The sequence below is a fragment of the Dermacentor variabilis genome, chromosome 7 (genome assembly GCF_050947875.1).
Source record: "Dermacentor variabilis isolate Ectoservices chromosome 7, ASM5094787v1, whole genome shotgun sequence".
Taxonomy (NCBI): Eukaryota; Metazoa; Arthropoda; class Arachnida; order Ixodida; family Ixodidae; genus Dermacentor; species Dermacentor variabilis.
Window position 1 is genome coordinate 85,893,081 of NC_134574.1, and position 144,179 is coordinate 86,037,259.

General features: G+C 45.3%; 5 protein-coding genes and 1 long non-coding RNA gene across 10 annotated transcripts; 4 read left to right on the forward strand and 2 right to left on the reverse strand.

Moving 5' to 3' along the window:
• Positions 1-13,746: 13,746 nt before the first annotated feature.
• Positions 13,747-23,764, reverse strand: LOC142586902 (uncharacterized). Its single transcript, XM_075697784.1, has 4 exons — positions 23,647-23,764; positions 19,819-19,856; positions 17,344-17,418; positions 13,747-14,178 (listed from the first exon to the last, which is right to left on the reverse strand). Exons 1-4 carry the CDS (start codon positions 23,681-23,683, stop codon positions 13,993-13,995), a joined length of 336 nt encoding a protein of 111 aa, XP_075553899.1. The 5' UTR covers positions 23,684-23,764; the 3' UTR covers positions 13,747-13,992.
• A 14,600-nt stretch (positions 23,765-38,364) lies between these two features.
• On the forward strand, positions 38,365-48,986 carry LOC142586903 (uncharacterized). Its single transcript, XM_075697785.1, has 5 exons — positions 38,365-38,592; positions 38,939-39,019; positions 44,106-44,137; positions 44,782-44,826; positions 47,199-48,986. Exons 2-5 carry the CDS (start codon positions 38,986-38,988, stop codon positions 47,520-47,522), a joined length of 435 nt encoding a protein of 144 aa, XP_075553900.1. The 5' UTR covers positions 38,365-38,592; positions 38,939-38,985; the 3' UTR covers positions 47,523-48,986.
• Positions 48,987-61,195: 12,209 nt separating this feature from the next.
• LOC142586904 (uncharacterized) lies at positions 61,196-67,200 on the reverse strand. 3 transcript variants are annotated; one of them, XR_012829288.1, is made up of 4 exons: positions 67,058-67,200; positions 63,491-63,535; positions 63,144-63,190; positions 61,196-61,388 (listed from the first exon to the last, which is right to left on the reverse strand). XR_012829288.1 is itself a non-coding variant. In XM_075697786.1 (4 exons), exons 1-4 carry the CDS (start codon positions 64,434-64,436, stop codon positions 61,213-61,215), a joined length of 327 nt encoding a protein of 108 aa, XP_075553901.1. In that variant the 5' UTR covers positions 64,437-64,516; the 3' UTR covers positions 61,196-61,212. The 3 variants fall into 3 exon arrangements, 2 of the variants coding, with proteins under 2 accessions (XP_075553901.1, XP_075553902.1); XM_075697786.1 differs by lacking the exon at positions 67,058-67,200 and adding an exon at positions 64,378-64,516; XM_075697787.1 differs by lacking the exon at positions 67,058-67,200 and adding an exon at positions 63,878-63,986.
• A 332-nt stretch (positions 67,201-67,532) lies between these two features.
• LOC142586905 (uncharacterized) lies at positions 67,533-87,465 on the forward strand. 2 transcript variants are annotated; one of them, XM_075697788.1, is made up of 5 exons: positions 67,533-67,742; positions 70,806-70,849; positions 77,938-78,040; positions 80,905-81,155; positions 87,171-87,465. In XM_075697788.1, exons 1-5 carry the CDS (start codon positions 67,688-67,690, stop codon positions 87,318-87,320), a joined length of 603 nt encoding a protein of 200 aa, XP_075553903.1. In that variant the 5' UTR covers positions 67,533-67,687; the 3' UTR covers positions 87,321-87,465. The 2 variants fall into 2 exon arrangements, with proteins under 2 accessions (XP_075553903.1, XP_075553904.1); XM_075697789.1 differs by having other exon boundaries at positions 87,174-87,465.
• A 5,373-nt stretch (positions 87,466-92,838) lies between these two features.
• LOC142586906 (uncharacterized) lies at positions 92,839-116,929 on the forward strand. Of its 2 annotated transcripts, XM_075697791.1 has the most exons (7): positions 92,839-92,941; positions 97,208-97,288; positions 98,955-99,179; positions 102,845-103,102; positions 104,915-105,034; positions 111,416-111,799; positions 116,332-116,929. In XM_075697791.1, exons 2-7 carry the CDS (start codon positions 97,231-97,233, stop codon positions 116,781-116,783), a joined length of 1,497 nt encoding a protein of 498 aa, XP_075553906.1. In that variant the 5' UTR covers positions 92,839-92,941; positions 97,208-97,230; the 3' UTR covers positions 116,784-116,929. The 2 variants fall into 2 exon arrangements, with proteins under 2 accessions (XP_075553906.1, XP_075553907.1); XM_075697792.1 differs by lacking the exon at positions 98,955-99,179.
• Positions 116,930-128,307: 11,378 nt separating this feature from the next.
• LOC142587595 (uncharacterized) lies at positions 128,308-133,011 on the forward strand. The gene is made up of 3 exons (XR_012829586.1): positions 128,308-128,526; positions 130,494-130,621; positions 132,646-133,011. It is a non-coding gene; the product is annotated as an uncharacterized LOC142587595 (long non-coding RNA).
• The last annotated feature ends 11,168 nt before the right edge of the window (positions 133,012-144,179 follow it).

The window sequence follows — 144,179 nt, forward strand, 5'->3', positions numbered from 1 at the left end:
GCTGTATGTTGTCGCCGAACCTTGTGTCATCTGATTACATGTATGCGCGACGCGAATGACGTAGAACTTTGCGCAAGGCATGCGGGTCCCAGCGATTACTCTGGAACATTCAACGTCTGATCTATAAAAGCCGACGCGCTTGACCCGCTGATCAGATTTTCGACAATCGCCGACCGTGTTCGCCGCTATCGTTGTGCTATAAGTGTAGCCTGTTTTTGTGGGCACAGGTTCGCCCAATAAAAGTTAGTTTTGTCTTTCACAGTATTACTATTGTGTTCTTCAACGTCACCACCACGTGACGCTTTTCGTTCATGTACCGGACGCCCCCGACAAACCGTGATCCAAGCCGGGACCGCAAAGAGAACACCACCGTAGTCCCGGACCATCGAGCAAGCCGCCGTCTTCAACACCTGCCCCCGGAGCACGGTTTTGTACCTGAGAATACCAAGAAGATTGTGGCCAAGGCAACCCCAATGGCAGCCCCAGCGTACCCCATTGTGCTGCAGCAGCCTAGGGAGCCTCAGACGTCCGCGGTTTAACATTCGAGGACCCGTAAACCTGGTTTGAGACGTATGAGACGGTCGCTGCAATTAACAGCTGGAACAGCGGCGACGGACTGCGACACGTCTTCTTCGCATTATAAGACCTGCCAGGACGTCGTTCGAGAACCGAGAAGCCACCTTAGCGACCTGAGACTTTTTTCGAAGTGGCTTCCTGCCGACATTCACAAGCGCCGTACGCCGAGAACGAGCCCAAGCACTATTAGAAATGTGAGTGCAGCTGCCTAACGAGATCACCGCGATTTTTACAGAAGAAATTAGCCACCTATTCCACCACGCTGACTCGGAAATGTCCGAAAAAAAGAAAGTCTGCCTATTGATGCGAGGCGACAAGGAGGAACATTTAGCCGGAATGGTACGGAGCCCACCGAAGACTGTCGACGAGTTTCTTCGCGAGGCCACCAACATCGAGAAGACGCTGGAAATGCGGAACCGGCAATTCAGCCGCCACACTAACTCGACAAACTACGCCGGAGTTCAGTCACTGGCCACCGACGACCTGCGCGAGACTATCCGAGCGGTCGTGCGGGAGGAGCTACAAAAGCTGTTCTCTTTATCACAGCCTCAAGCGGCTTCAATTGCCGGCGCTGTCAGTGAGGAGCTCCAACAACAACTCGGAGTAGCCCCTGAATCGCCGCAGCCTCAGCCGAAAGCGATGACATACGCTGCTGCAGCCCGCCGCCACGAACCCCCTCCGCGCCCACGGCAGCGCCCAGTGACGACACAGTTCCGTCATCCGCCACCACCCCCGCCACCAGCACGCCAAACCATCACCCTACGGAGCATTCCAAGGAAGACTGATGTTTGGCGCGCCCCAAAGCAAGCCGGGCACATCTACCATCGATGCCTATATTGGGAGAAGGGACAACGAGGGTTCGCCGTTAACGCGCCGCGACCACAGATTGGCGAACAACCTCGCGATATCGTCGACTACTTCGCCGCCACTCAGAGGAGCCTTCGACGACCGTCCAGTTCGCCGTCACCAGGCCGCTACCTGTCACCGCAGCGCCAAACATACACCGCCCAGCCCGGGGCTGCTTTGCGAGCCCATATCCGGATAACTAAGAGCAGCAGCCAATGGAGGTGCAGTTGCTGTTCGTCGAAATGACCAAGGTGACGAAGAGACCATCTCGACGACATAATAACGACACGCCGCCGTCCCAACGAAGTCTGGATGCCAAGACTACACCGACGAAAGACGACTTGACGACGCGACGTTCAAGCTTCAGTTCAATGCGACGCAGCCGTGATCCGACGCCAAGACCTAACTGCAACGCCAGACAAAGAACCACCGACCTCGGCGTGCTGCTCGACGGCCACGCAGTTACCGCCTTAGTGGACACAGGGGCACATTACTCCATAATGAGTGGACACATCGCCGCCCAGTTGAAGAAAGTTAAAACTGCATGGGAAGGCCCTCGAATTCGAACCGCTGGAGGACACCTCATTACGCCGACTGGAATCGGTACGGCAAGAATTACCGTTCATGGCCGGACTTACCCTGCCACCTTCGTTAGCCTCCAACAGTGCTCACGAGACGTCATTCTCGGCATGGACTTCCTGAACCAACACGGCGCAATCATAGACCTGAAGTCAAAATCGATAATGCTGTCGGAAGATCAAGCGATACCACCGGAGAGCTCTCGTAGTCACCACGCCTTTAGTGCGCTCGAAGATCAAGTGAGCATCCCGCCGCACTCCAGCATTGTTATTTCCGTCGGCGCCGAAACACCCGCTGACGTAGAAGGCGTCATCGAGGGCGACCAACATCTACTGCTCGACCACAAAATTGGCGTCGCAAGAGTGATAAATCGACTCCATGGAGGGAAAGCGGAAGTTATGCTAACCAACTTCAGCCAAGAGTTCAAGCTCATAAACAAGGGCACGACAATCGCGAACATCGAGGAAACAGTGGAAATCAGAAATGCCTTTGTCCTTTCGGATTCTGCCGCATCTACCCCGATGAGCATAGTCCCCAAACCAGACTTTGACGTAAATCTAAGTCTTCCTATGAGTAAGCAGCAACAGATCACAAGTGTTCTCCGACGATACAAAGACTGCTTTTCGACGTCATCGAGGATTCGACAAACACCAGTTGCAAAGCATCGCATAATAACAGAAGAGTGCGCTCTACCACTCCGCCAGAGCCCTTACCGAGTTTCGACGCGAGAACGTGAAGCTATTAGGTAACAAGTCAACGAAATGCTTCGCGACGACATCATCCAGCGGCCGAAAAGCCCGTGGGCATCTCCTGTAGTCCTGGTGAAGAAAAAGGACGGAACCCTACGCTTCTGCGTCGAATATCGTCGACTGGACAAGATCCCGAAGAAGGACGTGTACCCCCTTCCACGGATAGACGACGCATTGGATCGGCTCTGCGACCCTAGCTACTTCTCGCCGATGGACCTTAAGTGTGGCTACTGGCAAATAGAAGTCGACGAGAGAGATGGCGAAAACACCGTCTTCATCACGCCAGACGGCCTCTACGAGTTCAAGGTCATGCCATTCGGACTGTGCTCGGCGCCTGAAATGTTTCAGCGTGTCATGGACGCAGTGTTAGCAGGATTGAAGTGGCAGACGTGTCTTGTTTATTCGGATGACGTCGTTGTCTTCGCCGGAAATTTCGACGATCAGCTCAGGCGGCTTGCGACAGTATTAGAGGCCATCAAGTCATCAGGGCTCACTCTGAAGCCGAAAAAGTGCCACATCGCCTACGATGAGCTTCTATTCCTAGATCACGTCACGTCATCAGCAAATCTGGAGTACACCCCGACCCGCAGAAGACAGCTGCCATCGCAAAGTTCCCGCAGTCAATCGACAAGAAGGCTGTGTGCAGATTCCTTGGCATGTGTGCCTACTATAGGCGCTTTGTCAAGGACTTTCCACGCATCGCGGAGCAGTTAACACATCCAACCAAATGTGATAACGAGTTCAAGTGGGAAACACCGCAGGCTGACGCATTTCAAGAACTCAAACGACGCATGCAGTCGCCGCCCGTACTTGCACACTTCGACGAGGACGCTGATAATGCAATGCACACTGACGCGAGTAGCTTAGGCTTCGGTGCCGTCCTAGTCCAGAGGAAAGACGGACTTGAACGGGCTGTATCTTATGCTAGCCGGTCGCTGTCAAAAGCGGAAGGCAATTATTGTACGACTGAAAAGGAATGCCTCGCCATCATTTCGGCTACGGCAAATCCCACCCTTACCTCTATGGCCGGCCATTCAAAGTCGTCAGCGACAATCGCGCGTTGTGTTGGCTAGCTAACTTAAAGGACCCTTCAGGACGGCTGGCGTGGTGCAGCCTCAGACTGCAAGAATATGACGTCACCGTAATATACAAGTCCAGAATAAAACAATCTTACGCCACTGCTTATCACGCATCTCCCCTACCCCATCGATTCGCCGCCGCAAGACGACGAGGACGACGACGCCTTCCCTGGAATAATAAGCGCGGAAGACTTCACTAAACAGCAACGAGCAGACCCGGAGCTAAAAAGCCTCGTCGAGTATTTGGAACGGAACACCGACGTTGGCCCTAGGGCATTTAAGCGCGGGTTGTCTTCGTTCACGCTACAAAACAACCTGCTCGTGAAGAAGAGCTTCTCACCAGTCCGCGCCAGCTACCTTCTTGTTGTACCTTCAGTGCGGCGTCCACAAGTACTGCACACCCTCCACGACGATCCAACCGTTTTGCACCTTGGATTCTCCCGGACGCTGTCGAGGATACAGTAAACGTATTACTGGCCACGTCTAACCGCCGACGTCGCCCGTTACGTCAAGACATGCCGAGACTGTCAGCGACGCAAGACACCACCGACAAGGCCAGCGGGATTACTACAGCCGATTGAACCTCCTCGCCGACTATTCCAGCAGATTGGGATGGATTTGTTGGGGCCGTTTCCGCCGTCAACATCAGGGAATAAGTGGATCATGGCGACGGACTATCTCACCCGCTTCGCTGAAACTAAAGCTCTACCGAAAGCCATCGCAGCCGAAGTGGCGAAATTTTTCGTCGAGAACATCCTGCTGCGACATGGTGCCCCAGAAGTTCTCACCACCGACAGAGGAACGGCTTTTACAGCAGAGCTCACCCAAGCCATTCTGCAATACAGCCAGACAAGCCACAGGAGGACAACTTCCTACCATTCACAAACGAATGGTCTCATGGAGCGCCTGAACAAGACCCTCGCCGACATGCTAGCAATGTACGTCGACGTCGAGCAAAAGACGTGGGATGCGGTCCTGCCATACGTTACATTCGCTTACAACACGGCGGCGAAAGAAACAACACAGATACGCTATTTAAGCTAGTTTGCGGCAGGAACCCGACGATGACGCTCGACGCCATGCTGCCGCACGTCACTGACGAGGAAAATCTTGACGTCGCTACCTATCTCCAGCGCGCCGAAGAAGCCCGACAGCTCGCCCGCCTACGGATCAAGAACCAGCAGCGTACCGACAGCCGACACTACAACCTCCGACGACGCTTCGTCGAGTACCAGCCCGGCGACCGTCTTCGGGTTTGGACCCCGATACGCCGGCGAGGACTGAGTGAGAAACTATTGCCACGCTATTTCGGACCGTACAAAGTCATCCGATGTATTGGCGCACTGGACTATGAGGTCGTGCCAGACGGCATTTCGCATTCACAGCGGCGCCGCGCACCATCTGAAGTGGTCCACGTGGTGTGTCTTAAACCCTTTTACGGACGCTGACGAACTCTCCTTATTTTGTTGTTTTCTTTGCTACGAGTGCTTCTTTATTACTCTCCTGTTATGTTTGCAGCTTCGGGACGATGCCGTTTGAGAGGGTAGAATTTACACGTGAACTCGGTAATCTTTTACGGGTGAGCGCTTTTAATGTCCACCAAATGTTATCGCTCAGCGCAGGACAAGTCTAAATGTATCGGAAGTTTGTAGAATTTTATCGATGCTTCGGTCCGCTGTCTGTTGTCGCCGAACCTTATGTAATCTCAGCGCATGTATGCGCGACGCGAATGGCGTAGAACTTTGTGGAAGGCTTGCGGGTCCCAGCGATTACTCTTGAACATTCGACGACTTATCTATAAAAGCCCACGCGCTTGACCCGCTGATCATGTTTTCGACGATCGCCGACCGTGTTCGCTGCTATCGTTGTGCTATAAGTGTAGCCTGTTCTTGTGGGCACAGGTTCGCACAATAAAAGTTAGTTTTGTCTTTCACGGTATTGCTACTGAGTTCTTCAACGTCACCACCACGTGAAAGAACACGTGACATGTGACACGTGACTGAACTGACACGTGACACGTGACAGAACTGACCTTATCGCTGTTGCCGGCGCTGCCGGGCCTAGTCACAGAAGCCATTTAGGCTTCGACAGGCCTGCTTACTATGTATTTGTTTTTCTGGTGCATAAATCATTATTATTATTATTATTATTATTATTATTATTATTATTATTATTATTATTATTATTATTATTAAGGTATAAAGGATATTTTACATAAATTTTTCACAGCTTCCGCATTTCGAAGTCTTTATGCTATAAATCTTCTCTTTCGCGTTGCACTCCCATGGGACGATGGATAACTAAAAACTGCTTGCAAGCGGCAAAATATTCTACTAAATTCTAAGAAGTTATTGAAAAAAAAGATACAATGGCCTCTTCATTATTTTTCTCTCTTTTTTTGCTGAAATCACTATATTACAACTAAAGAGGCTACTAATAGGTTCATGAGAAAAAAGCAAATTATGCTGAACATCTTTCCTGCGAGAAAGAATTGCTGTCTATATTAAGGCTTATAATGCTTTGTCGCATGGAATCACAGTGCGGAACAGAAGAGAGATCTCAGGAGCCTTAGAAATGCAGATTCGGTGAAATGCTTGTATAAAATTTGCTGGAAACATTCGCTTTCATTTAGCACTTAAACTACTTGCGGGGCCGCCGCCGCCGCCACTTCTGGTGCCACCGTAAATGGGCAGAACAGGGGCCTCCTGTTGTGGCTTCCACTAGCAAACTCAGCCTGCATATCTGCCGGGGTAGCAAATGATAGTTCAAGTATCCTGGGGCATAGCCCACTGCTTGGAAGGGAGGCGCTGCAAAGCACACTAATGCCGAAATACATTTGTCAGACTTCGTCCCTAGAGAGCATGCGCATTGTCATTTACCGCACTGAGTGGCTTATTAATATTAAATATAGCCAGTTTTTTTTACACTTGAGGCGAACTTTGTTCATAAACATGTACCTGAATTTCAATTTCATTGCCATTAGCGATTATTAGAATTTTATCAGTTGGTTTAAAAACGTATACGCAATTGAAAGAGAGACAAAGAAAGCAAGGGTCAAAAGAAAATGATGCGCTACTGGCTTGGACCATACATTTACATTTAACTGGCAGATTAACAATATTGTTGATCTTCGTATGTTACTTAGTTTAAGAGAAACGCTTTCACACTTCATTCGGTATGTCCTTGTGCAATATGAATAAGAAATGAAACTATTAAAATCATTTCCATGTTTTTCGTATGTTGCTAGTAAAATAGGTAATGTAATATTCACAGAACCAGAAGCAACATTCCGGGAGGTGCTTATGTGTTAACTAAAGTGCGACATATGCAAACACTCGTTGTTAGAAGGTGTTGTAAAGCCAGTAAAGTAAGGACGTGCATTTTAAATTGTATTTCAAGTACAATTCACATGGTGTGTGCGACTCTAATTTATAATTCACTATTCGAGGTTTTCAAAGATCATCTACTCTTTACATGTAACGGATAACAACTGGTATTCAAGTCAACATAAAGATCGATGAATACGGTCTCTTTGAAATGATTTTGCTGCAGGAACGCAAGGCCGCCGTGTAGAGCTGCCGGTTGGCTAGAAAACGGATGAATTGATCATTTATACGTTTTAAATGAGGATGCCTTGTCTATAGGCTGCTGATAAAACGGGTTTGCTACTTTTAATCAGCTTATTAATCCGACAGTTTCCCCATCTTGTCATCCTTTAAAAACACTATCCGTGTTACAGCTCAGCTTGCCTCCTTTCGATGATGAGCTGTTCTTTTCTTTTATTACTCTCATTGTTATGGTATACCAGATATAATATGTTTTTGTTCACATTTATGAGCCCCCCAGTTGAATGAACAAACGCTTTTAATAGGCGTTCCAATGCAATTAAGCTTTCTGTTTTGAGAGGACAGAACAATATTTCACTTCTGAAGCAACTTTTCTTATCAGGGTGTATTTCTAAAAGTTCCTTGCTGATAAATAATAAGACAACCCTGTTCATGCAACTCATCAAAAATATATGAATGGTCCATCGCACGGCCGCAGCTAACTAATATTCTCATCTCTGGAAATACGAAATGATTGGCATGCATAAAAAGTGTCCCTTTCGTCTTACAGAGAAGAAATGACAGCCATATCAAGATTTAACGTTGTGCTTGGACTCATTTGTTTGGGGCCCCTAGAGTCTACGAGTTTCGCATAGAGTACAACCAAACGGCCTCTTAATTTTGCATATTTTCGTTTCTCTATGCATTTCAAGTAGCTACTACTCATTCTTTCAACTTTAATTGCTTTCACCTTAAGAAGTAATTTCTCCTTTTAATAACACTAACCCGAAACCTGTCATGAAAGTTTATTTTTGGTTCTTGGAAAAATCGACAAATTTCCTTGCCAAGCTCCCACAGTTGCAGTCAGCAAGGAGTTAGATGGCCAACACTAACAGCAATGCCTCCTTGATTGGTGTTCAAATTATCGGAGGGCGCGACAAATTGGCGCGGCGCAGCACGCTGGGCACAAGGGACAGCGCACTGGCTGTAACGAAAAGTACCTTCGAAAAGCACTTCTCCTTGGGCAAGTTGGTGCTTAGATTTCCTAGGTATACTTTGTGGCGCGAAATACATTTCTTGAAAAGGGACAGAAGAAAGGAAGACAGTGAAGCGCCAAACTATCAACTGTTTAATGACAGCCTGAACAAACGTATAGAAGAAAAGACAACTTCCGCTCATGCGCAGGGAGCCAAGGGGTGACAGAACAACATGGTCATGATAACATACTTTGGATGAAGCACATTTCTGCGGAAGATAATACGATATATGTATCGCTGGCACAATCAGAGCCTTTTTTATATATATAAAACGCTTCCAACAACTCTCTTGCAGTTTTGTCCCAACTTTTGCCAAGAATCAATACTTGTTCAAAGCATGGCGTACAACGACAGGCTTTACAGTGCTCAGAAAGATGCGCCTTGTCACACTTACCGATACTATTAGCGTGCTCCCTCAGTCTGTCATTAATACAACATCCCGTTTGTCCGACGTATGACTTGCCGCAATCTGATTCTTCTGATTCTTGGCAAAAGTAGGGACCAAACTTCAAGGGAGTTGTCGGAAAGTTGGAGTTGTTGGAAGCTACCTATCATGCCGGAAATATTACTGCGAGCTTACAATGCGGCATTTGTTCCGCGTGCGTTTATTCTAAGCCGTGATCCGGCGAAGAAACATTGCAGCGAGCATTGCTGACGCTGCACTATGCTTTGCCTGAAAACAGGATCTCACGGCGACCGCTGCAAACACAGGTTAGTGATCTTCACGACCGTCGTTATCTCGTTGCGGCGAAAGAAATCGTGCACACGACCTCGGCGCGCACAACGTGTAATACTTCGTGCTGCGTCTTCTTTTCTCTGCATTCCGTGGGCGCTTTCGCGAGGGCGTCGACGGTTTGCCACCCGAAATATGAGAAGCTTTGGCCTCTCTCCTCACCTTGAACACTGTGCTTTCGCTGACACCGAGCATCTTGAGTTTCTAACGGTTGTGATAAATGCATTGTTTTATATAAGCACTTTTTCACTATCAACTGATTCATTTGAAGGTCGGAACAGGAGTATTAAGTGTGACGTGCACATGTAAACAAGCGCAAAAGCCATGCGGAGCTGCTCTTTCTACTTTTGTCACTTGCAATGAAGGTAAAGAGCAGACGACGGGCAGCGTTGTGGAAGGCACGGGGTTATTTTTCTGTCGCGATCCGGATTGTGCTGTAGCACATGAGAGCTCTACTAAACCAGTCATCAAAATACAAGAGTGTTTATTTATACCGAGAATTGCGCGTTTCAGAAGCACGATTTCTTGAGAGGGATTATTTTAGTCGTGGATTAATTAATATTTGGGGTTTTACGTGCCAAAACCACTTTCTGATTATGAGGCACGCCGTAGTGGAGGACTCCGGAAATTTTGACCACCTGGGGTTCTTTAACGTGCACCTAAATCTAAGCACACGGGTGTTTTCGCATTTCGCCCCCATCGATATGCGGCCGCCGTGGCCGGGATTCGATCCCGCGACCTCGTGCTCAGCAGCCCAACACCATAGCCACTGAGCAACCACGGCGGGTCTTTAGTCGTGGAGGCCATCGTACGTTGCGCTTCGGTCACCTGGGCGGGGCCTCCCCTTTCTTCTAAAGTTGTATCCGACTATAGATGGGACTACGAGGGTTCTCCATCAATGCACTCCGTTCACAATGAGGTGGTCAATTTCGCGACGTCATTGACTACGTCGCTTAAAAGCAGCGGCATCCTCGACAACCTTCCCGTTAGTCCTCACCCCGACGCTACATCACGCTACAGCGCCTACCATGCATTGGCCCAACTGGTGGGCCTGATCCGTGAAACTGAAAGCCGCCATCGGTATAAAGGAAGTTACTGTTCGTCTAAGTGCTCAGGATCTTCTGCTGCTGATGAAGCCGATGCAGCGACCAATCCGTCGATCTAGCCACCACACGCAGCCGCCCAAACTGAATGAAATGAAAACGGCGCGTATGGAAGACTTCATGACACGGCAAAATATGGCTGAGGAAACACGACGCAGCCATCACTCGGTACCGCGACCTAACTGCAATGCAAGAAGGGCGCTCGACCTCGACTTGCTTCTTGACGGCCATGAGGTCACCGCACTTGTTGACTCAGGAGCCGACAATTCTGTACTCACTTGATCCTTTGCTGCCAAGTTCAAGAAGTTCAAGAGTGCATGGGACGGCCCTCAAATTCGCACACCTGATAACGCCGACCGGAATATCTCTGCAAGGTGACATTACTGCTCATGAGTGGACTTACCCTGTGACCTTCCGTATCCTCCAACAGTGTTCACGAGACCTAATACTCGGCATGGGCTTCCTCAGCAAACACTGCAAATTCATCGACTTCAGACCTAACTCGATAACACTACCCACGGACCAAGCGATATCGCGGGATGGGATGCTCGGTTACCGTTCCTTGAATGGGCTCGAAGGCCAAGTAAGCATCCCGCCTCGCTCCAGCGCCATTTCCATTGGCACTGAAACATCTGCAGGCGTAGAAAATGTCGTCTAGGTTGAACATTATCTACTGCTCGGCTGCCTAGCAAGAGACCTCGCTCGACTATTTCCTGAATAAGCCTTCAGTTCCCTGCCATAGCTCCGGCCATAGTTTTCTGCTACGGTTCCCGAGCCCCCTTCCGGCAGCATTAGAGGTCTTCCTATGAGTAAGCAGCAACAGTTTAAAGGTTTTCGACAATACAGCGGCTGCCTTTCGATATGTCATTGAGGATCCCAGGAACACAAGTCGCAACGCATCGCATAAGAACCGAAGAAGGCACTCGACCACTGGGTCCTAGCCGGTACCGAGTTTCAACCCAAGAATGGGAGCCAGGAACCTAAGGAACAAGTTGATTAAATGCTGCACGACGAAATCATCCAGCCGTCCAAGAGTCAGTGGGCGTTTCCTGTAGTTTTATTGAAGACGGGAATGCTGCCCTGCGTTCTTGCGGAGAATATTAACGTCTGAACAAGATCGCAACAAGGACGTATACTTCCCCTCCTCACATATATACGATGCGTTGGACGGCCTCTGCAATGCTATGTATTTTTCATCGATGCATCGCAACACAGGTTACTGGCAAATGGAAGCTGACACAATAGATCCGGAGAGGATGGTTTTTCTCACGCTTGATGGTCTCTGCGAGTTCAAGGTCATGCCATTCGGGTTGTGCTCAGTAGCAACAACTTTCCAGCGCATGATGGAGATGGTGTTAGCATAGCCGAAGTAACACACCTATATCCCCTACTTGTATGACGTCGTCGTCTTTGCCGCGAATTCAGACGGTCAGCCTAGGCGCGCCTTATGATTGTACTAGAGGTCGTCAGGTGATCCGGGCTCACTCTGAAGCCGGATGGTGCCACTGAGCTTCGATTGAGCTTCGTTCTCTAGGCCACTTCATAAGCAAAGCTGGAGTCCATCCTCATCCACAGAAGACGTCCTTGCTCGCCCAAGCTGTCGCCGGTGCCTCCAACTTGGCTTCGGTAATCGCTACGAAAAGACTGATGAATAAAAAGTAGTATAAATTCCACAGGAAAAGATTGATAGGGATGTGTTTCCAACCTACAACCCCTGGCCCAGAAGCCAAGGGCTTCACTCCCAAGGATAAACCAGCACCTCATAATTAACAGGACTGTGCACTCTCCTTTACGACTTCATCCTACTTCAAGCGAAACTTCAATTGTCAAGCCCCGCTTGACGAAAGCGTTGACGTCAACATCATCGCGGCTTACTCGGTAGCGTCCGCATTACATTCTATGGCAGTAGGGGAAGATAGCATGACATCACGGATCGAAGACTACCGGCCTTGTGCTATCTAGGAGGCGTCGACCAAGCGTCACAACGCACTAGCTTGCCCTCGAGGAGTTCATCACTCGAATAACCGCTCAGCGGCGTTTAGTTGCATTTATTGCTTTCGCGTTCGTGACTCATAAGAATTGCTTAGGTGTCCTCGGAATTTTTTTTTCAAGCGAAGCATGCATTAGCTCACAAGTTTCAGTAGCGATCCGGGCACGCAAAACCCAGTTAATCCCAGAGCAGAGCAGCTGCGCGAAAAGAGGGTTTGATGAGTTGACAGCTGCGCCCGCACCGGAGCGTGAGTCATTAGCAAGGATTGCAGCTGCATAGGCGCGCGCTCACGCCACGCGCGCGACCAATCAGAGCTGTTTCGCTTCCACCGTGGAGGAAAACGGCAGGAAAGGGTAAGACGCGCGTGACGCCAGCCTCGTTTTCCTTCAGTTCATTCTCCGAAAAAGAATAGCACGGCCACGGCTTCTGCGTTCCCCGAAGAGCTGGCAGCTTTCCACGAGTGGCGCCGAGAACTTGCCCGTGAAAGGATTCGCCATCGGCGCTCCTATTTAGCCGTTGGAGACGCCCGAGCCCAGGCAATCAGGCAGCAACGATAAGATCCCGAGCTGAAAAAGCAGGATGCCGAACCAATACGGCACCGCATTACCTGTGGGTTACAACCATGACGAAGGTCAGGTGCACGCAGGACGAGCTTCGCTTACCCCAATTTCTGGTAGGCGAAGGGTTAGTAAGGTATTTAATTCTCTCTTGAACTCATGGTAAATAAAGGTGTTCCCTTGTTGAACGTGCTGCGCCTAGTCTATTGCGAGTAGCACGGTTGCGAGATCCTTACAACAAAGTGACCTGTAGAAATAAGCATTTTCGATGTACAAAGCACTTCGTTATAAAGGCTTTTGACATATACAGCTCAGGTTGTCTTACAGCGAAGCAGTTTATGGCTAGGCTCTGGCAGATCTCGTCTCCGTAAACATAGATTAACAATTTTTCATATGTGGGCCCATCCCGAAGGAACTGCAATCCCGGATCGACCCAAGGCGGAGGTGAAGCTGGCGTTCAGCATTCCCCATAAGTGGACCAATCCCGAAGATAGGGCAATAGCCCTCGTTCAAAATTTTAATATAACATGTCTCAGCGCATCTCGGAAACAATCCCACATTATAGTGTTTGTTGGTTTTTTTTTCATTTGTTGAACTTGAGAATGTGCGGTCAATATGGTTAATAATTCGAAATTTCACGCAAGCACACGTCCTAGCACTGCGAAAACCGTGATGGCTATCTCATTATACGTTGACGTTTCGATTTCGGGCTCTTTTAATGTTTCAAAATAGGCAGGTCGCGCTTCATCATATGAAAATTAACATGGCCCTTGTGCGGAATATGTGCTGAGATGTTGTAAGGCTTTTGAGTCTTCGTTCAAATCTTCTTTGTTGCGAGTGACATTCTATGTAATTACGTATCTCCGCAATTGGCAATTTATTGTATGACACTGGGAAATGTAGTTCAGGTGTTGTGTAGATGTACCAAAAAAAAAATTTCACGGCCGTGCTCTTGGGAAGTTGAGAAATGAGTTTATTACGTTTCAAGAGACGGACAGTGGAATAGCAAGAAGAAAGCAGACTATCATGAAAACTAATTTGGCAGCCGGGTACACTTGTTAGCTGTCCAAATTAGTCAACATATATTATGCATCGCCACGGAGAAGTAAAATGCGAAAGAGAGGAGTAATTGCAAAGTGGCTTCGAAATGCAGACTGTGAAATCCTTCGGCAAAAGTTGCTTCCGAGCTTCGAATTTATTAACCACTTATGCTGCCTCCGTAGCTGCTTCCGCCGAGGCCTGAGGCCATGCTGTCGCTGCTGCCGCCATAAAAGGGCGGTAACGGGACCTGCTGTTGCTGCTGCCAGTAGGTGCTCGACCCTCCATACCAGCCAGGGTTGCGCGAGATCGTTAGCGTTCCCTTTGCGACGAATGGCAGAGAATACTGCATGAAAGTAAAGAGACCAATGAGCTCCGGTGCTGCTACAAGCAGTTTTCTCTACGGAACCTAGCAGTAGCATTAGAAAAAAAATGCATTTGCAGGTCGCTCAATTGAGAAAACTTACGTAAGAGGTGAATAGTACGCTATAAATGGGAAGCCACCAACTAAGTGTGTGTATACAATAACGTCGCACGTGTCCTCAAGTTCAAATTTTACGGCTTGTTTGTGCGATGTTGTTTCGATAATCCAAACGCGCTTTCCTAATGGTTCACCCCTCACATTTTCTCAAGCGCTATCAGATTCCTCACAGAAGCAAACTTTTGAGTTAATAATAATTCTAACAGTTAGTTCGTTCCCCAAAACTACAGGCAGTTGGAGCTGGAATAAAAGAAAACGAGAAAATGCTCGCCTATAAAATATTGCACCCGAAAGACTGGCATCCAGAAAATGAAAGCTTCTTTTCTGAAACCGTAGACGTTCGAACCAGTTTGCATCAAACTGCTGTCATCAATGATGTTGTTTTTGCTTGTTACGAGTCTAAGAAAAGGTCATATAAGCCTACTTATTGCAATATTTACGGTATTTATTACAAGAGATAAAAATCCACGTGTCCTGATTTGCAAAATGCAATCGTCGTCCACTACAGGGTTGCTTGTTCTGGCCTCCGAGATGGGTGCACAGACGACACTGCTCGCATAATCTGTGTGAAACGCTAAGCCTTCCCCTAAATACCCAGCTGCGTTTCTGCATGAAAGCTCAATGGTTAGCGTACTCCTCTCCTATGTATGACGGGATTTCAAATACAAGTGGAAGTGGTTATGCAATTTTTCTTCCTTTTCACGCGGCTGCAGATGCTATATATATATATATATATATATATATATATATATATATATATATATATATATATATATATATATATATATATATGTGTGTGTGTGTGTGTGTGTGTGTGTGGCCACGGGGTTCTGTTAATTGCAAAAGTGGCTATAGTTACTGCGCTCCAGTATCTAGAGCAGCACGTGGAGCTTACAGCAATAAAGTCGGTGCAACGAAGTGCATGTTATGTTGAACAAAGGGATCCTTTCAACTGTGGGTCTCGTTGTTCTCAAATGTACCAGGACTTGAGCGACATACACAAAATGAAGCAGGACTAAAGGTACATGACATATTTGGTCACTCCGACTTTCTGTGGAGCATTGTTGGAGACTTGCCCAATAAATATCAATCTCATATAAAACCCCTATTTTTTATAACCCATAAGAGGGTTGTCCCATACACTATACGAAAACATAGAGCCTTTTATGTGAGCGCCCTAAAGTTTGTGTTGAATATACTCACCCTAGAACCTATTCGTTTTTTACGGTAAGGTGTTCTACATGGTATGAGAAAATGAGGGTTTTCTATAGGATACCATTGTATTCTGTAGAGATTACTTGGTGTTTCAGCAAGCGCTTTCAAAAAAGTTTGTTTTTAATTGCCTGTGGCAGCTATATGGCTCATATAAAGTTAATGATCCAGTCCACTTGAAGAGGCGGCCATTAGCTGCATAAAAATTAAATTACATAACCGACTAACTAACAATCATTAATTAATTAAATTTTTACGTAACTACCTTGTGGCACATATTGAAATTCACCAATACTACCCGGGGAGTTCGCAAGGCTGATCCACTTGGAACAAGTTCTCGCGAGTTCTGGCATGTTATGTTGGAGAAAATATTTGGGATTGGTTGACACGTCATCATACGGTAAAGTGAGGGCCAATCCCGAAGTTAGTGCGGCAAAATATTTGGGTTCGACGCTCCTCCTGCTCCCCGCACTCGACTAGTGGCGCGATTAAATGACCTGCGCAGTGACTCAGCTCCGATATAAACTCCAACTCGCTCAGGAGGACTGTGTCAATCATCGACTGCAACTGGAGGTCGAGTCTCCTTGAAACTTTCTCAGTTTCGGCATCAAAAACATCGATGTTTGCGAGCGCCTTGTGACGCACCCACTACCATTTCAAGCGTGAAACTTTCCACGGAGATCGCTCTAGTCTAACAAGATCTGAAACTGTGCTTTTCACGGGGTCGAAAATTTCATTGCAGTTGGCCTTTGGGCAACGTAGACGAGGCCACATTGCACTATCGAACAGGGCTAAATTGGTGTGTAACGTACGTTGCGGTTGGCTTTCCTTGAATCAGCCACGCCAACTGTACCAGTCCAATACATTTAGAGCCCTATAAGTTTCAATCAGGCGAACTTTTCAGCAATTTCACCAGCCTGAAAATACAGCAGTAGTGTACATATTTGTTCAGCGAATTACCTTCGCAGTTGGGGGGTTCACCCGCTTCGTTCGTAAGTTTCAGCCAAGGGTGCTTAAACCTCCTTCCCTGCCTAATACTGAGTCGATATTCACTCAAATACACGAATATTTTTTCTTTGGGGGGGGGGGGCTGTATACATATATTATGTACTAAGATTCATCGGCACTCAATAACGCTCCTACTTGCGCCTACACGCACTCGCAACCACTGACTCGCGTTCATACTCGCTTTTATTCATAGTTGCCTAATAGGGATCATACTCGCATCCACTCGCAATCTCCAGCACTTCCGTTAACGCTTAGTTCCTCTGTAACTCACTGAGACGGACTGACTGGCGTTAACCGGCACTCAGTCTTCCTCCTCACTCTCACGGTAACTCGCACTCCCTGGTCCTCATTCTCCGATTGCAATCGAGATCAAATTATATTTTCTTGCGTTATGTTTGTGAAATCAGTGGGGAGTGAGCGCAAGTAAGTGTTGTCACGAGTGAGTATGCCGACCTATGGCTTCGTCTACCGCCGACCTATCTTTGCGATTATGTGAACGTTAGTGTCCTTATTTATTTTTCGCCACCTACGTATTATCTTACGTAGCCTTGTCGACTAGTTCGCTCCCTTTTCTTATACAATGGTCTTTGTAGCTGTCCAGATATGCACGGCAATTCTTACCGTTGACATTTTTTATTTAAGACAAAACAAAGCCGCTGTCCACGGCGCGCCATAAGGAAACAAGAACATCCAACTATGTACCGCGATGAACTATGCCTAAATTAATCGTTCCTGAATGTGAGCTCGTAAGGTAGGGTTCAGGCAGGATTGCTCAAAACTTAAGAAAAAGCACTTTTTTTTGTTTCTCACAACATATGGATAATACGAGTCGTATCCTCCGCCCTTGATTCCGGTTTTGAATGTAGTCCCGCTGTAGAATCCTCCCTGGAAAAAAGTGACAATCATTAGTGGCCGCGCGATATCACTTGCGTATTTTACTTCTAAAACTGCAATATTTGTTTAAACTTATAATAGAACCCCGCCATCCACTGTCTGACGCCTTCGTTCACTTTTTCGACAGCGCTCCCTATTGAAAATCCTGGTGCTTTTCCAGAAACATATATATATATATATATATATATATATATATATATATATATATATATATATATATATATATATATATATATATATATATATATATATATATATATATATATTGATACTGCAGAAGACCGTTTGCCTGCTATCGCCGGACAGATGTCGCTCTCAGGCTTTCCACTACGTGGCGGCATTCGTGTGTATTCGTGTGTGCTACAATCGGTCCTGTATCTTGCGTCCGCATCAGTTGAACTTGAAGCATCTCTGGGTATTCAAAAGCACTCATCCTTTGTGAAAATTAATTTTTACTAATTTGGCGAGTTCGTTATTGTCGCCTCATGTGCCATCAAACCTGAATTAGGAAAGCAATACCTCCTTTGTTTTAGCAGCAGTTCCCAAAGCGCATTTGTCTCAGAATGTTTCACTTCATGTTTTCCTTATGGAAATCTGAGCATATATTTTTGTGTGGTGTCCTACGTGTAGTCAAGATATGTTTCAGGGCTGACGCCTATTTATGCTTGGAACTTTCTTCACCGGATCACCGCATTTTGTTATCTGCGATCTTCGACTGCGCTTTCCTTATTTGTCACCCACTCTGTGACCCCAATAGTCCAATGGTTATCTCTCATACGCACCACGTGTCCAGCGCAAGTCCGTTTACTTCTCATAGTTTAGCCCGAAATATCGGCTATCCTGCTCTACTCTTTAATTCACGCCCCTGTCTTCCTCTTTCTTGAAGCTATGCATATCATTCTTCGTCCCATTGCTCTTTGCGCAGTGAGTAAGTTTTTCTCAAGCTGCTTTTTTAACCTCCATGTTCCTGCCCTCTAATTCAGTAACGGCGGAAAAGCAATGACTTTGCACTTTTCTCTTCAAGCACAGCGGTAAGCTAGGCCTTGATTTGGAAACTTGGTGTAAAGAAACACGAGTTACGAGCTTTTAAATACGCTCCGTTCACAGCTACAAACCAGCCTTCTTGACAGGTGCAGCCGGTTAGCGCGTGGAAAAATCCAGTAGGAAAACTCACGGTATGCGAAATACAACTGTGAAATGTGCAGCTTCCGGCTTTTCAAGCGCTCTACCTATGTGTACCGGCTTAGGCGATATCAATAAACTGCATGGGTAGATAAAAGATTGCCAGCGTTACGAAGACCGAGTAATCTGCTGCAAACCTGCGCGATTTCCCATTGGTCCAAGGGCAAAACATTGCCTTGCTGTTTACTCATGGCTCCCTTTAAAGCGTACTACGCTGAATATTTATGCTGTGCCTCCAGTGTGCCTAGAAAATACTGCTACGAGAAGAGTCCCAGTTTGTAACTACGTATACAGCACAGTTCTGTCCTGCCACTGCGATGACCAGGAGTAACCACATCACGTGCAAATGATCTCCCGAAGAGCACGCATGCGTCCTAGGCACGTTGACATAGGTATATAACACATTTGGCGGCGTTCAACTCATCCACTTTGCGAAAGACAAACTTCTGCGTGTTTTGTATTAATCCATAATGTTTCACCATACCATACCATGCCACCAGCAGCAGCGGAGCAGCCGCCAGCAGCCGATTTTAGAATACTGCACCAGCGTACACCAAACTATAGGTGCAGATTCTCTCAAAACGCTATTCTTTCCCGTCCTTTGCCGCGGTTGCCTCTCTTGCGGCACACATTCTGCTACTCCGATAAACGATGACATATAGTATCGGTTACCTGCTTACCACGTTACGACACCACATTTACTCAACTTTTTTCTTCTTTTAATCAACTACAACAGCTACCCTGGTCTACTTTCTAATTACTACCGCTGTTTTTCTTCGTCTTATTGTTAAGGATGTCATTCTTGGTATCAGTGATGTAGTGATGAAATACGTGGTACACGCAGGTGCTCGTACACGCACGGCGCATGCGCGTACCACGTCTTTCTGTGTCCTTGTCTCTTCGTGCGCTATAAACTTCACCATGTCACACCAACGCGCCCAAAACGCTATGTTTCTGAATTTTCTGTCTCATCGTAAGCTGCACAGTATTTGACTTCTTGTCAAGCTTCTAGGTTATTTTAACAAATTAATAATGGCTTTGGAACATTTGTGGAAAGTGAATGATCTATCTACCTCTCCTAAAGTTATCAATTCTTTTTCATTAGTATTGTATTTCAGCTGCAATTAAATGGCTGACTTTTATCTAACGTGTACATGTGTAAATCATATGCACAACTGTAGTAGAGACTGTAGATCTTGTTATACTCACTTGAGCATAACTTCTGTCGACAGTGATTGCCCCGAGAACTGAAAATTTGAGAAATATTTTATTAGTTATCGTGCATGCGCCCGGTATGGCGAGTGTATGAAAACGCTGTGTTGAAGTTTACTTAGGAGAATGAAAAACAACAGAGAGCTTCATCTTTTGTTGCAATATTCGTCTGTGGGAGTTGGTACTGTTACATTTTATTGCGATGACAACGTACAATGCATCTGGGCTCACTCGACTAATTTTACGCACCTTGTTTCTAGTACGAGCGCCTATTACACGCAAACAAGGTTGTGAATATATCATAAACAGTAAGTAATGGGCCTGCCATATTAAGCACTTACTTCATCCGTTCGGTTTTGCACAGTCAATGTGTGTTCCCTAAATTCTTTCAAGTCAACACTGAAATTAAAGGCCCATGAGAGGTAACTGTAACTGAAGATTAACGCAGTGTTCTTTAGCTTCGACACCTGATATGTTTATAGTTGCAATGATTGATATTGCGTATTATCGCATATTTGACATTTTTGGGATCACGTGTTTCAATGTCCACTATGCAAAGGAGCTGAAAATTACGAAATTGTATACCCTGTTGAAGTAAAAGGCTGCTTATTGAAATAAATGACATTTTGTGACCCGGTTTTGGGTACGTGTAAGTATGGTGTTAAAAGCTTATCTGATGGCTTGATTCAGATGTTGGAGATATGACTCCCCCGGCTACTCATTTCACTTGCCCAGAGTACAAAAATGCATACAAAATAGAGCGAAAATAACGTTTTCATAAAGTGATAAATAGTGTTTGCGCTTGCAATCACTGGTGCATAGCACGTGCAAAAGGTGACAGTGAGAATTTGTACTAGTCAAACGACAGCACATTCGAGCCGTTCGGGATATTGAAACATTATTTGTAACTCGGACTCACGTCTCCGGAGATAACTCATGCATGCCATTGAAACAGCTCCTTAGCCTGGTTTCCGCGCCTTTCATATTCACTTCTACACAAAACATGCAGGCATCTAATGTCAGCTTTGTCATTTGTACGCATTGTGTTTTTGAGTAATGAAACAGCGGCGATATACTTACGCTTCCCATTTTCCGCGAGAACTATTTTTTCCATATATATTCTAGTTGGTGCATCTTTATATGTGGACTTACCCGCATGTAGGTATATTCATTGGTCAGATGCATTCGTCATATAGAAGCGAGGTGAGCTTGCCGTTTGCAATATACTTTTGAGGAGCCCTCCAAAATTTCTCAACATCTCGAATGGAATTCCATTCAATTCTGGGGTTTTACGCGCAAAAACCACGATTTGAGTATGAGGCACGCAGGCCGTAGTGGGGAAGTCCGGATTGGAAGTCCCATGGGAAGTCCATGAGAGGCGGATGCTTTTGCAATTCCTGCCCGTTGAAATCAGGCCGCCGCGGCCGGAATTTGATCTCGAGATCTCGGGCTTAGCAACGCAGTACCATAGCCAGTAAGCCACCACTGCGGGTCCTAAAGTTCTTGGGCGTACGGAATATCATTGGAATAATAGAAAGGCATTACCTATTATCTTTGAGCTGAGAATTGTAATCGCTTAAATATTTATCGATTGCACACCCCTGTTACTGATTTAGACCTTGCGTTGCTTGTAACTTATGCGATAGCTTTATCGCAGTTGTTTTGTGGCCAGCTCACCAAGGCATTACGCCCTGCTTAATCCGTGGTTTCCTGGATTTCCCTGAGCGTTTTAAATTTATTCCGCTGCTGCATGCCCGCTTCCCCATCAAAACTTGTGTACTTCGCTTAATTTTGCAATATTGACTGTCTGTATACAAGTAAAAGAACTTCGTTTTACAAAATTACCGCTAGAAATTCCCCTTTTCGTTTTTGTGAATTCATCTGCGTGATTCGTGGCACATTGTTAGGTTTTTCGCGTTTAGAAAATCCGTTCAAATATTTATTCCATCCTACGAAGAATCACGCCATCTTGCGAGCAAAGTTGCTAGCGTTTGAGCGTAATGCTAGTGTGCTGGTGTATGTCTAAGGGCTGTGTATCTACAAACATCTTGAAACTCGGAATCTGTCCGTTTGAGACGCCATGTCCACATTTGTGGATACGACTTTCAGTTGGTAGTTCTGTCATGTCTATTGATGGGCAAAAATTAGAAGCGCACATTGAGCCTCAGGTGAATAGAATCACCCGCATGCTCAACGTGCCCTAATTTCCCTTCCATGTGCTAGCGTGTTGCTAGAGACGACCACTGCTGAGGGCATTGTCATGTTTTATGGAACGCTGCTCGACGTACCGCGTTCGGGCGTCGACAAAAAAAAAATACTTTTTTTCTCTGTTTTGCGTAATACTTGCGGTCAGTATTTCTATTGTTTATCGGTTTCAAGCCCGTTATGTGCGATCCTTTACATTGAAGATCGAAAAATTATTGATTGCACAAATATATATTTAGTTGCTCGCTAATTACAACGACTCTTGAGAAAATTCGCAAAACGCGAACTTGCCAACTTGGCTTTTTTTTTTTTCGTGGGGTCACGAGTGTCTTGGATAAGGTTGGCTCCATTTTACTCAATTTTAGATAGCGCCTCATAGCTCCCGACTCGTGGGTTCTTTTCATGTACTGCTGATATATAAAAAGAAAATACTGTGTAACCTCGCATAATAATCTATGGTTGCCAGAAAAGAAACTCCCAGACAATTGCATAGCATAGAGAATGAGCGGGTAGTTCGGAAATATGTATGCAAGAAAAGCCTTTTTTACAACGCGTTGCAGGTGCAGTGTCAGTATTCATCAAAATAATCTAACCAAATGATGTTGTGATGTTCAACGTCACAAACCGACACATGGGCTTTTGAGATTGATGTTCTGATCTTACAATAGGTTTACTAACCAGGTGTTCTAATTCTAATTCATGCAAAATGAGAAAACTCTCCCGTATATATATATATATATATATATATATATATATATATATATATATATATATACATATATATATATATATATATATATATATATATATATATATATATATATATATATATATATATATATATATACATTTTGCATGCATTACAATACGGCTGGTAAGGGAGCCTTCGTCCTCGTTAACGGCAGATGAAATCACGCATGACTATCTTCCTATGCAAAACGGCCTAATATAAATTTCCTTTTTCTTTCGGAGCGGTAATTCACTGCTCGCCTTTAAGAGTTGCCATTTGTGTTGTACGCGACGTGTATTATATTATGCTCAAAACCTTTGAGCGAAACTTAAGGAATGCGCTAAATATTGTACGTACTAATTTGTAGGCGAAAAAGGCATTTATTACCATTTGAGTAAGTATAGAATTAGTGACTCTTATAACCAATAGATGTTCGGGCTTTTCTGTCGTCTTACTAATAGTTTTCAAGTTCACACAGCTAGCATGTCATATCTAGTCCGGCGTGCTCAAGGTACTGGAACATTTGTGAGCACAAGGGATAAATGGTTGAAATATGATAAATAATAAAAGAATAAAATATGATGTGACTAATAGCAAGCAACGACGAACACAATGCGGCCAGCGGCCGGTCATGCGATGTCGGGAAAAGGAACGCATCCTGTGCCCATGATTTGCTTCGGGCGTCAAGGTAAAAGCAGCGGCACTTTCGATTGAAAATCCGTCATCTCGGAATATCTCCGAGATCTATGCACAATCCTGCGAGCTGAACGGTATCAATTTTGTCTTGAACGACAAACACGGCGAGGCACGTGACGCACCAGCGCCCTGCTATCGCTCGAACCACGTTGTCTGATCACCGTGTATCTTGCGTTGAGATAATGCGTACTCACGGGCGAGCAAGGTTGTGAAGAGCGCGTGCCTCATCATTCTATCCGGAGCACCGTGCGACGTAATGGGACCTAGAAGGAGCTCGGGCTCGTTTCGAAGGATCAGCTCGCTTTAAGTAGCCATGGCACTCGGAAACGGTTTTGAGTCGCTCTCGCGGACTGTCAAGAAGTTTGTTCGTCTAGGGACGCTCGCGGCTCGGTGCATACATTTATTACTTCTTCTTTAAAGGGGAGGGAGGGGGGCGGGCAATTGGTGAACTGGTACGTGCGCTTCTGAGCACCCTTACGGGCCTCTGTAATTGGTTTTTCTTTTCAGGTGCCCAAAGAGGTCGCACGTGTTCCGAGCGTGCGCTTTTCAAAAGACTCGACAGCGTTCGCATGCAGTTGCAGTCGAGATTCGGAGAACTGAAATACTTCCGCGCACCTTGAAGAATATATAACTGCCTCCAGTTAAACGCGGTGCGTCGGACGCTTTAATGTTTAATGTGGTTTTAATCCGTTAAATCATGAATAACGTGTACAGCTAGCAAGAATACCAGGGAACGCACTGCTCCTCTAGCGGAGATATGCAGGCTAGGTTGGAGGCGTAAGATTGCTTGAGTGTGCCACAAACACGAAACGTTTTATCTGCAAAATTCGTCGCGTATGCTGACACCTAAGACAAGGTGCGCTACGGCGATTATTATTATTATTATTATTATTATTATTATTATTATTATTATTATTATTATTATTATTATTATTATTATTATTATTATTATTATTATTATTATTATTATTATTATAACCTTCCCAGCACAGCAGTGGATCAGCAAAATTTGTAACTTTGTTTACATCTTCTTCCATTCTTTACTCCATTTAGACTATTGTTGTGCGCTACGTATTTTCATCTGAACATTGAGGGTTTATGGCAAACCTTTCTTTGCCTCTTCTCCCAACATTCCGGGCGCTGCTACTGCTGATGTGGTCTTGCTCGCGCAACGCCGCTGGGTTTGGTGCAACACCACCAGATGGCGCTCGTTTCCACGCATCCTGGCCCGTGCCACCGCGGCAGCATTTCGCGGTACGGCACATGTTGGAGCTTGCTCGTCTATGCGACAGGAATGCAGATACTGGGCTGCGAAGGCAGCGTGCTGGGTTGTGATACTGTAAGCATTACAGTTGCCCATAGCGTGAAGAGAGCGCTTGGAGCCAACGCCTCAACAGCATGCAGGCCACAAATGCAGAATGAACACGTAAACACGAGCCAGCAAAGTAACTTCAAAGCGTGCACAAAGCGTCGATGACAACCAGGTCCGAAAGAGGCGTCGCGCGGAACCGTAGCGTATTCGCTGCGCAGCGAAGACGCCCCTGTTCTGACGCAGGAACCGGGCGGTGACCGGCAGCGTTGCTTGACCGCTCTCCTTGTTGATAGGAAGTTGTGATCGCTGCTCTTCCAGCACTTGACACCGATCAAAATTCGGCATGCGTCCACAGTCGCGGCAGGCAGTCAACTTTACAGTGAATAAGTCGAATTTTGATCGGTCTGAAGCGCTGAAAAAGTCCCTATGGCAACTTAGGCGAGGGATTATTGAAGCCGTTATCACTACAAGGGCTTGCAGCACATGTGTTAGGGCCCAATCTTTTGAAGTCTTCGCAAGAAGTACAATTTCTTGAACACTTCAACCGTGCATGAAAGAATTGCACATGTCTTATGAGCATTATTATGCACCTTTCGTTGTTTTTTTTTTCATTTCTGTAATTATTATGTAAATGGAGGCGTTGAAACGCTGTGTAATATGGTGGTTGTGGTGGCGGTGTTGACGTTGCTACAGGCACTATAATCCTGGCAGACATGGCCGCCCATTGCTCCACCCAAGTGTCTTTTCCTGCGCCAGGTATGCCACCATGTGTCCATCAGTCCTGCATATAAAATAATTGTGAGAATAATGCGTGACACTTCCACTGCCATTTTTTTACGGTGGTGTGGGGAACGGGTGACCGTGGTAGCCTGGAAAAAAAACGAAGTCAAAGTAGGAGTCGTATACAGGCCTCCTCCTTCAAACATGAATGATTTTATTGCAAGCATGGAGAAAATAATGGTACCCTTTGTTTTCTCAGATGACACTATAGTCGCTTGTGGAGATTTCAATATTGACCTTTTGAAACAGAATTGTTATGATTACATGTTCTTACTTGAATCACTCTATCTAAAGGATGTCCTTTCTTCTCCGACACGTATTACAAACCACTCCGAAACTCTTATTGCTCACATCTTGTGTAATTTTGAATTTAATGTATCAGCTGGTGTTTACGATGTTACCGTTGCAGATCACAACCCCACTTTTCTCTTCTTACCTCGCAAATACATGTCCTACTTGTGTAATACACGCGATAGAAGATCTTCTTGTATAAATTATGCAGAAGTACGACAATTGCTGCAATGCGTAGACTTTAAGAAATATTTGATTTGTGTGATGGGTTCACACTCAATGTGAAAAATTTATTCAATGTATCTGCAATGCCATTAAGCAATCTACAAGGGTATATGTGCATTACAATTACGAGCGACTAGTGTGTCCTTGGATAAGCAATACTGTACTACAAACATTAAAACAGAAAGACTCTTTTTACCGTAAGTGGAGACGCAACAAATCAAATTCATAATACAGGGAGAGCTTTAAATGCTTTAGAAATAGCTCAGTTAGTATGATTAGAAAATCTAAAAAGCAATACTACACCAACCTTATTAAGAACGAGAGCAGTAATACAAGAAGGATATGGGAAATCATAAAAGAAGTTATAGGAAAAAGCAAAACACAGAGCATTCAACCTGATAAACCATCGACACAAGTTGCTAATAATTTTAACTATTATTTTTATAGCATAGGAACGAATTTAGCTAACCAGATTTTATTCTGTAATATCGTACCTGCCCCACCTAGAATAGTTGACAACGGCTTTCACCTACAAGAAATAAGTCATTATGAACTTATATCAATGATAAATCAAATGCCTCTAAATAAAGCGGCTGGTCATGATGGTATATTCACTAGGATTTTAAAAGACAATATAGGCATTCTCTGCAGTCCCATATGCAATGATTTCAATCTAGCGTTAGCTTCCAGCTCATATCCAGACATATTAAAAACAGCCAAAGTCGTTCCCGTATACATGCCCGGAGATTCGAACCAACCAGAGAATTATAGGTCAATTTCTGTTCTGAGTGTGATAAACACTGCTGAAAAACCAATTTCTAAGAGATTGAAGCGATTTATAAATGAAAACAATGCAGTTTGCCCACAGCAGCATGGTTTTCTTCCCTCCAGATCGACATCAACTGCAGTCCTGACGCTTTCGCAATTAATAAATTCCGCACTTCATCATAATAAATTATTAATAGGAATATCTCTGGATCTAAAGAAGGCATCTGATACCGTTTCTGACTCTATACTATTGCAAAAACTTGGATGTTATGGCGTCACAAAGGGCTCCCTAAAATTTTTTTCTAGCTATTTATCCTCCGGGAAACAAGTGGTAGTAACGGGTGGCTTCTATTCTACATACAACACAGTCACCAGCAGAGTCCCACAACGTTCACATCTCGGTGCTGTGTTATTCTCACTATATATTAATGACCTCCCTAATGCTCCTCAGAACTGAAATGTTCTAATGTACGCAGATTACACAGCTTTATTATTCACAGGCGACACACTTTCTGCACTGCAAACGCATGTGACATCCGAGCTATCAAGAATTTCCTCATGGTTCTTAGAATACAAATTAACTTTAAATAGCAATAAGATAAAATATGTAGTTTTGCAATCGAGGAGAAACAATGTTGGCACCAGTCACATAAATATCACGTTAAATAGAAGCCCCTTCCAAGAAGTTGATTCGTTTAAATATCTGGGCGTCATATTTGACCAACATATACATTGGGAAGCACATATTCATCATGTATGCAAGAAGGTCGCTTACGGCTGTTACTCCCTAATTAAAGCAAAGCAATATTTCCCTCGCGAAGAACTCAAATCCCTTTACTATGCGTTTTGCCATAGCCATATTAATTATTGTTTAGAATCATGGGGCGTGGCTCACATGACATAATTACAACCTTTACAAAAACTACAGAAAAGGGCCCTGAAAATAATTAGCGCTTCAGATTGTACCAGTGATACATTTAATGATATTTTCCAAACACAACATGTGTTATCCGTTAATTCACTATGTAATCGTAATATCTCAATTTCAGTTAATAATACTTTATGCACTAACTTTCCTATTCCTCGAAAGGTCTTTTATCTTCCTACTCGCAATACTAGACATGCTTTAAAAGGTACCCTCAACTTACCAAAGTGTTACAATGTATACGGCGAAAGGTTAACTGAATTCAGTGGTACAAAAATCTGGAATATTTTACCCCTACAAGTTGCAACCGCGCGTTATTTCAAGCACTGTAGCAAATTCTTTTTTTCATGATAACCAGAACCTTTAACTTACTTGAATTGATTATGTAGGAGTATTTTCAGAATGGTTTCTTGTCTGTATAACTCATAACGTATTCCGGAATACTCTGCTGTTGAAATCTGCGCCTGACCTGTCTTTTATAATTTGTCACTGGAGCGCACACTAGCCTTCCCTGGCTACCGTTCCAGATATCTCTATAACCATGATTATGTGAAGAAAAATAAAGCACTTGCACTTGCAAATACAATTTCGTGCTGCAGTGGGTACATGCTGCTTAATTTAAACCCATTCACAGCTCCAAATGGTTGATGTTTTTTGACCTTGGCGCTCTTCAACCATACCTTGCTCATGTGTCAATAAACTCCAATAATCAATCAATCAATGCATGGTTGGTATTTTATGCACTCAAAGTAGTAAACGAATACGCTACATAAGCATGATGGTGAATTGCTTTCCGTACTTTTTGTCGTGCTAGCTTTCGGCAACTCGTTTTGCCTCAGTAGGAGCAGGAGATACAAAAACAATTATTAATAGAAAAGGTGAAGAGATGGAGAAGCAGCAGCGCTTTCAACTTGGGGCAACCCCAACAGTATTTAAACTCAGAACGGAATTTCGTTTTATGCTAACGTAAGTAACTGGTGCATGGCTGAAAAAAAACGAAATGTGTAAGTAAAAAAAATCTAAACCCTGAATGTGGAGTGCCAGAAGCCGCACAGAGGATTGAATGAATCGCCTTCTCTGCAAAGCAAAGGACGCAACATGTCATACTGCTTAATTCTGCGGATCGCGATTTCCTTAGTTCCTGCGCACTAAAGCCACAGCTGCGCTCGCAAAACCGACAACCATCCGCTTGTTAAGTCGGGCATATATAGACGATGGAAATCCTTTATTTCCAGGTACTAACTTGAAACCATGACGTCGGGCATCCTTTCGCGCTTGCTCGCTTTTATGGCAGAAAGAGAAATGCCCAGAAAATTAAAAAAACAACACTTCCGCGTAGGCAGCTGCCGCTTCTTTTCCTCAAGCCACACGCGGATTTTTTTTTTCTTCTCATGCGGGAAACTACGCCGTACACGTTTTGCTTTATGCGTGTATCGTTTGCTTACTTTACAAGCGACAGTAAATCTCTCCCGTCAACTCAGGTGTTACCTGAGATGTGTTAAGTATTTGTTCACGTTTTTCGCGTTTTTTTCTTGTTTTTAGTGCATGTCTACGCTGCTTCACGAAGAACTCTCAATATACGTTTATATTACCAGCGTTCAGTTACTTAACATGCGTCATCACGTAGTCAAAGCACTGTCTACTTACAGTACAAGACGTAGTAACGCACGCGTTAAATTTGTTCTATCGATAAGCACGTCCTCTTTCGATGTTTCATAAATCACCTGCACACAGGTGATTTATGCCCTATGGTCGGGTATGTCACCGCGTAAACTAAGTGCTGCTTTTCACATTCAGGAAGCGTAGAGTCGTTATCAAAGCGTTTTTGAATATAACCTGAATCCAGTGCCAGATGGAACGTAGCAGCACACGTGAAAGAAATAGAGCGTTTATGTTTGCTATAACAGAGAGGTTATTGCTAAACAATCAATCGCTGCGCAGATTGGAGCTGGCTGAGAGCCCTTATGGCCATCTTTAACAAACTAACAGCAAAAAAATGTGTAATCCCAAAGAAAGCTCTCTATGTCATTATCCATCGCATACTTTACTACTGCCCAAGCCTCCTAGGTGCCCGTAATCACCTTCGTGGCCCTGCAAGCACCTGAAAACATGGCACTTTTCAACCCAGGGTCCTGGATGGGCTCGCCCTGCAATACCCGTGCGACACTGCCCGGAAGTCTTGTGTGGCCAACCATATCAAATCAGCATATTGTCCTCTGGTTTATGACATCATGTCTCTGCTTGCTGAGGCGTCTCATACCGGGCATACCGTAGTGCTGCAGTGGATTCCTGGCCATTGTGGAATAGCTGGAAACGAACAGGCTGACGCAGAAGCAAAAAAGGCGCACACTGACGGAACTATTATGAAAATTCATTTTTCCCGGTATGACATTAACGCCTTTCTCCATACCTCCCTTGAAGCTTCTACGGCGCGACATTGGGACAACCCCGAACATCGACAAGAGCGCCTCCATAGACTTGACGCTGGATTACAATTCCGGCTTCCACTTCGGTTGCCGAGAAGCCAGGAAACACTCATTCATCGATTACGGCAGGGTGTGGCATACACCAACCGATACCTTCACAAGATTGGACAAACACAGGATCCTGAATGTAGCGTCTGTCACACTCTCGAGACAATAGCTCACGTACTTTGCGTGTGCCCTCAATATGCGGCCGAACGAAGAACACTCAAATCTACAGTTGACAGCTTGGACTCCCGCCCCTTTTCAGAAGAAAAGCTTTTGGGCGCGTGGAGGACTGCTCGCTGTGCGCAACGTGCCATAAAATCACTTTTGAACTTTTTAAGTGAGGCTGGTTTAGACAATCGCCTCTAGAAGCCGTGAGACGTGCAGTTAGTGCTAAATGTGTTTGCCCAATAACTTTTTGTGACAAGATTACTTTTTGCACGGACAAGATTGATCTTACGCGTATTGCGTCTACAGTGCGCATCCGCATATTAGACAACGTGTATATAGTATCTCATTGTACCATTACATAATCACCCGCCACCTGCCTTTCCCTATATTTCCCACTTCCCCTTTCCTTAGTGAGGAGTAGCAGGCTAGGGGCACGCTCTCCAGGCTGACCTCTTCTCCTTTCTCTTCATTAAAATCTACTACTCCTCCTCCTCCTCATATCAAATCCTTCCGGGGCTGTGTGGGTCCTGTCTACACCGTCGGACAGGTTGAAGTGATTCGGAGCGTCTAACTACCTGCGAACGCCGCTATAGAATTCAAACCGCCCTTCTCTTTAAGCTGTCACCCATCTTCCTGCACCGCAGCAAAGCCAACAGATCCATCCCTTCATAAACAAGTTTTGTTACTTCTTTCCGCACCATTAAATGATTCATGGTTTGGGCGTACGCCCCACTATAACTATAACGTGCTCAAAAAAAAAATCTAAGTGAGCAAATGTATCCACATATAGGCTTCAAGAATCGCAACTAGTACATCTTCTAAAAGCACTCCTTGGTGCATGGGCGCTATAACGTAAAATTATTTCAAACTTTTCTATTCCAGTTCTGCGATCGGCCCTCCGCGATTGGTCAAAAACTTTTCTTGTACCACTCCCACTTCACCTGTCTGTCATGCGATGTCACGAAAACCGCGATAGCTGCCCATCAGATATGACTTGTATACACTGATTATGCATAATTTGACCGAACAAAACCAAAATAGTTATTTCTGATTCGACACCTTTTCGCCATTAGCACTCGGCTATTGGTCAAAAGCTATTGGCTATTGGTCAACTGACTCTCACGCGACGTCACAAAACCGCAAAAACTAAACGCGTCAAAGTGATGTGTACGCGATAAAGATGCATTAATATGCCGAACAAAACTGAATTTTCTTCTGAATAGCCATAGGCTGCCCCGTTCCGAAAGGAATAAAAGATGGCTGCTGCCAATCGCTCCGACACTGGCTACTCGCCCCTGCCGGAGAGCGTGGGTTTATTTGCGTGTAATAAAACTTTGCGTTTTCGAGAACTTTCGGCACGTTTACGGCCTCGTTCTGCCAACTCTTCTTTGCTGAGGATCCGTTTTAGCGTCATTCTTAAGCTTCCGTTGCATGCCGCCGCGATTCCCAACGAGGCACCGCAAGCTAAGTAAGAGAAAGCGAACCAATCGCAGACGCCGGCACCACCCTCTTCATCCGGTTATCGATATTCAGCGCGCTGGTTCGGCCCCACCGAATCCCTCTCCACTTCAGCATGTTCCTCGCCTCTAGTGAGCCATTTAGATAAGACAAGCCGCTCAGTGCAGGCAGTGTTATTCGTTTTTCAAGCAAACAAAAGTGAGCTCCTATGAACGAGGGGAGCATTTGAGTGGTCTGTTCAGGCAACCCTGCGAGTCACCGCCCAATGCTTGCGTCGGCGGTTACGCAAATTTGACGTCAGGAGATCGGAATAAAAACATATTGGAATAGTTTTACGTTATACGGCCCCATGTTTCATGAAACCCATTCTACCTAACCCGAAAGATTGTTACCTTCTTTGAGAAAATGAAGAAGAATAAAACCACGGGCATTTTAATAGCGGGAAGAGAATAATTTCGTTGACTATACACTCATCGCAATGTTCCAGCGTGAGCGGATAACCCTTGTCAGGCTAAGTTTCTCGAGTAACATTGTTTGAACCCGATCGTAGCGTGCACTTAGATAGGCTTTCGATAGAGCGAGTGCTATATTTTATCAAAAGAAATCAGATTCTGAAAAACCATAAAGGCAAAAAGGCTTACGATGGATGTATTATTAGATTTTTCGCAAGTACTGATCAAAAACTTAATCATTACGCGTTATCATAGGACAGCTTGAATATTGCGGCATTTGTTGTATATCTACATTTAGTTAGAAACTAATTCACAATCCGACGCCATATGTGTACACATAAATGCGACATTTTCTTGCAACCAATTAGACGTGGAGTGTAGCTTTGAGGTGGCTAGGTCTTCCGGGACGATCATCATCATTGTCCGCCGCAGCAGCAGCATATTTTCATATGCAATGCCCAGAAGGAAGGCCTTTCCCACCAATGTCCAATTACCGCGGTCTTGCTAAGCTGATTTCAACTTGTGTCGGAATGTTTTCTGAGCTTCTTTCCTGATCCCTTGCTTCATAATTAATTTTATACTTGCGAAAAAAAAGGTAGCTGTGCAATCATGGCCGATATTTCCAAGTTATTCCCGCATGCCTTCAGTATTCCCTGATTACGCAATGCGTCTGTCACTGCTGGTACCCCTATTAAATCAAATGCAATTTCTTTTTCTATGAAAGATAAGTTGTACGCCGTATATTTTGCAGTTACCTGCTTGATGACACGGACGAGATTCATTGTGAAATATCCCTTTGGGAAACAAGCCTGTTCTCTTCGTTGATTGAAGCTAATTATTGCCATGGTTATATTGGAAATTACCCTTGGTGAGTATCGTAAACAGTACTGAAAGCAAGCAAATTTGTGTAATTGTTTAACGTCTCCCTTCTTGTGTATTAGTATTATGTTGCCATTTTTCCTCCTCTTTGGTACACTTCGAGTCTACAGGTATTGCGTATAAAATATTGCTTTTTAGATTGATATATCCTCCATCTTTGATTAAATCGACTCTTATTCCATCTTCTCCTACCGCTTCTGCCAGAAACATGTCTTGAAATGCCCTTCTAACTTCATCATTGGTTATAAAAGGAACCTCGATCTGTATCCCTCTCCTCACTACTTCCAATAAATTTTGCGTGGCTACTCTGGGTACTGTACAGATTAGTGTACAATTGTCCTGCTGCTTTCAATATATGATGGAAATTACTGATGGCATTAGCGTCCTTATTGTTTGCTGCATGCATCTTGCCCTGTGCTGTGTCAAGTTTTCTTCTCACTAATTTCATGCGGCGGCCATATTTTACTGCTTCCCCAAACCTTCCAACATTTTAATTTTGAATATTGCTTACGTTTCACTTTTTTATCACCTTTGACAGCTCAGCGAATTATATGTGATGAGTGCAGCCGCGTTGTTTTATTTCATACTTCGCTGGATTTCTTTAAACGCCGGAAAAAATCGCCACGCAGCATGTACGTTGCCAAAAAAAAATTGGATCGGTCGTTTTCGAGTGGGCTCACAACGTTACCAAACGCACTTGGCCCAACAGTGAATATTAAAAAAATATCACAATTGAGCTCAGTTAATGAACTAAATTAATTAAGCGCAATATTAAAAAACCTTAAAGAGTGTCATCTGACGGCAAACTGTATGTCGTTGGTTTCATTCAGTTGCGGTAACCACATTTTTTAAATGCTTGGTTCAAGTTACGTGAAATACCCTTTAAATGCTTGAAGGCAGCAGTCCCTCCCTTAACTACATTAATCCCGAATAGACATCATGCCGAACAATTATCAGTTTCACTGTAACGCCGGATAATTCACGAGATCTTTTCGGTCTTTGTATGTTATTCATTGGTGGCGGCTTCGAAAAACATTTTGCTGCTTCCGGCCAATAATCTCAACAGTAGGAGAGCTCTCATCGGATAAACTTTGCTGTAGTCAAGCACACGCAAATACACGTTTTGCCGCTGTGAATTCATGAATTTATTAATTGTTCTGTAATTTCTGTGAGCCACTCTTATACAGGTATTCACAACGAACGCTGTTCCTATAGAGCCACCATTTGCAAGTATAATCAGACGCATACCCCCTTAACTACATTAATCCCGAATAGACATCATGCCGAACAATTATCAGTTTCACTGTAACGCCGGATAATTCACGAGATCTTTTCGGTCTTTGTACGTTATTCATTGGTGGCGGCTTCGAAAAACATTTTGCTGCTTCCGGCCAATAATCTCAACAGTAGGAGAGCTCTCATCGGATAAACTTTGCTGTAGTCAAGCACACGCAAATACACGTTTTGCCGCTGTGAATTCATGAATTTATTAATTGTTCTGTAATTTCTGTGAGCCACTCTTATACAGGTATTCACAACGAACGCTGTTCCTATAGAGCCACCATTTGCAAGTATAATCAGACGACAAAGTAGGACACCCATTTTTTGCCGGCAACCGCGTCGCACACCAAAATCTTGGGGCTCTCGAACGTGCTGCCACAACGCATGATCACAAAGGAATGACGATTACAGTTGGACTGAATGACGATTATGGAACCACCATAACGGCATGAGGATGACTGTACGACGGCAACGTGATGACGGCGGTGAAATGATGGCAATGGCGTGGCGATGATTATATGCCATCATGGCGAAATAACCATGGAATTACGACGCTGAAGTGACCACACTATGACTACGTCGGCGCGACGTCATCGACATGACGACGATGCTATGACGAGCCATTTGCTGACAACACGACGATGACAGCATTAGCATGATGGCATGACGACACTGCAATGACGAAGCTGGAAGGACGACGAAAAAAATGACATAGACGGCGTCCCGAGAACGGTATGACCCCTAATTCAAGGGGCCGAATGTATGACAAGAATACAATGACGATGCCATTTTTATTATGGCGTTATGCCTACATTGCAATGAAGAAGCTGAAAGGACGACGATGTAATGACACCACGTTGGCATCCCAACGATGGAATGACGGCAAATTTAAAGCTCCAACTATATGAAAAGTTTGCAATGACGATAGTATTCTTTTACTGCGTGAGGATGATGATACGACGACTGCAGAACAATGGCGATTGCATGACGACGATGAAATAACGAGGACGGAATAATGAACGACAAATAACGACGGAATGACGACAACGGGATGACGATGGTGGCATGACGGTGGCATGATGACATTGAAATGACAACGCAGTAGCGACGAATGACCGAGAACGACGGAATGATGAGAATCGTACCACATTGAATGAATTATCACAATGTAATGACGGAGACGGAATGACGCCAACGACGTGTTTGCGCTGGGGCCCACGTCCACGCTTACGGGCATCACCTGCACCTCCGAGCTACATCGGTACGCACATTACCCAGTGCTAGTTTCCACTACGTTTGCTGCAGTACAATCATGCAGGACCGCAGCAAGTAGACAGCCGGAAGCAGCCAGTGCCTTCCTCCCCCCTAAAATAAAAAGGGGGGGGGGGGGGCGGGACAGGTAAACAAACCTTCGCTCTATTAATAAAAGACAAATTCTTCGCCGACAGTTATTCCGAAACTGAGAAGTCCTTCTTTACTCTTGCATACCCCTACTACTACCTTAACGCACGGTGCGGCGTCTTAGTGATGATACTGACTCGAAGGCAGCTCTCCAGTCCCTGATGTCCCCTTTCACTCACGGACCAAATGTGCAACTAGTCGCAGGTATCCGACTACTCTACCATCACGCAATCAACAAGGGCCACAACATCATCTACCAGTGGATACCGGGTCACTGCGGAATTTCGGGAAATCACAGTGCGAATGGCGCCGCCCGATCGGCCCACGATGGTGCCCATGTTATACTAATACCACTGTCACGAACAGATGCAGCCGCAAGTTTTCGCTCCCTCGTCCTCGAGCTTACGCAGAATCTGTGGAACACCTGTGAATTCACGAACGCTGTAGGAGTTTGGAGGCGATCCCACCGCTAGCAACCAGTTGTAGGAGTTGAGGAGGACGTCGGTATGAAACACTTGGGAAGTTTATTTACATTATTTGCAGTGAGAGTCAATTAACAGTCTTAGAGTCATTACGGGCCGGCAGCAACTCGGTCGCTGCGGCCCGCGGCAAGAAGCTCGAAAGAGATGAATCAAGGAATGCTCTAGGAATGCTCTCTTGCTGCTCCCGGTCTGCGTCTTTTAAGCCCTTCGGTGTCTCGAAGACACGTCACGTTCGGCCAATGGGCGATCCCGCTCAGATGAAGCCATTTTCGGCCATTCGGCGAGCCCGCTCGGGTGTCGTGATTTTCGGCCAATGGTAGGCGCCCGTGCGATGGTGTCACACCCGGCGGAGAGGGTCGCTCTTTGGTCCTCAATTGTCCGAGGGCTTATTTCTCCCTGCCGTCTGGCCTTGCTGACTTGCAATGGGACCCACTTTACCCGCAACAGCGCCAGGCTCTCGCTTCACTTTCGGGAAGAGTCAAGCAGTGAATAGCTCCACCGGCGGCACACGAAGTGGGGGCCGCCAACTTGTTTGCACGTGCCGCGCCTCAGGAATGTGGTGTCCGTGTTTCTGCGCTCCTTAATTAGCTGCGGTGCGATTCGATGTGGTCTGGGGAACTCGAAGTAGGCTCAGGAAACGGCCCCGTATCTAACAACGCACGTCTCCACAGATTGGATCCACGTCTGCAACTCCGTCTACCACCGGGGTTACCACGAGCGGAAGCAACACTTCTGTGTCGCCTGTGGCTCGGCGTGGCATTCACTAACTCCTATTAATTCTGCATTGGAATGGCCGACAGCCCTACTTGTGACATCTGCCGCTGCAAGGAGACGATTGACCACCTTCTTTGCGACTGTCACCGTTACAAAGTGCCAAGAAAAGTGCTCGTGACTGCGCTCAATAAAACTGGACAATCGCCCCTTTACAGGGGAAAAAGCTCTAGGACATTGGTCCGGACGGGCTTCCGCACTCAAGGCCTTAAGGGCTTTGCTGAAGTTTTTAACGACATGCGAATTGTGCGACCGTCTCTGGGTGTGGTAGAGCGTAGTATCGCGTTACTGTGTGAACTTTCCGGTTTCGTTTTTCCCCCTCTTCTTCTCCTTTCTCCTTTTATTCCCTTTACTCCTTTCCCCAGAACACGGTAGCCAGCCGGTACTTACACTGGCTAACCTCCCTGTCTTTCGTCCCATTTGTCTCCCCCTTAGGGATGATAGTACTTTTCCACTAACCATTGACGACGTAGTAGTTCTGCGGAAACCCGCAAGGTGGAGAGCGGCTGCCCCGGAAAGGCGGTGGTCCCGGGTTCGAGTCCCGGACCAGGACGAATTTTTCTTCAACAATGAGGCGTTTTCTTTCGAGGAACCCGTATGGGTTTCCTTTGTAGGAATTGCTACGAACGGGTGGATGTCTGATTTTCCCTTTATTCATTACTTCTCTCCACCTTGCGGGTTTCCGCAGAACTACTACGTCAAACACTTGCCTTTGCTTCGTGTTGTCGGCAAATTCGACTTCGCCCTGCCATCTGCTAGCCGCCTGGTTAGCTCAGATGGTAGAGCGGCTGCCCCGGAAAGGCGGTGGTCCCGGGTTCGAGTCCCGGACCAGGACGAATTTTTCTTCAACAATGAGGCGTTTTCTTTCGAGGAACCCGTATGGGTTTCCTTTGTAGGAATTGCTACGAACGGGTGGATGTCTGATTTTCCCTTTATTCAACCATTGACGAGTACAGTGAGCAACGAAATTCCCCCACCTCGAGAACAGTAATAGGCGGGCCCGGCACGGCGCAGCTGCAAGCCTTCTTATTCTTTCGGATCGTCCTTGCGAATTGTACTGTCTTTTCTTTCCTGCGCTGCAAGCATGATGGCGCCGCTGGTAAGTTTTTGTTTACGGTGAATAACGAGTTATAATTTATATCCACTTAAATGGCGACAAACAGCTGCTTCTAAGCAGTATTGTTTAAAGGTTCGGATGACCAGCTGAGTCACACGCCACAATGTTCTACCACAGAATATCGCGAGCCCAGCATTTCCGTTTGTTTCACGAAGCATATGCATAGCTAAGCAACAGGGCAAAAACGGAAAGGGTTTGCTTGTTTTAGAGTTCCTCAATTAGAACAGCTTGTGGACCTTATGCAACGTACAGTTACTTTTACGCCTACCTTATATGAAAGTGTACTGTTATAGATTAGTTCTACGTTTTATGTGATATTTTTATTGTATTTTGCTCTAGGAATGCTCGAGACCGCGCACGTAAGTAGACATTTGTTGCTTATGTTTGCATAAGTTCTTGACCAGCTAAGTTTGGCGCCACTACTAAATAAATCGGGTCAAACATCATTTCACGAAGGAGTAAACATGCACCACTAGTCCCCGGGCCACTTATCACGTGCATTCTGCAGCAATGCGTTAAGTAATGCCATTGTGCTGAATAAGTGCTACGTTGGATTTTGGTGACAAATACGAAAATTTTGTGTTTTCACAAAACGAGGTCATAAATACTCTGTGCCTAAAGTGATCGTTACATTACGTAAGCCCTTCTTCTGATTCTGTGTCGCGGCTGACGTCTTGAATGGGTTCGTGTTTTTTCCCCGAACAGCCAACCGAATGTCGAAGACAGCAGTGGGCAAATCCTGACGGTCCAACATGCATATGAAAGTCTTATTGCCTTGCATATTAGGTGAGCACAAAATTTTACGCTGACATTGGACGCACATGCAGGCACGTGAGAATTGTTTGCTTCGCAGTCTTTATTTGTTTTTCTCTACAAGAGCTGCTTATCTTCTCTAGGATCCCTTGAACCGTTATACCTCTTTGAAGGAGAGAAGTTTGAGTAAATGCAAAGGCAGTAAAAATAATCTACACAATGTAGACCATATATACGAACAATCCATTTTCATAATTTATCAGCTAAAGGAATCTTGTTTAGGAGATCTACGGGAACCCTTAGCGGTGCATATCAGGGAATGCATGACAGGCATAAAGCAAGCGCCTTAATGCTCGCAAAGATTCCCAAAAGCAGCACTAGTCCGAAGTTTTCACAGGGACTACAATGGTGAGCAGAAGCTCTCACGAACTACGTTACAAACATTCTGAAGGTTCTACGCGCTCTGAAGGAACGCATGTTGGCGCGCTCTATATTGCGTCAAAGATGGGGCCAAATTTTCAAACCATTTATTGTAACAGCAGCTATATGAACACTCCAAACGTATTTCTGCCGTCGCTGTGAGGTTCCGCATAATGTCCAACGGCGATAAAATCTACGCCACGTGTCCTATGCTGTATGTACGAGTGAAAGCATGTGAGGGTGATCTGGCGGTCACGGCCCTATCTCGCGCACGCAAGGGAGGAGGAAGCGCACTGCCTTCTTTCGCGCGCAAGGGCCCGGGGGGAGGGCAGGTAGGGGGGAGGGGCGCGTTCTACTACGGGTGGCCCGGGCAGGCACGCGCGACTGCCCGGGCCGCGGCATCTCGAAAGCCATCTGTGACGGGGAGAGAGTCTGCCGTGCAATGTAATTTCAGGGCTCCGCGTCAATCCGCTCACTGCTGCTTCCGTGCTTCCTCGCTCCAGTGTTTTAACAGCGAATTTCCGCAGTCATCGAGTGAGATGTGTTCGTGTTTGCTTGTGTGCGAGTGACACCATGCTTGTTAATTTAGTAAGTATGTATATGTTTACAAGTTTATACTGCCGATAAAGCTACTATCTTTCCTTCGTATAGCAGTCCACTGATTTACTATCGCGATCTGTACTTCGCCTTTCGGGCGAAACTGCCACTTTTTTGTTCACAAGTGCTCTTTGCTATTTCCTTGCCGTCCTTGTGACTAATATATCCAGCTCTGAAAGTTACTGGAATTTTCTCCAAAGTAACAATTCCAGCATAAGAACGTTTATTGTGATGCCCGGAGAAATAAATACAAGCATCAATATTTCATGGCCAATAACCTGTCTCTATCTGGACCACGTCTACCTTATTGGTGTTAAATTTCATCTCAATAAGTCTTCTGGTCTGCTTGTGGCGAACGTTGAGTGTCATGCGCGCGCAAGCACCGCGCGCATAAAACATATGAAGTAATAGTCCCAGAGGACACAGTGTGTGAACTTGCGTTGAGGCAGCGTTGAAAGCTTTGATTGCCACGATGTAATAAATACAGCCTTCACACTGTACTATATAACCAAATGACACAGACTGCTTGTCGTTACATGGCGCAAGCCATGGCGAAAGCGTACTCCAACCAACGAGGCGGACATCATAAGAGCGGGCTTCGTGAATCATATTCTGAAACACATGTTCGCAGTGCTACTGCAAGTTCTCATTCAATAAGGAGCTTGTCACAATGCGTGAAGATTCTGTATTTCGAGCTCTTTTCCTGCTATATTCGACCTCTCAGGGGACTGAGCTAAATTCACCAGGCTTTCCATTCGGATGCGCTGTTTAGCGTAGGCCAGCTGCCATCGCTACTTATATGTCTATCGTCATCATAGGCTGGCATTTGATCTTCCAAACAGTTCTAGTGCAGGAATTTCTTGTTATTTATGGTATTGATCACTTAGTCATTGTTTAAAATATTGCGAAAGAATTCAAGCTTGCAAAATAAAGCACGCAGAAAGAAAGGACAGACTTAAGACTTAATACCACAAACCTAAGTAAGTTTCAGACACATGCGCGTTCACACACACCCACGCACACACACGTGCCACCGAGCGCGCACGCATGCACACCCAACACAACAACCATACCAGTTACGGCTGCCGTATCGTTATTTATACACCCATATCTAAAACATTTTGCTAATTGCGATAGAAGGGAATCGAGGGAACGCTTGCTTGTTGTGCTTCTTTTTGCTTAAAGGGAGACTAAAGGCAAATATTAGGTCAAGCTAAAGTGATAGATTATAGCCAGGGAATCTCCGAGGCGTCAATATTGCCGGAAACAGAGCCTTAATAATCGAGAATTCGAGGTAACTACAGGACAAGATTAGACACTCCCTAGGGACATTCAAGTACTTGTCCGACGACGAACGCTGTCCTCGTTTAAATTACGTCACTATCACTCAACCTGTCGTTGCAAATAAACGTCTTTGTATTGCATTACTACACAAAATAAAATGCTACTTGTCCAGTTCCATTTCCTTTTTAGAAAAACGACCTCATCGAAAATACCCTTCACCAAGACGCGGGCTGTCGAAAGGTTTCAGTACTTTCGTTATCATGCAGTGCTGCGCTGGTTTCGCCCGCTCACGAAACTCGCACAAACTGCAAGTGGCAGAGAATTTAACTCCCGTGTGATGTCGTGGGGTGACCGAACGGTCTGACCAAAAGAAGCTGCAGCGGCGAATTTACTGCTCTGTCTTGGCTCGGTACCACCGTCTGTCGGGCGCCGTTTTACTCACCGACGGTAGCAAAGCAAAGCATGGTGATTGCCTATGCAACGTCACCACTTTGCCCGTTTGGGTGGCGGGAGATTTGAATTGCAATAAAGGTATTCGAATCCTTCAGATGCAATTTTCTCCAAAACTAAGTCTTTTCTTGGCACGAAAAAAAAGAGTTTCGAGGTTTCTGGAATGGTATTTAAACAGTCCACGTAGTCTTCGTATTTGCCTTTAGTGTCCCTTTAATGTGAAAAGTCTGGATTAATTTTCGGGCTTTCCTCAATTTATTCGACCTACAAGCCATGGTGGGCATGAGCATTCGCAAGAGTGAATTAAAAAATGTGGTGGGGACCCATTATTTAATGAAACTCTGCATCCCCTCAATCGTTCCTCATTAGATGGGAAATTTGGTCAATGTAGTCTCCACACCTACTGACAGAGCAATTGGGGAGTATTTCATAAAGAGCACCAACACTGCAGTCGAGATTACAGAACGGCCTGGGGATTTTTTTTTTTCCGCGCGGCCGTGCTCAACATTCTTAGTGGAGAATCCGGTGCGCAACCCCGACAGCTTAATAGGAGCCGAGAGCACTGCGGATACATCGATCCCCCTTACCACTTTCTTCATATTCTGGGCAACCCTGTGCACGTACTACACTACCTTTACCCGCCGTGGTTGCTCAGAGGCTATGGTGTTGGGCTGCTGAGCATGAGGTCGCGGGATCGAATCCCGGGCACGGCGGCCGCATTCCGATGGCGGCGAAATGCGAAAACACCCGTGTGCTTAGATTTAGGTGCACGTTAAAGAACCCCAGGTGGTCGAAACTTCCGGAGTCCTCCACTACGGCGTGCCTCATAATCAAAACGTGGTTTTGGCGCGTGAAACCCCATAATTTTTTACACTACCTCTGGCCTTTCTTACGACGTCTTCACTCGGCCCTTCCAAGTGAATCCTTGACTTCCGGTGGCAGTTGCCAGCCTGCTCCTCGCCTTCCCTTTCCTGTTAACTGTATATATGTGTATATGTGTTCAAAACAAATAATAATAATAATAATAATAATAATAATAATAAGGTCTCTGATACAGTAGTCACATCCAAACAATAAAACCCAAGCCAATTCCAGCCGCGAAATCTGCGACTTGAAAGTCTGTCCTACTGAGTGCTCAGACGACTCGCGCATGTCGGATGGGAGACAGTGTTGTTATAGTCCATATAATCGGTTTTGAATAGGCTGTACCAACTAACGCAGCCGCACAGAACATTTGCTCAAGGAGTACTGACAGAAAGTCGTATTCGCTTCTTCATCGCCCCCATTGGCCATAGTCGACACATCCGTAACTGGTACGAGTTAGGGATGTCCGATCTAATGATCGACTTATCACCATTCAATATTTTTTTGAATAGTTGAGGGGTCAAATATACAGAGTTTCCCTGTTAAGTTCCTGGCTGCTGCTAATCATTTGGTAAAAATACTCTCCCAAACATCACGATAGGTAAGCGTCTTCTCTGAAAAATATTTTTAGCATAAGAACCTTTTGCGGATTGGAGCCGAAAACACAAAGCGAGTGAGTAATATTATCTTCACCAAGACCCTGCGGTTCACTCTGATTTAGCTTGTTTTCTAGTGGTCCGCTAGGAAAATGGTCCGTACCCACACAAAAGAAGGCCTCTCTCTTACATTATCACTGTTCGTAGGAGAAAATGTCAGCTAATCCCGATGCTCATCATAAATTAGCAAAGCTTGCCGGCCAATGGTAAAGAGCGATTATGAATGAAAGCTTTGAGTATTCAGTTTCGGGGCCGAAATTTACAAAAAAAGTCAAACAAATTCAGGCAATACTGATGAATAACCTATCATTAGCGACGACAGCTCAAATCAGCGAAACACTCTGTGAATTCGATCCCCGAGTACCAGCGTTGACGAACAAAGCAATACAAGCTGTCAACTGCCATTAACGGCCAGTAGACTGATGGAAAGAGAGGCAGCCAGAATGATATTATTCGTATTGTGCGATAACTGTTGGAGCCTCACGTCCCAAGCGTACGCCTGGGTTGTGAGAAAGGTTGTACACAAAGACTGTTCGTTATTCTGGTTTAACTCAATGTGTACAGCTTGACACCAAGGCTAAGTATGCGGGCATTCATCGATCCCGCGCATTACGGCAGCAGAGGACTGATATCGAAATTAAGACTTTCTACGCAGTGCGTATGTAGGTGTGCTGGACGTTCTTACTGAATTATATGCATAATTACGACTATCTACGCGGCCTCTCATTGCTTCGGCTGTCTTGCTGCGGCTTCATTTTGGAGTACAATATATAGCATGAAACGTGGTGCACATTCCTTGTTTTTACTTTGTTTCTCAAAACAACCAATAACCCCAAGCGTACCTGCAGGTGTCTCCGTCCTGAACGCTGCAGGCTTCACTGTGAGTGCCCCGTTTTTCTTTTCATCCTAACTCCTGCGTATAAAGTTTATAAGTCCGGCTTATCGCTTTTTATTAAGCTGCGTCTGAAGATATTATTTATCTTGAAGATATTGTTGTATATGAAAACATTGCCGACACTTCAAAGTTCGGAATTTTGCTACAAAAAAAAACGGCTTCTCCGCATTCAAAATTGCGCAGTGAACGGCTTGTTGGTTATTAAAAGACTGACATAGAAAAATGCTATTACACCCACCTGATCTCTGCCTGGCATATGATCAGGACAGCCAAAAGCCCGCAATGATGCTGGCAGTTGTCTCCCGCTTACCAAAGCATGTAAACCTGGCAGGAGTAAAATTGTAGCTTCCAAATGTAACTTCGATTTATGGTCTTTACGTTCTTCGAAAAAGGAGACTTAGGCATCTGTAGTGAACATTCTCCACCAGCTCGACATCGCAAATTATGTTTAGATTTTTTTCCCATTTGCAACCTTTGTTTTGTTTCCAATCGATTTAAAGTATAATGAAATATTAGTAATTACAATGGTATAGCTGACCTCTTCGAACATTAAAGCATATCCGTGCTTTATTTGAAGCATGTTTTCTATTTGTTTGTGAACACAGCATGAAAATAGCCGTTGCTTACAGATTAAGAGGTGCGGCCGTGACCTGAAGACTGGGGACTTTTGTATGGTAAGAAACATTTAAATCGAATAGTGCTCTTTTTATCCAGTGCTACTTGCTGCGCAATCTCGTACGGCTCTATGCTAATGTCATCGGTACAACATAAAAATCGAAGAAACGAAGGACAGTTTCTTAGGGAACGCGTGGTGCCCAAACAACAATCAAAATATTTCTAAAACAACCACGTAATTATGCAGATATAATTAGCGGCTCTAAGACGCGTGTGGACACTAACATAACCAATGTCAGAGTTTTACTGATCATGCTGATAGCAAGGAAGAAGTTGCAACAACTGAAATATGAAAGTATGTTCGTATTTTGTTTGCGTTCTTATTTTGTTTGTCAATGCGCACACAGAATGGTATCAGAATGGTATCTCGATACCTTTAGGGTGGCATAGAGGCCCGAAGCATCCCCTTGCTCTTAATGGTTTGCACTAAATTTCCACTTTCGTGGTAATTGCCACGTCGTTGCACTCCGTATTTAGCGTGCCAGCCGTATATGGCCAGTCTCCCGTTCTTGTGCTCGAGCAATAAACGGAAGAAGGACGACAGGGAGCAGCAAAATATAATAAAGGAGTGCGCATGCGCAGGCGTTCCCCTGGTACCACCACAAAATCTGATCTTCTAGTAAACATTGCTGTTCTTTTTGTTCTTCAACGCAAATCCCAACAATTCGCCAAGCAGATGAAATCCCACACAGCATTGTGTCAAAGATTGTTGGTTAAGTATTCGCACTCTCCGAACCGGAGAAGAAACCCACACCGCGTGCATTTATGGAAGGTTCGACTGCTGACCGGCGACAAGGTCCACGCCTGATGGAAGCAGAGGTATGAGATGGGAGGTGACGTAAAAAGAAACACACGGTTCAATAAAATAATATCATGCCGGAGGCATGATTAAATAGAATAAGTACATTACACGCGATAGGGTATGAAGCCTCGCTGAAGGCGTGTGGGTAACAACCAACCCCAACTCTCACGCGACGCGCAACACAGAGCCCACCACGTGGGAACTGACAACATTCGCGAATTAACAAACAATTACGCGGCGCAAATGAAAAACGCACTCTAAAACATACGCGGCAAACACTAGCCTAACAGAACATACAGAAATGGACACGGGGTGACTATTTTATTGAGAGATGAAGCACAATTTAAAATAAGGGCCCGTTGGAAACTTCTGAGAGCAGGTTGGAACACGAGGCTTATCTGTGGCATGCTAGCCGAGATCCCGATGTGAAGAAGCGTCGGGCTACTGGTTCCTCGCAGCCGAAGATCTTGACGGACTTGCACCGTCTGTCGATCTACCGGCGAAGACTTCGGCCTTGGGGTTTCAGCCTGCCGACCACATCTTCAGCTGTCTCTCGGCATACGACCACGCCGATCCGTCTTCCAAACCACTCTCCCCGCTCGCCGTGGCTACCTCGTCCCTCGTCACCCTCTGGCCACCCACGTGACCAACCGGTCCGGCGAGTACAGGAACGATGGGGAGCTTTCCTCCCGGCCGCCATGAAAGCGGCGCTGCAGTTGCGGTGGTAATGGCAGCCATGTCGATATGGACGCTGGCGCGCACTTTGCGGCATATTGGCTTATTGGCTGATACTTTCCTCCGGCGGGTGTCGATTCATTGTTCAAGTATACCTCAGTGACCGCCATCATTCACTTCATTCCCAACACAGTGGCTCATGTTACTGGGGATAACTCCTGCAGATGCATGTATGCCGCTTGCGGACACACCAATAACGTGGGGTTTCATAAGTGTACGTTAATGCCTCCGACACCCGTAGAAGACATTGGGGAATATCAAGCAACGTGACACTACAAGGGCTGTTTCACTCTGCGCCTAATCGACAAAAGCTGTGCTCACCGTATAACCTGACCGTTACCTTAGTAACGCTGAAGCAAGCCCCCCGCCCCCCCCCCCCCCAAAATATATATATATAAGGCGTGCGGCTCAATCTTCTGGACGAGAGAGCGGAGATAACCCTTGGTTTCCGAGCTGCAGCAATTGAACGTTAAAGGGTTCATACTATTCAAGTCGTGAGATTTGCAATATTGCAATAGTATGAGAATTTATTGAAAGAAATTGCTGAATTTGAGCATAATATAATGATGGAATAGTATAACACATGCATAGGATGTTGAAGGCGCATAGCTGTAGTGTAAATTGGTGGACCACAAATACACCAAGATATGGTGGTATGACCCATGGTACAACTATACGATTCTGAATGTGTGACACCCTTTATGCGGTGCTAGAAAAAAAGTGAACACACTCTCACCATTTCTGGTTCTCGCGTTGCCGTCCTTATTTACCATGCCTGAGTGAACAGTGGCCGCGAAAGCAATTATATTGTTTTCTTTGTTTCTCTCGTGACAGGTTCCTTACTGCAATGGTACGTGCTATGATGACGTGTGCGTCTGCCCTTGGGAAAAAAAGCCATTTTCACTTCCCGCGGCGATGGTAAATGCGTCCACGCCTAAGAAGGTGCCGTCAGAAAGTTCGACAGCAACTCGGCCATTGAAACCTCAGCGTCCGTCCAGCCCACCTGCAGAGACAATGCCAATCCAATCGCCGGGGCCTCTAACACGGGATACAAGTAGGCTGCCTGGAAGTGCGACTGTAGAACCTACCACACAACGGATGACTACCAAATTTCCAAGGAAGAAAAATCCTCACCACTGCAAGTGTCATGGGAGATGATTACGCAGAAAGAACCACCATTTCTCCGTAAAAATCCATGAGAATGATATGGCAGTAAAATGTAGGGCACAATGCAATATATGATGGAAGACGTTGCGTTCTAGTGACACAGTTTTTAGTACCCTGCAAAAAATTTGTAGCTTTAAAATATTCTTGTATTGTACATACCAAAACCACAACAGAATTACGAGGCATGCCTTAGTAAAGAACTCCCCAGTAATACTACCGCGCCCTCAGACTTAGCAGCGCAACGCCAACGTCACCAGGCGACCACGACGATTAGTTTGCATCCTTTGTGGCGCATCTTGTCCCCTCACAATAATCATCATCACTCCTGCCCGCATTACCTCCTTTAAAGCAGCGCTTGCTACTTTCTTTTCAAGAATATGCTATGTCATGCAGAACATGCACATGCTGATCGTGACCTGTAAATACCGGGACTCGCAGCATTAAACAAAGGCATGCAAGATGGATGACGATTATTGTTTGCGCACAAAAAAAAGCCCAAAAGAGTGCATATCATTGGGTGTAGTCGCCCTGATCATGCCACTGCTCAGGCACCCTAGTTTGGGGGATAACTGACTAAGAACGTTGCACAAGTAGCGCGAACTAGGCGAGTTCGAATGTGTTAATCGTCTGTCGACGCAACAACCAGATGCCTGCGATTGTCCCATTTTCTTCCGTGTGTAGATTTTGCGCTGACCGGTCATGGAGCAGGTCGCGTTTTTGTTAGCGGGTTGATGGGTCGTTGCATTAAACAGCTGAAATATTATTTAAGAAACGAAAGAAAATGACTAATGCAGAGAAACCATTGCTTTAAACCTGGTAGCATACCATTCTACAGTAGACATTAGCCTTCTGTTATTTCTCGTTGGTGCACCTTTTCTGGAAGGGCTATTGTTCCGTTCCATGCATATGCTTAGGATGCAGGAAGCGTCATGTGTATACTAATGCGCTGAAGTTCAACACATCGAAGTATCAGTGGTGTGCCCTCTCTTCAGTAGGGTTTGTTGGGGGATGGGATGGCAAAAGTAAGCAATAAAATGGAATGATTTATGCAATAATTGAGGTTTTTCTACTTGTCCGATTGATAAATATCTACGCTCAGTCCAAGACTCTTGAACAAGTTAACTCCAAAATACAGCGTTTTTTTTTTATCATCATTGAAAGGTTGCTTCAAGATCACTCCTCCTAAGGTTTTCTTTCTGTGGCGAAGCAGCATTCCTGGCCACCTAATAAAGCCATCAGTGGTCTGTTATACAGAGAAAAACAAGTCTTTCTTTGTGGCGAGCATAACATATCCATGAACGTAATTTTGGTTGAATATTTCGGCAGTCAGCTGACGCTGACCCCTTCCAATACCGCACCTTTCAGGTCAATAACGTTACATGCGATCCTAGTTAAGGGGCGTTTAAATATATCCCTTATTTACAGTGGTAGCGAAACTGCATCAGTCTATTAGCAAAAAAAAAGCAAAGAAGTGGCTTATGATTACGAGCGCGTAACACGTATGTTTGAGCGTTGGTTATGATGGGGGCAACATGTTTTCGCTCCCAGTCTAAAAGCTCAATGAATCGCTTGGCGGTCGAAAGGTATGACGACGACGTCATAAAGAAAACGGTATAACGAGAGCAGTATGATGAAGCAGAAATGACTACGATCAAACAGCCATGACGGTATCACGACGACGGCAACAGTTCGTTGAACTAGACGGGATAAAACTTCTGCGATACTACGCCGCAATCAATAGGCTTCGCCGCCCATGCATGGATGGATGGATGGATGGATGGACGGACGGACGGATGGATGGATGGATGGATGGATGGATGGATGGATGGATGGATGGATGGATGGATGGATGGATGGATGGACGGATGGATGGATGGGTGAGTGGTTGCATGGGTGGGTTGGTGGATGGGTGGGTGGGTAGATGGATGGATGGATGGATGGATGTATGGATGGATGGATGCTATTAGCGTCCCCTTTGAAATGAGGTGATTGGTTGCGCCACGAAGCTTTTTTTCTTAATTTGCCTTATGTCCTACCTATGTTTCAGGAAAACAAAACAAACGCAAAATAAAGAACTCCCAGCATGAGACTTTCTTAACCAATACTGGGAACTTTGTTTTTGTGTGCTTCCGTTGCTTGTGGTCTCCCTACCTTTCTACCAACAAACCTCCAATCGCATCTTACTAATCTCTATTGCGTACATGTTTGCTTTCTTCATGCTGTCCCTGAAAACAATGGCTTCGATGAGGCTGGAGGAGCCTAAACAACAGCTGCGTAGGTATGTTCACATTCTAATAGAACATGATCCATCATTCCCCAGCTTTACCGCAGCAAGGATATGCTTCTTCTTCCATGGTGTACCTGGCCTTATAACTACGCGTTCTAAAGCGTCCTGGTCTCTCTTTGAAAAGTAAGGGGCTGCCCTTTGAGTTATCATAAATTGTTTCTTTCCTGCGGTTTATTCCTCTTAGGTAGTTACTCATAGCAGGTTTCTTTTCCATTGCCGTCACGCATGAGATTGTCTCAGCCTCTCTGAATTTTCGATTGACGTTGATTGTTTCCATGCTGCTCACTATAGCGGTCGCACACTTGCTGGTAAGCTTGCTTGTGTTTTTTCCTCCACTGTGAATCAATGATTTTCCTGTGCAAATATCTGAAGACATTCGCAATCCATTTACATAACTTCATATTCCTCAGTGTTTCTTCAAAATCAATTTCATTCTGAGGTTCCCTCAGTTCAAAATTTGTCCACCCCATATCCTCCAGCATAGCTTCATTCGTAGTCTTCCTATGAGCACCCAATGCGAGGCGTCTCACTGACCTTTCGTTGCCATCGAGTCCTGATTGGAGCCCTGTGATTGTACGCATCGTGCGTGAAGAGCAACGCCACCTGGTCGTGCAGGAAACCGAGCTTTGTGCAACTTCACCAAACACTCCTTTCTCACTGGTGCACTTCAACCAAAGGAGCACCTTTTGGGCCGCTGCGAAGGACTTCACCTACGAACTGCGACAACGGAGACAATGGTGCGAAATTGAATAACTCGGTGTCGCGTGCTCTCTCTCTCTCATTCAGCTCTCTCGCAGCGGACAGCGCCAGCGGCGCAAAACTTAGCAACAAGCTAGGTAAAGTGGACCTTTTTTTTTTAATATTGCTGTCAAACGCGAATGGTTGCGTTCTGCACATTTGCGACGAGAAGTCGTACACACGTTCCATGTTATTAGCACATTCGTCTATAGCCGCGTCGCTTTTGGTTATATTTTAGACTTCTGTAAATTCTGTGTAGGGCTACTAAATTTCCTGTCTTGTCGTCACGTGAGTACGTGGGTGATGACAACAGCAAGGCGATGGCAAGACGATGGCGAAAACACTGGCGACAATGACACGGTGACTGATTTATTGTACTTTGGCAATGAAACGTTACAACCTTTTCCGTTCATGCAAAATCGTTGGGAGCGAGAGGAGATACATGTGGAGTGGAGGACATCAAATCTAGTCCTCATCCCGAAACCAGGGAAAGAACTCAAGCTAGAGAACCTTAGGCCAATAACCTTAACCTCCTGTGTAGGCAAGCTCATGGAGCACGTCATACAGAACAGGCTCAACGGATACTTGGAAAGTAAGGAAGTCGACGCAGACAGCATGGTTGGATTCAGAAAACAACTATCCACAAAAGATGTCATGCTACAACTCAAAGAACAAGTATTGGAAAGGAAGACTAGTGACTCGAGAGTCATAGTGGGACTGGACGTCAGCAAAGCGTTTGACAACGTCAAACACAAAGCGATCCTGTCACACCTCAATCACCTAAAGGTAGGAAGCAAGCTATACAACTATATCAAAAGCTTCCTCACGGACCGAACGGTGAACATAGAAATCGGGGGCACAATAAGAGAAAACATTAAGCTAGGCAACAAGGGAACACCGCAGGGATCGGTGCTCTACCCTACCCTTTTTAACAATGCAATGATCGGGCTGCCAGAGAGACTCAGCAAGCTAGAGGGCCTCTCCCACACTCTCTACGCTTACGACCTCACCTTTGCGTCGACAGAGGCGGGACCGACGGCCACATCCTACAAAGGGAAATCTGGGAAACGTAAAGCTATCTGAGACCCATAGGGCTAAAATTCTCGCCGGAAAAATCGGAGGTGCTAATCATGAGCAAGCAGCAGGTCAATATCCAGCTCCTGGTCAACAATACCCCGGTCCCAAGGGTGGGCAAGATCAGGATACTGGGTATATGAATTTCTGTTAGGAGACTTCAATCTTCCAGGAGTTAATTGGGAGGATAATACTTCTTGCACTGAACTTACTCCCCATGTCAATTATATGCGTGATATAATTCTATCCCACAATTTACATCAAGTTGTAACTTTACCCACGCGAGTATACGGATCTTCGTTGTAAATACTTGACCTTGTGTTTGTGAATAGAAATGTCGAAAAGTTATCAGTGTCTGTTGAACGCGGCATATCTGATCATGAAATGGTATGTTTTTCATGCTGCTTGGAAAAATGCAATCGCAGTAATGCAAAAAGTGTTGTAGTGAAGGACTTTTCACGTGCCAGGGACGAAACTATTTTAGATTATCTAGATTTTCACCTCAGCAACTTTAAAGGAAACAATGTTATAGAACTTTGGGACAGGTTTAAAGAACTTTGCACATATTGTGTTCAAAATTTTGTACCAAACAAGACAAAGAAAACAGCGAAAGTTAATCCTTGGGTTACGCGGGAAGTCATTCACTTGAAAAGAAAGATTAAACGCTGGAGACGAAAGAACGCCCCTATAACGCAAATTCAAACCGCAAGAGCTAAATTAAGTTCGTCTATTGGGCATGCTAAACGGCGATATTTTAACCACACTCTGCCCAATTTTATTCGTACCGCGCCACAAAAATTTTGGACATATCTGAGCAAAAAAAACAAACCGATTGAACAAATAGTGGATGGCGGCATTCTTATCGTCGAAAATCAAAGTATTGCAGAGCATTTCAACACATACTTCCATAGTGTCTTTGCAAATACAAGTGATATATCGATTCCCATTTTTTCTTTGTCCGTTGCAAACTCGGACCTTGTATCTGTACCTGGCGTAGTTTCTATGCTTCTTAACTTAAAAACCAAATCAACCCCTGGTCCTGACAATATATCGAATGTTTTTCTGCGCCGATACGCAGAAATGGTGTCCAAGTGTCTTGTGATCATTTTTCGTGCTTCATTATCCACAGCAACTCTTCCTATTGACTGGCTAACTGCACGCGTAGTACCTGTACCGAAAAAAGGGGACCTAACGCTGATAAGTAACTATCGCCCAATATCGCTAACGTCATCATGCTGTAAGATGCTAGAACACATCATAGCTAACTACATTACTAAATTCTTAAGTGATAACAGTGTACTCTCACCTGAGCAACATGGTTTTCGAAAAGGTTTTTCTACTGTCACCCAATTAACATCGGTTATTCATTATTTTGCGAATATTCTAGACAAATCCAGCCAGGTAGATGTAATATTTTTAGATTTCAGGAAAGCATTTGACCTTGTTTCACACTCCAAGTTAATTGAAAAACTTCGATTAATTAACATTCCTTGTTTCATTGTTAATTGGGTTTCAGCATACCTCACTAACCGAAAACAGTTTGTTAGTATCGATACTTACCATTCCCATGAACTTCCAGTTACCTCAGGCGTCCCTCAGGGTAGTGTTTTAGGGCCTTTATTATTCTTAATTTATATTAATGACATTGCCAGCGTTGTCACAGCACAAGTTCAAATAAAACTGTTCGCTGACGATTGTGTTCTGTTCAGTGAGGTAACCGGTTGCGATGATCAGATAACCCTGAACAATGATCTTCAAAACCTCCTTTCTTGGTGCAATTGTTGGAACATGGAGGTAAATGCTAACAAAACAGTTTACATGAAGATAACTAAAAAAATAAATAGCCTATCTGTTCCTTACGCTCTCGGATCTGAACCATTAACCGAGGTTAGGGAATACAAATATCTTGGCGTCACAATAACTCATAACCTGCACTGGAACATTCACATTTCTAACGTATGTGACTCAGCCTTTCGTAAACTCTGTCTTCTACGTCATAAACTAAAACAAGCTCCCGCTGAAACTAAACTTTTGGCCTACACATCAATAATAAGGCCAAAACTGGAGTATGCCTGCATAGTGTGGGACCCTTACACAAAAACGAACATTGGTGCACTAGAAAGAGTACAGCGTAAAGCAATCAGATTTATTTTTTCGAAATACCGTATGACTGATTCCCCGACAGCAATAATGAGACAACATGGCATTCAGACATTGGAAATACGAAGAAAAATACAACGGCTGAAATTTCTTTTTCTTCTTAAATATAATCTCCTCGCCCTCACTCCTGAGCCTTATGTAACGCCAATGGCAGCACGCCGAACACGTCATCGTCATGCTGACTCTCTAACTCCCTATAATGCCAGAACTAACATTTTTAAATATTCTTTTTTCCCACGCACTATAACCGATTGGAATAATTTACCTCAGTCGCTACTAAACAGTACTGATTCCATTGACCGTTTGAACTATTGATTTCATTTTTTTTCCTTCTCATTGCTTAAAATTGTACTGACGGTTCATTTGTACATTTACTCTTCCCTTTGTTTTGGGAATTGTTTGGTTACAAGACCGAGTGTTCTTTTTACCCATTTGGTTCTCACAGCTGGTGGACTCCATTGCTATTGTGCACACTAATTTGGTCCTTTTGTTCTTACGTCTGCAAATGCAATCATTCTGTATTTTGTATGCCCCTCCTGCCTGGGCCTCAATGAGGCCTGCAGTATTGTATAAATAAATAAAATAAATAAATAAGAAAATGGGAGAAACACCGAAACGATAAACAGACTAGAAGCCACGACCAACCAAACTTCCAGGCTTCTCAAGAGGATAGCAAACAAAAATGCGGGGATGAACAAGGCGAACCTACTTAGGCTTGTTCACTCTTTCATCATTAGCCGAATCACCTACGCTATCCCGTACTTGAAGACAACTAAAGCAGAGAGAGACAAGGTAGACATCATCATCAGGAAAGGTGTCAAAACAGCCCTAGGTTTATCACCGTGCACATCAACCGAAACGATCCTCAAACTAGGAGTGTCAAACGTCCTATAGGAAATGTGCGAGGCGAAACTCACGGCACAATATGTCAGATTAACTGGCAGCACAACGGGCAGATCCTTCCTTAGGAAGCTGGGTTACTAGAGCCAGAATCGCGTGAGGGGATAACCAGCATCTCCAAAGAAATTACCAGCAGGTTAAGAGTACCCCCCCTCCCAAGAAACATGCACCCCATACACAACGAGGAACGCAGGCGAAGCAGAGTCCAAAGACTCCAAAGCTCCCTCCTCCAAAAACAAGGGGTAGTGTACACCGATGCGGCAGAGTACCCAGAAGGTCACTACGCTGCAGTAGTAGTGAGCGACAAAGGCGAGCTTATCTCGAGCTGTAGCGTAAGACACTCTTCACCAGAGGAGGCAGAGATGGCGGCGATTGCCTTGGCAATCACAAACCCATCAATCAGAATAATTATCACCTATTTTAAAACAGCAATTAAGGCCTCTGACACCGGCAAGGTGTCCAAAGAGGCCGGAAAAATTCTGCAGGTAGGCAAGGAGGACGTACCCAACAACCTAATTAGAATAATTTGGGCGCCCGCCCATAGTGGGCTCACAGGGAACGAGATCGCCAACGAGGTCGCCCGAGGACAAACACACCGGGCCCCAGCCCAGGCAGACTACTCCCTGTCCAAAAAGCGAGACCTAAGCACATACAGCGAAATTCTAGAAAACTGTGGGGCAGGAGAACCCTTTCTCCCACCATAGATCTCTGACAAAGAAGGAAGAGGTAATCTGGCGAAAACTGCAGACGAGTACCTTCCCGAACCCGTATATCCTACACAAATGGCATCCTGAGGTGCACTCTTCCAAATGCAAAAACTGTGAAGGCATAGCGACCCGAAATCACATGCTCTGGGCTTGCCCAGCACTAAACGGTCTATATGGAAATAAAGAGTCATGAGAATCCTCCCTCCATAGCCTGGAAGAACAAGCCCAAAAACAAGTCATCGGTCGAGCCCAGGCCACCGCCGGAAGCCAACTAACTCCGGCCGATGTCTAGGGGGGAGGTAGACGGTGAAAGGGGGAGCTGCGTCTCATCCTGATCACCTATACTCCCTGACTGGTGCAAATAAAGTGCTTTCTCTCTCTCTTTCCGTTCTGATATAGTCTAACTGCGAAGGTAGTGCACTGGGTTAAATGTGCACACTGCGGTTGTGCCAATCCTGTGAAAAAGATATGTTGCACATATCTTTTTTCAGCCACGCAATATTTTCTCATGCAGTACACGTGGCTGGGGAATAATGGGTAGAGGATTGTCATCGCGCGCTGCTTCCGTCAATCTGTCACTTTTACGGTCACCTAAATAGACGCTTATAGTGCTTCGTAAATAGCGTATGCCACGCTAATATTGACTTTTACGGCGCGCTTCTACGTCAACACCGTCCAACCGCATTCTCTTTGCAACAGCCTTTGCTATGTACAACTCCATGCACTCGTCATCGTGACGTGATCAGTTGGAAGATCAACGAAATATTAAGGTTCAAACAAGAGGAGGCGCCATCAACCGTATCAAGCCCGGCATGCATTCCCTTCAGCAAATCGGCGCCGCAGTCCACCGCGCCTTGACATCGTCGACGGACAGAAAGTGCTGAAGGCAGCATTTCGTCTTCTGGCACCAGTTATAAGTCACGCTCGAGAAGCAAACCAGAATCTCTACCGATTAACCTCTATGCCTCACCCCACACCATTTCACTCTCTTTCTTGAGTGCATGACAGCGTTAGACGAGCAACGAAGTGATTGAACGGAAGTGACAGAATAACTGCACTTTTGGCACCATTACTTTTGGCAATATATCATTGGAATAGACTACCGAGGGACATTGTATCTGCCATTAACCATGATGTTTTTGTTAACAAGTTGAAGGTCTTCCTAAATGTGTGATTATTTCTTTGTTGAGTGCCAACTTGCATATGTTATTCTTTCTGTATATAATTATGTCACTGTCACTGTATCTTACCAATGTTCTTTTTCTACACGTTTCTAATTGTAACTGCCCCCCCCCTATGTAATGCCCGAATGGGCCTTTAGGGTATATGAATAAATAAAATAAATAAATACCCCAAGGCTACTTCCCAGTCGACGAGGCCGTGGTGTACTTAAAGTTTAGGCGTTGCCACGCACGGCCGAGTGTAATTAGGCGGATATTGTTCACTGCTGCACTTTTGGTGGGTTTCCATGTTGCAGCACCCCTGCTGACGCCGCGGTGAGCGCCTGTAACTGGCAGCGGGGAACAGTGGCTTCCGATATTACAGTGGCGCACCATAGCGAAAGGCACTTCGGTGCAGACACGAAGGCCACGATTCACGGCTGCAGCAAGGAGACCCATTCATAACGCGGTTGCGAAAGCAACATCGTTGCGCTCGGTGGTGAGTGTCAGCAGCTAAACTGTTCTTACACCGTGGATAAATGCTGCCGCGTTCTATTTTCGTAGCCAATTCTGACCAATACTCCCTCTTATTCAAGTGCCCTTTCCTTCAAGCAAAAGCAACGGAAATCTAGACGGCAAGAAGGCCGATGAGAATAACATCTCCACATTGATATAGAGGACGTGCGCATACATCCCAGGGCAAGATCAAATTGTGTCGACCTAATAGGTCATCGTACCTTCCCCCATATATGAATCACTTCATAACTGAAAGGTTTCACAACGATTGTGTCGGAAGTGCAGTCTGCGGCATACCTTATTAAATTACATATGATGCGTATCTGCTTAAATCGGGGTAAATCGACAAAATTTACTTTTCTTTGCTAACGCTACTTTGCTAACTGACCAAGAGTTTCATGCCATGACAAAGCTGACTAGTGACGGCAGATTGCCCTACTCTCCACCACATAAATGCTGACGTTATCTACAGCGAAACTGTGTATATCTGCCCTCCAGCGGTGGCCGATTTCCGTCTGTCTGCACGTCGCGTCGACACGAAAAAATGTTTGTCTCTAGTTTCTCGCGAATGCTCTGTAGCTCTCAATCTAATGTCGCTATCTTCGATAAATTTATGCTGAAATTGGCCGCTAAGACGGCTCTATCATCACGCTGAGTTTCATTTACTTAACTTAATTGGTTAGTTCACAGTGAAGTCGTAAAGGTTACAAAACTCCTGTCTCCTGTCAATACATGTCCATTTACGGAGGCAGTATGATTACAGAAAACTGTTGTAACTGTTATATTCTCGAAACTATCACGAAACAAATTATACGGCAATTAGTCGCTAAGACCACTTTAACATTACGCCGAGTTTCGTCTATTTTTCTTGATTACTTAGTTCACAGTGTAGTTGTAAATATTGTGGAATTGTCGTTGTGCTTTCACGCGTTACTGCTTCATAAAAGAATAAGAATAAATTACTCCTCAGTCAAAAGATGCATTCGTTGTCTGTGTCCTTCAATAATAATAATAAGAAGAAGAATACCTATATAGACAAAAATGAGTCAATTGAGGTAAAACACTACAGCTTTGCTCATCCTTCTTCACAAAGGGGAAGGCCTGATGAATGTTTCTTGCTTTTTTAGGTCCTCTCTCTTTCTTTTTATTTACTTTCTGGTCTGGTTTCATGAGTGTTCCCTTACAATTTATGCACTTACACTGCAGCCAGCTAGCCTTACGTTATCTTTTCTTCTGTTTTTCCTCCCCTTCGTCAACGCGGTTAATCATCACTGATGTGTTTTAGAGCGAAGCTCTTAGGAACTCGTTCCTGCGTTGAGCATCGGCGTAACCGAGCGAACGCGCAGAGCGAAGGAGGGAAGAGCGAACGCGGAGCACAACGGGGAATGAAAGACGGCGAAAGCGAAGAAAGCGCGAGGACGAAATCGGAGGAGGAGAGTGCAACGGAACCATGAGGTGGAAAGCGGAGGAGGAGGGTATGGGAAAAGCGTGATTACAAAAGCGTACTTCCGCGCAAGACGGGCTCTGCAGCGATGACCGCTACAATATGGCGCCAGAGTAGCGCGCCGTTGTCTTTTGAGCGATGGCATGCGGCAGGCGCGTTCACCGATACCACATATGGAAACAAAGTGCTGCATGAACGGAGGTCTGTCTGCGGCGGCTGCTGTCAATTGCGCTTAAGCTTCATGTACGTGCTGCCTGCCACGATTTCCTTATTAGTGAAGCATTCTCACCACATTTCGCTCCGTGTGCAATGTGCCGCACGAGGCAGATTGTGCGCGTCAGCCTGTATATTGCGAAATAAAAACAGGCGTGGAACGGCACGCAAATTTCACATTAGCGATTATCGCAATTGTAGGTGATTTTTTTTTACTGCGCTCGAGAGCGTCCGTGCTGACAAATCCAGTCGATATCATAAGGTGCAGATAGGACGATGGCTAGCAATCACATAGCACTCATATCGGCTAGGAGCTAAGTACGCTGAAGAGTTCTGCAAAATATAAATCGCAATTATTGTTTTTCCTTTCGGCAGTTTGTAGCGTAAAGTTTCAGACCTACTTCACCTTCATCTACATTTAGAGTGGGCAGTAAATTGCGCGGCCATGCTGTACCACGCTGTAAGAGTAGCACAATGCGGTCGCGCAATAAAAGAAACCTGTGCATATGCGGTGCTGCCTGGATGTGTTGCCAAATACTTGTTGCAGGGTCCACCAAGCACGTGTTGGCTTTAGTAAAACTTCGCTTGTAGCCGCATATTCTCATCGCGAAGATGAAAGAAAAACGAGCGTTTTAACCTCTTAAAGCCGAATGAACTACATATACGCCTGCAAATATTTGCGTCAAGTAAAACCTATATGAGTAAAAATAATTAGGTAGCAACGCTGTCGTTACCCTAACAATTTACAAATGAAACTATATATTTTTGTCTTATAGAATAGCATGATGATGCAGGATCATTTGGCTTTAGTGTGGGCAATTCACCGACCATTTACGTGCGGTGCCTGGCTTCACAGGCGCAAGCATACGCTTGTGGGAGCGAAGTTCGCTTCACAGCAGTGTGAACCTGGCACGCCCCAACAGTTTAGCGGAAGACACGAAGCCACGCCTTCCAACCTGGCCAGCACCTGTACCGGCTTGCTTTGATGCGCGGCCGCGTTCGCTGCACTGATTTCACTGGTGCTTTGCGGGTCGCAACACGCGATCGTACGTTCCCTCTAACAGTGTACGAGCCTGTATGGACTTATTGTTATGAAGCACGTTTTCTTTAGGTTACGAATTCACAAAGCTGGCATCGTTCAAACCAGGAAGTGTTCGCAATGCATACAAGAATGCAGCGAAAATGATACAATCTTACTCTAAGATTGCAAAGGCCTTCTACACGAATCTGGCTATATATATATATATATATATATATATATATATATATATATATATATATATATATATATATATATATATATATATATATATATATATATATATATATATATATATATATATATGAAACGCAGGGAATGAGGTTCTCAACTCGCTTTTTGTAGTCGCTAAACACGGTGCAGCTGTTCCCGTTCAGGCTGGGGCTGATGGCATCTCGCCACAATCAGACTTGTACATAACGAACTACACCTAAATAATTACTTCTAATATACTACATTTCTGGTAATCTCATAATTTATTTATGACGTGCCTTACTCTGCAATGCTTACTGTCATCCAATTACTTCTTTTCCGTAAGCAATTACACGTAATTTCTTACTTTGTTGTGTTCATGACTCCACCAGATGTGTTGGTCGACCAATTGAGCCGGTGCTTGAATGTCTCCATAGGGAAGGCCAGTGAGGACGCTGGTGCCACGATATCACCTATTCTGTTGTTGTTTACAGCTTTCCATTGGTCTGAGCGGGGGTGTCTTCAAGTTCCATTAACCATACACGCTGCGCGTCACAGTGGAACCAGGGCCCGTATTCGCACAACGTTCTTACGCTAAAAGCGTTCGTGCCAGCCAATAGCAATGTAGGACAAAGCGAAGGCGATCAGCTAATTCAAAAGAGCACTTGAAAAGCTTTGTCGATTCGGCCCCATATACTGAGCAATGGCAATCTTGTGCGCAACACATTCGTACGTTATGACACCGCCCAGCCTTCCAGCCCACTCACCGAGTTAGCTTTCGATGTCGTTGATGATGTCTTCACGACAAGAAACGAGGGGACATGACGGATAAAATATTTTAATAGCAATTGCTAGTAAAGTTAAGTAATGCATAAAGGGCTGCAGAGGCCGCACTGACAGTGCCAGGCCAGCCCGTTCTGTTCGCGCTATGGCGCCAATGTCCCGAAAAGTTTGCGAAAAAGTAAGGTAGAATTAATCGATCACTTTTGAGTTATGTCCAAATGCTAAAGAGGGGCAGTAATTGGTAACTATATTGAGTACCATTCTTGAATGCAGCAATTGTAATTGTGACCGGCTACTTACTTGCTGCAACGTGTACAACACAGGCCACAATTTACCGTGCTCGCTTGCATCTTTGCTCGGTGCTGGTTGTTTCACTACTCCAGTCTATCTACAGACATCTTGATGTAAAAAGAAAAACGCAGAATATAAAAACAAGCATACTTTTGTACGCTTGGTTTTTAATCAAAATTAGTTACAGCCAAATGGCACTATCTCTTTTCTCTTGGTCGAGGTGCTTGTGGTGGCCAGGGCTGAGCTTGTGGAACGTATTCTAGAAAGCTTCTTGTTGGTCTTGTAGTTGTGCGAGTGAGGTGGAAAATGATGCGCCGCTCTTGTGCCACCTTGCTTGTGTGTCCCTCGTCGTCCTACGGAAGAAAGGTAGCACGTGGCTCCAAACAGGTGCATGGAACTTCATTCATCGGCCTCAGTATGGTACAATAAATACTTGAGAAATGGCAACATATTCCGGGGCGTCCGAACGGCCTCATTGTTCACGAGACGGGTGTTTAGCGTTTTTCTCTGTGTTTCCTTACGCCATGCGTAATACGTAAATCGCAATAGACTGTGAAGGTTGTTTCCCTTGTTAATTCGAAAGAAGAGCTTCGTTTATTATTTACGAATCTAGGTAACGCGCAGCCTTCAAATTTAACAACGCGTATAGGTGTAGGAGCGAGAATATCGCGGCGCGGTTCAGTTGATTCCAGCGGGGTATTTCATGCAGGTTACCTTTACGATAGAGGCAGTATGTGTCTCAGTTGGTGCACCTCAACTTCCCTAAATGCAATATGTATGCAGTTTGCGCTTTCTATTAATTTATTCCGCGTGCACAGCTTAGAAAGATAGCGAAACTAATTGTTACAAGCACAGTGAAAAGTTCATTTGAATTATCTGCGCATAATGCTATAGAGCGAAGCATAACTCGTCCATCTGCAATTGCGATTTGATTTGGTACATATTTCACGTTTTTTCCAGATACCTGCTTTCCTAACAGACATACAGTGCAAGGGAAACAAATATGCTGAAGCCGACTGTGTACGTACTTGCAAGTGTCGACCACAGAACTGATCCACCATTTTTCAAAGGAGGCCTAGTCTTTGATTAGAGGTGCTGGGGAACATTGTGCGAACGCTCAACGCTCAAGTTGTTCCTCCATAATCGTTTTGTGCAATATCTGATTTGGAGAATGGTCGCCAACGCTCTATCAAACGACTGGTGTGCCATGCAGAAATCGCCGAATAACCAGGAATTTTCAACAGACCGTTCTTTAACACTACAGACGGCCTTGTGAAAACAACAAATACACCAGCATAGCCTCTACATCTTTCTGAAGTATACTCATTCGGTTATTTGCTTTTCTTTTTTTTCTTTCTTTTTAAGGTTTACCACGTGTCTGGCCAAATGTTATGATAGCCACAAGGTTTTCGGATAATAAGTGTTCAAACGATAGGCAAAGTAGCACTAAAAGATTTCCTATTTTAGATGCAATACCAAAATAGGTTGAAAAATCAACGCAGAAATCAGAAAAATCAATAAACGCGAATAGTAATGGGCGTTTACGTTGACCAACATTAGCTTGTTTGCTAAACAGCCTGGAGGTGGTTCTTCAAGCTTAACGTTAAGAGGCCGTTAGTAGACTTTATTCATCGATAATACTTTTTTTTCAATACCAAGGATCTTTTCCCAATAATAAGGCTCTGAAAGCCATTTACAAGTTCGCGAACTAGATATGTTTTTTTTTCTTCTGCACTGTTTAAATACTCCAATTATTTCATTTACGAATTCTCTCCCGAAAGCTCACTGGTAAACAAGTACCACCACATCAGATTCTTAGTTTCAAGACATATTTGTAAGGTATATTCACAGGAAATTTACGGCACTTAATAAATGCTAAGTAATTAGGGTGTACAACTTCTCATGCTCGATAAGTGAGAGCCATCTGTGACAATAATTTTTTTCTTTTAAATATGTCACTTAAACATTGCACGATTTTCATTATTAAAGCATCTTTTTTTTCCTGTCCCAAATGTTATCCGTAGACAGCTTTACTTATAAAATTCGTGATGCCAACGTCAGCAGCTTTCATCTGTCTACTGTCCGGTGGTCGCTAAAAAAGATCTCACCATTTCTGCACATTGAACCTTCCCAGTCGGAAAAACTGTCCACATGGCTGAAAACCAGGAGATCGTGCCTTGAGTTATCATTTCACACTTAAGGGACTATGTTTCCCTTACACTTGAAGCAGATACAGTTATAGCTATACGTTTTGATATATTTGAAGCTATAAATTATATGATACGTGTATGAAGCTATAGGATTAAAGTGTAAATACTGAATTTTGCCATCTACAAAACAATACAGTATAAAAGAAAGGTTGGTTGAAGTGTACATAGACGCCATTATACCACATGCATAATTGCGCAAATTATTATCAGAATACTTATAAAGAAGACTACAGGAGCTTCCTTACCTAATAACGCACCAGCCATGTATATGTGTATTTGCATTCGACTTCCTGCAACAGACGGGCGAAGTAAAAAATACAAGATCACAAAGGCTGCGGCTTGGGGTTAGAGCACTCCGACATTTCCTCGCCTTCCGTAATCGGAATTGCCTGTACACCAAATATGAAATAATATTTTGTACTTTTATACTCATGTAGGAAGGAAACAATGGTCTCTACTCACAAAAACCTCTCCCGCTAGTTTCGATCGCGAGAAAGAAATTCTTTTAATCATGCAACTGGACGCAATAAGAGTGAAGCCGGCCGACCAATGGCACAAATCGCGTACGAAGGAAAGTATTCCTGAGTTCCGCCGCAGGAGTGCTAACGCCGCAATAAAGAAAACACAATTACCCGTCGACATATGCCTTCTCTCTGCTCCGGTGCCGTTTATATCTGCGATATGAAGCTCAGAAATTAATGTCGTACAGATTAGGAGATACCCGGCCTGTTGCTCTGTCTATCACCCCGGCCCAAGCTCTCGACTGCACGATTCTTCTATGAAACGTAAATAAAGGCATGGCCGTGTTTCGATATAAAAGATCGCAGCTGTTTCCCCACAGCCTCACAGAGACATGCGGGTTTAAGCTGTCTCGTATCAACAAAATAGCTTTGCGTGACTTCGAACTCCTGCGCACATGTGCCTGCGGGGTGAGCTGATGAAATCTGACTCGTTAGAGGATGCAACGCTGTGGTCGCATCTAGTAAAGGTTGTTTTCATGAATATATTACACAATTTACACTAAAGGTTATGCAAAATTATTTGCAGAAAGGGGTATACGGGGGCGAATCAGAAAGTATTTGCCCCTATGGTTTTTGACCAAATTACGGCTGTAAATGCGAAGTCAACATACCCATTCCCAGCGGTGCACCTTTCTAGGACCGGCCGTGATTTATCTGCCGGTATCTCCATGGCACGGCCCTGCTGTCACTTGTTTTAGATGGCGGTTGTGCTTCACACGTCCACTGGTTACGAGCAACGAAGTGTGATTCGTTTTCTATGGAGTACGGGACGAACGCCCATTGAAACCTACAGAGAAATGCAGCCCACGTATGGTAAAAGGTGCCTCGCTTTGAGAAGTGTGAAGTGGTAGTGATGCGAGTTTGCAAAAGGCCGCGAAGACTTGCATGACAATGGGCGTTCGGGGAGGCTGCGTGCGTCGCTGACTGATAGCAACATGGCACAGTCGCACCTCAAATTTAGTGCTGCCATGGGACAAATGTATGGACCGGTATGGAGACTGAATAAAGGGAAAATCAGACATCCACCCATTCGTAGCAATTGCTACACCATTACTTCTCTCCACCTTGCGGGTTTCCGCAGAACTACTACGTCAAACACTTGTCTTTGCTTCGTGTTGTCGACAAATTCGACTTCGCCCTGCCATCTGCTAGCCGCCTGATTAGCTCAGATGGTAAAAAATTATGGGGTTTTACGTGCCAAAACCACTTTCTGATTATGAGGCACGCCGTAGTGGAGGACTCCGGAAATTTCGACCACCTGGGGTTTTTTAACGTGCACCTAAATCTAAGTACACGGGTGTTTTCGCATTTCGCCCCCATCGAAATGCGGCCGCCGTGGCCGGGATTCGATCCCGCGACCTCGTGCTCAGCAGCCTAACACATAACCACTGAGCAACCATGGCGGGTGCTCAGATGGTAGAGCGACTGCCCCCGAAAGGCGGTGGTCCCGGGTTCGAGTCCCGGACCAGGATGAATTTCTCTTCAACCCTGAGGCTTTTCTTTCGAGGAACCCGTATGGGTTTCCTTTGTAGCAATTGCTACGAACGGGTGGATGTCTGATTTTCCCTTTATTCATTACTTCTCTCCACCTTGCGGGTTTCCGCAGAGCTACTACGTCGGTATGGGGACTATGTATAAAAATAGTGTAAAGTGCGTAGCAAAGCACGCATATTTGTAAATACCTGTATGTACCATACGTTGGCAAATAAAAATAGGGCCAAGGACTTTCTCATTCTCCCTCGTAGTTCTTCTGTACTTATCAAGATTTGTAGGGCCAGGCTTCCTCTGCATCCATTGGATATTGTTCTCAAGGACCTCTGACGACGCAGACTGCAATCCTAAAAACAAGAAACGCGTGCAACCTGTGTGTAACCACGCTTTACGCCAATAAGTACGATGACATGACCATCGCCATTAGCAGAAATGATGTAATTGGGACACTTCGCTTCCTGTTTCTAAAGCGATAATGCCAATTTTGAGCACGCGCTGCCTTAAGAGCATCTCACTACTAACAAAAACAGAAACGCATTATTTCAGGACAAAACGCCATCAAACTTCGCCTACCCTCCGCACGAAGTCGTGAAAACTTTTGGCCGAAATCTTACTTTCTCAGGAGCCCCTGTTAGACGACTTATCCGCTTTACCGGTATGACTTCTAATGTTCTGACGCATGCGTCACCTACGTATCACATTAAAGATGCACCGACCCATTAAGTAATTTTAAAGCAAGGGGCTTTCCAGCGTACGCGCTAGACAGACCTACCATATCCAACCCTACAGGTTTCCTGGATGCTGGTCTTATTTTCGACGGTATTAGTCAGTGATGAAGCACATACTACCTAAATATCCTGAATGCATCAAATGTATGTAATCAGGGAGCACAATTCCTTAAATAAAGCACTCATTTCTCATTGCTTTCCCAGGATTTGGGGCACGGCGCATCTGCTTGTTCAGTCTCATCGACTAAAGTGCGCTTTGTCGTTGCACACTTTCCTGGATCGGCCTGCTCTAGTAGGCCCGCCAGCCCTAGATGCAGTGTCGCAGCAAAGATCCTCCACCCCCAGACAACATGACGCGCAGGCACGTGGGTCACGTGGTCGAGGTCTTCCCGTCTTCACAGGCAGGCGCGCAATCGCTATGGGGCTGTGCAAAATATAATCCGTTGCATGGCCTTCTTCGAACGTTTCAAGAAAGGTTCCCTTATCATCAAACATGTAGATATCATCTTTATAATTGTTTTTTATATGGGAAATGCCCGTCATTCCGCAGGAAGACCATAAACGCAGTTGAGTCTAGTTTGTCTATTCGCACGCTTTTACTTCGGTCAGTTAAACCACACATTTCTATGTCCGTGTACGATAACCTATTATCCGCCACTTTTTTACTCAGCGTTTCGTCAAAATAAGCACGTGGCCTTACGTAGCGTAAAGGGAGAACGTCACTTCTTTACCTGTTAATGGCTTGAATAAAGTTGCACACAGGTGAATAAAAGCTAAACTTGTGTTTTAAATGCGCGGACTAAAGTGAATAGATTAGTTCATTGGTCGACACCGCCGAGGCTACAGATATAACCACGCACGACAGGGCGGAAAAAAAAATTTAAGCACTTCGGCAGCAACACCGAAGCAAAGTCAAGTTTTGCTGAAAAGGTATAGCGAAGTACCCATATGTTATTTTTTTTTCACCCAAAACGTTTTCAATGCTCTCAAAAGCAAGCGTGTAGTGACGGCAGTAGTGGCTGACCAGGCTAACAGAAACTTCCATGGCAAAATAGTATGTTGATTAACTCACCCTGGCTCTTTAGTGTTGCGTCGTGACGCTCATATAAGGAACCGACTACAAGGAAGCGAGTTCTCACTTTATCAACACGTGTCGGAAGTATCCATGTCGCCAAAAGACCTGCAGACAACGACGCATCTCTCGTGCTTCAGCCACTCGCGACCAGCTGCTTTCTTAAGCAGCTGCTTTAGTACACAACCGGGCGACAAGCCGAAAAAGATGAACGGGTCTCTTTTTGGCACAGCTGTTGCAAGCTCTGCCAGAACAGGTAAGGTCCGCACATATAGAGTGTCACGTTTTCTCTGATATGAGCAGCTGTCACTCGCGAACGCACGAGACATTTACTTCACATGCGACGTCCTGTTTTCTGGAAATGCGAAAGAAAACATGACTTGCCGGCCCGCTTCGGCACCTCTTGGAAATCGTAGCCAACGCAACGCAGCTCGGGTGCTTTCTCTTGCTCTATGTGTTGAACACAAAAGTAAACATCGGCAACCACTACGCCAGTCTCTGCGCTCGTGCTGAGGGCGTCGAAGCCGCAAGTTCTAAAAGGGTGACCCGATTCGAAGGGGTCCATCCGTCTGGGATGCGCACCGGGCTAGCTTCGCGCGCAAAGAGTGGCGTGCAAAGATATTTCGCGCGATGACCATGTCACCTGCCGCTACAGTTAGGGTGGCTGTGCTCCTTGTTCTGTGCGGTAAGTAACACTGTAGCATTAGCACACCACATTACGTTAAGAACATGCTAAAATTACGGTAGTTACAATGTTATACAATCCCTACGGTAGTGGTCCTCTAGGTACCTGCGTTTAAATTTACTTGAATGGTTCTAACGATTTTAGATCGCCCACTAGCATCTTAATATATATATATATATATATATATATATATATATATATATATATATATATATATATATATATATATATATATATATATAGAGAGAGAGAGAGAGAGAGAGAGAGAGAGAGAGAGAGAGAGCAGTTCGAACAAAAGGGCTTGCGCGCACCGCACTAGAAAACACTAATTCAAAGGGGGAACGATGACAGTTACAAAGTGCTTTACTGACTTTTCGGCCGCGACAGTGGCCTTCGTCAGAGTGAACCTCCGGCGAAGCCGGTGCCTTGGCCGAAACGTCAGTAAAGCCCTTCAAAACGCATGTTGCTTCCTTTCTTTGAGCGTATATATATATATATATATATATATATATATATATATATATATACGCTCATGATTATAATAAATCAGTTTTCTTTTACCTAATAAGCTATATTAACTATTCAATCAGTAGTGTAACAAAAATTTATAAACCACTATGCTAGCTAGACAAAAAGTTCTTGCACAACCTTCGCGAAATGCAAGGTTGTGGGATCGTTCTCCACCTGCGGCAAGTTGTTTTTTCACCAACTTTCATTTCCATTAATTTAGCGTTTCTTTATTTTATTTATTAGGAACAAGCAACTTTCCCTATGTTGTCCTCGGTGTCAGTGTTTGTTGGATTGTTATGATTGCGCTTGTACACGTGATTTGTGTACACTACGGGAAACACTTTTGGAAGAAGTGAAGTGATACGTAACTAAAATTTTTAATGTTTCTAATTCGCAACTATGCTATATGTAGGCGTTAGAACATAATCGCGTCCCAAGCCCTTTCCATCTGTGTAATTCCCCTAGAGCGCTTGTGCTCCGATGTATGTTTCATTATGAAACTTTACAGAGTACGCTGTAAACCAGGCAACGCATCACATTGCCGCACACAGGCAACAGATTTTAGAAAGCGCTTTTCAACAACCGTTCATATCCCTGTTAATAATCGCGTAATTTAGCAGCGAGCACATTATAACCAACATTTATATATAATCTCGAAGCTAACGAAAAGGGGATGGGATAAAACTGTCGCGAGGGATCAGAAGAGGCTCTGAACTACCAGTTGTAGCTTTTGGCATAAGCAACACGAGCTGGAGTTACGCGCCACAGCAATAGCAATTCCCAGAGCACTGCAAGCATCTTTGTCATTGCACTAACCGCAACAAAATTTTGTTCCACGTAAAAAGCGTAGTTCGAAATTTTTCAGATATAGAGAAACCTCTTTGTAAGATTTTACCCTTGCAATACGAGTGAAAGCGTCACAAAATGCTCGCAAACTTCGTCGTTCTTTATACTCATTTAAAACCAATTTAGCCAAAGGGAAATTTTGTTGCAGTAGACCTTTAAACGTAGCTCTATTAAGAAGTTTCTTAGTTATTTAGGGTTTCATGGCGCATCTATTTAGAAGAGATACCAACTGACAGAAAAGCATCACGTAGTAAAGAAGATAAGGGAATCAACATATATAGGTTACAAAATAACTTCAAAGCTCGAAGCACTACTAAGTTGTCACACAAAAACGGATAAATGCCAATTGATAAGGACGTCAAAAAGACGCATTATTTTCAGTGCTATTCACTCTACACTAAAGAAGTGTATGCAAGCTGGTATATGGGGATGCGTTAGCAGTGAGCGTTAGTTGGGAACATCTCATCAACGTGTTATTTAAAGATGATCTTGTCATTTATAGCAAAGATGGAGATCACGCAACTAAATATGGAGGACATTATAAGAGTAGGTGTGAAGATTGTAATGTATGCAGAAGCCTAAGGTGATCCTCAATAGCCTGTCCAGAATATAAAATATTGTGATTTGCATTTAGTTACTAGACGCTGCGCAAGGAGACACCTATTTAAGCCACAAATCGACAGGGGATGTTGACGATGGTAAGAAAGTTTCGAGAAAAATAAAAATAGGTAAGACAAGCGACAAGAAAATTGAGGCTCTGAGAAACAGCTTACTCGTATTCTCGAACAGAAAATTTTGTCATGTTCTATTTTTGCACTGCTTACGAGTTGGGTGGAATTTTCGGCAATTATAAAGATGCCGGGATCCAATCCACAACGCTTCTCGATCGTAAATACTGCGTGCCATTGGCCGGTCAACAATACTAATTATATGTCTAGCGTGAGGATTACCTATAATTTTCTCTTACGAGCAGTCCTAGTCAAAGAAGCTTTAGCGAAGGTGGGTCATGAGTCTGAAATCCCAAAGCTCTTCTTTCGTAAGTGTTCTCTGCCATTTGCCGATCGCTTTGGATAATTAATTGCCCAGCATCAAGATTGGCTAGAATTTTCTGTTAGAACGATTCTTGCGTAAAAGCGTTTGTGAATGCTCGCCCTGAAGACGTTCAGGACCGTGCAAAGAATGATCGAGCCAAATTGACAAAGTGTTAACAGATACAAAGATGGCAGTATAAACTAGCGAAGCAAGGAAGTGTTCCTGATATCGTAAATAAGTTTAGGAGGAATAAATAAAATTGAAAATTGAACAGCTCCTGCAATGCAAAGAGTAGGTAACCGGTCGTCTATTAGACTAATAAAATGATGTCCTGGCTGGGAAGTGCAGTCGAGTAAGATGGAGGAATTGGCGGCTTGATAAGGCAAATAAATGTCTTATCACGGGATGGAGCCAGGTGACGCGAGAAAGAGACAACTTGATATCAGTAGGAGAGACCTGCAGGCTGCAGAGTACATCAGTTGGTTGATAATGATTACGATACTGATTTCGCATTTAGACTCGGAAGTCTACACCCAGAGGAAAACATACTATTGGAAGTGACTGATTCCACTAGCCTATAATAACCGAGCTGAAACAGTTGTGTGATGCTTCCAGGTGGCAAAAACATCACTGATGTTCAGCTTTTTTCTGCCATACGCTACTTCACATTTCCAGGGGCAGTCCTCGCGGATACAGTCTACTCCTTGAAGACTGGCAAGGTAAAATGCGTCAAAAGCATATTCATCATATTCCTCATCACCACCACCACCATCTTCATCATCATCATCATCATCACCAGCCTGTTTTATGTCCACTGCAGGACGAACGCGTCTCCCTGCGATTTCCAATTGCCCCTGTCCTGCGCCAACCGATTCCAAGTAGCACCCGCAAATTTCCTAATTTTGTCGCACCACCTAGTTTTCTGCCGTCATTTACTGCGCTTCCTTCCTCTTGGAACCCATTCCGTCACCCTAATGGTCCAACGGTTATCTAATATGCGCATTACATGACCTGCCCAGCGCCATTTTTTCTCGTGATGTCAATTAGAATATCGTCTATACCCGTTTGCTCTCTGATCCAAACCGCTCTCTTTCTGTCTGTTAAAGTCATGCCTGCATTGTTCGTTCCATCGCTCTCTGCGCTGTCTTTAACATGTTCTCAAGCTTATTTGCCAGTCTCCATGTCTCTACCCCATATGTCAGCACCGGTAAAATGCACTGATTGTATACCTTCCTTTTCAATGATAACAGTAAGCTTCCAGTCAGGAGTTCACGATGTCTGCTATATGCGATCCAATCCATTTTTATTCTTCTGTGTCCGGAGCAAGCGTAACGTTACGGCCTCATTCCTCTTTAATTTGTCGTGTGGTGGCGGGAATGTACGTCTTTAGAGTCTGTAGTGTTGGGTGAGGTCTCTGAACGTGGTCAGGCGATCGCCCCACGCCCATTCTCATTCTTGTTGCTGCATTTCTGTTGTAGTGTCCCGATCCGGCAGATCCGATGCACCGGTCTCGGGAGCGGGGGCGGCGGCCACATAATCTGCGGCGGCTCGGCGTGTGAGACCTCGAGCCGTGGCGTGGGCCGCCTCGTTGCCGGAGAGCGGGACATCGGTGTGTGCCGGGGTCCAGAGGAGGAAGACCGTAGAATTTTGGGGTTGCGAGGGCGATGACGAGTCGCCATCGTTGCAAATTTGGAGTATGCGGACCGCTTCCCGCGATACGCGACCGCGCGCGAAGCCATGGATTGCCGCCTGCGAGTCGCTGATCACGATCGCAGCGCTCGGCACCGCCGCCAGTGCTAGGGCTACCGCGGCTTCTTCGGCCGCCTCCTTGTGTCCCGTGGTCACCGTGGCGCTCCCGAGGCACTTGCCCGTGCGGTGTAGAACCGCGATCGCGTGTGCGCTTCTCTCTCCTCCATATCGCGCAGCATCCACGTACGCCGCCTCGCTGCTGTTGCCAAACTTCTTCTGAAGGTATCTTGCTCGTTTGTTGCGTCTCGCGGCGTGGTGCGTCGGGTGCATGTTTTTGGGAAGCGGCGGGATGATCAGGCTGGTCGCGGACTGAGGCCGGAACCGCCATCTTTTCTTCATGCTGATGTATTTTTCTTTTTGTCTTTATGCACCAGCACCCTGAACAATATATTCAAGCATTTCCCGCATGCAAGGCATCGCGTTGAGGCGCGTGGTATGTTTTATTGCAATATGAGTAATATGCACACCCCAGGCGATCTTGCACCGTCATCGATAATTGCACATAAAAATACCGGTTTCTCTTGTTTTAATACGCTTCCTAACAAACATTGCCGAAGTTAGATGTACGCTCTCGCTTTGCGTCAGAATTTGCACGCCAGACGGCGAAACGTGTTCCAGCGTGTTCGTGTTCCCATCGCGCAGACTTGGTGCACAGAAGAACTCAAGTTAGACAGCACTGCCTGCTGGAGCGAATCTTAACAGAGCTATGCAGTCCCTGCCAGCTTGTGTCATCGTTTCCCCACACGTAATAACCATACTGTAGTACCCGTTAGTGCCCTTCTTATTTTTTTATTTTTTTAAGGGAAAGCCATGTCGAGCCGAGTTTCGCCATCCCCACGAATGAGACCTTCATTTGACCGCAGCTATGCCGTAGTCTTGGCAGCGCATCACGTGACCCGCCGCGCCGAGCTCCGCCGCCAATGCCGCCGGCTTGGCGTATTGGCCTCGAGCTCCACCACTGGAAAAGCTGGCGCCACCGTCGGCGTGACGTGCTAGGAGGGATCACGTGGACATAGCGGCCGCGTCGGCTGCTTCGGGCGCGCCGGTGCGAGATGAAAACGAGTTTAAATTCCCTCGTACGCTGCAGTCCTAATTTAGTGGCGAAATTTTCCCGCTTCGAGTGTCTCCATTACAACGCTTCAAAGCACTACAATAGGTAGTGGCTGCCTTTGAAGGCGCGCAACATGCTAGGCTACTGCTCGGTTCCGCAGGGCCGGACGCACGTAACGGAGGCCGGTGTCAGCCTTATTCACACGTAGCCGCAGGACAAGAAGCTGCGTGAAGCTTGGCTCGCGAAACATAAAACCGGCAAACAGTCATCGGCTACAACTCGGGTATGCAGGAAGCACAGACGCGAGGAAGATTTCTGCTACGTCGCCCGGTCTGCGATGTTCTGAAAACGCGCACTGAGACGCTCGCCCGAGTCCGCTGCCCGACTAATGTCATGACGGTTTGGTCTATGAACTTGTCGATGCTATAGATACTCGCAAGTTCAGTGGAGTGGAAAGGCCGCGGTAAGAAGCACATTTAAAAAAAAGCATGGCATATGGTCATGTTTGTGTTATGAATTAATGCACTCGATTACAAAAAAGGAGCAGCGGGAAATTGCACGCTGAGAACACCGACAAACATACAGTGCGACGCAACTCGAGAAATAATATTGAAAGGTCAAAGAATTTAGAAGAAGAAAAAAGATTGAATCGTCGCGACGGGACATCACAGTCCCCGTAGGCGTCGAAGTCTCTACAATGAAATTATTTTTGAACAGCTCTGATAGCGCCCACGCAACAATGGTTGCTTGTATACTGTCAAATGTTCATATTGTGCGGCCTAAAGCTCATGACAAGGTGCGAAAACGCGCGCGCGGAGAAAGCGAAACAGTTCGCGGACAAGCATGCAGACGCGCAGTCGGTCGCTGCGAATCTGCGCGATAGATGCATTGAGGCTTCGTTCTATTAGGCTCCATTTAGTTATACAAACACTATAAGAACATATTTCACATAGTTTGCTCTCAGCGTTTACCTACCTTTCACGCAAGAAGCCGGTTCGGGAGACTCCATCGCGGCGACCGCGCGCAGTGGCATTCACTGTACGTATTCGGTAAGGAGATAGCGTCTGTAAACGATTGTGTGCTTTCAGTTTGCCCAAGATTATTGTTTAGACAGTAAGAAACTTCTCTCGTTTCGAAAGTACTTATAGAAATGTCCGGGAGAGCTCGCGCGTGGTGTTTTCAGTGAGCGCTGACAGCAAAACCTATGAGGAGCGCGCCGCATGATCCCTCATACTACGCCAGCGAGGCGCTTCCGATAGATGGCGACTCCGTAACTCCTCGCCGCCAATACGGTCTCCACAGCTTAACGGGGCCATTACCGCAGCTGCAGAGGTCGCCGCATGACCACGTGACTCGCCGCGCACCTGGCTATGAGGAGCGCCGCGCTCGCCTATAGTGAGTGCGAGCTTGGCCACGGAAGAGAGCGAAGGCTTCTCTAAGCTTTGCGCGGGAGCGGGAGGCTTTGGGCAGTCGTCGTAAAGCGGCGTCTCAACAGCCCGCAGATATCGCCCGACGAGCTGCTTCACTGGAAAGGGTCCGGAATGCAACAGGCATCGCACCGTCGAGATCAATGCAGCGACCGCGTTTACGTGCTGTCCGCCTGTGCTTCGACGACGCTGCGCATGTTCGCGGCTTCTGTTTGCATGTCTAGCACTTGCGCTTTCCCGGTGATACAAAAGGCGTCATACCATCGAACTATGCCTGTCCACCCAAGCCTAATCACAGTCATGACTAGCCACCAACCTAGGCACAGCCGTCATACCGGACTTAGCGATGATTGTACACCTAAGTATATTAATTACAGATAAATCAAAGGTTATCAAAGGGAAACCAAGGCTTAACCAGGCCAAACCAGGCTCTCGCTTTGCATATCCAGGGTTAGCTGAGCTAAGCCGCAGCCATTTTTTTTTTCTTGCAGCATACGGCCGCCGTCCGTCACATCGCGCAAACATTCCTCGACGTGTTACTTGTCAGGGCGCCAGCCGAGAAGCTCCTGTAAAGCGCTAATCGCACTGAAGTAAGGAGGGCCCGCTTACGTGTCAAGACCACTCCGCGGTCGAAACGCATGAACCACGTGCTACTTGCGTGTGCGGCGCACGCTGCTGCTGAACGCCAGTGCCCCCCAGAAGCGGCGCCGCGGGAACAAGAGGCCGAAGCGACGTGACAGCGCCGACGAAAACCCCGCGGTTCAAAAGTCCGAAGCGGGCGCACGCATCCCGCCCGCCGCGACCGTCCTGCAGTGCGGGGACGCGAGGCTTAGGCAGGGCGACCACGCCGACCAGACCGTGTATTTCTAAGCCGGTGCTGCTCGCGCTCGTCGAGTGCTTTCTGTCCGTGTGTGGCTGCGGACGCCACACGCGTTCACTTATGCAGCTCCTGTTTACAGCAGTGCATCCTGTCCCGAAGGCCACGAGCCTTACTTCGTCTAATACGTTGACGCGTTGCAACCCCACTGACCCTTTCGGTCTTGTTGCGAAATTAAGATTCTTAAATAAATAAAAAAAAGAAATGTTCGACGGCCGGATTCGAACATAGAACATCTAGCATAGAGGCCGGTGTAATCATTACGCCACGGACGCATTTCCTCAAAAACGATGTGCCTCGCGATCACATAATAGTTTTGAGATGTCAAATCTCGCAAAATTATTTAGAATTCCTTAACACATCATCATGCGTCAAAACGTAGGGTGATACCGAAGAGAGCGCAGTTACAGAGATTTCAATCCGATGGTTCTCCCACTCCTCTTACGCGAGGCGTGACGCAATATAGGGAGTAGAGCATTGACGGCACCCGTATGTACCCCCCCCCCTCCACACCATAGTCGCTCAGCAAGGCTTTGTCTTTCGTCGACTTCAACTGGAGGTTGAATTACGATCAAACTTTTTCATATTAAGGCCTTGTGTCCGCTACGAAGCGAGAAATCCGGCTTCCGGCGTTATTTACCTGATCGCACCAAAACCCACGTGACCAAGTGATGACGTCACGTTCCCGGCATTGTACCTGCTGCGGCTCGCACAGCGATATCTCACGGGGAATCGCCACGGCGTCTTCCGCACGCCATGTCCCACACCCAAAAAAACAGACGTGACCAACTCCCGGAATTGGATTAACGTGGATTAAAGTGGATTTAAGTGGATTCAAATAGATTAAGGTGGATAAAACTGAATTAACATGCACTATGGTGGACGAAAGTGGATTAAAGCGAATTAATGTGAATTAAGGTGGAATATGATTAAGGTGGATTAAAATTAATTAGGGTGTATTATGATAGTTGCCAATTATAGCCAGGCGAATTAAGGTGTTGTTTTAATTTGAGGTGACAACTTAGACAAGTCTTCATACTTTCGCCTTCAAATCACGTGAGGACTTCTTGCTGTCAAATTTTGCCTTTGAAACATACAAGGCATTTTGCGCAAAGGAACGAGCTGTCGAACCTTCAAACGCCGCACTCATAAGTGACACACAATCTGCCCTTCCTTAACTCACGTTTGTCTTTAATTGTAAAAAAATATTGGCCGCATGTTTAGCAACCGGTGGTGCGGCGTTCCGTCTCCTCGAGCCTGTCTTGCAATTTACATCCCCGTAGTGATTTCAATTGTTATTCTTATGTCACAACACAGTAGGACACGACAATCCGCATATCAACTTTTTAATGTCATACGCACTCTTGCTTCTTTCATAAAATCCGCTTTCATACGAAAAACGTCGTTCGTTCTTTCACAGTCCGATTAATTTAGTTTTGTTATCAGCCAGTTTAATTTTTTAAGCGTATATTGTTTCATCTACTTGCATCTTATTTCTGTGCGTAATTTTTTTTCTGCAGCTTTCTCGTCATAATACTATCCAGAGTCTTAGTAGCATGCTACAAAGAATTAAATCGAATTGTTTTTAATGTCGGCCAACAAATGTTCTGTTGTATTCAAGAATATTGCGCAGAATTCTTGTTTCTGAAGATTTCTCACGGGATAAATATTTCAACTTAAATACAATCATATAAAGAAGACCCGTTAACACATAGCTGTAGAGTCGCCTGATCTTACTTATCTCAAGCATTGGTCCACTTCTTCGAAACCGCAGCCAGTCAGAGAACACGTTTAGAGTTTAATGCAGACATCCGCGTTAAAAACGACGGATACGACTCATTAGCATTACAATTAAACATATACATTCCCTGACATTGCCGTAGTTTGTTCTGTTACTATTATTGCAGCTCGTTTCTACTAGGGTGCTATGCAGGATGCACCGAATTTCTCACTCACCCGAGTTTGTTCGAGCGGACCAAAATAGCGGGGAAATCGTGAAAGCAGCAGACAATAAAATGTCGAGATAAAGCCAGGTGTGTCAACACAAGCACGCCGCTTCTTCGTTCCAGAAAAACTGAAGACTGGGAAAAACTGCGACCATGTACGCAATGGGCCCCACTCACTTGTCACGCATTTCTCGGGCGGAACAAGGGCATGGCTCCTATTTTTCGACGATATCTGTCTATGGACCGTCGAATGCAAAAACTGCACACGTGTCGCATCCTCACATGAACCCTTTCCATTTTTTTTTTTTTGAACACGTTAAAAAGCAATAATTTTTTTCTATAACCCAATTGCGCAGGTAGTGCAGTGAGTCGAACGACAAAGAAATGAAACAAGACACCGACAGTTTGACCACGTGGCTCCTTAGTTTTCGGGTGCTCCAGAGGTAATGCCCACGCGACGCTAAATCAATAGTGAACCTAGATAAGTCGATGAAACTGGAGGCGTGCCTAGAGCTGATTTTCACGTCTTGATACCGTTAACCTTGTTCCACTGAGTGTGTTGCGAAAGCTGTCGGCGATCCCTAAACTCGGGCCTACCTGCAAAGCACCCCTGCTGTAAATTTGCCTTGTAGCTCCGCTCATGTAGCCTGATTCTCCTGATGTGGTCCCTTTGCTTTTTTTTTTCGCCTTGAATAATTTCGCGGAGCATTATTTTGACCTTTCCGGTAAAAATAAATGAATTGGAAACGATGCGAAGGTACGTCAAGTCAAGAAAGGGCACCACAAGAAGCAGAAACAACACCCCGACCGGTGGCCCAGTTCTGAGCATCGTCGTCCAAAAGAAGATGAAGCTTGGAAGGGTGAGTACATTCTATATGTTTTACTTTTAAATTAATTGTTACTCATTCCATATGGCCTTCCTGATTATATTTTAACAGGTAATTATACGCTATTCAATGCTAATTCCATGAATATTAGGGAATGTATGCTCCATACTAACTTGGAATAATCCACCCATTTCTTGGCCAATCCCCCATCATGGCTAGGAGCCACACGTGTGACAGGCTACAACAACAACAACACACCAAGCAAAAGCATTAAATGAGAGTTGTTTTGGCTACCTAAGACTATTGCACAACCGACTCTCCTGTGGTCGAACTATCCGTAATCCGCAGGTATTGATTAAAGCGACTAACGAAAGCATCTCCTCTGGATGTGTAAATATATTATTGTAAACATCCTTCATAGTTAGTATGAAAGTTCCGTTCAATCTTCATTTATTCTTTTTTTTTCGTAAATTCTGGATAGTGGTTAGTTTTAGGGATAGTGCATAGACAAGGTAACCTACAGGCAATGCAGAACCACCTTTAATGTACCACCAGTAAGATAGCGCTAGGTTTGCTGGAGCTCGCTAAAGAAGCCATGCCAAGTGAGGCAACTCCACAGCAATATTTTTCCCCAAATAATTACCTATATTGTTCAATTGGTAGCCAGTGTACTAACTGTTCTTTTTTTTTCTTTTTTCGCTCAATGCTAGGTAAAATAAACCGTTAATTTCACGCTTATTCTGCGATATTGCATTGGACACTGCGCAGAGGGGTCATCGAACTATTTTACAAAATTCAAGCCTCGAAATTCTTGCCATGAGAGCATAACAACCTGCAAAGCTTTAATGTAGGCTATACGGTGCGTACCACGTCCTGTAATTCGATATATGGTTGAAGTATCAAGTTTTTTTTGTCAAAATTATTTAGTGAACAAGTATAGTTCGAACCGCACCGGGAAGCACACGCAGCAAACGCCCCCAAAACATCAGCCAGTGCTTACTGTCCCAATTACGTGCGAGCTCCTTTGCATTCAACAGGCGATTTGTGTCACCGGTATTACCAGTGTCGGAAGTGAGGGAACCGAGAGGTTATATCAGGCCAATATTAATATACGTGCGAATTATCGTAGTTGCCTGTGCTCTCGGAAACTCCAGTCATGGCGGCACGTGATTATTATTATTATTATTGTTGTTGTTGTTGTTGTTGTTGTTGTTGTTGTTGTTGTTGTTGTTGTTGTTGTTGTTGTTGTTGTGAATGTATATGAGGTACACAAGGAGCAAAAAAATGAATTGAATAAATTTGTGCATTTTAGGTGCCAGAACCGCGACCTGAGTATGAGGCATGTCGCATTACCTTCGGCCGCCTGAGGTTCGCTAACGTGCACCGAATGCATGGTACATGGGTGTTCTTTCATTTCGCGCCCATAGAAATGCGGCCACCACGGTAGGGATTTGATCCCGCGACCACGGGCTAACCAGCTCAATACCAAAAACACTATGCCACCACGTGCGAGCAAAGAGGAATATATATATATATATATATATATATATATATATATATATATATATATATATATATATATATATATATATATATATATATATATATATGCTCCCTATGTTAGCTGCACCAAATTTTTCAAACTGCCTGCTGCAGATGCATTTCTAGCGCTTGTTCAAAATAAGTCGTTGATGCGGCCGTTACTTCTACGAAACACCAACACGCCCTATTGAATAAACAAGGTTATTGGGCTACTAAATTTATGTAATTATTTACATTGCGGCACATATTTTGATCTACGAATTGTAACCAGTAAATATGCACGGGACATCGACTTGCAACGAATTCTCAGGACGACACTGGTTTCGATATATGCGCCGTCGAACTTGGTGTAAAACGTGCATGGTTGTTCCTGTCACGTGTCTTAAGAAAGCTGTGTTTTATTAGTTGAAGTACAAAAGTAACTCGAACACCAGTGCACTTCGTCCGACACTTTGTAACTGAATATCTCGAAAGCGACGTTGTCCTGAGAATTCGTTCGAAGTCTATACGCCTTGCATATTCACTAGCTACACTTATACATTGAAATTTGTGCCATAATGGAAATAATGAAAAAGTTAAGTTGCATGACTATACGATTTGTTCAATGCAACACTTTTGATTTCTCGCCGAAGTAATGACCGCCTCATCGAGTAATTTAGACCAGGGGTTAGAATTGTGCAATCTACCATGTATCGTGTTTGATGTAACGGACTTAGGCAACACGTTACTGAGCAACGAATGACCAACTGGTCGTTTATTCATTTCCTTATGTATACCTGCGTAGGTAGCGAGGGAAAGGAGAGTCAGGGAAAGAAGTGGCAAACACTATCGGCGCACATGCGCGATAGGAGGTTGTGATACATCCAGAGCCATTTTTTTTATTTCAGTGCAGCTAAAGAGACCACCCTGTTTAGCCGTATATTCATTTGCTATTTCCTCGTCAGCCATTCTATAAACTTTTGAATTCGACTCTGTAAAGGTATGCTTTACGTCTCCAACTTGTCTACAAAGTAGTAATCAGGTTCATTCAGGGCTGGTAACGTTCGAATAACCATCCTGCTTAATGAATTCCACGCCATAATACTGCATGAAAGCTGACGACAAGGTCGAAAAACGCTTGCTCACCTTCGCGTCCGAATGAAGTATGCCGTTGCCCGAGAGTGGCATACTGCATTTGTAATCGGTGCGAGCGGTGCCTAAATCGAAATACTGCTTCCGGAAAGTCAAAGAAGCACTGGTGGTCGCAACGAATCTGTGAAACTAATCGGGATAATATCGCGGGGGAGGGGGGGGGGAGGTTTGCCTGGTCTCTGCTCTGACTTTGACAACAGCTGGAGCACCCTAAATCCCTGCAGACTTAGAAGAGATGGAGAAGGCGGTAAGCTCGGAAGAGGAGAGTGACCCTTGGGAGGACTACGCGTCTGTCCCCACCGTCCGCGTGGTACACAAAGGCGGGCTAATACCTCCCGTCATTGAGCACGATCTCGCGCGTAATCTGTCCGAGGACGAGTCGCTGGAGCCAGTCACCATATGCGGACCAGGATGGCACGCTCCCCTCAGCAAACGCCCAACCAGGCGACAGCGAATTCTAGGCCAACAACCGCAGGTAAGTATGATGACGACGATGAAATCATTTTATTGACAGGAAAAGGGGAAGGAAGTTAGGAGAAGGGTGCTCGGATTCCTGTTCTGGAATTCCGTTGGCTAAGGCCGCCGCACTGCCCCTTTCCACGAGAGCTTGCTGGTCCTCGAGGGTTGAACTGGACAGGGCCGCCTTCCCAACCTTCCCGCGTTAGCTGTTTTATAGTGTCTCAGACACTATTAGCCTGGCAGGCCCATACCATACGGTAGAAATCTGCTTTCTGCCCGCAGAATTTACTCTCGGCTCAAAATGATTGTGGCTCGATAGCAAGTAAAAATTATGGGGTTTTGCGTGCCAAAACCACTTTCTGATTATGAGGCGCGCCGTAGTGGAGGACTCCGGAAATTTCGACCACCTGGGATTCTTTAACGTGCACCTAAATCTAAGTACACGGGTGTTTTCGCATTTCGCCTCCATCAAAATGCGGCATCCGTGGCCGGGATTCGAACCCGCGACTTCGTGCTCAGTAGCCCAAGACCATAGCCACTGAGCAACCACGGCGGGTTCGATAGCAAGTAGCTTGACTGGGTTACTAAATGACATGGTTTGTAATCTCCGAAAACGACATTATTCTGCATTATTCTGCTTGGCCGTGCCCGGGTATTTTCGTCGCGATAAGTGCAAGTACTCTAATACATCTGCATAAGTTACTAATGGCAATGGGAAGTCCGAGTCTTCGAGGAGGGAGGAGGAGGTTCTCCGGGGGCGTGAAGCTCGGCGGCAGCGTCTGCACACTCATTTCCCTCTACACCCTCGTGACCTGCCACCCAAATCAATTCTTTGCGCGAAGCGATGACCCCAGATGACCCCCACGCAACACTTTTTTATGGACGTGACGAAAATTTCGGCAGCACGTCACACTTTTGCGACACGTGAAGGCGACAGCATGCTGCACATTTGGCAATGCATGAAGATGTACGAGCGGAAGGGCCAGACTCCTTGAAAGACGTAACGAACCGCAGTGTGAAGTAAACGTGCGGCAAGCCGTTGTCCGCGAGCTTCGGCCTCCGCTCTACGTTTCCGTCTCGCGTCGTCGCGTTGCTGCTTTCGCAGTTTGGCTCGTTTTCGACGCTTGTCTGCGGATTCGCGCGCTCGTATAGCGGGGTCAGACTCGCGCCAACGACGTTTCTCTTCGACTTTACGTTGCGCCTTCTGAGCAGGGCAAAGTAGCACTCGTAGTCAAACGCCTTGCTCCCGCCGCTTCGCACGTCGCACCTCGTTTCTCGCTTGGCGAGCATCCTCGGTCGTAGCGATTTTCCGAGGAGGGTATGCAATGCCTGACTGATGGTTCGGATACTTGTCTCGTACTTGTTCTTTATTGAAACCTACGCTGTTCTGTGTGTTGAACGGGTGATTTCAATGAATGTATGCACTGTGTGCTTCACCTTGCTGAGCGCTTGTAGCCTCTGTCTTGTTGCTGATGATCGTATTTTTTTGTACCACTCGACTAGACGCCGCCGAGTTTTTTGAAGTATGAGCCATTGCAATGAGTCACTTCAGGCCTTCGCCTTAAAAGGAAATGTTAGTACAGCAGTATGAGGCCGGCTACTCTGTTCTCGCGGACAGATCCACCACTTGCGCATATGCATTTCGCTACCAATTCTTCGCAGACGTAGTTTAAATGCGAAATAAATGGCCAAACATGAGTGTTGCGCCGAAGGATAGCGGCAAATTCAAACCGGCTGTGCATCGCACTCACGTCATTTGCCGACTTATTTTTGATGTGCCCATCGATGTACGTGGTTTCACGTGCTTTCGCGCTCAATATGAGTTGCAACACTGCATAACACCCGTCAGTCCTTACAATAATAAAAATAACAAACGTCATTTTTTTTTTGTAAACAGGCTGCTTGCAGCAATCGAAGCGGTGTTGTGCAATTTTTTCGTGCATTTGCTGCCTTCGTGCCTTCTTTCGTGCCATGCTACCGTACGGGCCCTGTATAGCTGCTTGGCAGCGCCTGCACACAAAAAAGAAAAAAAAATGAAAAACGGTCACTCATGTTGCAACTCACATTGAGCACGATAGTGAATTTTGACATATTTAGATGAAAGCCATTGTTTGGTTCTCTCTCTGTTGACTCTCAATTGAGGGTTGATACTGCTAATAAAATAAAAATATACAAGTATAATATTGCACGTGTTTAATATGCACGTATAATATGCACGTGGTTTGTCTAGAGCCACCAGAACAGTTAGTGGGAACTCTGTGTTGCATTACAGCACAGTAGTGAATACAAGACAATGACATTGAAAACAAACTCTCCGTGCAGCAGTACTAACCTGAAATGCGAAAAATAAATTCTGTGGTAACAACACAAGAATAAGCGACGAGCGGATAAGATGATTTGCTTATCCTTCTCTGGCAGAACAGCCCCTAATCTTACCCAAAGCTAGCGGAAAATGTCATGCTAAAAGTATGAACTACTGAGCTTTCAATCCAGTTCAACAACATACGAGGGCAAAATCAATGTTCAGTTCACGAAATTAGTGTTTGTAACCACGGCCTATATCCTAAGAACATCCAAATTAAATGTGACGGGACCTCAATTCCTTGCGTTTCAGTCGCCCCTATGCTTCGTGCTGGCACGTGCCACTTACCTTCGCTAATTTCTGTATTTTATATTTCAAATTTCATCAGCCTATGTACACATAGTATAAGTGACTGTCATATCGACCGAATATGAGCAGCGTGGGCAGCTTTCTTGAATGAAGTGAATAACAGGAACTGCACGTTTAAAAGGCTGATTTTGCCTTATGACAAGCATTATCAGGTCATGAACACAAAAAAATAAACTGTCAGGCTAATTGGTTCACGATGCACAACTTCCAGCGCACGATATCGAGAAAAAGGGAGACACAAACGCACATCTAGCGCCGTCTTTCAGCCGAACCTTCATTCGAAGTAGGGCCAACTAACCAAGGATTACAAAATTTGGTAAATAACTAATTCTAGTGCTACGTGAAGATAATTTTTTTTATCAGAGAGGCACACTTAAGAGCCTCCTTTCTAATAAATGTTCAGCTGAAAGTAGGCCCTGTATGTCTCACTTTTTTCTCGTGCTTCTACGCTGGAAAACGCTCATTCGTCGAGAACAGCCGCTTACAGATATCCTGAAAAGCAAGAGTGTTTAAGAGGAAGCTTTAGCTCGGGCCCAACTCCGACGCGGCCTATTCAAATACATGTAAAACGCAAAAACGTTTTTATGAGATAACCCCTGGACCGATTTTGATGAAATTTGTCGCATTTGAAAGAGAAAGTTAAATTCTAGTGACTGTTGGAAGCGGAATTTCGATTTAGGGCTTCAATTTTCTTAAAACGATTTTCAAATATTTGACCGTTTGAAAAAAATAGAATCACGAAGTTTACAAATTCAGAGCTCTGCATCAAGAACTGACATCGCGGTGCTGTAAACGGCATTCATTAGATCATTCAAAGCGGACAAATTCAATATGTCATTTTACATCTTACGTGAATTTGTTACGTTGGTTACAAAGGTTTTGCAAAAGTTGTATTTCCCTATGATTAAATTTTTTTATATTCATGTGTAACATATCAATTTTGTCCGCTTTAGATGTACTATTAAATGCAATTCACAGAATTGTATTATCATATTTAGTGGTTAAGTTACAGAGTTGTAAACTTGATAGTTTCGTTTTTTGAAAATTTCCGATTTTTGCCAATTTTTAATAAAAAATTGACAATCTAACTCAAAAATTCGAAACCAACAGTCACTAGATTTTAAGTTTGTCTTTTAAATGCAACAAACCTCGTCAAATTTGGTGCAGTGGTTGCCGAGAAAAACGAATTCTCCTTTTACATGTATTTAGATAGGAGCACTCGAGCTAAAGCTTCCTCTTAATGGGCGTGTTCGCTAATAATCCTGAACTATTGCCTGTAACTTGCGGTATAACGGAAACACGGTAACAATCTAATATCTGCACAACGTGCTATTGAAGAGTAAGCTGTGTATAAGAGTCCGAAAGACGGGTGGCAGCGAACGTTAGAGGCAAAATAATGGTAGGCAGTACTACAGTGGAGGTAACGAGAAAGAAATACATTGTACAGCTTACGCGATGCCCAGAGCGGATATGACGGGGCATATCCGAGCAACAGAGTTGGTGTCAGGTGAAAGGAAATTTACTCGAGAGTCGCATGGCGTCGAATGCCCTTATGATATTGGGAACATTGTAAGCGTAGGAAAGACATAATGTTAGGGGTAATCGAAGATCACTGCAAGAGGAAGGCCTTCGTCATGATGGAGATAATAGCTAGATGATGGTTATAATGGTTATGATGATGACCACAATGATCATAACTGTAGCGACGCTTTTCTCACATTTTCCTGCGAAGGCGACAAAAGCCACCGCATAACTGAAAACAAAAGCAGGTTAGCCAACGCCAGTCATCTCCTTGTTACCATCCCTATCTTTCCCATGCTTTCATTTCTCCTTTTCTCTCTCATGTCGAGGAATATCGGACATTGTCCCTTCGGCTATATACCAAACTTCACCGCAGTGATCCAGCGTAACTCAATGGAAAGAAGAAAAAAAACAGTGATATTTAAGGAAGCCCCCTGAATTTCAACAATTTTCAATTAGCAACTTCGAGAGGGCACGTCCTTTTATTAACATGCGAATTAATGGCAGTTAGCCGTAGCGTGTTTGCATCTTTCTCGCAGAATTTTCCTCTGGAATTTAAAACACTGCTTAGCGCAGCAAAAAAGTTGCAAATAAACCCCGTAAATAAGCATGGTAATAGAAGGGCGCAGCGCCTCGGCTTTGCTTACTGAAAACTATTGAAATTCGGCCGTCCTCGTGAGAGATTATTCCTATACATGCTGCCCACTGAGCTATGCTGGTGCATTGCGGTGAAGCTCGTCAGATGGCCGGAGGCAGTGTCCGAAATTCCTCGGCATGTGCAAATTGGCTAGTAATAAATCACTTGGCGGCGTAGTGACTGGTTTAGGGAAAGCAGGATTAGCGTGAGGCGGTGTTGGCACGCATTAGGCTCGCGGATCTCCACGAGCCCGATAAATAAATTACGCAGTGCGTTTTCTACCACAAAGAATTTCTTGACATTCGTGAGCACCGATGCCGGCGTTGGTGCGCTGCGCGAATTGCGAGGTAAAATTTCGGAGCGTTTGCGTTAATGGATTGTTCATTCCACTTTTTACGAAGGACAGCAGCCAGTGTAGCCACAGAAATATACAGTGTTGGCCGCATCAATCTGGGTACGCTATCCTTACAGAAATGGTAACAGAGAACAAACTAAAGATGACAGCTAGGACTGACTTCTGGCCTTTTTGGTGCGACGTTTTGAATAGTATTTTAGCGAGAATACTTTTGCCACACGGACACAGGAAGGGACCCATACAAGCGCTTGTGTGTGTCCCTTCCAGCATCCGTGCGGAAAAAGTCTTCGCGCTAAAATATTATCTCGAAAAGTTGAGAGGCAAAGTGAATAACTAGTGGAAGTATTAGTACAGCCATCCGTAAGTCTTGATAATTGTAATGATGTGTATTCTACAAACGTATCTGTACTTCCGAATTCGCGCATGAACGCGCTATTCCTCATTTTGTGGTTCGTAGGATTGGTTTCAGTTAATCTGCGCGTTAGTGTGAGTCTCTCTGATGAATTTTCTTATAGGCGGTACACCACCCTGTGAACACTCAGGTTTCTTCAATTGATTACCCTTCTTTCGTATTGATCCCAAATGTGAAATTCCTGCTTCTACCTCACACTATGACACGACATGCGGCTGTGCTTTCTCATTCTTTCGTAACAAGTTCGGCTATCGCACTTATTTGCTTCCAGCCACGCTTTTATTTTATTCGGTCAGCCCCGTAAGGCTCAATATAGTGCAAAAATAAGTATAAACTTCTATAAACACGGGTCACCAACATCATAATAATGTGGCCTCGCGTCTTCTTTCATACATGTTTTCCCTGACCCCCCCCCCCCCTTATTTTCTTGTTCAGCAGATGTCCTTTTCCGGAGTTCAGTTCTTCTTCGGTGACCTGGTGCGAGCCAAGTTGGCCTCGGCGTCATTGGATGATCAAGAATACCTTGACGATTTCCCAAGCAATAAGCCAGACGAAGATACCGACTCCCCTTTCATAGTTTCGTGAAAGGTCCTGCTTAGCTGTGCGACATTGAGAATGCGTCGTCAGAGGAGACCGAATGCGCAACCCGCGTTGCTCAAACAGAAGCAAACACACCCCTTGAAGAAAGCTCCAATAAAGTAATTACTCGTTTTATCCTATATAAAGTGAATCACTGCACGTCTGTTAACTTCTTCGAGATGAAACAAACACCCCCATTCCAGAAAAAAAAAGACCTTCACATCCGGGGCACAGGAAAGGAGAATTCATTTACATAGGTAGCCACTGCACCGACATTTAAGAGGTTTATTGCATGTAAGTGCAAAATTTTAAAGAAACCAACCGAAGCAACCGCAGTTGTTATTTACACCAACTAATGTAGTGAAATTTTTTGAGAATAGGGAAGGCAATGGGTGCAACGCAAGTTGAAATCAACTAGCACAATACAGGGGTAATTTGACATCGCAGAGAGAGGCCATGTATGTATGTATGTATGTATACATACATACATGAGGAGGAGGAGACATCAGACACCGGAGGAGACATCAAACACCGGAGGAGACATCAGTTAAATCGGATTCATATCCGTCGATGACGGTGAACTGCTTACGAAATGACAGGAAATTACGCAACCATGAGATCGTTGAAGATGTAAGTGCAACGACGATAGTTTAGCTATTAAGCGGGAGTGTGGAACATGATGCCTTGGTGTAGTCCAAAAAAATGCAGTCAGTCTGCAAACCTTCATCTATGTTAGAAATATCTGCAAAGAACCCACAGCTACCTTGCCTCTGCACCAGAGAAGTAGAAAATTACCCATCAAGAAAGGGGTCAAGCAAGGAGACACAATCTCTCCAATTCTATGCACTGGATCCTGACAAGAGTTATTCAAGCTTTTATACTTGGAACGCTTAGGAGTGAGGATCAACGACGAATATATGAGTAACGTTCGGTTTGCACATGACATTGTCCTGTTCAGCAACACTTGCGACGAATGACAGCAAATTATTGAATGCCTTAACCATTAAGGTATAGTGCGGTTGAAGGTGCAATAGCCCGGCAAGGGAATGAGAATTCATCATCTCCCGTTTGCTTGTTGTATTCATATGGGAGGTTGTGGCCAAGTACTGCACCAGGGTGGCCAATCCTGCTCTGGTGAGGGAGTTCGTTACCGGTTCTGGTCACCGGGATCAGGCCGCTCTCCAGAGCTTGTTTTATGCAATTTTATCAACATGCGGATTTTTTTTTCTTTTAATGCGGTGGTACATTGCACGGCACCGGGATTCGAACCACGGTCCTCTTGCAGGCGAGGCGGATGCTCTACCTCTACGCCACCGCTGCACCTTATTACTTTTGCGTGTTTACAGGAGGTATTCAGAGACCTGGATTGGGAAGAATTTTGGGTAAGAGTTAATGGAGAATACCTTAGTAACTTGCGATTCGCTGATCATATTGCCTTGCTAGTAACTCAGGGGACCAATTGCAATGCATGCTCACTGACCTGGAGAGGCAAAGCAGAAGGATGGGTCTAAAATTAATCTGCAGAAAACTAAAGTAATGTTTAACAGTCTCGGAAGAGAACAGCAGTTTACGATAGGTAGCGAGGCACTGGAAGTGGTAAGGGATTTCAGCTACTTAGGACAGGTAGTGACCGCTGATCCGGATCATGAGACTGAAATAATCAGAAGAATAAGAATGGGCAGGGGTGCGTTTGGCAGGCATTCTCAGATCATGAACAGCAGATTGACATTATCCCGCAAGAGAAAAGTGTATAACAGCTGTGTCTTACCTGTACTCACGTACGGGGCAGAAACCTGGAAGCATACGAAAAGGGTTCTACTTAAATTGAGGACGACGCAACGAGCTATGGAAATAATAATGATGGGTGTAACGTTAAGGGATAAGAAAAGAGCAGATTGGGTGAGGGAACAAACGCGAGTTAATGACATCTTAGTTGAAATCAAGAAAAAGAAATGGGCATGGGCTGGACATGTAATGAGGAGGGAAGATAACCGATGGTCATTAAGGGTTCCGGACTGGATTCTAAGGGAAGGGAAGCGTAGCAGGGGCCGGCAGAAAGTTAGGTGGGCGGATTAGATTAAGAAGTCTGCAGAGACGACACGGCCACAATTAGTAAATGACCGGGGAAGTTGGAGAAGTATGGGAGAGGCCTTTGCCCTGCAGAGGGCGTAACCAGGGTGATGATGATGATCTCCCGTCAGCCTCTCGAGTCTGTGCAGGGGAATGTATATCTAGGTGAGTTGCTCCTAGAAGACCCTCATCATGGGAAGTCAATTTACAGAAGCATAAAAAGGGGTCGCAGTGCATAAGGCAGGCATTACCGAACCCTGACTGGCTGCTTACCACTGCCATTAGTGCTAATATATGGGACAACACTTAGAAGTTAGCAAAGAAGCTTCAGAACACGTTAAGAACCACGTAAATAGCGGTAGAACGGAAAATATTGGGTGTGACGTTAGCAGACAGGCAGAAAGAGCGGTGTGTATGAGAGAAAACAGGCATAGCCGATATTCTAGTTCATGTTAAGAGAAAAAAATATAGAGGTGGGCAGGCCATGTAATGCGCAGGGTTGATAACCGGTGGACCGTTAGGGTTACAGAATAGGTGCCAAGAGAAAAGAAATGCAGTTGGGGACTCCAGAAAATGAGGAGGGGGGGGAGGGTTGATGAAATGAGGTAATGTACAGCGCAAGTTGAAATCAGCTAGCGCAATACAGGGGTCATTGGAGATCGCAGGGAGAGGCCTTCGTCCTGCAGTGGACATAAATATAGGCTGCTGCTGTTGTCGACCAGTTATGTATGTTGTATGTATGTATGTATGCATGTATGTATGCACGTGTGTGTGTGTGTGTGTGTGTGTATGTATGTATGTATGTATGTATGTATGTATGTATGTATGTATGTATGTATGTATGTATGTATGTATGTATGTATGTATGTATGTATGTATGTATGTATGTATGTATGTATGTATGCTGCATGCATGTATGTATGTATGCATGCATGTATGTATGCATGTATGTATTTGAGCTGTTTTACTGTGTAATTCAACGGAAATTTAATAAAATAACCCGTGCCATATAGCCCCCTTCTAGTTCCAGGGTTAGATTACTCGATCGGGAGACACTATTTGCTCAAAAAATTTACATGAACATTTGACCAATTAGGAAGCCCTTCTTAATTAAAATTAAAGCTACCCTACACTACGGCACATATCGCAACCCACGAATTGTAGCTGGTGACCATCTAAAGTCATATCCACATAAAACAAGTTCTGAGAAGGCCAATAGATCCGAGTTATGCGTTCGCAATGACTGCGACGAAATTTATTGGTGTGCCTAGTAATTTTTTCAACTTCAATGCATAAAAGGGCGTTTTGTTCAAAAAGTCAATGGAACAACAGTTTATTTTCCCCGAGGGTTTCAGTATGCCTTTCTCAAAACTAGTGCTAGTTTCACAATTCGTTCAAGTGGATGTGGCTTGCAAAATTACTTGCTTCAAAATCGTATATTGCAATATGCGCGCGCACTGGATTAGTTCAATATTATGTTTGGTAAAATTTTGCTGTTTAGTATATCGGCCGTTTTGATTTATAGTGTGTGTCAGTCTTTTATGGTAATACAGCTAAATGATGCGTAGATTTCTGCTATACGCCATAGCCAACCATTAAAAATACTGTAAAACTCAAATTTTAACACCTGTCTATATATATATATATATATATATATATATATATATATATATATATATATATATATATATATATATATATATATATATATATATATATATATATATAGTGCAATTGACGGCAGGCGGCTCCGTACCACTGTCAATTGCAGTCCACGCCTAGGCGAGGCAGGACGTGTGTCCAGTGATCTCCTTAACAACACTTTGCAATGTGGTAAATGCAGTTCAAGTCATGGACCTGGGCCCTCACAGAGACGCAACGTAAATGCTAACGCCTTCCTCTCGCATTCACCGCTAAATCACCGCTGATTTCCTTGTTCTAAGCTTCGACTGCCAACTCCCCACCACTAAAATGGATGAAAGAGCCAAAGAAAGTTTTCCTTTTGAAAATAAAAGTGCACAAAACAGACAATTTTCGTCTGGTAAGAGCCGAACCCACAAACGCATACCTGACGCGCGCCAATGCTTTGTCAAATGAGCTACATTGACGGGTGTACGCTTCGTCAACAATCGCAACTACAGGTTGCGTTTGTGTAATAAAACTAGCTCTTGTTCTAACGCGCACAAACCATGCGCAATCAAAGATGAATTTTGTTAATTACAACATGTTTTTTGTTCATTGTACCCTTTCTGAGTTATAACCATATTTTGCTAAAGCCAAATGTCGTTCTTATTGGAATTTGAGGGGCCAGCCGTGTCCGAGCACATGTACTCATGCGTCACTACGGATGAACTCATTGGGCGGCAGATCGTTGTCTCTCCCTCCTCTTTCGGTGCATGCTTTCTACAGGAAATGTAATCGTGCCTCGCGCTGCTTCCACTAACTGAGGACTTGAGCAGACGCTCAGGAAGAGTGATCCATGCATTCCGGAAATGCAAGAATTTCTTTGAGCAGACGCTCAGGAAGAGCGTCTGCTCTTCCTGAGCGTGTGAGGGTTTTCTTTCGAGGAATCCGTATGGGTTTCCTTTGTAGCGATTGCTACGAACGGGTGGATATCTGATTTTCCCTTTATTCCTTACTTCTCTCCACCTTGCGGGTTTCCGCAGAACTACTACGTCAAGAATTTCTTTGTTTATGTAGCCGTCTCAGACCGTATTACTTATGGGACCAGTCTGTAAGGTGCCCTAAATGTCACAGTGGCCAATCATCACCATTTACGGTTGTGTCTGTGGTACTCAGTATGTTAGGCCCGAGCTGTGCAAGGAATCAAAAGTAAGAGTTGCAGAGGGCTATATCCGTCGGATATAGCGGGCAGCACATGAGCTCATTGCTGCAGTACCGGCGTCACACCGGGATGAACGCGTTTATTTGATGCCGCTGTTGCTTAATTCGGCTACTTATAACTTGCGGCACTGCTGCCAAATTACTTTTTAAAAACGAAACTGAATATAACTGTGAAGATGGATGTTCTTTCTTCTTCATCGCTTGAGCTGTGCCTGCACAACCATGGCGCTACTTTTAATTATTCGTTATTCATCGCCTTAACTGCTTTTCAGGAACGCGCGTTTTTCCTAAAGACTTGCCAAGATGTTCTAATTTTTTTTCGTCACGTGCTAATAATATTATTTCTCACTGAGAGACTGCAGGTTACAGTAATAAAGCTCGCTAATGAGCACGAAAATAGAGGAGCAGCTGATCATGAATGCAGTTAACCGGCTCCACGGTAATCCCGCCTAATCTTTCGTGAGGGCGAGCTCGATATCTTCACGCTCCGATTGCCCCGCACCGTAATTTTGCAACCGCTGATGCGCCGAGGAGAAGACGAGGCCGCGGCATGCAGAGCGTGCTCCAGCGCGCGGCCGCCGCCGCGAAAGAAGAGAAAGCGTGGCCGGTGCCAGCGGGGGTTCCATTCGGTGCCTCAACCCCGCGCGCTTCGGACGCCATCGCTGTTTCCTACTCCAGGGCCGATCGGCGTCGGGAGAATCCGGGACTGTAAGGTGAGTTCTTTCGACGCTAAGCGCAACCATACGATGCTAGGTGCCTGTCGTTATCGAGGAGTAACGGGGGTGGGATCGTGCCCCGTTCAGAGAACGGAAATTTCTGGCCGCAATCTTTGCAGCCGCGCCCCCTTTTCCGTTGCTATTCCTTCTCGCGCTTTTGGCGCTTCCTGGGGGGTCGGAACGACGCTCCAGACATCCACGTTATCACTGGGATATCAGCCGACCGTGAAGATAAGAGTGGAGCAGAGTCGGCCTGAAGGCGTGGCAACAAAATTGGAACCTTGGACCGGCATATTGTAATGATTTTTCCCCAATGGGCTATTTCATTTGCTCATCATTATTGGTCAGCACAGCGTTCCGCTGACATTCTCACTGGGATCGGCCAGCCGCAAATGATGAATGAAGACGTAGAATTGTGCGAAAATTGTTGTCGCATTATACAAGACCTGTTTCTAGCGTATTAGATTACGTACCTCATATACCACCATAGACTAGCCATACGTGAGCCTGCAGGCTTCTACGAGATGTTGGTACGATTTTCGTTAGGGCAATTTTATCGCCCCTTCCCAATCCAGAGCAAGCGATCACACTTATCGGGTTAGGAATAGGGAGGGCCACGAAGTCATAAGCGGGCCTTCTCAAGCGAACGCGCGTTGAAAGGCGAACAATACCTTGGGAAGATTAGGGCCTGTCCGACGTAGAAGGCAGTTCACGCGGAGCCTTTCGGCGCCTGGAGCGGCGCGGATTCTCCTTTCCCCGAAACGCCGCGTCATTCACACGGCTCGCTTTCAACGCCACGGGAGCTGCGGCCTGCTCTCGAAATTCCCCGAAGGCAAGCAGAGCGCGCGACGCCTCACTAATAGCGCGATCTTCTGAGTATGCGTGCGCCCACACGCCCGTGCGGAGCTTGTACCTTCCTCTCCTTCTCGCAGCTGTTTCCGCTCGCGCCTAGTTAGCGCACGTTAACTTTTCGCGTCGGTTCGGTCCTTCTTGGCATTTCACTTCTGCTTGGCGTGGCGTCTGTCGTACCGTACCGAGTAATATTTCTCAACATTCTATTAGCAGCGCCACTGTCGCGACAGTGTTTCGAAATGGCGGCCACTCGCGGATGGCCGCGAGGAATGACTTACTTGCTGGTTCGCGTTACGGTTGCTTCGTGGCGAAGGATACCCGCAGCACCGGCAATGAAATCTGTCTGGAACTCGTTCGAGTCCACGGGGCCTTTCTGGGGCTATTCGCCGCCATCGAATTCAATCCCATTGCGATATAGGTGCCGAATGTCTCAGTTTAAAGGAATTTGATTCCTTTCGCGCTATTCTATTAATGTGTTATCATACATTATTTGAAGCCAGACGATTCCGTCGATTATGTCAGCGGAACGCCGCTTGCGGCCCGTACAATCTGGTATGGCCAGTGTATGCGTTGACACGCTGAAAGGCGATCTCCCGCTACTACGAAATCAGCCGGTATTTCATTCGATAATTTTCCTCGGAGTTCAATGAGTAGCAGTTGCCACGTTCCATTGCATTTAAGTTGCTAAATCGCTATACATGCTGGAGTATTCCAATGGCACAGATGCAATAGCGTAAGGTAAACAGCTTTATCCCCTCCCCCTAAAGAAAAAAGGAAAACCATAAGCTTTTTCGCGATATGTGTTCGTGCATTGTTTGTATTGATTGTACGGTACAGTATAGATTACATTCTACTGTTGCCAGAGCTATGTGGCAAAAAAAAACTGTCGCTCCATAAAAAACAGCATTACAAATCGTTAATTGAACCTCACACTTAAGACCGTCAGTGAGTAGATCGCGATGTTGGTTAATAGCCTTGATAAACGAAATTTAAGCAGGCTGGGATACTGGACGTGAATAAGCAGATCCTTATGTAAGGGAAATACTGGATGAGTCTTATGTTTAAACATATGGTGATAATTGGCAGTATGTTTTTTTTTTAGCGTGTGCGTGTGTATATGTGGGTTTGTGTGCCGATCAAATTTCACTTCTTACATGAACGTCGCTTAAAATAAGCCCCATTTCTTTGGGCAGATTCCCTTTCTGCGCAGAGTAAGCTTCGGTTGGTATACTCAGTCATTTGTGTTCGTGTGCCAGTTTAGCGACTTTCACTTCGCGCTTGACATACGACATATACTGAGCGTCCTAGTCATGCACTGCGCGAAGATTTAAAAAAAAAAAGGCAGAAGGAAGCCCAGTAATAATATCTTGTCGGAACTCCAGTATTCTTAGTCACTGACATAAATTAGCTACTTCAAACTAATTAGCCGACTTCTTAGCCTTTATCATTGTGAAGATGTTAACCACGGAGTAACAGTGAATTGTAAGAGACGTACGGACGTTTTCTTTTTTTTTTTACGAAGATACACCTCTACTTAATAAACCTCGTTGCTGGGCTAGTTCGTTCATTTAGTCCATAATAATAAATTAATACTAGTAAGCCCAATTTGAAGACCGGACAAGAGAAGACACCGAAACACACCAGTGCGTCATTCTCTTCTCTTGTGCCGTCTTGAAACTGCGCTATCCAGTGCTAATTTATTACACCTCTCGTGTTTATTTGTAAACGCGAAAAAAGGAAAACCCAACGAGAAATGAAAAATTCAGTGCGACTACTAACCCACGCTTGCTTGCACGAAGGTATGCTAGCGCGCACGGCATATCAAGGTCTTGTAAGAGTCGCATAGATGGAGCGACCTCAAGTGAGTGGTGACGAAAACAGCACGAGTGGTCTTTGAGCCTAAAGAAGAGAGGTTACGGCGTTAAGCAGACGAGGGCGAAGTGAAACCCGCCGTGATTGCTAAGTGGCTATGGTGTTGGGCTGCTGAGCACGAGGTCGCGGGATCGAATCCCGGCCACGGCAGCGGCATTTCGAAGGGGGCGAAATGCGAAAACACCCGTGTACTTAGATTTAGGTGCACGTTAAAGAACCCCAGGTGGTCGAAATTTCCGGAGTCCTCCACTACGCGCGTGCCCCATAATGAGAAAGTGGTTTTGGCACGTAAAACCCCATAATTTAATGTTTAGGACGAAGTGAGGCACAGACGACACTTACGGGAACCAACTTCCAACTGTTTCTTCACCAGACCCCACGCATATTTATAGAAGAAACCTAACTGAAATGTAATCGCAGTAGAGATAGGCAGGGGTGTCAGGAATTAACACTGCTCGTAGGCCAGTGGTCTGTACCGAATTATAATGGCAGGTACATATGAGCACGCGTGCATTACAAGCGTAATACGAGCATCCAACCAAACGTACCAGTGGCACGTTCCAATCTTCGCGGCAAATACAGGCTATCATTTATGAATGACACTTCTTTGTCACATAAGGCTAGTGAAGGCGTGTTCACGCACTTATTTTCTGCTATTTTGAAGAAGAACGCCTCGGTTATCTCCCTTTCAGTGCGGTTCTCTTTTTTTGCTTTCCTTAAAAAGGTCATTTTGTGGAGGAGTGGCACAAAGCCACAGCGCATGCAGTGGTCTGCCAAGTGGCCGCCGATGTTGCTGTTGACCGCCAACCGTTGCTCTCTGGCTCTATCGTTGAAGCATCGTCCCGTTTGTCCAATATGCACCTTGCCGCACTTTATGGGAATATTGGAAACGACATCGCTAACACAGTCGGTGTAGCGTGTGACGTTACACTTGGGAATTGTCTCCCTACCTGTTTAGCTTAGCGGCTCACTCTCCAGAAAGGGTGCTTCAAGTTAGTTCTGCCGAAATGGATGTGTCTGCTTGCTTCGATAACCCCATTTGTATGCTCTTTCCAGCCGTTCTAATTTGTTTAAGGCGTCGCACTAGCAGTGCGAAAGCGGGAAGAGACGTATGTATGTAGCACAAATAACCATGATCTGGCCCGGACCACCGTCACTTCGCTCCTCGAACACGCAGGACGTGTAACGAGTGAGATCCTAAACAGTTTGGCAATGCGCTGAACGTGGTTTAAATTATTGATCGGGGACCTAAAACAGGTGCGACGCAATGTTAAAGCGTTTCTCTCGCATTTACCGCTCAATCGCGAGTAAATTTGTTTTTCGCAGGCTCTGCATTTTTTTCACAGCCTTACTTCGCATTGCAATAGCACATTCTCGAGCATGTGACTCCCCCAGTACGATAGACTAATATGCGAGCATAACTGCCTCGCATTATAGTAGCCGCTTTTGATGCGCCGTCAATTATATACAGAGTTAACTTTTCTGCACGCGTCAATAACGCCGTCGATTGCTTTTTTTTTTTTACCTCTACGGTCGCAGGTTCTCGACGTCGGGCGGTAAGAATGGTGCGTGTGGCGCTAGCCGCTGTGCTGTTGGCGGCGTCAGTGGTAGCCGTTAGCGGTGAGTGTCTTCTAATTCTTGCTAATAGTTGTAAATAACCATTATTTTTTTTAGTTTCCTTAGCATCGAGTAACACTCTTGTTTGTTGCGCAGCATTTCCACTCCACCTCATGATACGACCGAAAACGAAAATCAATATCAATCGGTAAAAGATTTATAAAAAACATAGTACCATACGAAATTCGTGCGTTTCATTGTCGATATATGAGAGCATAAGTTTAGTTCAAGTTGAATTACTAAAGTATCTGGAGTTTCTGGAATTAGTCAGAAATCACTGATTACCGCATACCAAAGCACAGAATCGTACAATTTGGAGACCTGCCACGTGAGCACGACTTTGGCGAAATTCCTAGAAACCCGGAAGTGGAAAGGCGAGGTAATGACGTCTTTAGTGACGTCCCAAATAAGAAGGTTGCATGATATTTAACCGGCTAATTAATGGAAAACAGTTGCCTGCCATATACTGAACATCTGCCTAGCAGAGAGGTTGTGACGTCACTCCTTCCACTCTCGCTTCTCTCCCGGCGCTCACAGCTCGCTCGCTCACTTGCTCGCAGCAGCTGCGCGCGCGCGCTCGTTACTTGCTCTGACGTCAGCGCCGGAGAGTGCGCGTAAGGTCTGGTTCGTGCGCCGCTCGCTAGGGGGCTATGCCCCGCCAGGTGGCGCATGCGCTTCGCTTCCTCCAAGCCCTCCCTCGCTACTTGCTGCATATCGCGCTAGGGGAAAGACGTTCGCTCGCCCAAACTAAAGAACACGAACGCCGAGATGCGAGTGCCACTGAAAGACACCTAAGTCAAAGATTAGGTGTCTCGCGCTTAGCAGCGCAACACCGAAGGCACTGGGCCACCTAGGCGGGTGCGTAAAGGATATCACTCTTCTGCTGTCTAATGTTACAATTCATTGGGCGAGCTAGAGTTATGAAATGCATATCCAAAGGAGCTCTCTCAAAAGTAGCTGCGTTCCAATTGGCGAAAAAGAGCAGGAGCACTGTTATCCAATGGCAGAGCAGGAGCAGTTTGGTGACACCGAGAGCAGTTCGAGCCGCTCCCGTGCGAAAAGCGGATTGTGAAAGCAGGCACGTGACGCATACGCGTAGTATCTTTTTATGTTGATTACATTTCTGTCATTTGATGTGCGGCATCGAACTCGCAGTAAAGAATGCACTGTTCTTCCACTTGCTTTTTTAACATACCCTTTTTATGCATTGAAGCATGAAAGTAACTAGAACGCTCATGTATTTGGTCGCACGCTTTGAGAAGGAATATCTCGGAAGGTGTACGTGTCATCGCGAAAATTTATTTTAAATGAATAAGCCTTGCGAACTCACCGGCTGCGATTCAAAAATTGCAATATGTAGCGTCAAGTAAATAATTCAGAATTTATTTACTGATTCCTTGTAATTAGTTTAATATGTGTTTCGATTTTTTGCGAGGAAATGTCCACTTCTTTGAGTAATCCAGTTCAAGTACTACAATTAGGCTGCCGGCCACAAGCGATCTTAGAAGATTCTGTTAACTTAAAAATCATCGCCTCGTAGAATGCTTGGGCGCCCGGTGTCTAAAGCCTCGTTGACAGGACGGGACTTAGCAGATGAAATCGCTAATCCAAGGCCCAGTTTATGCCTTAATGTTGCTCCCAAACATAAGCATTTTCTGCTCGTCGCCAGGCCAGTACAGGCGATACAGGCATCGCGACTTCGGCTACCCTGCGAGGCAGATCTCTGATGTCCAGTCGGCCGAAGCGCCCGCCCCCGCAGCCCCTAACGGCTACAAGGATATCAGCCGGGGTCACAGTAGCATCTACGTCGAAGAGATGTCCAACAGCTACGTCTTGGGCGGAAGGAAGCGCCGGCGCAGTCGTTTCCGGCTCGTTGACATGCCCACAGATCAAGGTAAAAAGGCGGCTGGTTTCTCCGCGACGAAGCGTATATGACGAGCCCAGAAGATTATCGCAGACGATTACAACGAAACGAAATTCTGCCCACGTATTTTAGGTGCATCCTACCTTTCATTGTAGTCAAAAGAATTCATCCAGCCACTTATTTTGCACGGCTAGAAGCACAACGAAGTTGACAAGCACACGGGACGAAGCAGACACGAGCGAAGGATACAATTGACTTAAATACGAGACCCATTTCTATCTGATGTGTGTTTCACGCAACTAGAACGATACCTTAAACATAGAGATGTACATCTTTGATGAATTCGCTCTTTGACTAGTATTTAGGTCGCCGAAATCACGAGGGCTTTTGCGGGCTTTCTTCGCAGCCCGCAAAATGAAACAAGATAACGTCATGTAAACCAATTCATTGGGTGTTTTGTAGTATGCACTAGAATTGATCAACCGATAACTGGGCCCTAAATATATAGTAGCAGATAAGTACTACAGCGCCAACAAAAACACTGTAAAAAGGTTTACGGCCATAAGGGTGTTTTTTGTCGCACTGGAATATCCTTACCGTTGGAGCTTTACAAAAATTTATGGAGGACGACAGCGGAGTTCTAACGAGAAGTGCGACGACAAAAGACGTAGTTAAAAAGTATGCAATCATTCTGACAGCCTTGGGAGCACAGAAATATCTGACAGGGGAGTTTCCTATCTCTCCCTGTGAAATTATCTTGTCGGATATTTCTGTGCGCCCAACGCTGTCAGAATAATTGCATCGTTTTCAACTACGTCTTCTGTCATCGCACGTCTCGTTGGAGCTTCGCTGTCGTCTTCTATAAATTTTTGTAAGGCCCTAACGGTAAGGGTGTTACAGTGCGACGAGAAAATGCCCTTAATGGTGTAGAAATTTTTACAGTGGACAAAGACGAAACGACCGGACCATGCACTGTTTCCCTTCGTGTCTCTACTTCGTCTTCCTTGTTTGCGCTGTATACTAATAATGAATCAGTATCAGCTTGCCTGATTCGCAGATCTCCTCATTAAACCGCACAATGAATAGAAAAGCTTTCGGGGCTTAACTGTAAATCAGTCTTCCAAAATCACTCAACAAAAGACGCTCTAACCACGAGCAGACGCAGTAAGCCAGGCAAGCCGCGAAAACGAAAGGCGGATGATGGCTCAAATTTTTGTGTTTCGACAGCGTCTGTTCGGCGATAGTTCAATTATTTATCGGTAAAGATGCAAAATGTTGTAGCATTCTAAAACAGCCTAAGACTGCGTATTTTAGAACTATTACTGAGCCAAAACCACCCAAATGCATAAAAAAATCTAGACTCCGTCATGTCCCACTCATCGACAGATGTTCTGGCTCCGGCGCAACATTCACAGAGATGGAACATTGACCATTGTCTCATCTTCTAATATTTGGCATATTTCCATGAGATTACCGCAAATAAATTCTAGAAATCGTGCGTTATCAGTGTACACTGATTTAGTGGTTGTCTTTAACACCCACTTTTACACAAAATGTTTGCTCCCTTGCAGCGTATCTTGTCCCCCAAACAATAATGTTCACCTCTCTTGCGGTACTTTCCTTCCTTTAATGCTCTGTACCGGAACTCCTAAAGCGTCAGAACGCGGGCGAGATAGCGGCGTCCACGTGACGAACTTCCCCCGGCGGCCATCACCAAAGTTGACACCGGCCGCTATTCTGGCCTTGCCAGCTTTAGCGTGTCCAATATTCTGGCAGATGCAAGCGGCTTAGCAGGTTAGCGGAGGCGTATGCTGTATGATTGGTGGCGCCATCTTGTTGCTCAGAACGCTCAGTTATACAAAAAAAGTGCTATTATTGTAGTAACGAAGGCTACTCTAGTCCGCCGCTGGTGCGAATTTTTGACAGTGGCGGGATCGCGAACACATTCCCCTATTAAACTTTTTTCTCTTTTTTCATTTTCTTTATTTTTTTGGCGAGAACACTGTTGGAATACAAAAGCGTCTGTGTAAGGCATGCTGGTGAAATCGAGCTGCACAAGAAGCCACTACCAGCGTCCGCAAATGTGATATTACGCAGTTACCCTCGCATCTTCCCGAATACCGGACATGCTGTAACACTTTTTTTCGTCGGGAAAACGCCACTGCTGGAAGCGTGCAACTCGCGGCGACAAGCGTGAGCCAATCCGCGTGGGCAGTTGCTTCTTAGCGTCATGCTTTGGGCCACTTGTAGCGCCGGACAAGTTGCACGGCGATACGAACATAAATTCATGATTGTCGCTAAATCACGCGTGTTATAAGACGCCAATTATTACATTTTTGAGAATATGTGGTCATATCTTCAATTCGTGCAGCTATATTGCAATGTATGGTGAGAAATATAGAAGAAAAAACACGATGTCAGATGGCGCTCTGAAACAGCTAGTTTCAAGGGAAGTGGTATCAGGTATCCTTGTTTCTCAAAAGTGTAAAAAAAAAAAAGACAAGGTCATGTTACCTATGCAGCGTAAACACTACTCAGTTGAGAGGCAATCACAAATCATGCGGTTGTGCTTTCTTTTTTTCTTCTGACGATATACGTGAGATACCGTGCCATTCTTATTCGTGTTTAGGCTTGTAAACAAGCATGCTGGGACCGTATTCTCTACGGATCACTTTCGTGGATCTGCTTTTCGGTGCGCGGTGGTCGGATAAATCACTCAGAACACGCCGGTCTTTCCATTGAGATGTACCTAACGCGGGGGTTGACATCGAACAAACGTACAAGTATCTCCTAAACTTCTTGGCTAAGGATACTTTAAGTTTAAGATCGTTCGTGACAATAGCATCTTTAATGCTTCAGTGGCACTTATTCGGCATCCGGCCATTACAATTTAAAAGACAGTGCCTTTGTTACCCGTGTAACACTGCATACTAGAACGATAGCCCATTCAAATGCGCGTGGACAAGGAAGTCGCGCGGTAGCCGACGTTCAGTTTTCAATAAAGAACGGTTGAAAACGCAAATATGCGTACTTCTGAAACGCGCAGGCAGCTCTGTTGGGCCTCCTGCAAAAACACTGAAACGAGAAAACCGCAAATTATTTCCGAGGGGACCAGGAAAAGGGACCTCTTGGCAGTCTACCTGCAGCGTAGGGAAAGCCTGCTCAGATGGATTCCGTGTTCAGTGAGAGTAAACGATCAACGTGAGAGCAGCTTGTTGAATATTACCATTTCTCTTTTGAATCCACGTGTCACGTGTGATCGTTGAGTAACAGCAAATCCTTTTCAAGTCAACGTGGCTAGGACGGCGCGAGGCACAGTAGGGCGTTATGGCGAGGGCAGACGTGGGGCGTAGCGATACCGCATCGATATGCCCTTGACATGATGGCGGTCCTCATCGGTCGATTTCCAAATGCATCGAGTGCAGTCGCACTGGTGTCCCTACCGGTTTAGGTGTGCGACTTAGATGACTGCGAGAAATTAGATGGAGAAATGAACGTCTGAACGTATAGCACTGCTTATTATTTGCTTTGTAGCAGATCGTTCTTGCAAGTGACCGCCATACGATAGGGAAAAAATGTCTGTCCATGCAACAGTGCCGCACCCTCATCGCTGTTAGGGCATGTAAGAAGCTGCAGAACGTTTACTAACCCTGCATATTTTCTTTTTTTCTTTTGGCGCTCTGCAATGTTTCAAGGTGGAGCCGATCGCCAGTCAGCCCAGCAGCCGCAGATCACGGGACAGGACATGCTAGACCATGGGGGTTCACAGGCTAGCGATGTCCTCTCTGGTGGTCAGGGACAGCTGTACAATCCCGGTCTCTCTGCCGTCCACGGTTTGCCAGCTCAGATTGGTTCCGGCCAACGGGCCGGACTTTACAGCCATAATCTAGGCGCAAACGACGAGCCACGAGCGGCAGGTGCGCCGGGTGCAGCGGGACAGCCGGGAGCTCCAGGTCTGTGGAAGCAGAGTCTACAGCGGCTCGCTTCTTGGAGCTGTGCTAATAGTTCAGTGCGACAAAACCTTCAACATTTTTCCAACTTTGACTATAACATGGCGCTCTTGCATCAATATCAAGAAACGGTGCGCAACCAGTGCTAAACCAAGGGAGTGAAAGTTGAAGAATTGCGCGGAAAATTACGAAGCAACTAAGGTTGTCATATGCAGTGATGTAAGTCAAAATGACTTAAAAAATCATAGGATCCGTATTGCAATCATATATTGTTATAAGCGTTTGTCAGGCAACATGCTCGTTTTCATGCAGGATCACTATGATTATGTACGACTATCAATAAAAGGCATACGGGCCTTTTGCGTATACCGGATTGTAACGTTAAAAGTCGGGAAACCTGTCATGGTATCACAGCGAAAACTAATTTTACAAATGCTTTCGTAGAGATTGAGTGGAAATACATTTCGATGTGTCGCAAATTGGAAAGAGAAATGAAAAAGGCAATGCATTTTATTGCTGTGCGTGAATAACTGCTGTATTTACGTTAGCAATCATGTAAGCATCGAAAAGAATCAACTCACACAAGATGAGAGATTGTGTCGGTTACTATAGTTATTTTTTACTTGACGCCGCGGACATGAACGCAGTGCCTGGTGAGGGCTCCTTGCACATACAGTTACTAGAGTGTCGGCAGCCCAATACGACGTCGCTTCTGTAAGAGTACATGTGGAGCACACTCTGGTGCCCTCATGCCAAGAGCCCGTCGATACTCGTAGAGAAGGAATATTGTTACGATGGGATGCGTTTATTTAAATATGTGTTGATCAATAGGATAGGAGGTTGCCCGCTCGCACACCGAGCGGCTCCAAAGACAAGTGCACTTCGCTCTCCTCTTTCTTCGCCTTTCCTGTAGCTTTAGCCTAACACTCCTCCATTCACAGACGAAGCCCGCTTAACTGTTACATCCACGGAGATGACACGGAGATGACAGTGCATCAGGCGGGCAACATTAACAAGCTGCGTCTTCCTAGACCCGTAGCCATTAGAAACGAGACGAGCAATCGAATACGTCCCATCACTAAGGCGATTGGTGAGGACGAAAGGCCCGGTGTAACGAGCCAGAAACTTCGGGCGCAGGCAGCGCTTGCGAATTGGTGTCCAAAGCCATACTATGTCCTCTTTATCTTACCACACATTCTTATGTCGTGAATCGTAGCTGATCTTGGAGCGGTCCTGGGACCGCTCCAAGATCAGCTCCAAGCTGTGCGGCGTGCTTCTGTGGCTTTTTGAAAGGGCTAGGCTTTGGATATTAACGGAACGAGACCCAAGTTCCCCTATCCACCGCATGAACATTACCTGGGCAACCACAGCTGCAACAGACGCACGTGTGGTGCTTGCTTGTTCCTATTCACAATATGTAGAATCGTTCACTGTTTAGCGAGAGATTTGGGGCTCAGGCTAAAATTTCTTCGAGTCATTCTTCTTCGAAATGTGGCACTGACAACTTGCCGATATTTGCTGACTTATTACCAAAAAAGACGAATTTTTTTCCCTATCGTACTTGATACCACATTTATTCGTTTCCTTGTCTTCATTTTTTTAGAAGGTTGCCAAAACTATTTTGACCAATTGTGGAGGGCTGATTGCATAATTGGAATCAGTTTGGAATTGCTTTCGGTTAAAGCGCACCTATAGTTACAAGGTTAAAAAATCGTTTAGCTTGTCAACCATACTTTGCAGAGTGGTAAACCTTACTAGATTGCACGGGAGTTACTCGAGAGTGCAACAAAACTCCTGCTGGTCCTCTCGAACTAGGCGCACCGGGACAGTCTGGTCAACCAGGACAACCAGGACAGCCGGGACAGCCTGGAACAGGGGGAGGACCCGGGCCTGCAGGACAGCCAGGACAACTTGGAGGCTCGGCAGGCCAGCAAGGTAGCGAGACAAGCATTTTAAGGAGCCTGAACAGGATGTTTAAGAGGACCTTCTATGCATTGTGCACATATGCATGCATACGTATGTACTCACACATGCAGGGTCAAAAGTGTGCGGGTTGTAACTGAGAGAAAAGCAGAATATTTGCTGAGCCAGGTCGCGCTGCCTGGATTTTAAATGTGCTACGTATGCTATATGCTAGTGTGCGAGACGAACATTGCTGCTTGTTTGGCTCAAACCTAATGCTGCACTAACGTAGGACTTCTTTGCTGGCACCCATACACCGTAAGGTGTGCAAGCTGCCCGCACACTTAACTGTGTGATAGGTATGTATGTATGTATGTATGTATGTATGTATGTATGTATGTATGTATGTATGTATGTATGTATGTATGTATGTATGTATGTATGTATGTATGTATGTATGTATGTATGTATGTATGTATGTATGTATGTATGTATGTATGTATGTATGTATGTATGTATGAGAGAAAAGCAGAATATTATTATTACGATAACATCGAGCGATGCTCAAGGGACGAGCCGCCGCGAGAACGAAGACGAAGTGGGTCCGTGCCCTTGGCGCGAGCGAGTGTCGGCCTGGTGGTCTGGCTCCAGTGTAAATAGCCTGTATATAGCCTCTTTAATGTGTGTCTTTCCATACGTAACAGTATGTATGTATGTATGTATGTATGTATGTATGTATGTATGTATGTATGTATGTATGTATGTATGTATGTATGTATGTATGTATGTATGTATGTATGTATGTAATGCATTTTTGCATGTGCGTGCGTATGCATCTCGATCACATTCGTTAGCATATGTTTAGGCCACCGCATCGCAAAGCGACGAAATTTATTTTTCTTTTTGTTAGCACCCAAACCTTTTCTCAAGTCTTGAAATCGCTCACAATATAAGCTCTGAGAAAGAATGCATTGCGAAAACGAGTTCTGTTAATTTTACACTTTTTGGCGCTTTGTGTAATATTGTTTGTCAGTGCAGTGTTCTAGCGTCCGCGATTGCATGTACGTTTAAAATACATTGAATTACCTCTATCTGCACCAACCGCTTGCAAGCTGGTATTACGTGTTCTCTGCCTCTTGTATGTCTGTGCCTATTTGTGCCGTGTGATTAGGTAGAGCATAAATATAAAAACACTAACCTCGCCCTTTTGGCCGCCATCATGAGGGCAACCGGAAAGACGTCCGCGCTACAGGAACCTTGACACCTTTTGTGGACAGCCGGGTTATACTAACAGCGACAGAGCGCGGCTCAAAATTCGCATACAATAGGTAGTTAAGACTATTTAAAAACTGCACATTCATAGACATCATGCTCCAATGGTACGACAAGTCGCCTTATGCCGAAGGAACTGTAAAGCTGAACAGGTTCGTACATTCGACTTAGTCGGCTCAGTTGTACAGTCGACTCAGTCAAATGAAATAGGTTTAAAGGCGGACGGGAATGGTAGCCTCACAAAACTTCCCACTGAAATCAAAGTTCTCACCGAAAAATGCGATGATGCCGAAAATCACCTGCGTCGTTCAAACTTACTTTTTTGTGCAATTCAAGACACAAAGGGTGAGACTTGGCTTGAGTCCCAGACAAAAATAGTATCATTCTGCTCCGAGAAACTCGGTTTATCCGTTAGTACTGACGAGTTGGAGCGTGCACACCGACTTGGTCGTTACCAGCAAGACAAAACTAGGCCTATTATTGTAAAATATGCAAGATTTAAAGGTAAATCAAGAATTCTTGAAGTGGCTTCTAAGCTCAAAGGCACGAATTTTTCGATTCGCGAGGACTACTCAGCCAGAGTTCGACAGGCTCGAAGGAAACTTTGTTTTCATGGATAACAGAGCGGCAGATCATTTAAACTTCGCTTTGACAGGCTGCTGCTTGATGGCAAGCAATTCACGTACAATGCTGAAACTGATTGTATATTTGAACCGAGGGCATAGCGGTCACTGCGTCTCTCCAGGCATGCGGGTCCCTCTTCACACCCCCTCCCCCCCCAGACCTGCCTCGCCTCGATTACTGTCCCTGTTTATCAGAATATGTCGGTCTTGCTCGCAAACATGCGTAGTTATCTGCCTAAGAAAGACGCCCTAGAATGTATTTTGAAAGACTACAATACTGACCTCGCTATACTTACGGAATCTTGGCTGCATCCAAATATTGCTGGCCACGAGCTACTAAATAATAGCCAAATATACGCTGTTCACAGGCTTGACAGGCTGGGGCGCAGGGGAGGCGGCATTTTGATTTTTTGTGAAAGAAAGTGTTCCTTCATATGTCACCAAATTGAACTGTCAACATGAAATCTTGTGTGTAAATATATCACTTCGGTCAAGTATGATTGTGATTATTGCTTGTTATCGCGCTCCTGACTGTGATGTTTCCTTCAACCATGAACTAAATTCTGTACTAGCGAATCTTTACACACGCTCCCCGTCTGTGAATTTTATACTTTGTGGCGATTTTAACTTTCCGGACATTAACTGGGCAAATCTAGAGGCACATAACCGACAATCCAAAGATTTTCTTGACACAATCCTTACATTCAACTTTACTGAGATGGTTAATATGGCAACTCGTGGGGAGAACATTCTAGACCTTGTCCTTGTTTCTAACCCCAAAATAATAAAATCGCTATCATCCGTTGCTGGCCTAAGCGACCACAAATTACTGCTATTCAATCTCTGCATCGCAGTTCCTTTCAGACAGCCTTCGACCAAATACATTAGGGACTACAACAAAGCAGATTTTAGCAAAATTAACACTGAACTGAACACTTTTTCAAATTTTTTTCGTGAGACTGCTCCTTCTCGTACAGTAGATGAAAACTAGTTGCTATTTAAGAATAAAATATTATGGCTTGTTGAGAGACATGTGCCTCTTGTTCGCATTCGCGGTGATTTAGGAAAACCCTGGTTTTCTAACACACTACGGAGGCTGTCGGGAAGAAAAAGAAACGTCTGTTTCGTGAATCAAAACGCTCTAAATCTTGTGCAGAGTGGGACAAGTACTGCAAAAGCCTGCACAAATACACTAGCACTTTGAGACAATTCAAGAAGTTCTTCCACAATTTGCCTAACATCATATGTGTCAACCCCAAAAAATTTTGGAATATTCTGAAACCAAACCCCCCCCCCCCCCCCCAATAGCTCCAATAACATTTCCTTGACTTAGCCTGGCGGTTCAAACGTGCCGCTTGATCAGCGGTCAGACGTAAAGAACTCATATTTTCTTCTGTTTTCACTCGTGAGCCTGCACTGAAGGACTTTGATTTGCCCAGCCACAGTTTTCCCCTCATGTTTTCTATTACGATTAAATCTCAAGGCATTATGAAACTTATTGATAACCTAAAGATTTCTAGTGGCCCCAGGCCAGATAACATCACTGCTAAGATACTAAAAGGTACAAAAGCAATTTCCAGTCTAATATTACAAATAATTTTTACCCAGTCCATTAATGATACTTCACTTCCAAATGACTGGAAGATTAGTAAAGTGGTACGGGTACATAAGTCAGGCAGCCACTCTGATCTTTCCAACTATCGCCCCATTTCGCTAACGAGTATTCCCTGTAAACTCCTAGAACATATAATATATTCGGAAATAGTGCGTCATCTGGGTGATCATTCCTTCTTTTTTCACAATCAGCACGGTTTCCGGCCTGGTTTGTCATGCGATACACAGCTTTTTGAATTTATTACTGGACTTCACCTGAACTTAGACTCATCACTCCAAACTGACGTCATATATCTAGACTTCGCCCAAAGCATTTGACTGTGTTCCCCATCAGCGGCTTTTGGCCAAACTTTCATGCCTCGGTCTCGACCCTCTCGCACTGTCATGGATCCGTTGCTGCCTTACTAATCGATTCCAGTACACAGCTATCGGAAATCATTGCTCAAACACTGCTAGCGTCATCTCCGGAGTACCACAGGGGTCCGTCCTCGGTCCCTTCTCTTTATCATCTTCATAAACGACCTTCCCAACGGCATATCATCCAATATACGACTTCTTGCAGATGATTGCGTAATCTACAGTCGCATTACAGACCCCAACCGACCATTCAATGCTCCAAAAAGACTTACATTCATTAGAAACCTGGTGTTCCAACTCTTTAATGAAACTTAAAATTTCCAAATGTAAAGTTATGCAGGTATCCCGTAAACATTCTAACACGTATCACCCGTACTTTTTAAACTCGACAGCCCTATCCACCGTTGAATCGTATCGTTATCTCGGTATCACTATTAATAGCAAGTTGACCTGGTCCAACCATATAACAAAATTGGCTACCGACACCAATAAATCAATTGGTTACGTCAGACGTACCCTAGCTTATGAAACTTTTATTCGAAGTAAACTTGAATACGCCTCAGCTATTTGGAGCCCGCACCAAGCTTACTTAATTAATATATTAGAATCAATACAAAATCGTGCCGCTAGATTCATCACTTCCAGGTACAGCCGTGAAGAAAATGTCAGTGCGATTAAACCATCCCCAGGACTCGAACCATTGGTGTTGCGTCGGAAAATTGCAAAACTGTGCCTCTTCCAGCGACTTTATTATAACTTCCCCGAACTGCACATGGAAGGCTTCTTATCCCACCAACCCGTACATCTCGCCACCTTTTTAACTCTTGCAGCATCCAGCGTTTGCACGGTTCAACATTTTCCTTTATTCAATCGTTTTGGCCTAGCGCCATTATAGAGTAGAACAACTTACCAGGTAGAGTTGTCAATGAGCGCAACCCCATTGTCTTCAAGCAGCTGCTTACTGATCACCTTAAACCCTAACTTTATAATGACCGTACTGTGCCTTCATTCTTTTGCGATTGACCGTACTGTGCCTTCATTCTTTTGCGCTGTGCCCCTCATCCACAAGAAAACTAGCTTATGAAACTTTTATTCGAAGTAAACTTGAATACGCCTCAGCTATTTGGAGCCCGCACCAAGCTTACTTAATTAATATATTAGAATCAATACAAAATCGTGCCGCTAGATTCATCACTTCCAGGTACAGCCGTGAAGAAAATGTCAGTGCGATTAAACCATCTCCAGGACTCGAACCATTGGTGTTGCGTCGGAAAATTGCAAAACTGTGCCTCTTCCAGCGACTTTATTATAACTTCCCCGAACTGCACATGGAAGGCTTCTTATCCCACCAACCCGTACATCTCGCCACCTTTTTAACTCTTGCAGCATCCAGCGTTTGCACGGTTCAACATTTTCCTTTATTCAATCGTTTTGGCCTAGCGCCATTATAGAGTAGAACAACTTACCAGGTAGAGTTGTCAATGAGCGCAACCCCATTGTCTTCAAGCAGCTGCTTACTGATCACCTTAAACCCTAACTTTATAATGACCGTACTGTGCCTTCATTCTTTTGCGATTGCCGTCTCACATTGTGACTGTTCTGCTGATTTGCGTTTGCATTCTATTAAGCGTGCCTCTTGGCTTTTTTGTTGTTCTTGTTGTTTGTTTTAATACGAATCCACAGGCTGAGTCCTGTGAGAAATTGTAACCATAGCTTTGTTTCTATCCTTATCTTCTGTAACACCTCCCCCACCCCTTATCTAATACCTCGAGAGGGGACCTTAAGGAAAAATTTATAATAAATCATGATGATAAGTTTTTCTGGTTCGTACGTAGTCAAGATATTGATTGAAGATCGTCCATAACCAAGCTCAATAATCTAAAGAATCTAGCAGCCAATTGCGAGTTTATAGGACGCTACGTTGTGGAAGTGTGTTAAGAATTTGGAGCCGCATTTGTTTGTCTGACTTAATGTCATGACCAGGATGATTACAGGGAAACGCTCTTTACCGGAGTTTAAATGAAACCAACAAGTTTGTTTTTATTTTGGCGGGCCTCATAACCAGATGGGTTCCAGCGTGCAAAGCCACCAATTACATTTTAAGCTTCCTCTTCCTTCTTTTTTTTTTCAAGAGTGGTGCCTCTACGTTGACGCCACTTAGTTTCCACTCAAGAGAATACCTGGCGCTGCAGAAGCTCGGTTATACAGAAATATCGCATAACTTAACAAAAAGAAACTTTTGCTAGCACTAGTTTGCCTTTCGTCATAAAAACGATTCGCTGTGAGCACTTGTGAAGCCCCATCTTCCGCATACTGTTAGACATAGAGCGGAAACTTCCACATCACCAGCGCTACGCGAGTCTTCAGGCTCGCTCAGGTGGACTTCAGGAAATGACTTAATCAGCATCCGCAACTACCTCTACAGGTACTTGAACTTTTACTAGGAACTTTTACTTGTGAAAATTGATTTTATGCGTTGCACTGTAATCAGCCTATGCCAAACGGCGTTTTTTTTTTTGTTATTGATTTGCCGCCATAATTAATGCAGGTCCCAACCAACGAGGCCTTAGCGAGAACGCGCCGGCCCCGGGAAAACCTGGCGAGGCAGGGGCAGCGGGTGCTCCCGGAGCTCCAGGACAGCCTGGTCAGCCAGGGCAGCCGGGTCAACCGGGACAGCCGGCTCAGCCGGGCAGCGCGGGATCGTCGTCCCCCGGGGAGGGTGGGAAGAGGGACATCGCGGAGCGGAGGGACCTGGACGAAGCCGGTGTGCCGCAGGCGGGAAAGACCGGCCTTCCGGGCCTGCCAGGAATGCCGGGACTGCCGGCACTGCCACCGGCATCGGGAACGGAACGGCAGCAGCCCTCCGGAGGGCGGAACCTTCCGGAGAAATCGGGCGGCACGCCGGGAGAACCCGGCCGGCCGGGAAAGGATGGTGAGTCGAGAGTACATTTTCAGAGCGACGCTTTCCTGGCCTCTTCCTCGCGGTCCGCGTTCTTTGTTTCATCGCAGGAAATATGTGTGGACGTGTGTTTGAAGCTCATTCAGTGTTTTCCTTTAACCTCAAATGAACAAAAAGAAGCAGAAAAGCTACTATACGGCACTGCCGAATAATTGCGTGCCCAGTCGGGTACCGTTTCCAGGAAAAACCTAAGTATTCAGTAATTACACGAATGACGCCATCTCGTGTCTGAGTTAGACTCGACGGCACATGTTTATATTGCAAAGTTAGAAGGGATCGTCGCAGAGGTCTCGTTCCGTGTTTTTAGACTTTAAGGCGGCCATGTACACGGAAATTACTGGCGCCATATTGTTCCTGCATTCTATCTGAATATCAACACCGACCACTTCGTAGCATTGATCGCGTTGAAACCCTCTAGTGACAAAGTAGGGCGGTGGAAAATGAAGCTTGGTTACACGGCGGCGTAATGCGGTCTGTCTTGCCCATGTTGTCGAAGTAACTTTGCAAGCGTTTGCGCGCCGAGTGCCAATGGGAATAATATCGCAGGAAGAGGGAAGCGCGAAGGCATCGTCCGTTTACGCATCGCTTTTGCGCTGCACCGTTTCAGAGCAGCCTTTCGAGGTGCCGCTTGCGTATTGAGATTACGTATTACGTATTGATTGAGTAACTGCAGCGAGAAAGTAACAAAAAAACCTAAATGGTAATTCTGAACGACATGGCCGTTTCACGTGCGAAATGATAGGCATTGAGGTGTAGTTAGACAACATCTGCGGAGGGCACGAAGCACGGGTGTATGAAGGCCATAATCACGCACCTGCCGGAGCTACACACAGCTCATTGCGCAGGTGACTCCGGCAACCCTCCACAAAGTGTTTATTCATGTGCAGTGTCGCGTGCGTACGCGGCTTAAGGCACAGACGGTGGACATTTTGAGCATCCCCTGTAGACCAGTGCACTTCAGTATGTAAAAGTTCAAATTTTAAGAACACCGTTTTCGCTGCACAGTTACTTTTGCGAACGCCTAATACACCCGGTATGGTGACCGACGAATTCGCGCGGGCAAACGCCCCTCGCGTTCTGCGTAATAAAAAATAGGTTCCTCTATCAGAACCAGAACATGGGGTGTTGGCATAGAGACATCGCAAAGCATCCCAAACTCATATTGGAATAGCGCATTCTATTGAGCGGCTTCCTTGATTTTCTTTAGTTTCCAAGATTAAGCATTTTGGTTTGTGGTACTGAGTGCGTGCCCCTTCTTGACCAATCCTCCAGAACGCTTGTGTTCCTCTTCAGATTGTGTCTGCACCAACGGCATATTCCTTATCTAAAACCTCGTTCGCGCTATGATATATATATATATATATATATATATATATATATATATATATATATATATATATATATATATATATATATATGGAGTGGATAAGACGCACATAAAAAGTCTTGAACTTATTTCACGATGAATGTTGACGTTAATACGATGAGCATTAACGCCAATGAATTCGATGCGAACAGATTTGTTAAAAACAATTTTTATTCGATGGAACGCGCAATCTAATGCAATGCTTATATTTATGCGCTACACCGTTGACCAGTTGTGCCGAAAGTGACGAACCAAATCCGGCAGGTGCACAGCGTGTGACGTCAACGCTGCGATGTAACGTGAACGAAGCCGATGAATGACGCTTGTCGAGGGAAGAATTGCTGATTGAAATATGGCAGCTCCTCCAGGAAAGTCGCCCTCCTCGGGTCTATTCAGTCGTCGTCAATGTTTGCCTCCAAAATTCTCAAATGGTCGTTGCATTTACTCTGCTATGTGTCATAACACTTGGGCAGCAATGCGCCGGAGGCAGAACGAGGCGGTTTTCAATATCCATCATCGATTATCGGAGCTTTAGGCTTAACCAGGGACGCTGAATACATCTGATTAAATACGGCCTTCTTGCGTCGAGATCATGGCGTAACTTCCATCGGGTCAAACGCCGGTACAGTGCTTCAGGTGAAATGTTATTGAGTATCGGAATTACCCCGTCAAAGCATAGTATGATAGGCGCCAGTGCGCCAGATACGGCAAAGCAAACTGTACCAGCAAGCCACTCCCAATAAGTCAAGCTTATCGAAAGCCACTCACTTCCTTAGCCGCACCTTAAATTAAAGTTGCCTGTTTGAGCAGTCGTTCTTGAACGAAGCGAGCTAAGGTTCGCTGATGCGAGACCTCCGCGTGCTGTTTTCTCGGGTCGGGCACATAGCGCTCGATGAAACTTTATGTTGACGCTACCATTCCAATGTTCGACCGCACGGCATGTGATGTGGTTAGCCACAGGCGTATCTACCGGAGGAGGCGGGCAGAGGAGGGGGCACTTGGCCACCCACTATCAGAAGTGGGGCAGCAAAGTAGGGCATACGCCTACCCCCCTCCTCCGCCCCCCCCCCCCTTTTGAAATCAGGCGCTGTCAGCTGCACACTGGCAGATCCAACAAAACAGCTGCTTATGCAAAGTTTTCTTACATAACTATCTTTAGTCACTCATTATTTGCTTGAACAGCTAGGATTGTCTTTCGGTCCTCGCCGCCACGCGCTGTAACAGATGGCGCTGGCGCCAAGCAGTTAAGGGTTACGGTCCTTCGCAGTGAGAGCCGCTTACAAGACGCCCCCTGTAGGCACTGCATTACAGAGTAGGCTGTCGCCGGGTTGTCGATATGATTGCCACCTTCCGCTGCTTGCATCATCCCGTGTTTGTTGGGGTCGTGTAACCAAACTGTCTTTGAAAACATTTTTTTTGTAATTCCTTGTCTGTAATCAGTATTCCTATCTTAGCGAGTCTGATGCTAGATTTAGCGACTTTGTTGTCGATTTAGCTACAACGTTTTCTATTTAGAGACTTGAACGAGCAGTTGTCGTCATTTTACCTTCGTCGTGGTAAGGAAAGCTGCTTTATAAATGGCCTTCTAGAAGGCAGTTCATTATTCAGAAGCTACATGCAACCAGCCAAAACTCACTGTAGGCATATGTAGGTTCTGTGAGCATGATGAAGCAACGGTTGCTTTCACATTGATAATCTTCACATTGGGATTGCGCTTCGCGGCATAGCAAAGTATTTGCACGAATGGGACAGAATCGTATCGTGTCGACTTTCACGCGTATCGCAACTCGCATAAATGGGGTAATTTGCTATAGGACGGCGTAACGCATCAAATGCTACATACAGAGGTAGTTTGACATGGAGAATGCGGATTTCAACCGCGCATGTAAACAAAAGCTTATCGGTTTAAGAATTATAGGAATTATGGAAAACCGGCGGCCGTTGCCACTCTGAGGGATAGGAAAACAATAACAATGGTGTCCTATGAAGCAGGCCGCACGCAATTTCTTTTCACTCGTTAGTGCATTGCACGCGTTGAAACAGTGTCGTCTTTGTTAATTACAAATGACATTTACATCCGTGAGTACTTTGATTCCCGTCAGTAACGTAGCCAATTCCACTTTGGAGGTGACAAGGGAAGGTCCGCACTGGGCTACCGCTGGAGTATGCAACCGCTACGGTAGAGACCACGTAGGGGCCATACAACCGCCGCAACACGCTGGGAAAGTTTGTTATTTTGGCACACTGAGGGATGTTATCGGAAAATAAACGTCGCGTAAATTTCCGGACAAACAACTGAGAACTGAAGGGAATGTAGCCGACACCTTGCGGGTATTTTCGGTGCATTTCCCAATGCAACAGTAAAGGCAGGTTTATCTGAAGTGGCATCGCTAACATTCAAATATGACAGTACGTGGCGTTAGCTTGCTGGACAGTATTTAGTTCTTTATTTAATAAAAGTACTTTGGGGTCGACTTCTATTTGAAACATTCGGTAAGGGGCAAAACAATAAAATCGTAACTCAAAACAAAACAAATAAAGTTAGAACATATTGCGTATAAAGTGCAATAAAGTGAGCATTCATGTAAACGTTGGCATATGAGTATATGCGACACATTTTACTATACGCTTCTACCGTATCCACGTAAACGAGGTTGGTGGACATTACAGACTTCACTATGTGCTTGCAAAATTGATGCTTGGTAATTTATGCAAAACCGATTAATATGGGGCTAAACAATTCGTGCGATACTCTCCCATTACCGCGGTAGCTCAATTGGTAGAGAATCGCACGCGAAATTTTAAGGTTTTCGGATCGTTCCCCACCTGCGGCAAGTTGTTTTTTCATCCCATTTCATTTCCAATAATTTATCGTTTCTTTATTTAATTTATTAGGCACAAGTAATATCCCCAATGTTGTCCTTGGTGTCAGTGTTTGTTGGCTTCATATAATATGACTAATAAATGTCGGGCCCCTCGGTTAACCCCCTTTCTTCTCGCTTATACATATGTATAGTCATATGGGTTATTAACCATTACGTGCTTTTTCAGCATAGTGCTCTCGTGAACCGAGTTTTGCTTTTCGCGACTGCCATCGAAGACCCATTCGCTACTCCTTGAACCGCACTCCTTCGTGCAGGAGCTGACGGGCAGCCAGGGAAGCCCGGAGGGCCCGGAGAGCGCGGCGAGCCGGGCCACATGGGCTCAGCCGGCGAAATGGGCGAGCCCGGACATCCTTCCAAGGACGGCGGACCCGCGGGAGCGCCGGGCACCCCGGGACGTCCCGGCAGGCCAGGCGCCCCCGGTCTCCCCGGTCCACCCGCCAAGTCTGGCGGCGCTGCCGCCGCCGACGAGGAGGTGAACAAGCTCCACTTCGAAGCCAAGACCACGAGCGGCAAAGTGGGCGACGCTGCAAAGGCGGTGCCGGACAAAGGCGCCACCTTCGCAGACGCTGCGGTCACCGCCGGAGCCGCGCACAACGCGCTCGCCGCCCACAACAGGCCCCCGGGCCGATACCGCAGGCTGCGCCAGGCCAACCGGCGCCGCCATCACAAGCACGGTCACCCGCGGCTGCGCAACCTGTCCCACTGAAATACTCGTCCGAGACAGCGTGTGCCGCGTTTGTGGCGCGAACAGGGAAGGAAGAGAGGCAGCGACACTTCCGCGCATCCAGCAAACTCTCCAGTTTCTCTTTTCCATTTTTTTTTTCTTTCTTGAAGTAAAACACCGAGACTTCGTTGCCCTGGCTACTCGTTTCACTCTTATAGATTCGATTTGGCGCGCTTGCCATGTGGTTTGTTTGGTGGTCTCAGGGGCGAACGCTGGCAGTTAATCTGATGAGCAAAAAATGAACCAAAAGGAGCAGTTACAACTTGGTCTTGTTCGTGGTAGCACTTTAGAGAATTTCAAGATGTCCATAGCTCCTTTGAGCTGACCACCTTCTTAGGTGACAACACTGGCATTAGTCTCCCGCATTCACGGCCTTCAGGTGATGTTTTTACCTAGCTTGAAGCCTTCGTGCATCGACCTGAAAAAAAAGAAAAGAGGAGAAAACTCATTCCGCACACTTTCACCTTGCGCGCACTTTCTCCCTTCGGTCTTCAGCAACCTAAGGCAATAATCGTTGCTTATGCGCTTCCGTCGGTACGCATTTAAAGGGATACGGACACAAAAATTGGTGGGTGGTTTTCTGCGTCAGAACAAAAGTTGAAGTCTTAAAAATGACGAATACAACAAGCTGCTTAGAAAAAAAGAACGAGAAACACCTTTCTTTTGCGATTTTCTGTTGCGCCTTGCCTCCAAGCGGCCGCCGGGAGAAGCTGAAACTTGACGTCATGACACCCCCGCGTGCCCGCGCGTGCGCGGCCAAGGTCAGCGACAGCCGGCGCAGTCTTTCCGGAGTGTCGGTCCTTTGCGGTGTTTGTTTATCGCCGTCGGCTATGTTCGCACGTGGTCTGTCTGAAACATTATCCCCATCAGCGCTCCATGCAGGTGGTGCATCTTACACGCGTGTTCGCACGCTCGTCGATCGGTATTGAAGCATTCTTCGTAGCGGAAGAAAGAACGGCTGTTATAACAGCATTATCGGTCGTGACACGCCGTCGCGCTCGTCTCCCAGAGACAAGGTGCGTGGACTTTGCATACGTGCCTGTCAGCCACCACACCCAGCATGGAGACTTCTAAAAAATGGCTTCACTTGCGCGGACCACTTCGTCAACAATGCTTATGCGACCGGGCTGGCCCGGCTGTGCTCAAAAGCCTTGGCATGCCGCTCAAAAGGCTCCTGTTGAGGCAATACAATTCAAAGAGCGGGTGCTTAGTGACGCATTCGTAACTGTTAGCTGTGTTCGCCAACTTTTGTTGTTCTTGCAACAGACCCTCTCTCTTTCTGTATGCATGTAGCCGCAGCGGTGACCGCAGGAGTGCCTGTTGAAAGAAGGAAAATTACCCTTTCATTGGCTGTGCAAGAACAGATATTCTCGGCTTGTGACAGAAATTGTTTACCCTGCGGATGCATGTGTTTATCACAAAACAAAATAGTCATGTTGTGTGCACTCTCGCTGCTTCTAATATTGAACGACAGCATACGAGCGCTCTTTTAATTGATCAAATATACAAAACACAGCCAGTGAATGAACGCCAGACAACAGCATACATGTGTAGTAATCTAAAATGCGCAGCACATTTATCTACATTGCCGTTTCACACGTTGCTTTTCAACCTCAAGCAAAAAATTACGGATTTTCATAGGACTCTGCATAATCATGCGTCGGGTTTCATGACTTGGTTGTTCGCGCAGCATTTCCCTATTAAATGTCACAGATAAAGACTTTCCTTTGTCTATGGCCACAGAATCGATGTAGCTAAGTGATCTGGTCGACGGGTCCCTAGCGCAGCCGCCCATCTAAACGAGTTCAACCAGTAAATGGCTTCTAATGGCGTGAATGTGAAAGTAGCCGTAAACACAGGGCTATGAAACGGCTGGAAAATTCTACACATGCCGTGCCTCGTCGCGTAAAAACGAAGTGTGCAGCGATCGAAAGCCGACAGCGTAGGTAAGCACAAAGCGACGAGCTACGCTACCTACGATTCAGCCGTAATAGCTCCCTTTCAGCCTCAACGCGGGTCATGAAACTAGGCATTTTGCATCCTACGTAACATAATTTTAGGAACTGCTGCTGCTACACTTCAAGTTTACTAGAAAAAGAAATTAACATTTTGCTGGCCCCGACTGCCTGACCGACACGTTCAAGGCCGCCTGCTCTTCTTTGCCGCTTGACGCGGAAGGCTCGTAACCGCGAGCGATTATATTTCTTGCTAAACCCGCCGTGGTTGCTCAGTGGCTATGGTGTTGGGCTGCTGAGCACGAGGTCGCGGGATCGTATCCTGGCCACGGCGGCCGCATTTCGATGGGGGCGAAATGCGAAAACACTCGTGTGCTTAGATTTAGGTGCACGTTAAAGAACCCCAGGTGGTCAAAATTTCCGGAGTCCTCCACTACGGCGTGCCTCATAATCAGAAAGTGGTTTTGGCACGTAAAACCCCAAATATTATTATTATTTCTTGCTAAGTTGGAACGGTCCTCATCTACAGACGTGTACCCATCGCTGGTAGAGGCACCAGAACCCGAATCCATGCTCGCGATTGCGGCGGCGGCGCACCTCGAATGACCGTGGCCGGCCGGCTTTTTTCTTTTTTTTTAGTTTTTGATTTTACGTGCCAAAACCACTTTCTGATTATGAGGCACGCCGTAGTGGAGGACTCCTGAAATTTTGACCACCTGGGGTTGTTTAACGTGCACCTAAATCTAAGTACACGGGTGTTTTCGCATTTCGCCCCCATCGAAATGCGGCCGCCATGGCCGGGATTCGATCCCGCGACCTCGTGCTCAGCAGCCTGACACCATAGCCACTGAGCAACCACGGCGGGTTGGCCGGCCGGCTGGCCATCCGACGGGGGTGTCGTGACGTCACGCCTTCCAACTCGCTTGGGCCGGGCGGCGTTGCGCGCGCTCACAAAAACGCCAAAAATAAAGCCGTCCGCAGAAATACGAGCGAAGTGACTACTTGTTTTCGGTGTACTCGCACACTGAGGACTCATTTTCTGTATTATCGTAAAATGTTCAGATTTTGTGTCCGTATCCCTTTAACCTCTAATAAGAGTTCGTGCCCAAATACTGAGCATATTTTCAGCACTGGTGCCAGATAGTGCATCTCAAAGACCCGTTTTTCTGGGGACCCGAAAACAGTGGGATCTTAAATGAATACGCTGACTTGCTCGCGTCATTGCCAGTGAATGTTTCAGTTAAAATTGTTATTCTTAACTTTTGCTTTATTACAAGAGCCAGATTTAAATACCTATTATCCCTTGATGAATCCTCCCCGATTACCTCTGATGATTTCCGACACCTAAAATTCCTATAAGACACAGCGAAATATATTTTACGACAATGTGAGGTGGTTCTATCAAGCTTCCAATATAGAGATTCGCCCCTAAACCTTTACGCTCATGTGTGTGGTTTAATCATTGCTACCCTTTTGTTCTTTTTTTAACAAGCCAGAAACAATTGCAACGCCTCTCCTGCTACGCTGAATGCTTGTGCATATGACTGCTACTCTAACACTTTAAGCGTCAAACATATTGTCTTTTGGTGTCTGTCAATAAGGCACTAGCCAGGGGTCTATTATTGCTTCAATACACAATTTCATTGGGGCGTTCGGAAGATTACGCTGTTAGGATACCGGCCGTAGCGTGTTTGATTTTTGTTCTTTTTATGAATGGGAGCCCTGTCAAATTTTTATAGCGTAATTTGAGGAAATGCAGGCGGGCGGGGCCTGCGGAGCGTTGGAGCGGCGACGTAAACGTGAGCAAACTGCATGGTGCATCCACCTTGTGGTGCAGAGCTCAAACAGACAGACAGTTAATATTGCATTAACCAATTGTATTGTACGTCGCTGCTGGTGTATATTTTCAGCAATGGCGTAATCGTGTTGCTGCCAAGAATTTACACCCACAACAAAGTAGAGTACGCTTGATTACTGAAATATTAGCTGTTTTTGTCTGTTTGAGCTCTGCGCCACCAGGTGGCTGCACCATGCAGGCCGCTCTAAAGCCCCTTAAACTTCGTAAAGTGGTGACACTCTCCTCCTCCGCCTTCCCTCTTCCTCGTTTCTCCTCTCTTTCATGCTCCCTCCTCGACCGTGGCGCCGCCTACACTGCTCGAGCGTAGCAACGACGCCAACATGCGCTCCTCTCCACTCCGTAGACGCTTCTCGAACAAAAATGGCGCTGATTCACGACGCGAGGGCTCACGTAATGTTATTAGGACAATAGCGACGCGGCGTCGGCCAGAGCGCGCGAGGAGGAGGCGGCATTCTTCAAAGCGTGGCACTACTTTACGAAGTTTAAGGGGCTTTAGCACGCTCACATTTACGCCTCCGCCCTCACTCTCCCACGCCCCATCCGCCTGCGTTCACCCGTACACCGGACAAGCTAAACCACTCTTATATAGGACTTTGTTGATATTTTGACAACTATTAGTCATATATGTAGCATTCGTTCAATCCCGCTGTTCTTTCACAAATCCTGGGATTTTTCCTGTCATTGTTGGTGACTTTTTTTCGTTTAAAGTGAACAGGGCGTGACACACGTCGTCGCTTCTTAGGAGTTGTAAAACATCTCACTTCCTGTATAAGCCTGTCACAAAAATGAAGGAAAAACGCAGTAGCGTGCTCGCTATAGATCAGGTTTCTTATATGGTGCGCGACTGTACGTTAGCACTAAGAGTCGCCTCTTTTCCAAGGACTCGTGATGCGAAATCGAAGCCCCCTCCCCCCTAAAAACAAGTGCGAATGCAAGGGAATCTCCTGATTCTGCTCGATATGCAGGTACGCGGAAGCAGCGAGTACAATGTTCAGCTGGTTTTATCCTACTTTGATTCTGCGGCCGTGTGGCAACCCCAAGCGAATGAAGAAGAAAAATGAGATTCTATGGTTCAATTTAGGTTGTCCGGCTGGGATTGTTTCGCTTTCCTTCACGTTTCATAACTAAGCCTATAAGAAATATAGAAGTGAATACATTTGCAAGCGCGAAGCACGGCGGTCACGTATAGCCACTGTAGACACTCTTCACGCGCCACTACGCGCAAGCAAGAAGAACGGGTGGAAGAATGTTTCAAAAATATTTAAAGAAACACCAGTGCATTGTACAGCCCTCTCTGCGAACACGTAAGTGCTTAGTGTTTTCCTGGAACAAGGTTTTGCATATCTCTCACTTACTGTTCCCCAGGGCATAGGCGAGAGGATAGCCGTGAATCACTAGGTCGAACAACGGAAGAATAAATCAAGCTCTCTCTCTCTCCTCTACACTGCAACCGACAGCTGGTCGTTGCCCCGGCTCCTGTTTCTCAACTTTGAGCAAGAAGACAGTCGCCTAGAGTTTGTCACGAACGACCTACTTGCACGTTTGGACAACGGGAAACGCGGGAAGCATATAATATGGTTCCATCCGAGTTGTTGGTTGCGCAGAGGGACCGCACGCGCAAGCATAAAGTACTTTTCACTCGTACGAAGATTACGCGGAAACAAGGCGCGCATTTATGTGGCTCAGTGCCAACTATAGCAACGTCATGCCAACCCACGCAAAAGAAGCGTTCCTGGTTGTATCATCAATCGCCATAATCGCACTTGTCGGTAAGAAGGAATAGTCCATCCCTCCTCAAGATTTATGTCAGTGAATCCTCCACTCGACGTAAGATGTTTGCACCCTTCAAGGCACAAAACCGCTCATTTAGTCTGGCGGTTCATTTTCCCCCCTATGCGGAAACTTGTATTTGCCCTCTCCGAAACTGCTTGGTTTCGACGATTTACTGTAACCTCTCGTGTCTGCTACAGACACCCCCGACTCGACGTAAGATGTTTGCACCCTTCAAGGCACAAAACCGCTCATTTAGTCTGGCGGTTCATTTTCCCCCCTATGCGGAAACTTGTATTTGCCCTCTCCGAAAGTGCTTGGTTTCGACGATTTACTGTAACCTCTCGTGTCTGCTACAGACACCCCCAGTCATATAGCTTCACGGTTCTATTTCTACTGCTTTCTTTTTCTAAAGCATCCCTTTCTCCTCAGAAGACTCAGAAGTCTTTCTTTCTGAAGCGTAAGTTTGTCTCGCCAAGGTCAATGAACTGTTTTTCAGCACTAAGAGCGACGGCCCTGGCTGTTGCCGACAACCTAAACGAGAAAACGAATTCCCTTCCGCAAGCCTCGCCGCTTTTGAGAGTTAAGGTGAGTGTTCCTTTTTTTTAGATTCATTATGAAGAAAAATCTCAGACGTGTACTCATTTATTATTGATCTTTGGTAAAAACATAGCAAATGTTCACTATTATTCATTGGTGATATAGCACAAAACAGGAATACAGATTGAGTGAAAACATGGACAAGTACTGTTACTTCTCCTCCGGTCCTGTGTCGCGCTGACATTCCTAATCCTTATGACAACCTACCGTACCGATCTGTCGCCTTTCTAATTTACTACTGAGTTGTAAGGAAAGAGGATGCGATTGCACGGAGCGATATTCTTGAACAAAACGGAAATTCAATGTAAGCGGAAGCTAAAATTATTTTTTGTGTCTGTTTAAAATACTTTCGCGTATGTTTTTTTTTTTTCTTTTTTTTTCAGAGGACCGTAGGCTGCATTGATCACACGACTGCAAACGGAAACCTCTGCTATGTAAGTGATCAAGAACTTGGCATGTTGAATAGGTCTGACGTGCACTTGAAAACAAAAGAGATTTTTTTTTTTTTGCTCTGTCAGCTTCGTTTTTTGGAGTACCAACTATTGCATAATCAGAGCAGTGTGCTCGAGCTTGTTGTAACCTAACAAGAATCAGATTGTTGTTGCAATGTGAAATTGTTAGCGTGTTATTAAAAGAAGCAAAACACCGTAGGAGCTTTGTTAGTTTCATAGTCAATCATATAGACGAATATCTTAGAGCACGTGTTTTCAGCTGCCTACTACAGCACCACGAGGTGGCGTATTCAATTCCTGGCAACAGTGGTGGCATTTTGTTGCGACGGAAATCTTGCGCGCCTTCATCGCGTAAAATCAATTCTGGCGCTTTTTCTGTGACCTCAAAAGTGGATGTCTTGTTAATGTATGCACTGCATTCTTTCTTCGTCGGAAGTTCCGTATTCTTAGTGCGTTGGCGGTTTTTTGACGAGTTATAGTTTCTCTTCATGCCATGAAAAACGAAACACTATTGGTCATCCATCTAGAGCAAAAAAGAAAACAAAATGATGATTGTTTAGTTGAGTCTTCGGTTGGCCGTGTTTATTCCTTACGCCAACCTTTTGCTTTCAGATTGCTAGACTTCATTATGCCTAAACTGAAATAGCCGCGCGAAGGTAGACCTTCGCGCGAACATGAAACAGAGGAGGGGATGAATATACCGAGCTGGTTCTCGCTGAAATCACCATCGTCCCTGATGTTAATGAAGCAGTAGATAAGGATGACGGTGGCGTTTGTAATCGGCAATTACGCCTATCTGAAGATCAAGGTGAATTGGGGAAGAATCGGGTGGCTGTGCAAAAGTACATTTGAGGTATAAGATTTCAGACAACTAGCCAAGCACCGTATAGCGATACTTCCCTCACGCCTTCCTCTTTTCGTGATCCCGCAGAACGCCCAGTGCCCATTTTTCTCCATGGGGGCCTGCAAAGACGGATTGTGCGCATGCGCACCCAAAGGAACAAACATGGCTGCACTTCGGGAGGTTTGCTACGGTAGCTGCTACACAAGCTGCACACACCGCTGTTTTGTAGACGATTCCATGAAGGAAAGCGTGAGATCACCCTGCGACAACGACTGCACAAAGCTCTGTTATGAGAATTAGCAGGCTGTGGAATTGAAAAATTGTATTTCCGTTGCCTAATAATCATAAAAGTACAAATGTGACACTCGCAGAGCAGCAGAAAATAAACCATCAATCAAAATATAGCATAAAAGGATTAATATCCTAACCTGATAAGTAACAGTCTAACCCAAAGTATCGTCGTTATATATACAAGCAATATTAATTAGAAACAAGCATTTTTGACAAAGGAGTTCGGACGTGTTTAAAGATGTTGCAATGAAGAAACACGGGGAAACGTAACGGGAGGAAGAATGCAATGTCAGTATATACCTCAAAATTCGAAATGTCAGTATCAAATTCAAACAAGAAAAAACGAGCAGTGACAAAATGTAGGAAAAATAAATCATTTATAAGAAGGAGTCCATCCTATTCCATAATCCGCACATTGTTTATTCCCCTTTTTATTATGAAGAGAACACAGACTGCTTACATGATACCTTGACGGGCTATATATACTGCCATTTAGTGTAATCAATGATATTCCAAAGGACGGCAGAGTTGATTTGAAAGTCGCTTCCTTGTTAAGCAGTCTAAAACATTGTAATATTAGACCATTAAAAATGTTGTTACACAAGCAGAGGCTCACAGACATATAGAATCCGATACTTTGCTAAGGCAGGGCAACACGGCTTAGCGCGCACAAAAGGGACGAACAAAATACACAAGCTATGTCTCGCTTTTTCGTCTGCCTTCTTTTTTGTGTGCTGCGTCCCGCTTGAGGCATAGCTTCAACTAAGCATCCGCACCCAACTAACCAACCTTTTAGTCATTCTGCATATCCACGCGAACGGAGTTCTCGTAAGGTGGCTGCTTTGCGTTGTGTAATATGGCATGCGCCCTATAGCTCTTCACAAACGAACCCACTTTCCACTCGCCACGTAACCCTGCTCCATACTGTTACCAGTGTTTTCTTTTTCGTCAATAAATGCAATAATGTTGCCTCGCTAGTTAAATGTCTTTTTTGAGTGTATATGCGCGTGTGCGCGTGTGCGTGCGTGGGTGCGTGCGTGCATGCGTGCGTGCGTGCGTGCGTGCGTGCGTGCGTGCGCGGAAGCCCTCCCCGTGCAGAAATGGCATTAGCGGCTCAGCGCGCTTTTCGTCCATGAGTAAGTGCCTATAACTGTATGCCTGCTTTTATTGTGATAGTAATTATGCGGACTCTCGAAGCGTATTCACGTCTTCGGCGTCCCCGCCGTTATCATCCAGTCCACCTGGCCTAGGTGGCTTTGACCTGGCACGGTGCGCACGGCTCACGCGCGGAGGCTTAAAGGGAGTCCACAGACACAGCGAGAGTTTGGCCAGAAAAAAAAAACGAGGAAATGAAGTGGACGCACAGTCAACGCTCTGCCCTATCGCCTCAGTGACGGAGCCAGGCCACTGTTCTGCCTTCCACTGTTGTCATGAGTGTGGCGCGCGCGAACGTTCTTAACTGAGCTGATGTGTGTACGTACTGGCACCGACGAACCGTGAAAGTATCCGGTCCGTCTGACCTCGCACCATCGCAATGCGACGCCCACGATGCCACTACCAGCGCTGCTATCGCGCCAGTGTTTTCAGACGCCTGGTAGCTGCTACACACTAAACATTTTTACACCCTTATGGGTGTTAATAGGGGTGCTTTCGGCATTTACACCCATGCCCACACCCTTCTAGCACCCTTTTCGGCCAAAGCACCCTATCACAAGGGTGGATACCACACATAAGGTGTGACTTTGCTCAAAGAAGGGTGTTAAATCGACGCCTGAAGAGTGTTGAACGTATTGATGCATAAATCTGAGTAACGTGTACACGTCCACGCATTGAGCAATGTGTGTATGTATTGCATTTTTAATGCGAAAACGTTTCATGGCCTTTCAGGTAGGAAAGGTGGCGTTCTCCGCAACAACAATCCATACGGGACCCTGCTCATGCCAATCTTGTCATTTCCCTTGAAAGCATTCAGAAAGCATTCAGAACCGCGCCGCCCGTTTTATTCTCCCAAATTATTCACTTCATTCTAGCGTCACGTCCATGAAAAGAACACTAGGTGAACCTGACCTTTGGTTACGTCGCAAATACTTTCGTCTCTGTCTTTTTCATAGAATATGCTAATTTAACCCTTCTCGTAAAGAAAATCTTTTCACCACACCAAGTTCTCGTCTCGCATCGACCATCAACACAAAATTGATGTGCCATTCTTCCTTTTTTCCAAGAACAGCCACTGAATGCAACCGCCTTCCCGCCTCCACAGTCTCAATTTGTGACACCGCTAATTCAAGGTCGCCGTTCAAATTATCTTATGGTTTGATTTTCTATTTTTGCGCTGCATTGCAATTATTGCATATTTTCACCACTTCTTTCTGTTGTGCCTACTAGGCCTTGAATGTATATAATAAATAAATAAAATGTGAAGTCTTCACCGTCTTGTATGACGTCAGTAGTGATACAGAAGGTAGTAAATACAACAACGTTAAGTATGAGCAATTATGGGTAAATAATGTGAACTAACGTGAATAAGGGTGGAATAAATTGCATTAAGGTTCGTACAAACTATAGCACGGTGGATTACGGGAGATTAAGATAGAATTGTGAAGAACACGTGACAATGTATGAACTAACGTATCATGGTCACGTGACAATTGCAAGTGTAGATGCGTGAAGCGATTAAGTTTTCCCATTCCTAAGTGACTGTCGATATTTCTTCAAGGATTCTGATGTTACTGGCATGACGGCCACTCCAAAAATGTATCATCCAGAAAAAGAACGCCCTTTCACTTACAATTCCATTATCATTATTTTTCGTGCTCACAGGAATATTAACATGCAATTAAACACTTCTAGAAAAACTGCAGTAGCAGAGCGAAAACACGAGAGCAACTTGCGCAATTCTGCACTAATATTTCGGTGCCCTTAATAGCCCAACAAAAAGTGGTGAAATGGAAGAAGCTGTTTGGATACATTGCTGAACAAACAGGGACGTGCTGTTGGACGAGCCTCTGCTGTACAATGACATCAACGTACAATTTGCATGGTGAATCCATAAAGAAGACTTATAGAGGCGAGATCACGTTGGAAGTTCTCAAACCCGAATTGCCACGTACCTTGCCTAATTCATTCAGAGGTTGACTAAGCTACTGATCTGCTTTCTAAGTGCTTTCTAAGTCTTCAAATACAGCTTGTAAGGCTGAGCCTATATATTAAGGGCTGGTGTCGTCAAAGCTGTAATTTCTTATCCAGAGCATACGCACTTGCAAACGCAGTCTTCAGTCTCCTCATGAATGTTTACGCGTCGCTGTCGCACGACCAAGATGTGAGCGTCTTTATCGAGCCATGATATCGCTGAAACTACGCTGTGACCTCGCAAAGTTGCTTCGTTCGGACGCAGCGAATAATCTAATCGCGCCAGCAGAAGAGCGCCGATCGTCTCGCTCACGGTTCCGGTACCCTCAGTGATGCAGCACAGACTGCGCCCCCTACCCCAAAATAAAATGCCCGGCACGAAACGTAGTAGCAACTACGCGCCTCACCGCTCTAGTTAGAGACCACAACGAAGCAGCAGCAAACAGGCGGCCATGCGAGCAAGCAAACCTGTCATAATAAACGTTCAATTTGCGCGGCCGCCCATGCCCAATGAAAAGCGACCGGAAGTGACGGCCGACGCTGTAGCTGTACTATCACTTCGGCGCGCGGCAGGACGGGAAGGCGGAAGCTGCGCCATCACGCTCGTTTTCGCGTGCGTTCGCGTCGCGCGCTGTGCGAAGTAATTTTAAACGTGTGATTAGTTTTGCGCGCGGGGTAGAAAAAGATGTGGCCCATGCTTTGTGTATTACTCGTGCCCCACTTCAAAGCAAAGCGTTCGTACGCACTGGAAGATGGATCCACGAAGGCTGAAACGAGAAGTTGCAACGTGCCCGGTCGGTAGTACTGGCATGATGGAAACTTTCAGGCAAGTGCCCGTTTATTTGGTATTTGTTTTGTTCGCTTTAGAAATATCTCACTGTGATCTCGTAGCATAATTCATAATTCGCTAATGTAAGAGCAAGAGCAGCTGCACTCCTACTAGGGCAAGTTAACTACCTCGATCGCGTCCCGTGTGACTAATGTTTGTCAAATCTACATCGGGCGTGGTGCGCCTGCATAGTTACGCTTTGTTTCTCAGCGCTTGAACGTTCATTGATGTGATTCTCTTGTGCGTTCAGCGCGGCTGCTTGTAATACGGTCGTTCGCACTTCAGTTAAATGTGGTCGACCACTTTTGCGTCGCGTAGAAAAAGGACTGGCTTAGCCACCTTTCGAAGGAACCGGCGCGGTATTGGTTCTCCCTGATGCGGTCGCGTGCTGCTGTTGCTGCTTGCCGGACGCCTTCAGCATTTTTTCGGCTCGCTTTGTCTGTGCGTGTGCGCGTGCTCGCGCTCGGCTTGATTTGTGTGTGCGCTCAGCTCAGCTCGCTTTGTGTGTGTGTGTGCGTGCGTGCGCTCGGCTCGCTGTTTGTGTGTGTGTGTGTGTGTGTGTGTATGTGTGTGTGTGTGTGTGTGCGTGCGTGCGCGCGCGCGTGCGTTCAGTACATGCCGGTTTGTATGGGCCGGCGTGTTTGCGCGTGTCTAGTGCGTACGTGTTTTGTGAGTGTGCTGTCTGTGGGTCGCTGTGTGTGCGTTCACGTGTTAGCGTGTCTGCCTGCATGCATGTATGTGTGCTTGTTTGTGTTCATCAATGTGCGCGTGCGCGCTTTTGTGTCTGCGCTTTGAGAGTGCGTATACTTGTGTGTGCGTGTGGGTGCGTTTTTTGTGCGTGCGTATGTATTGCATGAGGCCGGTAGAGTTTTACTCGCAATAAAACTCTTCCGATTTGGTGCAGCGAGTGTTCCCGCCTGAAAGCCGAGCTTGGTTTCAAGCCACCCTGGACAACTGCTGTATGAGGCGCCGTTTCTAGGGAGGACCAGTGGGAAGGCACCAAGTATACGCTTCGTCCTTTTTCCTCCCATGCCCTGATGAATCGATATCCTTGTTTTTTATTGTGAAAGGAACGTTACATCCAGAGCATAAATAAATGATTAAGAAATCTGGTAGTGTGTTTCGCCATTACAATAATTCCGATCTTAAAGACGTGGATTTCCCATTAGCCCACATTTCTTTTGATGCAGACAACCGCTGAAATTGTTAGCGGCAGGTTATTCGAGACGTTGTACGTATATAGCAATTGTCTTCAGGAGCTTTAATGAATTTTGAAAATTTGAAGTGTTGTGCTTTAGAGGTATATACAAGCTTTAGGTCTCCGGGTAATTTGCATGCCCTTCGAGAGCTGTCGCCTATAGCCCTATCGAAATTCGTAACTACAGTTTGGAGCACTGGGGAAGCTAGGAGGCTTGTCCTGGCTCTCGAGAAAGTGTTTAAGCTGGAGGTGTAGGTTGAGGAGTTTGGGGTTGGTAACACAAAGGATTTTTTATGCCTTAGCAGTAGGAGTGACACAGGATAAAAAAAAATGTATGTGTGTCAAGCACAGGAAGCTGCTCATGTGGCAGAAGCATGTGTGTGCGTGTGTGTGTGTGCGCCCATGCATGCGTGCGTGTGTGTGAATTCTCCTCAAAAGGGAGTATGTGTGTAAGTGAGCTATATCATTGCTGGTCTGTTTGCCAAGAATTGGCAAGAAAACACAATAATCAATTTAACTTGAAATAATAAACTTCAAAGCATACTGGCGTACTGGCGACAGCAGCATACAAGCATGCAGCTGTGTGACAATCTTAATGCATGACTGCAACATCTGGAAGGAGGCTTGCTTCTTCTTCAGTAAGCAGCACAAAGTCCATATTCTTGGCTTTTCTCGTGTAAACCAAAACGAGGCTCATTGCCAATGATCTTGTCTTTTGCTCTAATAGCATTTGTTTATCTTGTACTTAGAGCGTCGTTTCTCGCAGGTCATGCAGATGGTAGCAGCAATTTCACAATGCCCAGCCTTGGCGCCCCCCATCAAGAGCAAGCCACTTGCGTTCGCCTTCAGACAGATGGTTAATGTCTTCTTGAAAGCGGTTGAGAAGACAACATTGTAAGTAGATATAGTTGTGTAGGTAATATAATAAGTCAAGTTATAATTTAAAACTCAGGCTCCTTGGCCGCCTAAGCTTGGTATGATGTGCAGTTGCCTGTGGTTGTAAATATTGCCGATGGTACAGTGCATACTGCAGGTATGACTGCTGATCCAAAGTATACATTTGCATTTTCTTGATGGTCTTTCATAATGAGGATTTTCTTTGTGCAAGAATATTCACAGAATGCCGGGGCATTGTAGCATCATATTCTTTATTGTGCATTCACTGCTAATTTCGTATGACCTTCCTGCTACCAATTTATTTGCAGGAAAGGAATATTTGTTTACTCTCTGCAATGAGCTTGTTATTTGCTCATTGCATTACACTCTTCTACCTTTAATTTAGTCCCATATAGTTATCAAAACCTTAAAATTTCAGCTGTTTTTATTTTGAATACAATATCAAAATCAAAATGCACCGGATTGCAATCTAGACTGCAAGGGATTTGAAGAAATTGCAAGAAACCAGGACCTCTCGGGAGCGTTAAAAAAACGTTTCCGCAGGTAATGTGCCTAATTTACTGAGCTAGCTGCTCACGAAAATTGCAAGCATATTTCATTTCACATAGTTTTGCAGGATATAGCAGGCCTATCATAGTCTCTGAGCACAACCTTACCTCATTTGCATCATGAAAATGTCTCATGCTTAATTTGGGACAAGTTTTGAAAAATGAATGTATCATAATTTTGAAACTACACAAAGTATTGGTTGAGGCTAGACAGTTTTCAAACAACTTGACCATGTTGAACTTATCCATTACAGGACGGAAAAAAAAACATGCACAGGAGCACTCATTCAATGAAATGTGATGCTTGTCGTTATTTTCCACATGCAAAATGTACTTTTAAGCGAGAGAGGGCAGGTAGCCAATTTACAACCATTGTGACTCATGCGGGTAGGAGCAACACAGGATGAGAAATGGTTGTGTCTCTGAGGTTCATTGAATATGTGAAAACTCATATACAGTACCTCCCCCCCCCCTATGAGGGGTAACCGTGCAATATGTTTTAGGCAAGACGATTGTTCTAGGAGACAAGAAATTTCAGGCTCTAGTTGAGAGGCTACAGAAAGGACCATGTAAATAGTCACAGATTAACATAGACTGCATCGGAGTGGCATCACAGTTTAGAGCATGAGGACGGATCATAAGTTTAAATAAGGGAATACTACTTGTCAGTGCATTGCCAAGCTAACCCATTGAAAGAAGGGGGCGTGCTCTAAGAAAAATAGTTGACAACACATGCTAAATTTTCGAGGAAAGTATGCCAAAATGCCCATTCTTACTAAATTAGTAAATAAGAAATACACGATAAATTTTAGGATGCAGAAAGTGTCTAATAAACTGCATTGGAGAGTTGGATATTGTTGGGCTGGATGCATGTATTGCAGGGCAAATGAGAATGCCAGTGGGGATTCCCTCATTTTCATTTTGTGTGCACTCTCTGTAAAACAGTTCTCTTTGTCTCCTAGTGTAATAATGTGTAAAAACAGTCATTTTTAATGCCTTGTGCATTTCACTCTTAATGTGCCATATCCCGTAAGCTTCTCACCTGCAGTACTTATAAAGTGTAATGCAGATATATTGCAGATTTCATAATGTCAATTTTGTATTAAGGTCACATACACACTCTTGGACAAATGTCTGTTGTTGAGAGATGTCATTTGTAGTCTTTAAACTTTATTCACTCTTATTTTCTATGGTGAAAAGGCTACTGTAAATTTATGTTTTTGCTGCTGTATGTGCCTTGTGTTCACAATGATAGTGGTTTAGCATTCACAGTAACATGCAATTCCCTAATTTGCAAAATAGAAACTTCTACCTTTCACTTGTCTTGCCCAGTTGCCTGAGTGGTGCATTCTGCCCAGTCACATTAAGTTTGTTACTTTGAGGAGCTTGTTGCTTTATCAAATTTTCCGCAAAGTACATGTGTAATTGCACGGACTGAATTCTCATGATTCTCTTCTTATGTTGCTAATGCAGGATGCAAGATTCCAGCAATGCCATGCGCTGCATTTATTGGTCAAGATGCTCAGAGAATGGAGTCCCTGCACCTCGTGGTTAACCGTGAACATTTCTTTTTCTTTTGGAAAGCTAAAGGCCACTTGCTGCATCACTTGCATTTTTGCAGCTCAGATGTGTACTATATTTTTCTAATTTTGAATCAATATTGGCTGTTCAGTATAAAAAATGACGTACAGCGTGAAGGACAAGGACTGCGAGAGACACTCCACTGACTTTCAACAATATTTTATTGCGTTGCCACATCGTGTGTGTATACACAGAGGGGTCATGCGCAGAAAATGAAAGCCAGTCACAAGGGGTGTTCTAACAGCAAGTCATTGTAAAAAGAACATGGTCACGAAAAAAAAAAACATCACAATTTCTATCTGTTTAGATACAAAATTTCACTAGGGGTCAGCGTGATAGAGGGGGCACTAACGCACACACTACCCAGTTTCCTGGTGAAATCAGCTTCAATAATTTACCGGGTGAGCTGTGTCTCGCTAAAACTTCCGTATGTTAAAGAGGGGCATGCAGCCGCAGTCCCGGCAATGAATGCCCAAGTGGCCTTGAACAGTGTTATTGACGTTGTTGTAGTGCTCTCTTAAACGATCATTTAGGCGCCTGCCTATCTGTCCAATATATTTACTGCCTCAAAATGGGAATTTGGGAAACCACATTCGTTGCACACATCGCAAAACGGTTTCTGTGCCCGGCAGAGCAACAACTCTGACGTGATTTAGGCGCGTTTACACACTTGCAGAGCCTTGCCAGCTTTTCCGGGGCTGAGAAAAGGACTGTGATTTCTGCAGGTTCCCTAATCTTTTTTAGCCTATGGGAGACATCATGAACATACGGTAGCACTGCAAACCTGTGTCTTTCAACCGGCTGGTTCCTTGACCGAGTGCGCTCATCATGTTTTGTGCACTTCAGAAGCTGTTCCGCTATGGCTGAAATTAAGGCCAAAGGGTAGCCAACCCAAGAAAGGCAATCAGCCTGTGCAGCAACGCTATGTTGCATCTCGTGTGAGCAAGATTTATTGAGGCTGTTGAGGAGGCAAAGCTTTACAATATCTCATTTGACTTTGTTGGACAGACAGGCAGGCGCCTAAACAATCATTTAGGAGAGCACGATAACAACGTCCATAACACTGTACAAGGCCACTTTGGCATCCATTGCTGGGACTGCGGCTGCGTGCCCCTCTTTGAAGGTACAGAAGCTTTAGCGAGACACAGGTCATCCGGGTAACTATAGAAGCAGATTCCACTAGAAAACTGGTTAGTGTGTGCGTTAGTGACCCCTCTATCGTGCTGACCCCTAGTGAAGTCTTGTATCTCAACAGATAGAAATTCTCATGTTTATTTTTTTCAAAGGACGATGCTCTTAGTACAGTCACTTGCTGTTAGACACCCCTTGTGACTCATATTCTGCGCATGCCCACTTTTGTACAAATACACATGATGTGGCAACGTAATTAAATATTGTTGGAAGTCAGCGCAGTCTGTCATCTCTCGCAGTTCTTCTCATTGAAGCTGTACGTAATTCTATCTCATTAATTGCAAACTATCCCAAGAAACTACCCTTGTTCAGTATAATTATAATGTTTGATACGACCATTTGCTGGCAAATGTTAACAGTGTGATATTTAACTTGAACTTTTGCATGACTGCCTATGCCTGTGTTCTTTTAGTAACCAGAGTATGGCTAATTTATTAAACCATATTTGCTAATTTGCATGCTCACATGCTATAGCATGCCTTAATCTTGAATTACTGCATCTAAGTGCAAATAATTTAGAAATTTACTATGTATTTTAAAACAGTGTCCACATTTTGTGCTCAGCAAAATCGTTTAATCAACAGTGGTTTGTTTTTATCAGGCCTCCTACTGCACTTTGCACCCAGGCACTAGTAGATGTGGAATATGCACTCTTGATTTATAGTAAGAAAAGAACCTATTTTCAAACTACATATTGTATATGTACCAGTGCCTTAGAGTTACAAAACAAAAATTTATAGAAACTGGTATTGTAGTTAGAAAAACCGCTACACAGCACCTTTAGCCCAGAGAACTCTCGTTTCACAAAAGAGGACGAACTATGTAGGCACTAAAAAATTCTACGTATTTTTTGTGCTCAAGTAACCTTGTTGGAAATAGAAAATTAGCAATAAGGCTCCTGGCATAAACCTCGCTTAAAGCATGTCTATGCTTGGAAAGTATTGTTTCAGTCTGAAAAATGTTGGCCAGTTATGCTTTACATCGACTTTCCAAACTTTTCATAATGCTTTGCAATTACATTAGTGTACAAAATAACAGGTGTCTTTCTTGTGCGTTTGCTCTGCATTTCAATTGCTTCCCTAATTCACCTTTGCAATATGCCTTTTTTTAAAGCATCAAAACTTGAATTTTCATTCACTGGAGCCTAATACTAAAAATTTATTCCTTTATGTGGCCCAAAACACTGCGAATCAACCCAGGCTCTTTCAGTGCCGCTATACATAGTTTCTTCTCTAATAACAGATTTGATCAATACATATATTTTAGGTACCTTTGTGGGGAATGTACATGTTCTTGTACTTACCGATGTGTTTGGTGATTGTGCATGTTTATATTTCATGTGATTTATGTATATGTTGTACTCTGTATTGCAGCATGCAATAAATATATTTGCGTTTTCTTGAAAATGCAGCATATATCTTACCAGTCTGTGTTGCATGTTATTTGGATATGGAAATCGTGATAACCTTGGTGTTGATATACATGCTCAAAAGTGTCAAGTTTGCTAGGTTGTATTTGTGCAGCGAAGACAGGTTTTCCAATATACACCATGAATTACTAATATGTAATGTGATCCACACGTATAGGTGTTGTGTATGCCCATCAAAGCTTCAAGGCCGGCTGTTCGACAGTGCGTTTGGTAGCCGAACTTGAACCTTCTGGCACACGCAATAGTTGCGCGTGGATCGCTGTACATAGTAGTAATTGAAGGCGTGTACTGCCGAATCTGCCTTCCATACACGCTAGAAATAAAAGGGTGTACACCCTTCCAACACCCACACAGATGGGTGTTAATTTGGACGAGCACCCTTGCACCCTAAATTTATTTTGCTGGACACCCTTCCTTTAGGGTGCTATAGTGGCACCCCAACTGTAGGGTGTAGACAACAGCACCCTTAGGGTGTTCGTCTGGCGACAAACTGATTTACACCCTTAAGGGTGTTAAAATGTTTAGTGTGTAGGGCGTTGTTCCTTCTGCCCTACAGGAGTTACTTTGCGTGCTGCGCGGTGCTTACACATCGCAACAGCGTATATTAATAGCACCATCCGAAGAGTCCAAGCATCACGCTGAACCTTGCAATCCCTATCAACACTTCCAGCGTTTTTCTTTTCTTTCGAAACTTGGCAACTCTCAGCATCTTTTTTTTTTCTCGAATAGCCCTCATTCCTGGGCGGAGCTTTAAGAAGTGACCGATGTAGGCTGTAGAAGCTGGGTCACGTTCACGTTATATGTATTTGCCTGCTTTGTTTAAAGTCACTCTGCGTAATGCGATTTTTCTTAAATTCTATTTACGTTTCGCGACCCATTTGCTAGGTCTGCCACCTTTCACGTGCATATCATAAGAAGCCAACAAGCTGCTGCTGCCGAGAAGCGGAAACTGTAGCATATGAAGCAGGGGGTCACGCAACCACACTTTCACATGTAAAAGATGAGCCCTCCTAGCAACGGATTTAATGTGTTCTGATAGCGCCATTGAAAGGCCACGCACAGGTAGAATCCCTGGATAGCAGCGCGAACACGATGAGTGGCGACGGGAACAGCTACGTCAATTTGCTCAACGGCGTCGCGCTCAGGCTAGGCCGGACGCAGCGATTCCTGCGCAAAGGAACCCACGCACAGTCAGGACACCTGAAGAGTACCTCGAATACGATCAGCGACGAAAGGAACCGCAACGACATGTACAGCGGCGTCGTACACAGGCTCGCCTGAATCCAGCTGAAGGCTACGTCACATTGGTCTATCAGATCATGATCATACCACAGTTTCGAAGGCTAACCACCACCACAGCGTAGATTGGAGCCCAGTTCTTTTCTTTTTTTTCAAAGCTTCAGGGAGTGTCGTTTCCCTATCATTTCCAGTCAGAACACAAAGAATACAGCATTCCAAGAGATGCCAGTGAGCAAGCGTCACTTGGTTACGCAACGTTGAACGGCATGAATAAGTTCAAATGATTACAGTATATTACGGTGTCTTGCTTTTCAAGAGCCAGAGAACCTTTCCATTATACTATACGCAGTAGGTAGCCTAGATTATTATATATAACCCGCAGTTCTTTACCGTGTACCTAAATGTCCCGGCGCGCGACATATTCGAGAGCCCTTGCTCCGACGGCCTAAGCTTCGCAGTGACCGACAGCTGACTCCAGCAAGTGGATTGAAGTGGGCATACTCCCCTGCCTTGCTTGGTTTTATGAATGATGGCGGGTTGTGCGGCCCACTTATATAAGGCGGGACCCCGGCCGAAACGCTGGAAATGAAGGCATCGTTAGTCGTGCGTCTCGTTCACATGGTAGAAACGTCTATACGTCGTACGTCATGTCGTACGAAAAGTAACTAGAACTCCTAACTCTAAATCCGCTGTCCCTGAAAGTCAAGAAAACGGGAATAACGAATACGCATCAACCATCCTTTTAGACAAGGTGAGTTTCTAGGGCTGCTTTCAGCCTATCTGTGAAACAGCGGCTCATTTCTCCCCCCTGGGTGCGCTCTAAGGAAACGGAACTCCTCTGCTGAAGTGAACTTTAAAAAGATATGCAATTATTTAAGCTTGCGCTTAATCTTTCGTTCTTTCAAAGGCGATAGCCGTAAGTGACTTATGGGTCGAAAAATCCGCTGCCTGGCGTTATCGAAAAATTGACCGTCCGGCGTTATAGCACCAAAATTCGATGTTGACAAAATTGATGGTGCCACCCACGACCGTTGGATGGAGTCTAACCCACAAGTTTTGGTGTTAAGGCAAAGATAATTAAGGCACTCGAACCGACAATCTTTGGTAGGTGTCGAACTCTCGACCTTTATTGGGACCAAAATTCAATGGCACCAAAATTGATGTTGCCACAATGGTCGAATCCACGTTCATTGGTGGGAGCCGAACTCATGACCTTTGATGTTAATTAAGGCGAGCTCAATAAAAGCCCAGTTTGAAGGTAGAGTTAATTAAGGCAATCGAGCCCACGACCTCTGGTGGGAGCCGAACCCATGATCATGGGTGTTAATTAGGGCGAAGTGAATTGATGCACATTTAATTAAGTATAGTTAATTGAGGCAATGACACCCTCGACCTTTGGTGTTAATTAAGTCGAAAATTATTGCACGCACATGTAATTAGGGCAAAGTTAATTAAGCCACTCGAACCCACAACCCTTCTTAGGAGAAAACAATAGGAAGTAAAAACGCATTCGAATGAAAATATTAACTAATTTAATTATTGTCACGTGAGTGCGTATTCTTCCGTATTCATCCTCGTTAGCGCACGCAAAATTGACTGTAAACTTTTTTCCTACCAGGACATCAATTTCTGGCAACAGTAAGTTAGAGAAAAAAATAACAACCTTGCCGCCCTATTAGCATGAAGGTGAAAGAAGAAGAGGAGGAAGTACAGGGCTGACACTTGTTCGTCATTCTCCGACCTATTCTATCTTGACCGCCGCCGAAGTACAGGAATCCCGACGGAGGAAGGCCAAGATAGTTTCTTGCAGGAGTAAGTATGCAGTTTGATCCTTCAGGGCTGTTAATGCACTTTACCGGGAGGTCGACTGTCATTTTCGCGAATATGTTCAGTGCCGAGATTAAGGTTGCGAGTAGCAATTGACAATCTTACCGCGCAGTACTCTCATTCGTGGCCAACAGTCTTTGTTATGACGCTCATCTGTCAACTGGCCTAGAAGTGCTGAACCATATTTTTTTCGGTAAACACGAATAAGGAGCTTGGAAATGCGTCGATCGTGCTTGTCCGTCATGCGTTGGTTCGTTGAGTCCACAATCTTGAAGTTTAGCAAATGCGATTTTCGCTACTAAGAGGCGCAAAACCTTAAAATTTGTTTTATCCCGCCCATAAGCGCAAGTGCACACTTTAAATGTTGATTTTCACCGTGTCGTTGCCATCACTGAAACTGTTTTCAAGGATATTGCTGCATTGCGTCGTAAAATAATTCTTGCTATAAGCAACTATTGAGCGCAGTCATGTCTCATCACTGTGCTTCACTCATCACATTTTTCCCTAAATGCGCAGTACAAGACAAACTTGCTTTCAACGCATTTGATATTTTAGTTGCTTTGACGGCTAGACAGCAAAATAACAGTACGCACAAGCGAGACAGAGCATGAGATTATTCATTATTGTATTGGTAGAATCAACGCGCGAATAATAAACCCAAAATAATTAGGAATGATAGGAATAAATTATTTCCAATAGTTGTCTGATAGGAACTCACGTAACCGTTCACTTGCAGCTTTCACCTACGACAGCTTCCTCAGCGGCCGTTCTGTGAGCAGCACGGTCCTCACGACGCTCCATGCGTTTCGCAATGAGACAACAAAGGTTTGTTCGCTTCTATTAAGCAGATATATTACTTTAAATGGTAGGTGGGGTGTTACGTGTTAGGGGTCGAATTCACAGAGCTTTTCGTTCGTAACTTCCCTTTACCATTGCCAGGCCGCCTTTTCGGGAGATAATTTAGCATCGTGATTAGCTGGCATCTTCTCTTGTTAAATGCCTTAGAGTACGGACAAGCTCTCGGAAGTTTCACCCACCAGCTTGTCGTGAACAGCAGCCGCAGCAGGCGCAGCAGGCGCATTCAGGACTTCTGTAGAGGTGGGAGGACGATACATTCCGTATCACAGCGGACTTTTTAGGACCCCGTTGGGTGATCTAAGTACCTTCTAAAAAAATGTATTTAGTTAGCACACTTCGTGATGTATGCTTGCGCACAGCTTTCACGCTTTCTAGGCATACGACAAATTAAAAAAGTTGGTTTGCGGTCGAAAAAAATATTCCTACGTTAAACATATTGCCAGAAAATTGGGATGTTGGACATATGATTAGCGAACGAAGCCGTCGAATAGCAAACACTTACGATTAAAAACGTTCGTGAACTTGGTGCTGTGCGTATAGCTCAACAAAGGCGCTTCACTTGCCTGAAAGTATAAAACATAATTTCGCGCTTATATAGCAAAATATCCGCAATCGTCAAAATTTTCTTCAAAATTACAGTTATTTCTGTTTTATAGCTTCTGCGTACTAAGTACGCCATACCATTCAATCACGACTTATCCATTTCGAAAGTGACCAATCTCAGCATAACCCACCTAAGAAATTTTATGTGAATGTTTCACTCTGACCTCCTGTCTGCTTCGTCATACTAACCTTTCTTTTAGAGAGCAGCACTTCAATTCCGCTGCGCATGTTTTTATTGCATTACAGCCAGCCATTAGAAGACATGGTCGGAGCGTCGAAGGTGAGCGTGCAGAAAAGTTTATGGTGTTTAAAAAATCGCATTTCCGTATTAGAGGCCGAACTCACAAATCTTTTCGTTCTTATGTGATCTTCCGATTAGATGGTCGGCTTCGAAAAAATAGGCCCAGTGATCACAAGGTCGCGAAACCAGATCGTGGCCACGGCGGCCACATTTCGATGGAGCCGAAGTTCAAAAACGCCAGTGATTCATGCAATGGGGGCACGTTAAAGATCCCCTGGTGGTCAGGATGAATCCGAAGTCTTCCACTATGGCGTGCCTCATAATCGGGCAACGGTTCTGGATCATAAAAACCTAGAATTCATAATTCAATTGAATAATATGTCCAGCAATAGAATGGGCACAAAGTTACTCGTGCAAGCCATTTTAGCGTATGAATAGGGGCCTTCTTTAGTAAGTACTATCTGCCATTACCTTGCCGCCTTCACTGATGTAGTATGTCCAGCATGAAGAATAGGTAGAATTTTTATTAGGAACAATTCTGGAGTAAGGGCATGTTGTGGACGTGCTCCAATCTTTGCATTCAGCGTATTTCCTTGCGCGGCCTTTACTTAAGGTATGTGTGACCTGATCACCCATTCTGACAACTTGTACAAATGGGTGTCTGCGTTTGCGGAGAATATTTATTCTATTGCACAGGCCGGGGTGTTACGTACTGTGTTACCTTTACGTTACCAGTGACATAAAGGACATTCACGCCAACGCGTTTCTTGCAAACGATATTAGGCAGGTATGATGTCGGCGGCCTCTGCCGCGAACGCGAAAAGTTACTAAGTTGAAGTGTTCTCTTGTGATGCGCTTGCAACAACCATCCAAAAATGCGTCTGTGGACTGTTTTGGTGATTTTCGTCTGCATTCAACCGCGGTCAGTGGTTATAAAGTGATAACTCACGTGCACGAAGGATATTATAGCGCCCTCAACGTTTCAGTTTCCTGAATATGACACAGTATTCGCAAGATGTTTGCTACGCTAGAATTGTTCGTAAAAATAAAATGTCAGCCAGTTCTTGTGCTAGAGATATTTTTAGCGAACGTGTCCGGCCAATGGCAAAGATCCCTTACAAGCGAACAGCTTTGCGAGTGTGGCTCGAAGTAACCTTCATCGATGCGCAGGGGACGCGATTGTTTGTGGTGTGCGTCAGCTTGGCCGGCGTGGTCACCAGCTGCTGCATTACAGCGCTGCTCGTAATGTACTATTTCGTGGACGCCGAGTGTGGAGAGTTGCCGGACTGGGACCATCGTGGTGACCCCGCCAGTGAGTACTATTTTAAATGTGGGTACGATTCCGACGTGCTCACCTTTAGGAAATTCCTGCATATGGGCTCAGAATTTTCATGTTGTGTTACGCCTATAAGGCTACACTGGTTCGCGGCTGCGCGAAGATGAAAAACCAAGGCCGCGATCCGACAGTCATGCCTTCCGCTTGATCTTATGCTACTGTGATTATCCACCGTTCATGGTCGGCTCATCCTATTGCTAGCGAGGATGGAGCGTCGTTCTGGCCACTGACGAAGCGCGAAGAAGAATAGCATCGAAAAAGGAATCGCCGCAAAAGCGCGGCTCAAGGTTATTTTTTCAATACCTGAAAGTAAGAGCTGCCTTATCGATAAGCCGTGAGCTAATCAAATGAGATGATTCTGACAAGTCCATCGTGCCACTTTTATTATAAGTTCCTTGGGCAAGCATGATCACCGGATCTATAAAACTACTTGCTAGCATGGGGATTGCCTAATGAATACATTGACGCAGCAATCTCCTGGTTGTTGTTTCAAAAGCTACCGTGAGTGGTGGGCGCGCGCCGCCACCAAATTGCGTGGCGTTCTCACATGAGTGAAATCTGAGACAACGGAACGTAAACAGGAAACCAAGTCTTTCATTAGTAAGATTTACATCCTCATAGTACTTTCGTCGCCAAATTGGATTGTGCCTAGTCTAAGGTCACGCGCACTTTGAAACATTGGCTCACGCACGCACTTGGCAGTGTGGATAGCTGTATTACTGCCAGTATTTTTGGTCGCTGCGCGTGTGTGGGAACATTCGAATGTGGTGCAAGCGCGAACTGGCAGTAGAGTTGCCATCGACTGCACCAAGCATGAGTTTGAGACAAAGTTTAAAACTGTGCGCCGTCCTGGTGACGTATCGCGAGCAACGTGCGCGCAAAATTTTCCACGCTCTTGCTAATCATCATAGCAGGGCGAAATGTCTCAAGGTTCCATCTATTTACCCCAGTGACAGAAAAATTGCTAACCTCTGCAATTATTGCACTCGTCGTGCTTCCAACAATGAATAATTTCTTGTTGTTTTTTTGTTTGTTGTATTTTCTTCACCTTTCGAGCTTCACAAACCATCTTTCATTCAATGAACTTTTCTCAGTCGGTAGGTAGCGCGCTTTGTTGTGTCTGTTGTGTCTTCTTGACCGCGTCGCGTTTATATATAGGGCTGTTTCCTTCCAAGACACTTGCCTACTAGCTTTGCTGGTGACGTTATTGAAAACGTCAGCATTTTACCCATGCTGCTTGAACAAGCAAATAACTCGCTCTCGCAGACTGTAACGCCATTTGTTTGCCTAGTGCTATAGCGCTAATTGCCAGAATACGTGACGCCACGATAATCGCAGAACGCCAGAGCGCCTGCACCGGCGAGCCCTGCAAGGAGACCAAGTGCGAACCGGCCCCTGACAATACCACCTGCGACGGAGTGGTTCGTTCCTTCGCCGATGGGTGTCGCTGCTGCCCGGCATGCGTCGCTGTACTCGGTAAGGGAATGTGGCCGTTAATGCTCTAATAATGGCGCCTGGTAAATAAAGCCCTAGCTTTGATTCGCTCTTCAGAGTTTCATGTTCTCTTTTGTCTCAGTGCTGAAATGGGTCACACCGCGCGTAACTTTGAAGATCAGGAAAACGTTTGTTTGTTCTTTTTCAGGGGGGTGGGGGGGAGGGACAAATACTTCGTGAGTAGGTTCGTCTCATGATGACGTCAAGAGGGAGAAAAGGGGAGGGAATCACACAGCAGTTGTGCCGCCTAGGGAGAGTCAAAGCCAAAAGCGATTATGAGAAAAGCCAACGTAGGCGTCCTCTTTTGAACAACTCCGCTAGACGAGCGCTTAATAAGAGCTCCCTTTGTAGATGTATACAGATGTTAAAAGCAAGTCTAGCAAAAAACTACGCAAGGCTCTCGAAGCTGAACCTCAGTGCCACAGTAACATGGCCATCTGATTCCCCGCCTGACCTTCAACTCCGCATAAGATTAGCATAGCCAAAATCCAGTGAGACCTTATTTCCTTTCTGGCACGCTTGTGAGCCGGTCAGTTTTTTTACAATCCACCTGGTCTCTCTTTGAAAGTATTACCCAACTATGAAAGCCCTTACCACGTCGCCATGCGCACATCTGCCTAAATTAACATCATCGAACGCATCGCATGGTCTTCAGACCTGTACCGTTGGTGACGAGGCATCCTCCATGTGCCGCCTCTCGAGACTCGCCACGACTCGCTCATCTCGGCGAGCTCTTAGGTCGCTATGACGGCTGCCTTTTCACTCCCGGTGATGTGTGTAGCGAGGATGACAGACACTAGCTCACCAACACCAGCGCGAAGTACGGGATCACCGCTAGGGCTCGCACTCGGTGTCTTTGCCTTACCGTTGCGTTGGCCGCTCCGACTTCCCACTCTATATATGTCTTGACAGGGTACCTGCATTTTCTCAGGTCATAAAGCTTACCTCACTCACCTAGGGTGCTCGCTTCAATTTCCTATATAGAATAAGCCAGCTTAAGTTAGAATTTTACATGCTCATCACTGGACATCTTTCTTAATTAGCGACAAATTACCCCGTATCCCATGTCACTCCATAGCTGCCACCACGGGCGACATGTGTCTGAAGGAAGTGTCGTTCTATGTCAAAATGGCTTTTAAAAAAAGTAATAGGAAAGACTTCGAAAGAAACACCAGGTATACTTATGCTTACAGTAAAGGTTCAGGCGT

What these genes read in the sequence shown, in the direction of transcription:
- LOC142586904 (XM_075697786.1), bottom strand. Translation starts at nt 64,436, where the DNA reads ATGGAGATACCGGCAGATAAATCACGGCCGGTCCTAGAAAGGTGCACC. An exon ending in AGGTGCACCGCTGGGAATGG is followed by an intron (nt 63,536 to 64,377) that starts GTATGTTGACTT and finishes CGTCTGTTGCAG; the next exon opens with GAAGTCGAATGCAAATACAC. An exon ending in CATGGCTGGTGCGTTATTAG is followed by an intron (nt 63,191 to 63,490) that starts GTAAGGAAGCTC and finishes CCTGGTTTTCAG; the next exon opens with CCATGTGGACAGTTTTTCCG.
- LOC142586905 (XM_075697788.1), top strand. Translation starts at nt 67,688, where the DNA reads ATGACCATGTCACCTGCCGCTACAGTTAGGGTGGCTGTGCTCCTTGTT. An exon ending in TGTGCTCCTTGTTCTGTGCG is followed by an intron (nt 67,743 to 70,805) that starts GTAAGTAACACT and finishes TCACATTTCCAG; the next exon opens with GGGCAGTCCTCGCGGATACA. An exon ending in AGAAGATGAAGCTTGGAAGG is followed by an intron (nt 78,041 to 80,904) that starts GTGAGTACATTC and finishes AAATCCCTGCAG; the next exon opens with ACTTAGAAGAGATGGAGAAG.
- LOC142586902 (XM_075697784.1), bottom strand. Translation starts at nt 23,683, where the DNA reads ATGATGAGGCACGCGCTCTTCACAACCTTGCTCGCCC. An exon ending in CTTCACAACCTTGCTCGCCC is followed by an intron (nt 19,857 to 23,646) that starts GTGAGTACGCAT and finishes TCAAATTTTCAG; the next exon opens with TTCTCGGGGCAATCACTGTC. An exon ending in ACTCGTATTATCCATATGTT is followed by an intron (nt 14,179 to 17,343) that starts GTGAGAAACAAA and finishes ACTTTCATGCAG; the next exon opens with TATTCTCTGCCATTCGTCGC.
- LOC142586906 (XM_075697791.1), top strand. Translation starts at nt 97,231, where the DNA reads ATGGTGCGTGTGGCGCTAGCCGCTGTGCTGTTGGCGGCGTCAGTGGTA. An exon ending in GTCAGTGGTAGCCGTTAGCG is followed by an intron (nt 97,289 to 98,954) that starts GTGAGTGTCTTC and finishes GCTCGTCGCCAG; the next exon opens with GCCAGTACAGGCGATACAGG. An exon ending in GGGACAGCCGGGAGCTCCAG is followed by an intron (nt 103,103 to 104,914) that starts GTCTGTGGAAGC and finishes CTCTCGAACTAG; the next exon opens with GCGCACCGGGACAGTCTGGT.
- LOC142586903 (XM_075697785.1), top strand. Translation starts at nt 38,986, where the DNA reads ATGCATATGAAAGTCTTATTGCCTTGCATATTAG. An exon ending in CTTATTGCCTTGCATATTAG is followed by an intron (nt 39,020 to 44,105) that starts GTGAGCACAAAA and finishes GCGTACCTGCAG; the next exon opens with GTGTCTCCGTCCTGAACGCT. An exon ending in AGACTGGGGACTTTTGTATG is followed by an intron (nt 44,827 to 47,198) that starts GTAAGAAACATT and finishes CTCTCGTGACAG; the next exon opens with GTTCCTTACTGCAATGGTAC.